This window comes from Polypterus senegalus, chromosome 1, assembly GCF_016835505.1.
Source record: "Polypterus senegalus isolate Bchr_013 chromosome 1, ASM1683550v1, whole genome shotgun sequence".
NCBI lineage: Eukaryota > Metazoa > Chordata > Cladistia > Polypteriformes > Polypteridae > Polypterus > Polypterus senegalus.
The window spans coordinates 323,252,268-323,396,446 of record NC_053154.1 but is presented as its reverse complement, the minus strand read 5'-3'; the positions used below and the strand labels follow the sequence as shown (position 1 = coordinate 323,396,446).

Here is a 144,179-nt window from a genome sequence, read left to right as displayed (position 1 = left end):
GCGGTGGGCTCGCGCCCTATCCGGGGTTTGTTTCCCGTCTTACGCCCAGTGTTGGCTGGGATTGGCTCCAGCAGACCCCCGTGACCCTGTATTCGGAATTCAGCGGGTTAGAAAATGGATGGATGTTTGCTTGTAATGTTCAAAAATATAATAAAACTGTACAATGCAGTTATAAAAATTAAAAAAAAAAAAACGCAGATGACATGAATTGGGTAAAACAGATAGACACAGACAATTTCAAATATACAGAACTTAATCAACAAAATGTCCTTTATTGTTTAAATCAATAGTTAAATCAAAAATACACAACTCTATTATACACAGTCAGTTTACCACTCAGAAATAAAAAAAGGCCAAAGACAAATAAAGCAAGTGACATGTTTATTAGAGGAGTGGCTGAGATGGAATCCCAAGTTGAAATGCCTTAGTGATGCTGTCTGTCCTCGTACTGCAACAGTTGAAGCACAAGTCTGTCAAACTCTTCGCTCACTTTAAAAAAAAAAAGATTTACTTTCACCAATACTAAAAGTGTATTAATGCACATTTTGAATTTCACTTTAAACATATATCTGCATTTATATGTATTTAGTTTATATTCTTGTCTAAATTCACTACAAGTAAAATTGTATTCTGATTAACAGAATAATGGTGCTGAAAATAAAAAGAAAGGGCTATCTGCTCTCCAACACCACGTGACGTCCCACTCACTGTCTGCTGGTCCGTCAATGAACAGACTTTCTGTTTCTTATTAATGGAGACACTTTCTATACTCATTAGAGATTCACTGAAGCCAAATGAGCCTCTGGCATGAGCACATCCAGAATGATGTGAACTCTGTCGATCTTTTCAAAAGTACCTAAAGCTCTTGACAGCACTTCATCAGGTAGTTGTAGAGGCCATCTGTCAGCTCCTCATCTTCTACTTTATAGAGGTCATTACCTGGTGACCTTTAGGATCTTCGTCTTTTTAAAACCATTTGGATGACACCTTTTTAGATACAACAGCCTGTTGGACAAGCAAATACAAGAGTTTGGTGCTATAAAGTCATCATAGCTCTTTGCTACGGATTACAATACCAAAGTTTTACTTGTTATCTGAACTAAGCTACCAGCAAGTGATCATCTGCTCCATAGCCCTTTCTGATGAATTCCAAAAACAAGCATAAACAAAACCAGGTACTGAATATGAACAATTTATAATTTTTTTAATATTTTTTTTCATTTGTGCTGAACAAATCTACGCTGACTGCTGGCACATTTTTCTTTTCCTTTTATTGTCTAAAATGGGCCAATTTGTAATGATAACCAGGTGAATTTTTAAGGTGTGAGTTAGGATATAGCGGGTTGGATAACAGATGGATAATATCTAATGTTTGTTAACTGCGCTATCAGAAGAAAGCTGATTTCCCGCAGATGGGATGTTGAACTCTTTATTAGTTTGTCGCATTCACTGAAATGCATAGATGAAACAAAAATGGAAGGTGAAGTTGAATTTTCTCTGTACCCGATTTTTTATCGACATACGGTATTTGATTTTATATGCGTGTTTCTAGTGGGGTAGTGCGGTGTGGTGACGTCAAATCGGGACCTTTTGAGCTTCGACATTGGCTCTGCGTAGGCCTATAAATATAAATTCTGTTGTTTTGTCGCGAAATGCTTTACTAGGGTAAAGTTTTTGCGACAATCCCACTCTAAAACAAACCGGCGCGCCGTGTCTTCCACGCCCATTAACCTGCAGGAAAGCGGAATGCTGCCGTCATCAGCCGTACCCCCGATTAACCTGTTGAAGCCACGCCGGGGGTCGGTGTCTCACCGACCATTGCAGAGTCCACTAACGTACCCATACACACTCACACACGGACCAGTTTGGAGTCAGCGGTTATGTTACGTTGCGTATATTTGGGGACGTGGGAGGAAAAATGACGAATATGCGTGGGGACTTTGTAAACTCCATATGATGGACGAAAGGGGTGGTGAAAGGTGCGTGAAAAACAAAATGGAAAAACGAGGCATCAAACAGTTGCACGCTTTGTGAGGTTGTTTCTGCAGAAACCCAAAAGAAATGAACTGCGCGACAATTGGGAAGGTGGCGTTCGTGGCACAACAGCGCTTCCAGCTGGTGATTCAAAGAATTTCATCACTTAATTTCTAGCGAAGCTTTTTTTTTAAATTGAAGCATACAGTTCATCAAATACGAGCTCTCCGTGAAATTGAATTGGAATAACAAGCATCCCATATGATTGCGCCTTTAGCTAATCCACCTTTCAATGTCCAGTTTCACATTCGTTTTCTGTATTGACTTCCAGATTGGTGGGATGTTACCAGGGGCGGACTGGCCATTAGGGCATTTGGGCAATGCCCGGTGGGACACGAACTCTGGTCTGGCCATGGGCCGGCCATTTCATGAAACAAATTTTATGTAATAGTTACTGTTTGAGATTAAAATTAATTTTCTAAACTACTAAACATTTTCTGTCCGGTACTGCGATTTATATAGTCCTATATAATATACCGTATTACGTCATCAAGTTGTTTTAGTTGTCAGTACACAACGTTGCAGTGAAAAATTTGGTCAAAACTGCCTTTTGTCGATTTCTATTTCGATTCTGCTACATTTCGGTTAGCATATACATTATTGCAATTTATTTTATCTCATATCCAATATTTAAATTCTTTGGTTACTAATAATTAGTTTAGATTATGTATTGTGCATTTTATTGTTGTCTGGTCGTCGGCGTGAGCGATAATTAGTGGTTTTCAGCTGCGATTATTAGTATGATGAAATAAAGTTATAAAGCACAAAACAGAATTTTTTCATATGACGGAATATTTATATTTTATCGTTAAGTTAATGGAACATTTCAGTCATGTGAGGTTTTCATTATAACCTCGGTTATCATTTATTCCATTGTAAATAAAAACTGCTACTAGCCTACTAGGCTAGTAGTATTTGACATGTACTCCTAATAACGTGTATTTTTCATTAAATTTTATTTAAGCATGTTGTCAAATTTTAAGTTGTGTCTAAAGAACAGTGTACAGATTAAGTTTGGCAACATTTTAGACAGAGTTCATATCATAGGCTCATAGCAAGTAGAGAGCCGCATACTCATCACAAATTTTAAGAAAATGATGAATAATGGGACAAGTGGGTTGATCTCATCACGTCACTCGTTGAAGAATGCCCGGTCCAGTTTTGAGACCCATTCCGCTCCTGGATGTTGTTCCTTCTGAAAGTTTCTCCTCTCTCCCCACAGTTTGTCTGGAGCTCAACCAGAGTGGCCATCAGGTTCTTGGTCACCACTGTTTCCATTGCCCTTCTCCCACGATTGCTCAGTTTGGCCTGGTGACCAGCCATATAGAATGACCTGGGGTTGTTCCAAAGTTCTTCCATTTAAAAATTATGGAGGACACTTTGCTCTTAGAGACCTTCAGTGCTTTGGGAATTCTTTTATAGGCTTTCCCAGATCTGTGCCTTGACACAGTCTTGTCTCTAAATTTTGCAGGTAATTTCTTTGAACTCCTAGTTTGTTTTTTCCTCACCTGGGGGGTATTCTGCAGAGAGGTGTGTCAATTAAACTGACCACAGGTGGATTTGAATCAAGGTGATGAAACATCTCAGTGATGATCAACTGAATGGGATGCACCTGAATCAGATATCCAGTGTCATAGCAAAGGGTCTGAGTACTTGTGTCAGTGTCATAGTTCAGTTTTTTGTTTTTTTTTTGATACATTTGTAAATATTTCTAAAATCCTCTTTTCGTTTTGTCATTCTGGGGTATTGAGTATTGCTTAATAAGGGAAAAATAATTTGATCAGAAGGCTGTAACAAAACAAAACGTGAAAAAAGTGAAGGGGTCTAAATACTTTCTGAATCAACTGTAATGTTCTACCATAATAACAACAAATTCGACTTATTTAACTGTAGTGTGAATCACTGGGCACCATTCCTGCCTTATCCTGTGTGTACAAAGGGCCTGACAGGCTCAAAGGTGATGACATGGAATGCATTTCCTTTCCTCTGGATATTTCTACTTCTGTCCATTCAGTATCCAAGGGGAGCTTCTGCCAACCCTGAACAAAATTCCACCAATATTTATTTTACAATATATAGCAGCTTTTATGACAATGACAATCTGGTGTTATGTAACGGAACAGTTTTAAGAGCACTGTTTTTATACAGTGAGTAACAGAAGCTGGGATTGAACTGGTTTCCTAGCGCTTACTTGGTCTTTTCCTTAGCCACTGCACCCTACTGCCTGTGAAGCTTCTATATAACTGTAACTGTAGTATGGCATAGTGGTTTACAATCCTAAGTACCAAACTCTCTGAGGTGTTCATCCTGTCTCTTCAATCATGTGATTCTAGGTTGTGTCCTACCTGAAAGACATTACCTGTAGCAGACAAGTATTACTATTGTTCCAATGATTGGATTGACTGTGAGAAGTCAAAGCATTCCTATTCCTCCAAAGGCATTACGGTTGAACTGCTTCACACAGGCTGGTGTGCCCTCTTCTGCATGTTTTGACTTACAGAAACTTTACAATGCTTAAGGATCTGGGCCATTAAGACCATTTGATATGCGCCACTTACACACTCCTACAGGCTTTCTTGTAGAAACCCATCCATTCCTCCATTAGTTTTCTCACCCTTTTATGCTGTTCAGGATGTGATGCAGCCTGTGTTGGCAGCATTGGGTAGAAGGCAGGAACCATCCCTGGATGGAATACCAGGCTAGTGAGGACACAATCACTATTCATACCTGCACACTTATCAACACCAGAGCATTGTAAGCTGGATAAGGAATTAGGAAATGGATGGACGACTATATCATATAATATAATATAACATAATATATACAGATGGATAAGGCACTATATGATAAATAGATAGATAGGTATTTGTCCCCAGGGAGAAATCCAGCTTGTTACAGATGCTCTTTAAATGAATAAATACAGAAATAGGTAGGCATTGTTTGTAATAACGCATGTTGTCTTTCACCAGCATGGACATATGATAAGATGCAAATATTATATTATATTATATTATATTATATTATATTATATTATATTATACTAGCCAACCCGCGGGTAGCATACACCGCATAGTTATCAATGTGAACAGTCAACGTGGCTCACAGCTGCATGTGGACTGTAACACAGACCAAGCAAGTGAGGATGTGTTTGGTGACATGTGGGGGGCGGGCACATGAGCAAGCAGTGGGCATGCCTCGAGAGCGAGGGTGGACGCAGGAGGAGGGTGAGAGTTGGTGGGCGGGGCTCTGTCATGTGTTCTCCATGACGCGGGAGGAGGGTTAGAGTGGGCGGTCAGGGCTCTGTCGTGCGTACCCCATGGTCGGGCAACTTATATATACAGTGGAACCTCGGTTCACAACCATAATTCGTTCAAAAACTCTGGTCATAAACGGATTTGGTCGTGAACCGAAGTAATTTCCCCCATAAGATTGTATGTAAATACAATTAATCTGTTCCAGACTGTATGAACTGTATGTAAATATATATTTTTTTAAGTTTTTAAGCACAAATATAGTTAATTATACCATAGCATGCACAGCATAATAGTAAACTAAATGTAAAAACGTTGAATAACACTGAGAAAACATTAAACAACAGCGAAAACTAACACTGCAAGAGTTCGTGCTATAGCGCTACGACCCGCTTGCTAAAAACAGTTTTTTTAATGAGTTTTAAGCACAGGGAAAAAAATTAACATTTGAAAAATCCGTAATTTAATAAACAAACAAGAAAAGTAACATTGCAACAATGCACGCACGGCCTGTATGTGTGTGTCTCTCTCTCGCCGCCTGTGTGTGTGTCTCTTTAATGTGGACTGTAGCACAGACGAAAGCGACTGAGGCTGTGTTTGATGAGTTGTTGCGTGCGGGCATATAAGCAGGCAGTGCACATGCCTCGAGAGCTAAGGTGGATGCAGGAGGAGGGTTAGAGTTGGTGGGCGGGGCTCTGTCGAGCGTATCCCATGGTCTTAGAGTTGGCGGATCGGGTATCTCTGTCTTGTTGTGCTCACTGTCTTGCATGCCCTTAGTGAATGATATATATATAGATTATAAAATTCACAGACCACTGGTCTTTCTAAGATCAAGGTTTTAGGCTGAGTGGTCTGTGAGTAATCATGCGACAGACAGACACCACTCTTAACAATATATTATATTATATATTATATTATATTATTATAGCCAAATGCCCATTTGCTAAAACAGTCACAATGGTACAATGGTTAGTTCATTTGTTTTAATCTACCTGATATTCTAGCCTTTATGTTCTTCCTTTTCTGCAGTCTTTCTTGCCTTTATTCATTGAACATTACAGACCTCTATGGACCTCTATATTTTATATATAGAGATTTTAATATTATATTATATTATATTATATTATATTATATTATATTATATTATATTATATTATATTATATTATAAGGTAGCCTGTAAGGGGTGTCTCAGATTACCAAACCCCAGACAAAACATCACCACAACAGTTCTTTCTTTCTTTCTTACTTTAGTCCTCTTAGGTGTTGGTTGTCTTTTTTTCTCTCCTGACGCCAGCTCGGCTGGTTGAGACAGTTCCTCTTCTTATCGTATTACCAAAGCCAAACTGGCCAATCACATTTCTCTGAAGGACTGGATACGCACAAAGGCCTCAGCATTGTATTATATATTAGATATCACATACTTTAGTTCTAAAAATCTGTATTAGTCCAATTCATTGTTGCAAGAGGCCAAAGTCCACTGTAGGGGCATCTGTCCATTTCAGGGCCCACTCACACTAAGGGGCAGTTTGGAGCTGCTGGTCTGCTGGGAAAGGGGAGAAAATCCCACTGGTCCGTATCAGCTGAGGTTTGTTCCTTAGCTTTTGTATGTTGTCCTTTTTTCTGTCATTTTTATAGCTTTGGAATTGTTTTTTCTGTGTTCTGTGTCTTTTTGTAATTTGTGTTACTATTGTTTTGTTGACATATTATTTTGATGTTTGTTGAGTATATTCCTGTGTGTGTTTGATGGGTGAAACCCCCAGCAGGTGTTGCCACCATGACATCACTTCTGACAGACCACCGTCAGCCTTTCCATTGAGGTGAAGTGTCATTGAGAGTTGTGAGTCTTTGTAAGTTCTGTTTGGAACCTTTTTGGTTTTGTGGATTTTTTTTGCTTTGTCTTCAGATATTATCTCATTTATAGACGTTTTTGTCCCTGCTTTTCCTGCTAATCCTCATTTTTTAATAATAAATTCTTTAAAATATACTAGAAGTTTCGTTCAAGCTAGATGGTTTGTCCCTTGAAGGACATTTTTGAATATTTTTAAGTGTTTGTTTAAAACGTTTAAAGCCTAAGCCCCATTTTTGTGCTTGTGTATGCCTTGAATTTGTGTTTGGGGCCAGGCTGCCTGAAATGAGACCCGTTTCCGAAATAAACCAGTGAAGTCCTGGTCTGGTTTTCATTTCTTTTGAGGTCTGTTCAAACATTTTTAACCAGTTTCATGTTGCAGTATCACAAAAGCCACATAAACATGTGGAGAAAATGTAAACTACACAGAGTACTGGATGTGGTGCTAGAGTGCTGGATGTGTGAAGTATCAGTCTTCTTATCTGCGATTGTTAGGTGGTACTGTAGATTCAAACCCAGCTATGACAGTGTAGCCATGAGCAGGTCACTTCAACTGCCTGTGCGTTCAAACTGATAGCGCTGCAACATACACACAGATACTTGAGGATTTCAGTCTCCCTCTAAGTGTCTTGAGAAAGGCACTATAAAAAATACACTTGAATCATCATTTAGGTTACTTCAGGATGTGACTGACAGTGAAAGGCACTACGTAAAGGCACTCTCGAGCCGCAAAAATGTCCACAAAGTCTCTCAATAGTTGTTGAAGTTGCTCCTGCTGTGGCGCGTTCAGATGTTCCCCACTTCGACGGCCCATTTCCTCTACAGTGGCAACTGTCTCAGCTGATGGGTGGTCGCGTGAGGAAAACCGTTGGGAAGCACTGGTCTGAGCTGTAACATTCTCCTGGGGGTCCCCTTGAGTCTCTGCATCTTCAACAATGGTCGGGAGCCGGTGAGCCGTGGTATCCAGGCAATTATAAAGAGCTTTTCCATCCGTTTCCAACCCCATTAATTGATGGTCGACAGGTCTGCCAACCCAGAGCACCTAGACACAAGGCAGCATGACCCCAGGGGCCAACAACCACTCAATATTATGGTTTTATATTATATTACTAGCCACATGACTTGTTGAAGACAATACATTTAAAACTATTTGGTATCTCTTGCCCTGTATGCACCTTCATCGTTCTTTGTACACCTTCGCTCTTCCACTTGAAGCACATTATCGTAGAGACTGTTTCTCAGTCTTTGTGATTTTGAGGCCTCATGCTCACCTCCTTCCAGTCTCAGCATACCTCCTATGCCTTTATTACTCCTCATGTGTCTCACACTTGCACTTCCTCTTCTTATCGTATTACCAAAGCCAAACTGGCCAATCAGATTTCTCTGAAGGACTGGATACGCACAAAGGCCTCAGCATTGTATTATATATTAGATATTGTTGCAAGAGGCCAAAGTCCACTGTAGGGGCACCTGTCCATTTCAGGGCCCACTCACACTAAGGGGCAGTTTGGAGCTGCTGGTCTGCTGGGAAAGGCGAGAAAATCCCACTGGTCCGTGTCAGCTGAGGTTTGTTCCCTAGCTTTTGTATGTTGTCCTTTTTTCTGTCATTTTTATAGCTTTGGAATTGTTTTTTCTGTGTTCTGTGTCTTTTTGTAATTTGTGTTACTATTGTTTTGTTGACATATTATTTTGATGTTTGTTGAGTATATTTCTTTGTATGTTTGATGGGTGAAACCCCCAGCAGGTGTTGCCACCATGACATCACTGCTGACAGACCACCGTCAGCCTTTCCATTGAAGTGAAGTGTCATTGAGAGTTGTGAGTCTTTGTAAGTTCTATTTGGAACCTTTTTGGTTTTGTGGATTGTTTTTGCTTTGTCTTCAGATATTATCTCATTTATAGACGTTTTTGTCCCTGCTTTTCCTGCTAATCCTCATTTTTTTAATAATAAATTCTTTAAAATGTACTAGAAGTTTCTTTCAAGCTAGATGGTTTGTCCCTTGAAGGACATTTTTGAATATTTTTGAGTGTTTGTTTAAAACGTTTAAAGCCTAAGCCCCATTTTTGTGCTTGTGCAGGCCTTGAATTTGTGTTTGGGGCCAGGCTGCCTGAAATGAGACCCGTTTCCGAAATAAACCAGTGAAGTCCTGGTCTGATTTTCATTTCATTTTTTCATTTTTATCCAGTTTCATGTTGCAGTATCACAAAAGCCACATAAACATGTGGAGAAAATGTAAACTGCACAGAGTACTGGATGTGTGAAGTATCAGTCTTCTTATCTGCGATTGTTAGGTGGTACTGTGGATTCAAACCCAGCTATGACAGTGTAGCCATGAGCAGGTCACTTCAACTGCCTGTGCGTTCAAACTGATAGCGCTGCAGCATACACACAGATACTTGAGGATTTCAGTCCCCCTGTAAGTGTCTTGAGAAAGGCACTATAAAAAATACACTTGAATCATCATTTAGGTTACTTCGGGATGTGACTGACAGTGAAAGGCACTATGTAAATCACAGACTGGTTTATTAATATAACCTCATTTGTATTCTAATACTCAAACTAAGTTACCATGTGGTGTTGTTGATAGTGAAAGGCACAGTCTTATATATAAATGTTTACATGTGGAAGTGTGTCTGTCTGTCTGTCTGTCTGTCCAGCCAGGAAGTGAGAGGTGGAGTCGGGGTAAGGGCTCTGCCTCCGAGAAAACAGAAAACTTGCTTAGCCACTAATAACACAAGTGAGGCGAACACGTCGGCAAAAAGAAACCTCAGAAGAAAGACACAGTCGCTTAGTTCTTTTCACTTTTCCTCTCGCTGTGAATGCACAAGCGATGCAAGCGCGTTGGCAAAATGAATCCTCCTAGGAGAGAGAGAGACGCCCAGGGTAGTTCCTTTCAATTACCTGACATCTCTACATTTCAATTGTTTTTCTGACGATTTCAATAGTTTCTAGGACCCCCCGGCATTTTACAGCACGGGCTTACACAGCTAGTATTAAATAAAGACTAATGTGTCAATATGTTTATTGTAACACCTGAATTAGGAAGGTGCTAATATTAAAAGGCAAGTATATAAAATGTAATCTTATTTAATAATGTTTTATTATAACACCTAAGTTACCTTGGGATGGGGCCTACATTGAAAGGCACTACTGTATATAAAACATAGCCTAAATTATTCATATAATACTCACTAATATATTTATTTTCTAACACCTGAATTATCATCTAAGTTGCCGTGTGGTGGTGCTAACAGTGAAAAGCACAACAGAAAACACAGACTGATTTTTAAATATGTGACACCTAAATTATAATGGTGATGCTTATCATAAAAGACAGTATATAAAATATAATCTCATTCATTATTACTGTATAATATTTTGTATTGTAAAGAATTACCATCTAAGTTGCTTTGTGATGCATCTCACAGTATAGGGCATTATATAAAATATAATATTTTTTATTGTATCATACAAGTTATTATTTAAGTTACTTTGCGATGTTTCTAATAGTAAAGGGCATTAAAATACAGAAGAGTTGATTTATTAATATAATATGCAAATGATCATCTAAGTCACATTGTGATGGTTTTTATTATGAAAGGCACTATTAAAATACAGACTGATTTATTAATATTGTGCTTTAATTTTTACACCTGAATTATCACCTAATGCACCTCGTGATGGTGCTTTTGGTAAAGGGCACTATAAAAATACAGAATGGTTTATTAATATAATAATTTTTATTCTAACACCCTAACTACATTATCTGGTGATGGTGCTGATAGTGAAAGGCACTATTCGAAATGCAGACTGCTTTGTTAATATATTTATTGTAATGCCTGACTTAGACGATGCTCATCATAAAAGGCGCTATATAAAATGAAGTTTCATTTCTTACTCTAATTTCTTTTATTCCAACACCTACATGATCATCTAAGTTACCTTGTGTTGTTGCTTATATCCAAAGGCACTTTATGAAATATGGGCTGACTGATTAATAACTACTGTATATCGTTTTCTTTCCTAGCACCGTATTTATCTTGTAATCTGTCTTGTATTGCTTTCTGAAGTGTCCTGTATTTATGAATTAATCTAAAACATTATAGGATTCCGACATTTTCACATTTGAAGAAGGAGGGCAGCGCGGCCCACTTAGCGTCACTCAGTGAGTCAGCAGCAGCAGCCTTGTGCTTTACATTCAAGTTTCTTGTGTTTTGCTTTTTCTTGAAAGGCACTATATTAAACATTGAGAGTAGTGCTGTAGTTACTGCCTAGTATCCTGTGCTGTCCATGTAGTCTACGTGTCTCTCTGAGTTTCTGAGCTCCAGACCCTCAGGCTCAACAGAGACGTTACGATGGCTCCTTTGGAGCGGACAGGCACGCCATCTTGAGTTGCTTCAGATGCTGCTGGCCGAGCTCTGGCTCGTCTCCATGCTGAATCAACGCATCGCTCTGTGTTATGTTTTTGTATTTCTCATCGCCTGCCTTTAGAGCTTTTTTTGCTGAAAGGCTCTTTATACAAAATGGATTGACTGACCTAGCCCATCTTTATCTATTTATCTTTTATTATTTTCCACATACTTCTAGTGATGCCACTTTGTACACCGGTTCATGTGTGGCACACCCGCCAATAGTACCAAGCAACCCATGTGGCCAGCCTGATGGGTCAAAGAAACTTCCGGCCCTTTTGCCATTCCACAACGGTTCAAGCCGCTCAGGCCATTTGGCTCCTGCCGCTTCAGAGCTGTGCCCTCATTGGCTCTGCCACTCAGATTTGTTTTTTTTTTTTTCCACAGAAAGTCAACTTGAATATAAATTCCCATCGTCAGCATTATCATGGAAATGACATCTTTCTTTAATGCCCTATTTTCCAACATTGATTATAGGTTGGGGATTCAAATAAATGATTCCAAAACAATATGCTGCAATCACGCCATTATCAGCGCCTGAACCGCCCAAGACAGACACATGAATGCCGAATGCAAATGCGGCTATTCAGATGAGATACGTAAGTGACACATTAGACGGGATTTTGCTGATACGGACTACGCCTAAAAGGGAAATGAAAAGAAATAATTTCAACATGTAATTTAGGGCCAATTTCTGTTTTCAAACTGCAAAGCTCAGTCTTTCAACAGGAGTGAAGATGCACCACCATGGGAAGTGAGGGCAGCAGTGCTGGCCGGGTTAATCATTAGAGCTGGGTGACTGGCCGCTGCTTTCCCACGGGAAAAAGTGCCAAGGGCACAGGAGCTGTCAAGGACCAAAGGCCAGTTTAAGATAGTTGGGCCCACCTGATCATCAGGTACGAGATCCTCCATTGAAGAGGACTGAGTAAGAATGACTGGAATTCAAACTGGAGAATGTGGCAGCTCACTGTTTGGCACTGCCAACCCACACGTCCAGCATTCTGGGTTTGAATCACATGCCCGTGGAGTTTATGCATTTGTCTCTGAGTACTCTGGAATTCCTCCTGCACCCCAGAAATGTGTTGCTGTTGGTTCTGAGTGAGTGAGTCAATGTGATAAGGGGGATTATAGGCTACAACATAAATAACAATCCAATAATGATAATTGTTAAACTGGCATAGCGTAGGAGACAGGCACATGGCAACCCAGCAACAGAACTACAGCTCTAGAATTTGATGGCACTGCTAAAGGCTGATTTAATTCAAAATATAAGAATCTCTTATACTTACAGTAGAACCTGCAGAGATCTCTGGCATCTGGGGTGAACTTCTCCAGGCTGGTGGTAAGGCTGTCTTCCTGGCATTGCAAGCAATCTTTGCTTCCATTTGGGAGATTGGCATTATCCCAACTGGCTGGACTTGTCGTCCCTATCTGTAAAGGGAAGGGTGGTCATTTGGATTGCGACCACTACAGGGAGATACTACTGTACTCCATGCCTTGCTAGGGTCATCCTCAATAGGATCCGTGATCACTTGCTCACCTACCAGCGACCAGAGCAGTCTGGTTTTATTCCTAAGAGGTCTACCATCGACCGCATCCTTGTTTTTAGGGTTCTCATCGAGCACAAATGCAAATATCTGAAGAGTTTCTTCACAGCCTTTGTCCATTTTCATAAAGCGTTCAACTCAGTTGATTGAGCTGCCCTGTGGGACATCCTGAGACTTCACGGATTTCCCTCGAGGTTGCTGGATATCATGGCCGGCCTGTACACTGGTACTGTGAGTGCTGTGCAGAGTGGAGGCAGAACCTCTGTGTTTTTCCCAGTTGATTCTGGGGTTCATCAGGGGTCTGTTTTTGCTCCTACTCTGTTCAATGCTTGTATAGACTGGATGTTGGGGAGGGTCGTGGGGTCCAGCGACTGTGGGGCATCTGTTTTGTGAAGAGAGATCCACTGATCTTGACATTGCTGACGATGCTTTGATCTTCACAGAGTCAATGGAAGCTCTGATCGGGGTGCTCAAGAGACTGAGCGAGGAGTCTGAGTGTCTGGGCTCGCGAGTGTCCTGATATAAACCAAGAGCCAGGGCTTTAATGACCTCTTGGGCACGTCCATCAGCAGTGTGTCTGTCTGTGGAGAGAGTGTCGACCTCGTCGAGAGGTTTACTTACCTTGGGCATGACATTCATGTCTCTGGTGACTCTTCCTATGAAGTCAGTAGACGGATTAGTAGAGCATGAGGGGTCATGAGATGGCTGGAAAGGGGTGTGTGGCACTCCTGATATCTCTGTGAAAGGACGACTGTCCGAGTCTTTAGAGTCCTGGCACTTCTTGTCTTGCTATATGGTTGTGAGACATGGACGCTAGCCAGTGACCTGAGATAAGGACGGGATTCCTTCAGTTTTGTGTCTCTTCAGAGAGTCCTTGGGTACCGTTGGTTTGACTTTGTGTTGCTCATGGAGTCCTGAATGAGGCACAATACCTGCATTGTGGGGGAGCGTCAGTTACAGCACTGTGGCCATGTGGTGTGATTACCCGAGGGTGATGCGGCTCATTGGTGAGGACCCAAGTAGCTGCACCACACCAAGGGGACGCCCACATAACACCTGGCTGCGGCAGATAGATGTGACTGGACCGCGTGTCTGCCTGGGGATTGCCAACCTGGACCCCAAGCTGTCCCGTCATTTGGTGGATGCAGCAACAAGCTGTGCTGGTGCATGCTCCCCAACCTGACCTCACATGCATTAAAACTCCACTGATATCATTCTCTGTTGTTATTATCATTACTCTTTGTATTCGGTTTTGGCACACTAAAGGTTTTTCATAGTCACTATCCTGCTCTGACGTCAGGTATGGATTGGATGGTGAGATTGTCTTCTTTGTGTAAGTAGACTAGGACTACAGTTTTTCAGCCATTTTGACTTGTGGACTCTCAGAAAACTGAGAAAATCTTCTCAGTCCAGGGAGGCTGAAAATACTCGGATAATAAATATATTTACCTCATATCAAAATTTTTCCAACCAGTGCTTGAAGTGGAATTACCTAAGTGCTGGTATTCTCTTTTGAAGTAATATTCAGGTTTACTAACATTAGATGTGAGACTTTGAGCTCCTTTGAGTTTTCTGTGCCCAGATTTACTACCAGATCTGAGGATGGGTGGCGATGGGGGATTGATTAAGGTCCCCCTTGGAATTTTCAACATGCAGATTTTGTAGGATTTAAGAGAGGAGAACAGGGGGCGTTGGTTTGTCCCCCCTTAAACACCATGACGTCATTTCTGCTTTGAACCCTTCACCCCCACCATAACCATAACCTATCATCTGTGGCGGAGGAGCTTTAGATTCGTCCAAAATTTCGATCTCTGGGTTTCAATGGATCTCGATGTTTTAGGGTCCCCTGATACTACAAACATTGATATCTCAGTGATGGGATGTTTGTGTCTGTGTGTGTGTGTGTCTGTCTGTCTGTGTGCAACAGTTCCATAAGGATGGTCTAGAGCTAAAATGGCTGTACAGAAAAATGGCAAACTTGAAACTGTTATGAGATGACGGTGTGCTGATTCGTTATTGAGCCAAATCGTGCGAGAGAAAGCAGCACTCTAGAGAAGGGGTGTCAAACTCCAACCCTGGTGGGCTGCAGTGGCTGCAGGTTTCCATTCTAACCCTTTTCCTAATCAGTGACCAGTTTTAACTGCTAATAAACTTCTTTTCCCTTCATTTTAATAGCTCTGTTTTTAAGGATTCAGTCCTCTGAATTGATTCCTTTCTTTATTAAATGACAGCCAAACAGAAATGAGATGTAAACGAGCCGACAGATGATCAGCTAAACTGCGGCTTCAAACTCCAACCAATCTCTTAATGAGAAGCCGATTCTTGCTGTTAATTAATTAAACTCATTATTTAATTTCATGGCCTGTTCCTGCTCTCATTCTGCCAAAGCAGACGGTTGATTTTCTGTTTTTTTCTAAGACCACCGTCAAAATGTTTGGGTGACCCGAACAGACCAACATGACTGAGACCTTCACCTTTCTTCATTTTCAGGTTAGCTGGTCACGTGGAGGCTCGTTTTGTGTCTCATTATTGTTTGGCTGCTAATTAACGAAAAAGAGACAACTAAGGGGTCCGAGTCACATCAATTAAAATGAAGGCAAAAGAAGTTAAGTAGCAGTGAAAACTGGTCACTGATTAGGAAAAGGGTTAAAATGAAAACTTGGAGCCACTGCGGTCCTCCAGGACTGGAGTTCGACACCCGTGCTCTAGAGAAACCCTCAAATACCGTAATTCTGCAATTAATTGTGAATTCTTCTCATTAATTGCTGTCGTAAGGATCTATTTTATAATCAGAAAGATTAGCATCAGAGCGGTAAAAGAATGACTGAAATGTTACAGAATAGTTCGGGTAACTTGGTTCCTAGAGCGCAAAGCCTACTGACAGTCATGTCTGAATTTGTTGTTCAACTGGTTTTATAAAAAGTGTTCACTTTGGTAAAAAGACATGACTGATTTTCACAGACCAGCAAAAGTAAAAAGCTAGTTAAAAAAAAATTGTAATGAATAGCCGTGAAATTGCCTGCTGAAATGACCCCATCTACTCACCACCCAGTTCCTGCAGTCCATGCACTTTAAACATTTGCCGTTGCAGTGTCCCATTTCTCGTTGTGTATTAGACATACACATAAAATGACTATGGACAGGCTGAGCGAAAGACTTGATTGTAACTTTCAAAAAACGCAGGAGATAATCACAGACTTCAGAAAACAGTCACCAGCTCACCTATCACTTGTATGAATGGCTCAACTGTTTGGATGACAGAGTCACTTAAGTTTCTGGTCACTGTACTGTCGCAGAACCTTACGTGGGACAAGAACATCACATGCATTATTATGAAAGCCCATCAGAATGCTCTTTTTGTGTCGGCTGAGGAACTTCATTCTCCCTCAAGCCATATCAGTCCAGTTCTACATGACCATCTTGGAGTCCATTCTGACCTCATCTTTAACTGTCTGCTGTAGTGCCGCCTCTGTTCAGGCGAAAGCCGATCATTAAAGCCTGTGTTAAGGCACTAGGCTGTAACCTTCCACACATTCAAGTCCAGTCAGTATGTGTCCAGGGTAAGAAGAGGGCCACAAAGACCATTGCTGATCCAACTCACTCAGGACATCACCTGTTCGAAACACTTCCCTCTGGCAAATGTCTTTGTGAAGTGAAAGCTAAAACAACACGTCACCCGAACAATCAGGTCTGAGCTTCCACTCAGTGTCTCTGTATACCTGCTCACCAGACTGCCTGGACATTTTAATCCTGCTCTTTCTTTATTTTTTGTATTGGCCTGGTTTGCTGCATCATATTTTATCTTGTTATATTTTATCTTCTTACATTTTATCTTTTTGTCTTTGTATGTTGCACCAACGCTATCAAGACAAATTCCTAGAACACATTAGTGTACCTGCCCAATAAAGTGAATTCTAATTCTGGTTCTCATTGATAGCAAATAGAAAGTTAAAATGGCTGTTGTCAATTCAGAGCTCAGTTACTGAAGATTTAGTTGATTTGTTTTCATGTCATTTTAAGTATTGCATCACTACAGTGGTGTAACAGCAGCACATCGTGTTTTGTGGAGCATTGTGGTCTGTATACATACATCGTGTTAAAACACTGTGGCCATATTCGAGTATGGCATGTTTGGCATTTCTAATTAGACAGTAATGTTCACCTGCTTCAGTTATTCGCTTAGATGTGCAGCCTCATCTGGAGGTCTTGTCAACGTCGTGAGGCTCATCTACTGCTTCTGGTGTACTGAGGACTAAAAAGGGCATCTCCTGTGGCTCTTCCTTACCAAGTCGCCTAACAGCAGAGTCAATCCATCTGTTATCCTAACCTGCTTATCCAGTGCAGTGTCATGGCACAGCTGGTTGGAGCCCATCGCAGTTGTCACTGGTCGCAAGGTGGAAACAATACCTGGAAAGCGCTCCAGTCACGCCATTTAGATCAACCGCATATCTTTTCATGGACGTAGCTTCCATTTTCTGTGAACAACAGGCAATCTTTTACTCTTTTACTAATGCCCTTATTATTTCATTAATTTTCCTTGCTTCACATCAGGTCCCTGTTTTAAACTTCTTCTCTCTTCAAGTGTTTAAGTGGCTGTTGACCTCTTTACCAGAAGGTTCTTGCATAGGCGTGGTTTTCTTTCATCCGTGAGAGATTCTCCCTTCTCATTGATCTTTTTAATTTTTAATTCAGACATTGTACTCTGCGATGGGCTGGCGCCCTGCCCAGGGTTTGTTTCCTGCCTTGTGCCCTGTGTTGGCTGGGATTGGCTCCAGCAGACCCCCATGACCCTGTAGTTAGGACATAGCAGGTTGGATATACAGATATACAGACAGATAGATAGATAGATAGGAAAGGCACTATATAATAGATAGATAGACCCTGCGGTGGGCTGGCGTCCTGCCCGTGGTTTGTTTCCTACCTTGCGCCCTGTGTTGGCTGGGATTGGCTCCAGCAGTCCCCCATTACCCTGTAGTTAGGATATAGTGAGTTGGATAATGGATGGATAGATGGACCTTGAACTTCTTGCTGTCAGTATTTGTCCACGTTATTTTCCCAGAGATGTAAAATATATCCTCCTTCTTCATGTTTACATGCCTGTCTCTCTGCAAATGGAGATTCAGCAGCAGGAATGATTCACTCTGTTACCAATACTGTAATGATGAATCATTCTGACCCTGCAGTTATAATATGTGGTGACTTTAGCCATGTGACTTGGGAAAGAATGATGACATGATGGTGCAGTGGTAGCAGCGTTCCTTCACAGTAAGGAGACCAGGGTTCATGTCCCAGGTCCTCCCTGCGTAGGGTTTGCATGTTCTCCCTGTGTCTGCGTGGGTTTCCTCCCACTGTCCAAAGACATGCAGGTTAAGTGAATTAGTGACACTAAATTGGCCCCAGTGTGTGTGCGTATGTGTGTCTGTGTTCACCCTGCAATGCACTGGCACCCTGAATAGTGTTTGCTCCTGCCTTGTGCCCTATGCTAGCTGGGATAGGCTCCAGCAGACCCCGGCAACCCTGTTCAGGACCAAACAGGTTTGAAAATAAATGTATTTTCATACAAACAATGAAGCTCAAGGTGTCTTTACAAAGATTTCAAAGAGAAAGTCATAAGAAAAGAGAAACAAAAAAGATTAGGCAATAATATTAAAGAACCAGTAATGGCGCATGAATACACTTGACTTGAGCATTCCTAGTTTTCTTACACTTTCTTTCTCTCTACGTTTGCTCAGATGTTGATGCGCTTGCTGCTTCCTGAGCAGCTCTTCGTTTCTCCACCCTAACAACTCGCTTCTTCTCTTCTTTCGTCGGCTTCTTTTCACGTTAAAACTGATGAAGTGAGCGTTTGTGTTGCAATCTCTTAGTACGTTTTCTTTAATTTTTCACTTAAGCTGGCAGTTAAGTCTTCAATCTGCCTCAAGAATAATTTAAGATATGAAGAGGTTGGGGAAGTGAGGGCAAAGGTGGTAGGGAATAAGAATGGTGCTCGTACACATGTGCCACACGACCGCCCTGCTGGCCGCTGCCGAGAGCTGATTCCACAATAAAATAAAATAAAAAGAGGAATAACCTTGGAGGTCAGTCATCACCCCGAAAGCGGATAGTAGACACCACGTAGTACAAGTGTACCACATTTCAGGTCGATAGTTCAAACAGTTTGCGAGCTACAGGTGATTTAAAACCCTCGACAGACAAATGAACAGCCACGGTAGATTATCATAAAAGAAGATAAGTAACAAAGAAGAAACAAATAAATCTCTGCGATCTTAAAAAGACAGATAAATATCAAGTAGAAGAGTAGTGTCTTGATGATGTCAAATCTCTAAGGATGAGTCCAGTGATAAAGTCAGATGGCTGGGAGGACAGAAAGAAAAGTTAGGCTGGAGAAAAAAATACAATTTGCAGGGTTTTATAATAATAATAATAATAATAATAATAATAATAATAATAATAATACATTTTGTTTGCAGAGTGCCTTTCCTATGCTCACGGCTCCATCATTTGGTTGGCTGGTATTATTAGTAGGTATTCTACCTAACATAAATGTTAATTCATTCCTCTTTGTTTCCAGGCTTGATATGAGAGGATTCGAAGAAGGGGGTCTTGTGGACAGCTGAAGCACCCGCCTTCAGTCCAGCATCACAGGTGGCTTCATGCTGCCTTGATAAGGTGGTGGTGGCACTCAAAACAGCAGGATCCGCTCTATCCAAACGTTAAAGGTGCCTTTAAGTGTACACCTGTGGCACCTCTGGACAGAGCTGACCACAATAATATCCATCTTACTCCCACCTGCACGGCTGTTCCTAAATGGCAACCCTGTTACAAGATGGATGCTGATGAAGTGGACCCAGGGGGCTGAAGTTGCTCCGAATGATGGCTTCTAAAAGACAGAGTGATGAATGATGTGCGTCACATGAGGACGATATCCAGAGGCTCAGTCACTGCATCACAGACTACATTACCTTCTGTGTTGACACTACTGGACTCCTAAAAACAGCGGGCGGCTTTCCAAACTACAAGCCCTGGATTACTAAGGAGCTGAAAAGTCTCCTGAATGGTGACAAAGAAGATCTAATGGGCATATGGTAGCGCCAAAGAAAAAGCTGAGTGGAGAGAAGGACGCCTACAGAGCTAAAGCAGAAAACAAACACACCGTGTGGTGACATCAATATGTTCAGTTTCTGGTTCACGTCTTTAAAACGTGCAAGTCAAAAATACAAAGAGCAGTCATTTTGTTTGGTTTTATTCTCAATTATTCTCATTGGTTGAAGGAACAAGCTCAGAGATGAGTGGGCTACACTGGATGTGGGCTGGAGGTGCGGCGGATGTCCTAATCCTTGCCTCGTCGATGCCATCATTTACACGGCTGCTTCTTTTTATGCGTCCCTTGTCTCTGCTGAGTGAACTCAAGGTACAGGAATGAGCTAAACGGAGATATGAACCGAACTCAGCTCTTGTAACTCTGGTCTTCTGAGTTTGGGTCCTTGCAGTACAATACAATACAATACAATACAATACAATTTATTTTTGTGTCGCCCAAAATCACACAAGAAGTGCCACAATGGGCTTTAACAGTCCCTGCCTCTTGACAGCCCCCCAGCCTTGGCTCTCTAAGAAGACAAGAAAAAACTCCCAAAAAAACCTTGTAGGGAAAAAAATGGAAGAAACCTCAGAAAAGGCAGTTCAAAGAGAGACCCCTTTCCAGGTAGATTGGGCGTGCAGTGGGTGTCAAAAAGAAGGGGGTCAATACAACACAATACACAGAACAGAACATAGGTAATTCTCAAAACAATATAATAATAGAATATCATAGTGCCATCAGGAGCGAAGTCCTGAACAAATTTGTCATTAGAGAGAACTGGCGTTGTAACTTTGAATTTTCTAGGAGAAGTACATCGCTTGTGAGGCATTAGAGCCGAAGACTTGTTTGGAACTGACGAAAGTCAGCAAGGGGGCCGCAGGTAAGACAAAGAAACACGCGGATAGGCAGAAATGACTTCCTCAGGCTCATACTACTGAGCTTGTCAGTAAAATTGGAAAACAATCGAGATCCGAGCTTAGAAATCATTAGAGCATGAGGAAAAGACTCTTAGCCTAACGTCGGTCTTCGATCCTCCTCTACCTAATGTGTTCAAATTGTGTCAACCTTAAAGTCCTCAAGGTGCTGTTTTGATGGTGGCTTGTTCTGTGTACTTGTTTTACACACTGACACAAAGGTCCATTTTTCGAAATTCTGTGCAGGCCCCCCAGGACAGTTGGAGCCTACCCAGCAAGCACAGGACGCAAGACTGGAATAATCCCTGCACAGAGCGCCAGTCTATGGCAGGGTGTTTTTGTCTTGGTAGAGCTCACGGGGGCGTGAAGTAATAAAAAGGGGGGCGCGAAGATGTGAAAAAACAAGAATCAAAAATATGAAAAATACATCTATTGAAACCAAAACAAATTAACTTAAACTACATTCTGATACTAGAAAAATACATATAGAGTTAGATAAATGTCGATAAAAGTTAAGTAGGTATAATTAAATATGCATCTATGATATATCATTAATTAAAAAAGAACAAATTGGTATTAGTGGGCTCCTTTCCAAACAACGTTTTGCTCAATTAAAACTGTTATGAAAACTCGGGTTGCAAATACTTAAAGGTTGAGAAACGCTGGCCTAAGGTATATTCTTTATCTTTACCACGGGCACTACCTCTGTGTACACAGTCATTCCTCATGACGAAAGTCTCATCGCCACCTTCAACAGGGTCCGGTACCAGGTTCCTCCTATCAACGCCCTCACATCAGACTCACAAAACTAGTTCTTACCCACAATGCTTTGTTGCAGTGGGTACTAGAATGGGATTTTGCTACAGTATGCCAACATCTTAGTCGGCTTGGCTTTTCTTTCTACGTACAGTAGGCCAGGGGTCCCCAACTCCAGTCCTGGAGGGCACGAGTGGCTGCAGGTTTTCATTCTACCCCTTTTCTTAATTAGTGACCAGATTTTGCTGCTAATTAATTTCTTTTGAATTCTTTTTATTTGACTTGCTCTTGAAGACTCTGACCCCTTCATTTTTTTTTCTTTTTCCTTAATTAGCAGCCAAACAATAATAAGATACAATATGAGCCGAAACAACTGGTGTCCATCATACAATATCTCAAAATAAAGAAAGATGAGGGTCTCAGGAATACTGATCTGCTCAGGTCCCCAAAACATGTGATCAGCGCTCTTCAAAAAGAGAAAGTCAACAGTTTTGGAAATGTCTGCTGTTGCACAATGAGAGCAGCAAGAAGCCACAGAATTAAAGAACGGGTTTAATTAACAACACAAATCGGTACCTAATTAAACAACTGGATGGAGTGAAATTGGTTGGAGTTTGAGGCTCTGAGTTCGTTGGTCTTCTGTTGGCTCCCTCACTTCACATTTAATTTCTGTTTCAGGAAAGAAATGAAGAAATTCAGGGGAACAAGTCAATTAAAATGAATTCAAAAGAAGTTAATTAGCAGCAAAAACAGACCACTAATTAAGAAAAGGGCTAGAATGAAAACCTGCAGCCGCTGTGGCCCTCCAGGACCGGAGATGGAGACCCCTGCAGTAGGCGTTTTAATGGACTTGTACAAAAGATGATTGTGTCAGCTACAGGAATTCATTAATAGTTCTACTAATCTCCATCCATCTCTCAGGTTTACAGTCGTTTACAGGTTTGCCTTCTCTGGCATACTAAAAACTCTCAGCTTCGTTCACAGTTCCTTAGACTCTGCCACCTGTGTAGCGATGAGGGTGACTTCTGCACTCAGAATAAGGAGTTTCTTCATTGAAAGGGGATACCCTTCAATCTGTCAGCAGGACCCTCAATCAAGCCAGGAGTAGATTTTGCAGCTCCAATAATGAAACTCGCATCCCGCTGGTCCTCCCGTTCCACACCAACACTCCACAGATCATTAAACAAAATCTCCCCCATTTGGTAGACTGTTCCTTCCACAGGAGCCTTTTATCCTAACTCTTGATCTCCTTCTGTTGACCACCTAATATACACAAACGTCTCGTCGACCACTCAGTTCACCACATTGCCCACCAAGCCGCTTTGTCACTTGTCGATATGTCACCAGTGATACTCTTGTTTTCTGGCCCCTCTGGTAAATTCAATATTGATCAACAGGCCTCTTGCCAGTCTAACAATCTTATTTACTGCATTTCTCGTAGTAAGCATCCAGCCATCTGCATACAGTATGTAGCTGAAAGAGAAAGACGGCTATGAGACCATCTGAGAGAGCACATCAGAGACCTGACAAGGCCTGTCGTATAACACGTCACATGCCTCGATCACAGCCACAACTGCTCCCTCTGTTTGTGTTCTTTCACAGGCCTTCAAAGACAATTTACAAAGAAAAACAGAAGAAGCCGAGCTCCTTCTCAGCCTGACCTCGCATACTGGATCTCTCCAGCTCTGAACCGACTGACTTTTTAATCTCCTCCTTATCTGCACTAATAGCAGCATGTCCTCAGCTGCACTCACCGATTCTCCTTTCATCTGCCCAGGCTTTGTCTCCCGCCTTCCCCTCCCATATGTCACCTGCTTTGTCCTTTTCAGGTGCACACCTGATGATGCTTATGCAGGTGAAATGTGGTGTCTTTAACTTTCTTTTCTTTTCACTATTGAAAAATAGTAACCTTTGACTTTTTTTCCTTTGCAAGAGGCTTGCTGACACTAACTTGATAGGCTACACTCATATGAGTGTGCATGAGGAGTGTGTGTGTGTGTGAGAGTCTAGTGCAGTAAATGTGAGGTGTGTTCACAGACTAAGTCTGGAGTGTGTGTGTGTGTGTGTGTGAAGGGTGTTTGTGGATATTCAAGTGTCTAATGTCAGCATATGTGGAGAAAAGACAGTTGTAGAAAAGACGCCTCTCAGTAACAACTGGATTTGCTGTTGTTTTCTATTAAGCAGTCAAGCAAAATGACTCCTTTTATTGACTAACTTAAAAAGATTGCAATATGCAGGCTTTTGAGGCAACTCAATCTTTACTAATCTTTACAAATCTTTGCCTGAAGAAGGGGCCTGAGTTGCCTCAAAAGCCTGCATATTGCAATCTTTTTAAGTTAGTCAATAAAAGGAGTCATTTTGCTTGACTTCTCACTACGTTCATAATGGCTAACACCGTACAACACCCTAGCACTGCTGTTATTTTCTATAAACACAACATAGTAGAGGCCAGTGAAAAATGATGTGCTTGTCAGGATGATTTTATTACGGACACCTGGACATCAGTAACCTAACTTTGTCATTTAGCAGGGGTTCAGGGTCTGCAGGATGTCCTCCCGTACTGCTCCACTTCCACAGAAGGTAAATCTGGAAGGAAAAAAAATAAAGGAACAAGGCTTGATATATGTGTGTCAACAGTGCCCTCTGGTGGGTATATCTGCAAATCTTAATGCAGTACTGAACACATTTAGAAACTATAAATTAAATATGGGCCTGTGGTAAGAGCTGAGGGGCCGGGTCTTTGGAGTCTCATGACACCCAATTATGTGATTTTCAAGTGTTGGCTCAAGTTATGTTGGGCACTAAATTGGCAGAATATTATGCTATCTGAAGTTTCATTATAGAGCTAGTATTTGTATATATGTATATGTTACATAGTTTACTGTCAAATAATGCAAAGAGTATGCGACACGTGTTATGTTTCGCCCTTATTTGGGCTCATCAGGCGTACACACTCCACTGCACCCAAAACACGTGTCACGTACTCTTTGCATTATTTGTGATTAAACTATGTAACAGTCTATGATCTGCTTCTTGCAACTGAGAGGGCCCGTGGTGGATGTTTGCAGACTGGCAGACCAACCACATGCGTTACCTGGTAGGTAATATGCTATGCTAAATGCTATGAATATACTATACATATATATATATATATATATATATATATATATATATATATATATATATATATATATCAAGTCAAGTCAAGTCAAGTCAAGTAGGGGAGCATGCTCTGTTACAGTGTGTTGCCGCACCCACTACACGACGAAACAACTCGGGATCCCTGTTTGCAACCCCCCAGGGTCGGGTCTGTTGGGGATCAGAACTGGTGTGGTGCTCAGGCGTCGCCCACTGAACAGCAGCACTCGGGTCCCAATCTGAGGCGGCCCATACATGTGGGCGCATGGAACGTCTTGTCTTTCCAGCAAGATGATCATCTTCCTCTGCTTTCGGAGGAGCTGCGTAAACTCCATATTTCAGTGACGGCACTCTCTGAGGTGCGCAGACCAGGGACTGGCCAGATCTCTTATACAGTTTGTTTGAAATACAATTTTGAAATCTGCTCTTTCATTTTGAATAGCCCTGTATATATATATAGGGTGGTCCAGATCTAATTATGCAATTTTCATTACGCTATAACTTATTAAGTTTATTACATAGAAAATCACCCGAAAAATCCCAGACCATCGAGAAGTGTGTGAACTGATGACATGAAGAATTGTCTTTGCGCCGAACTGGAATTATCCCTGCATAAATCAAAGTCATCCAGACGATCTGGATCTGCATAATTAGATCTGGACCACCCTGTACATACTGTGTGTATATGTGTATATGTATATATATTGGCTGACCCCATGTCTGAAACAACGAAAAATTTCCAAGTCCCCTGGATGACCCCCTGCCTGAACCTCCGAAAAATTATATATATATGAACTACTGTACACTTTCTAAATAATCAGTTAATTAAATTATTTACTTATTACTTATTTTATATATATATATGAACTACTGTACACTTTCTAAATAATCAGTTAATTAAATTATTTACTTATTACTTATTTTATATATATATATATGAACTACTGTACACTTTCTAAATAATCAGTTAATTAAATTATTTACTTATTACTTATTATATATATATATGAACTACTGTACACTTTCTAAATAATCAGTTAATTAAATTATTTACTTATTACTTATTTTATTTTATTTTTATCAACTGCCCTGAAGAGACATACAAGTTTGAAATTCATTGGACTGAGCACACATGACTATAAATGTGACATTGTTAAAGTGAAAATTAAATTACTGTTTTTTATGTACTATAGCATTTTATTTGTATAATTACTGCACACTTTTCTGCCTCGACTGGTTATGATCAATTCATATTAATTTCCAGCTTCTCATTGTCTTTTCTCAGACTCACTCAGCAGTGTCACCTCGATGCCACACACCTGATGTGACCCCCTTGTGGTGAAGGCATTGGACTGTCCAGTTAAACATCACCTGCAAGGCTTGCACTGATAGTTTTGTGTTGGACGTGCAGTGGTGTTCACTATCAAAGAGACTACATGCAACCATAAGGAGAGTAAAGGTACGTTTGATTCATTGTATGACAGCTGCAGGAGGGCTCAGTCCTGTCAAGCTTAATGTAAAAGGGAAATGAGTGTGCATTGTGCTTGTGACTGAATTAATTTTAGGTGGAAACAACAGTCCAATAAATAGGTAGGCTGATAATTGAAAGCAGTATGTCAAAGCCACAGATATGAAAAGCAGTATATGATATGATATGATGTGATACATATGGCAATATACATAAGAAAGGTGTTATATAATAGAATAATAGATAATAAAAGGCACTATACAATATAAATATATAGATAGACATGAAAGACACTGTATAATAGATACATGAATAGATGATTATGGCACTCTATAAAAGATACATTTAAAAGGCACTATATAATAGACAGATAGAGGAGGAGGTTAGGAGCACACGCTGATGCAGTGCATTGCTGCACCCACCACACGACAAACCAACTCATGGTCCCAGATTATGACCCGAGTACAGCCATGCGATAAACTGTGTGACACCTCAGCACCACACCAGTTCAGATGGAATGGAACAGCGTGAGGTTTTTTATGGTGGCTGGAGTGCCAATTCTGCCACCAATCCCCAGATTTCCACTGCAGGGGCTACATGCAGGACTGGATGCAGTCAGTCAGTCAGTCAGTCAGTCATTTTCCAACCCACTATATCCTAACACAGGGTCACGAGGGTCTGCTGGAGCCAATCCCGGCCAACAAAGGGCACAAGGCAGGAAACAAACCCTGGGCAGGATGCAGATTAACATCATACCCAGGACGGAGCAATTGCAGGTTAAGGGCCTTGCTCAAGGGCCCAATGGAGCAGAGTCCCTTTTGGTAATTATGGGATTCGAACCAACAACCTTCCGATTGCCAGTGCAGATCCCTAGCTTCTATTGCCCCTGTGATGGATAGACAGATAGATAGATAATGGAAGGCACTATATAACATAGACAGGCAGATTATATTGTAGATGGAAGTCAAGCAAAATGACCCCTTTTATTGGCTAACTAGAAAGATTACAATATGCAAGCTTTCAAGGCAACTCAGGCTCCTAAAGTGAAAGACGCTGTATAAGATAGATGGACAGACAGGAAAGGCTTGGTTTAAAATCAACAGATATAAAAGGCACTATAATACGTCAACAGATAAGTCCCTTTACTTAATGAACAAGTACAGTAGAACCTCTGGTCATGAACATTTCCGAACACGTACAAATCGGGTTACAATCAAAAAGTTTGCCAAACTTTTGCATCTGTTCACGACGACACACTCTGGTGGCGAACAAAAACACTGGCGGCCAGTTTCCCTTCCAGTTTGTACACGCCAGTGATCTCAGTGTGTTCAGTCTCTCCCTCAAACTTGTAACCTCCTCTCCACCCAGCTTCCTCCTCACTTCCTTCACGCCAGAACTCAACTCATGCAAGGTTAGTTTTCTTGGTTGTTTAGGGTTTGTTTTTGTATAAATTAAGGATTTTTCAAACTTACATTTTTTTCCTGTGCTTAAAACTCATAAAAAAGCGAGTGGTTGGTAAGGGTCTTGTACGAACAGTTTGTAAGGGACTAGCAGCATGAACTCTTGCAATGTTAGTTTTCTCTGTTATTCAATATTTTTACTTTTAGTTTACTATTACACTGTGCATTCTATGGTATAATTAATTATTTTTGTGCTTAATAATATTTACATACAATTTGTACGGTCTGGAACGGATTGATCGTATTTACATACGATCTTATGGGGAAATTACATTTGGATTGTGACCAAATCGGGTCGCGTCCAGAGTTTTGGAACGAATTACGGTTGTGACCAGAGGTACCACTGTACATCATTAAAGGCAGCACAAGATAACAGTTCAGAAAATATTTTGGGTGCAAGAAAGAAAGATGCTGAGTTAATGGATTAACCGCTGTATTTTATGTAGTGCCATCATGGGATATTTTATGAAGCAATGAAAGGAATACAGAATGACAAGATAGAGTACAAAATGATACGGCAGTACTGCAGGCAATATGGACGCAAGTGTAGTGCATCTGTAACCGTATTCCTTATGAAAGGCGCTAATGAAAGATCAAAGGCAGGTTTGATTTAAGTTGACTAGAAATCATGTAGAGTTATGCAAATAAGAACAGTGTTTGTAGTCCTCAGTGAAAGGCGCTATATACATTGAAGTCTGACTGTCCCAGTGTTTAGCTCAGGCTTATTGCTCTATCGTGTTTTCCTGATGCATTTTGAAAGTGTTTCCTATGAGATTTTATTTTTTTTCTCCAGCTTTGGAGTTTTTTTTTGTTTTTTCTGTCCACCCTGGCCATCGGACCTTACTCTTATTCTATGTTAATTAATGTTGACTTATGTTTATTTTTTATTGTGTCTTCTATTTTTCTATTCATTTTGTAAAGCACTTTGAGCTACATTTTTTTTGTATGAATATGTGCTATATAAATAAATGTTGATTGATTGATTGATGAGTTAAGCTTCAATATTTTGCAAAGCACTTACTCTTACTTTGATATGGTTTCCACTATGAAGGTGCTTTATACATTAAAAATGTTTGACAACTTAGTGACACAACTATGTTATATAATTTAAACAGATTGCTTTTGAAGTGTGTGACATTCACTAGAACCGATGCTGTTTAAGGGATAATATGGCCTAGTGGTATGGAGCTGGACTACAAACCCCACGGTTCTAGGATCAAATCCCACTAACACCACCACCGCTAGCATTCCAGACGGAGTTCATTAATATGCTAGACTCCAGTGGCAGACAGCTGCACATTCTTCTGAAGAGGTTCAACTTAGACTGGAGTTTTAAAGCTGGTAGTCAGCCATACTGTGCCTTCCTTGACTCTTTATATGGATGTATACATGAGATGCGTCCCCTGGTGTTATGCAAACCGAATGTTCTAATTTTCTTTTGTCTCTTATTATACTAATATGAAACAGGTCTTATAGCTCTTTAAGTGTGTCCCTGGTGGTATTCTGGCCACCAAACTTAACACCTTAAAATCTCAAACGTAGTGATCTTTCTGGAGGTCTTGGCCAAATGACCATCCACACCCTCCCAGGCTTTCCACATTGTGGATCCTTTAATCTGTCTAATCCATGGGTCCCAATATATCTGGAGTTCTTGGCATGGACAGAAATAGAGGCTTAGCAGTAGAGGTGGCACCAAGTGCCACAGGGGGCTAGTGATTAGAGGAGTACAGAGAAGGGTCGGTAATAGTTTATAGTTATTTTTTTTTTTACAATGGCTAACAAACAAAGACACCATAAGCAGAGCTAATCAGCAGCTCTAATCAGGGTGTGCCAGTCTCAAGTAGAGAGACTGATGGGGTGTCTTATATAAGCAGGCAGATCATTCCACACCCTGTATGGCCCTGTATCTAAAAGCTGGGCCTCCCACTGTTTTTGTGTTAATCCTTGGAATCTTTAAAAGGCTGGCATCTTGAGGTCTTAATGCACACTCCGGTCTGCATGGAATGACAAGTTTAGATAGGAAAACAGGGCCTTTGGCCATTTAAAGCTTTATAAGTTAAAAGGAGCATTTTGAAATCGGCTCTAAGTTTATCTGGAAGCCAGTGCAATGACGTGAGACCTGGAGTGATAGATTTGTACTTTACAATTCTTGTCATAATTCTTGCAGCATCATTTTGAATTACCGTATATACTCGCGTATAAGTCGGGTGTTGAAACCTGAAAAATTGATTATAAAATCAGACCCCGACTTACACGCCTGTTCAAAAATGCGACACTTAATTTTTTTTTGTACATCTTCTTGCCTCCTCCAATCTCACATCAGTTTCTCAGACGCATCGGATTTTGTTGCAGCAGCGCAGTTACCAATTTCTTTCACCACTTCAACGACGTTTAATTTAAAATCCGATTCATATTTTCTTCTGACTAAAATGCTCCATCGTAGATAAGGAATGCTCTTATGATAAAGGTGTATGAGAGTGTAAGACACACAAAACAGTGCAAACGTCGCTTCGGAATAGTTCAGGTATTACCGTGTGGTCACGTAGGCACAATACATAGGAAAAAAAAGGCAGTGTGCTCCGTGGTTACTGTCTCAGGTGGGCGTGAGCATATCGTAATCTCTTGGACCAATAGCGTGAGTTTTCCACATTCAATTTATACGACTGACATTATAAATTACTATAAATTATATGGTAAAATCAAGTCCTGACTTCTCTATGAGTATATACAGTAACTGAAAACGGCACAAAAAACGTCTAGAAGATCCTGTGAATAACTGATAAATAAAAGCATGCATTAGCTTCGTAGTATTCTCCATATTTTAAAAAGTATCCATTTTCCAATGGATATGTGTTTAAAAAGCCCAAAGTTGTAGGCTGATTCAGTAAATTTACTGCATAGCCCTACTGAGTTACAAAGTGACAAGGCGTTGTGGTCTGCATCAGTAGAACAATTTTGACAAAACGGGGCAATCTAATCCACTCGCTGTATAATTCTATCCTCGTACAAAAGCGGGCTAACAACACAGTGATAAGGAGCTACAAGCTTCTTGCCGTATGTCAGGAAAATTTAAAGAGGTCAGGGACAACGAAAAAAAACATAAACTTTAGGGATTCTAGTGTTAAACTTTGAATCTGAAATCCATAAGTGATAACTAGATCTAATGTGTGATTATGACAATGATCCGGACCTTTAACAATCTGACAGTACCCTTCTGATTTTGGTAGGTTAGGAAAACGTTTCCTAAAAATGTCACTTTCAGTGTTTATGTGAATATTAAAATGTCACATGATCATAATTTCCAGCTAAGTCAGACAAAAGGCTGACAAATAATTCATATCTTCACTAAAAACAGACTTTCTTACAGCTCTTTATAAAAGTAAAGAATCTTTGCTTATATTTACTGAGCCACAGTGCCTTGATGTCAGTGCAGATTTAGGATATCAGGTTTAGGGTGGAAAATACAGGCAGACCATGTGGATAGAAAAGCAAACAGCTAGGCAATTGCAGAGGGAAATACAGACTCAGGTATGTGCCACACTAACCCCCTCAATTTTTATTTTTTGTTCTTTATTTCGCCTTATACAATTTCTTGTATTAGGAACTTGATAGTTTTCGCATACCCCTTAGGGTCAGCCATTGTACAGTGCCCCTGGAGCAATTGCAGGTTAAGGGCCTTGCTCAAGGGCCCAGCAGAGTAGGATCTCTTTTGGCAGTGACAAGGATTTGAAACGGCAACCTTCAGGATACCGGCGCAGATCCTTAGTCTCAGAGCCACCACTCCACCCAATTTAAATCCCATCCTAAAACTGATCGGACGTCATAGAGCTGTGGTTCTGCAAATCCATAATATTGGGATGTATAATAAATGAAGATTTGTTTGATGTTCATGAAGACAAGTCAAGGCCAGCAAGGCAGCTGATTTACATGAAACAGTGATGGTTTTGCTCCAGTGTAACATAGGAGGGCTCTTTGGAGAGCAGAGGATCCCAGTTATCTCATTTGAGAAAAAGCTGCCAGCCACATTACTTTGAAAACATACAACTGAGCTGATGACAGAATTGTTTATTGACAAATAAATTGTCCTATGAAGCAATTGATGCAACTTACGGAGGTGAGTTTATATGCCTTAAAAAGCTAAACCTCTGCACTTTCAAACGGCATTTCAAAAATCAGACCCCGTAATGACGTGCAAGTCACTTTGGTAAGAAGACAGAAGCTGGAATTGTGGTTAAGGATTACCTGGAGTCTCTCAGATAGGGGGCTCTATCAAACAATCACTGAGGCATACCCGTCAGTCATTTTCTAGCCCACTTAGTCCTGAACAGAGTTGTGGGGGGGTCTGCTAGAGCCTATCCCAGCTAGCGTAGGGCGCCAGGCAGGGACAAACTCTGGACAGGGTGCCAGTCCATCGCAGGGCACAAAAGTGCAACCATTTAAAGCAAAACATTTGCAGTTTCTTAATGGTCAAATGTCTGGACTTTGCATTCATTTTGAGTCTTCTTCACGGAGGGAAAACCTTGTGCTCCTCTGGTGTAGCAGCCATTTTGGCAGGGGTGAAGACAATGGGGAAATGTATAAAACAATGGAATTTGAACGAGAAAACTGTGAACGCCCAATCCAGGTGGTCCATCGTGTGCAACCCGCTATCGGCGCATGCTCCCAACCTAATGTAACATCAAGTAAACAAATGGCATGGGGGCTTTAGTGATCCCAGAAAGCGAGTCAAAAGTAGAAAACGTTATTACATGTAATGGAGTAAATACCAAAATGTCAACGTAAAAATAGTAGGAAAGGCATGTCTAGTGTCCACCGCTGCACTGATTTAGATTTAGTACACGTCCTTCATTTTGAGACAGTCACTAACGCACACTTTTCTATTAATATTTTTCCTGTTGCTGGAGCACGACAGGTTACAATGTCAGTGCCTGATCCACACGATCAATGCACTCCTTGTGTTATTGTACACTACCACAGCATAAGACTTAGTGACTTTCACATTTCCTCCGACATGAGCAACAGTTGCTGCATTGTGAACTGTGCTTTGGAGGCTCACGTCTTTCTCGTCCTTCTGTCTGATTGCAATCGTGTTGCCTTTTTGCCGTAAAGCTACTGGCACCACAGTGAACTTTCAGGCCACCGAATTCACCAGGCATATCCATAGCAATTCAATTTTTTCTTGTTTGTACCTGATTTGCCATCTATGCCAACGTCTGATCACCACTTCCCTTAATATAACTGATGGTTCACTTTCAATTTGTTCTAAAACTGGCTTTACAGCTTCTCATTTTCCTGTCTTAGTGTTTTGGTCATAGGCTCCGACCTATTCATGAATTTCAATGAATGAGTTATCTTAGAGTGGCAAAACACATAGAAATATTCAAGAGTTTTTGCAGCATAATGTTATTTCATGCACCAGATGGCAGCAGAATACCGTCCTGAGACTTATTCATGCTTTTAAGAGCTGATCATTAGAACATTAGAACGATCGAGACGAGAACAGGCCATTCATCCCAATAATGCTCACCAGTCCTATCCACTTAATTCTTCCAAAGTAACATCAAGCCAAGTTTTGAAACTCCCTAAAGTCCAGCTGTCTGCCACACTAGCCCTGGACTCCGCCTTGTCACTCTTCTCTGAACCTTTTCTAGTGCTACTATGTCCTTTTTGTAGCCTGGAGACCAAACCTGCACCCAGGACTCCAGATGAGGCCTCACCAGTGTGTTATAAAGGTTGAGCAGAACCTCCTGTGACTCGTACTCCACACATCAAGGCGCTATATAACCTGACATTCTGTTAGCCTTCTTAATGGCTTCTGAACACTGTCTGGAGGTCGATAGCTTAGAGTCCACTATGACTCCTAAATCCTTCTCATAAGGTGAACTTTCGATTTTCCGACTGTCCATTGTGTATTCAAACCTCAAATGTTTCCTTCCTATGTGTTATACTTTACATTTACTGACATTGAATTTCATCTGCCACAAATCTGCCCAAACCTGTCTGCTGTTCAAGTCCTTCTGTAAAGATATATCGGATTCCAAATTATCTGCCAATTCACCTATCTTGGTATCATTTGCAAACCAGTGTGTTGCTTATATTCCCATCTAAATCACTTATATTTATTAAAAATAGCAGTGGCCCTAGCACTGACCCCTGCTGGTCACCACTCTTAACCCAATTCCAATGAGCTTCCTCACACCATAACCCTCTGCTTCCTGCGTCTGATCCAATTCTGTACCCATCTAAAAACATCATCCTGAACTCCCACTTCTTTTAATTTGATGCCCAACTAATAGATAATTAGTTAAATAATATCATCTGCTCCACTCTGATTGTATCCTTTTTTCCTTCCTCACAGAATTCCAACATGCTAGTAAAACACGACCTCCCTCTTCTGAACCCGTGCTGACTGTTCCTAATAACTCCTGTCCTTCCCATGTGTCACTCAATCTTATCCTTAATAATTCCTTCCATTAATTTTCCTGTGATGCACATTAAGCTTAATGGCCTATAGTTGCTTGGATCTGCCCTGTCACCCTTTTTATATTATGGGATGATATTTGCCATTTTCCAGTCCCTCGGAATCTCTCCAGTGCGCAGTGACTTCCTAAATGTATGTAGAGACCAAACGCCGGTCTAATACAGTATATTGGGGCCCAACATTAAAAGAAGTTACATGATAACCATAAAAACTGCTGTTTGTGTTCCCTTGATGGTGTTTTTTTTACTTACTTTTAGATATAAAAAAGTCTAAAAGTGAAAGTACATTTATGGATCTCGAATGAACTACCAACCTAACAACCTTTAAGAAGTATCTGGCTGAGATATCAGGACAGCTTAGTTAAACAGGACGAGGTGGTCTCCTCTTGTTTGTCAAATTATGTTCAGAAAGACAGAAAGGGCGCTCCTGCCGACATTCAGTCCATTGTGGTAGACGGCTGGGGAAGAACCCAGGAGAGAAACAACATCTCCCCTGGGACACGAGAGGGCAGTCACCTTGGTTTGCATGAAGGCCAGGGGGCTGCTTGGACATTGACATTGCTTGATTTGTGGAGCCCAGGATGGCTCAATAACTGGAGAATCCTGCAATAAGAAGATCTGGGGACACCTGGAGCACTTCCAGGTGCCCGTGCAGCACTTCCGCCACACTCGGGAATACTGCCAGAAGTTTAATGGGACAGCACCCAGACCACTTCTGGGTACAATATAAGGAGGCTGCCTCACTCCATTCAGAGAGCCGGAGTCGGGAGGTGGAGGACAGAGCTTGTGTGGATGAGTGGAGGAGGCGAAGATACAAAGAAAGAGAAAAGGAAAAGGAAAAGGAAAGGGAAAGGGACTGAGTAATTGGTGACTTGGGCCTTGTGTGGAAAAGAAAAAGAAAATAAAAGTGTGATTTTGGGACTTGTGTGTCACTGAGCCCGTCTGTGTCTGGGTTAGGGAGCAACCTGACCTCAGATCTTCCACAACATTCATTTTCCTTTTCTTAGACCAATAAATGTGTGGCTTTTCTCATTCTGGTGTGTTTAGATCACAGGACTCACTCTCGTCTGTCTTTGCCCCTTTGCACTGTCAGTGTCTTCACTCCAATCTTTGGCAGCAGAGGGTTTAGTTGTTGGTTGTTCCAGATGAATTTCACTTTCAACAAATCTCCAATATCAACCTCAGAATCAATGTAGCCAGTATACATGGAGCCTGGACGCAAGGTGGTGCTGCGAGAGAGGAGAGATAGTGGCAGGTTAATGTCCTGAAATGGCCAACAAGGGGTGACTGACTGTCACTTATTCTGTTGTTAACCTCCGAAAACAGCGAGGGGTCACTGCAGACCACCGGGCTCAGGCTTAGTGCTGGCATTGGGTTGGATTTCCCTTGCATGCACATCCAATGAATTTTGTCTGAAGCCCATCTAGTCCCTTGTGGACTGTGAGGAGGACTCCATTTAGAAAAAGAGCAGAAGAACTTACGAAGGTAAAGGTCTTACTTGAACAGCTCATGCTGCCGAGAGTTCCCGTTGACTCCATACAAAGACACCTTGGTGCGACCCCTTGACAGCCCGGTCTCCAATTAAAGTCATGGTCACCTTGTAGCGCCAGCCTTGAATGGGAAAGAAATCACATTTTAGGTCCATCAGTCCTGGGCTGTGTGTTTAGTCAGACATCAATCAGTTACAATGAGTGCAGAACGGAGCTGCCAAGAATCTTAACTAGGAAACGAAACTCGGAACACATCACCCCAGTCTTAGCGTCACTGCACTGGTTACCTGTGCCATTTAGAATTGACTTTAAAATCCTGCTTATGGTGTACAAAGCCTTAAATAATCTCACTCCATCCTATATTCCAGAATGTCTGCCACCTTACACTCCAAATCATAACCTTAGATCTTCAAATGAGGGTCTGCTTAGATTTAGAGCTGAACTTAAAAGAAGTGGTGAGGCGGCCTTCTGCTGTTATGCACCTAAAATCTGAAGTCGGCAGGCTAATACGGTGGAGCATTTAAAAAAAACCAGCTAAAAACTCATTATTTTAACATGGCTTTATCAGGGCTTCATTTTAGTGTAACCCTAATATTCTGTATATGCATTGAATTATAATTTTTTATCATGGATCCACAATCTGTACTAACCCCTACTTTCTCTGCTGTTCTTTATCCGGTTTTCTGTGGTGCCAATCTGCGCCACCACCACCTGATCAGAGCACCGTGCTGTGGAGCCAGTGAATCCAAATACAAAAGAACCGCACAAATAAAAAAAAGGACAAGAATCAAAGACAAAAACTCAGTGAATCGAGCCGGGCTTTTGCATTTGCGCCAACTAGTTAGTCTCACGTTCTCCTTAAGGCCGATTTCACACTTCATCTTCTGCAGCAGAAACCATACAGCAGGAAAGAGTCCAGGGCTACAGACCGGGCAGAAGCAAGTGGACGTAACGAGAGTCTCCTACAGACGTAAGATGGTTCATTCATCCACATGAAGACCACGTCACAAGACTGAGGAGGTGGTCACACATAAAATGAGGCCCTGGTGACGTCCCAGTCACCGCAAACCCATTGTAGGGTGCATTGAGGGCCGGCCGTCTTAACAGCATTATAGAACCCCGGGTAAAGCAGTGCACTGGGCCCCCTACCTACACAACCACTCAAGTCACAACATACATAGATTAGCATGGGGCCCCTGGGCAACTGCCCAACGTGCCCATGGGTGCACTCATGCACACACACACACACACACACACACACACACACACACACACACACCACACTATCACCCGGTGTGGCCAATAAGCTGGATTCAAATGTGTCTGAGACGTGGGAGGAAAATAAAGTGATGGACATATGCTAACTTCACATAGAAAATAACCAGGCTGAGATATTTGAACACAAGCCCCTTGAGCTGCGAGGCAGTGGGTTTAACCAGTGTGCCATTGTGCCAGCCAAGTGTAAAAATAAAAATGTGTGTTAATGAAATATTAATCTGGGTCATTTTTAACTCTAAACGTTCTCTGTCACATATAAGCCCCATGCAGTTCACAGTAATACAAGTATAGTATACGTCTCAATATAGAATATAGTTCAGTGGTTCTCAAACTGTGGGGCTGGGGGCAAGTAACAAAAAGGGGGGTGCTAAGATGTGAAAAAAAGAAAACAAGAATCAAAAATATGAAAAAAAAACGTCTGTTGAAACCAAAACAAATTAACTGAAACTACATTCTGATACTAGAACAATAAATATAGAGTTAGATAAATGTCGATAAAAGTTAAATAGGTATAATAAAATATTCATCTACATTTCAAAAAAATGTTAGGGGGGCGCGATTAAAACTGTTATGAAAACTCGGGTCGCAAATACTTAACGGTTGAGAAACGCTGCTATAGATAGAAAATGTCTTCCATCTGTCTCATGCTTACTCACAAGTTACTGGCGTTAGAACTTTGATCTTGCTCTTAATGAAAAGTTTATGGCTTAACATGTACTGGAAATTCAAAAAATGTAAAAGTAGTGTCAAGGTTGGAAACTGACACCTGCTGATGGGTTTTTTACGGCCAAACCTAGTGACACAGTGGAAAGAAAAAGAACGCTAGTGACATCTGCTGAGTGTGAAGCAAATAGCAGAGGCCAATGACATAACGAACAACACCACAGTTGGAAGAAGAAGAAGAAGAAGAAGTGTAGCAGCATCTGTTGAATGTCAAATTGTGGGATAGGGAACGGAGGAACGACATCCCTGGGGAAATGTGTGTGACTGTCAAATGTGTCAAGTGAGGGACACAGAATGCAGGAATGAGAGACAACAATGGAAAAATGCATGCGATCAACAAAGGAGTTAAGTGCAGGATGCATAATGCAAGGACAATAAAGACAAGAGAAATGGGTGCAATCGTTGAATCCATGTTCAGACTCAAAAGGGAAATGTGAATTGTTATGCGTGTAAAAAACTGGGGGAGAGTTTACTGTGTGGCAGGTGGCCAGGATCCTTACCCGGCCAGGATGTCCAAGGTGTGGAAGGACTGGGGGAGAGAGTATTGTCAGGACAGTTTCTCCCCCGGGCCGATAAAAGGCATCCCCCTTGGTTTTCCAGTGGGGCCACGAGTTATGAACATGGGACCTTTCCAGAGCCTTATTTGGTCACGCTACACCTGAAGATGTGGCTGGAAGAAGCTCATTAGGCATTTGGAGTCCATCTCAAACTCAACGCAAACATAACACCTGTGGCGGATGGCCGGGGCCCTTGTCTGGCCGAAACACCCAAACTGTGGAAGGACCTGAGGAAAGAGGATTGCCGGGACAGTTTCTTGCCCGGGCCTATAGAGGGCAGCTCCCCTTGGTTTTCAGCAGGGCCACGGGTTATGAGCATGGAGGCTCAACCCTGTTGGAATCTGTGGCCACCGCCAGGGGGTGCATGGACCTTTCCAGAGCCTTATTTAGTCACATATCTCCCAAACCTGGAAGTGTGGCCGGAATAAGCTCGTTAGGCATCTGGAGTCCATCCAGGTGCCCTATAAAGAGGAGCCGCCTCACTCCGTAAGTTGGCCAGAGTCGGGAGGAGAGGACAAAGCCTGAGGAGGAGTGGATGGAGAAGGACTGGCAGCAAGAAGGGACTGAATGGTATTGGTGTGTTGTGTTGACTGGTATTTTAGGCACTTCAAACTGTAAATAGACATATGTAATGTGGCAAAACCTGTCTCCTGCCTGTCTGTGTCTGGGTTAGGGTGGCGGTACACCCCCTTGGTGGCTCACAGCTGTTATTTATGTCTAGCCATTTGCTATCATGATACATTCTGGAAATTCAAAAAATTTGAGGTAGCTGTAACCTCGGCAAACTGAGCTGGGAGTGTGAGTTTATTATGGCAAAGTGATCAGGAAACAAAGGTACATGGCAGAAAGAATAAGGACAACAACAACATCTTCTGAGCATCAAGCAAATCGTGTAGGCCAATGACATGACGAAGAACACCATAACAGGAGGAAGAAGAGCAACTCCATCTCCTGCGTGTCAAGTGCAGGATACAGAATGCAAGAACAACGGTGAGAAATGCATGTGTGTCAAGAATTTCACAAAGGAAAATGATGTGATGAAGTAAGAAAATGAATAAGCAGAAATGATGCTGACCCACACACAGATGAGCAAGAAGTAATCCTAAATAGAGCAACCTGGTGGACACTTTACTGAGGTGGACAGAAAAGTTTGCTGTAATAACAGCCCAGTCCATGCAAGCCCATCTTATTGATACCCCCCATGGACGTGGTATACATACATATTCAGAATTTACAATCACATTGTCTATATTGATCATCAAACATGATGAAGAACTCTGTCATAGGCAGGCCTGGTGCCATCACTAAGGTGAATTAGGCATTTGCACTAGGGCACAGATTAAAAAGGGGGATTTTAGCTATCGAACAGTGAGATGGCACACTAATAAGTTTGTCTTGGGTGCAGAATAACCTAACATTGGCACTGGTCATTGGAAGAAGGAAAATGAAGAACAGCAACATCTGCTGAGCATCAGGCACATCACAGCAGACTCTTAAGAAACTGCAGTTGAGCAACAGGCAGACATGAAGGCTCATAAGCATGCAAGACAACATCTGGGACAGTGAATACAAAAAAAAAAAGAACAAGAGAGAAATGCATGCCAACAAAAGAGCTCTCCTTGGAGAGTTACATCGCCAGTATGATCACGGTGAAAACAAAATGGAAAGGTTCAGCTGGCTCTGTATGAACCACCTTTATTTGAGGACCGGAGGTCAGTGTGTTTCACTATAAAGCAGCAACGTGTCATACATAAGAATGTAAATTATATGCATTTCTGTTTCTGCAGAGCCCATAGAAAGACCTCCCCACTTAGCCTTGATAAAAACACATAATACACGGGGACAGCTGGAAAACAGAGAGGACGAGTGACTTACGTGTAAAGGGTCTGGCTTCCCCGGTATTCAGAAAAAACTTGAACTGCTCCGCGTTGGTTGCAGGCCGCACTTGTGGGGCGTAGTGACCCATCATGGGACAGCCTTTTGTAGGACATGGAAAGCAGTTCCCCTAGGATGGACAAAAAAAAAAAAAACAAACTTCATGACTGGCATCGGTTCCAATTGGCCCTGTTGGGTGTTGAGATTTCCTGTCACAACGGAGCTCAAAAAGCCTGACCTTCCCTGTTCACAGGTCAAGGCCTCACCCTAGGCAGCCCAGCCCCGCACTCAAATAGCAGCCCAGCCCCACAACTCAGATACCAGGCTTTCTACCTGCACAGGCCGTGAGGAAAAATAAAAAAAAAGGTGGCTAAGGCTTTGAAGCAGAATCACATTTAAAACTGTAACTGGTTAAACAGATGCAATTCAGAAGTGCCTTAGAATGAAATCAGGGATTGGGGCCAGTGAATCCAAATACAAAAGAATCACACAAATAAAAAAGACAGGAATCAGAGACAAAAACTCAATGCCAAAGCTTTAGTACAACCTGAAACGTCTCCTTTTACACCCCCGGTGGAGCAGCCAGCAAGGAGCCGTAAGACACAGAAACCTAACATAACACCAAATAATTAACAGACAACCCATATTATATAAATAAAACTAAATCAAAAACAGAATTAATAACATCCATCATCCAACCCGCTATATCCTAACTACAGGGTCACGGGGGTCTGCTGGAGCCTATCCCAGCCAACACAGGGCACAAAGCAGGAAACAAACCCCAGGCAGGGCGCCTGCCCACCGCAGAGAATTAATAACAGACTATGAAAAATAATATAAAAAATCCATAAAAATGAGCCTTATTGTGATAGAACAGTGCATCAAATAAAAAAATGATGTGAGACCTCCAAAGGACCCTCAAACCAAAGCCAACCTTGCAGTAGCAACACTCTAGACAACCTGACCTCCCAACTCACCAGGCAGGCCTCCCCGAAAATGGGAACAGGCTTTTAAGGTTCTCAAATATATCAAAATGTCTGTCAAGGAAATGGAAATCATTAAAAAAAAGGAATTATTAAATGACAGTATATATGTGTGATGTGATCAGAGGAGGACCCCTGAAAGCCACCTTCAATCCCCTCAAACCTCGCCTTCACATTTGCACAATCCTCTAATCCTGTTGTTAAGGTTGGGATTTCCAAAGCACAAACTACTAAAAAGCACTTCCAAAAATGCCCTCTAGAGGGGGATAAACCGCCAGATAAACAGACAAACATAGAAACTTTATAAAAATAAAAAGGATTTCCTTCCACAAAAAGTTCCTGAAGAGCAGAATAGCAAAGTTGCATAAAACACAAAGGAATCTAAGCAAACAAAGTCCAAAATCACAATTGTAGAGAATGATCCTAAACAGGGTGAAAAATCCAGACATTCACAAAAAAGCACAGCAAAATGACAGAACTCACCAAAACTCTCTAGTGCATTTGAAATGAACCCACCAAGGACTGCGGGAGCCCCTCAGGATTTATAGGGTGTTTGGCAGTCTCTGGTATTGATTTGGTAGATGGGCCCCAACCTCTTGTGGGTCCAACCACAAAACACATGAAATATAAAAAAAAGGCATAGCACACCCTCAATATCCTAACTACAGGGTCAGGGGGGTCTGCTGGAGCCAATCCCAGGCAACACAGGGCACAAGGCAGGAAACAAATCCTGCAGCCCACCGCAGGGCACACACACGGGACAATTTAAGATTGCCAATGCACCTAACCTGCATGTCTTTGGACTATGGGAGGAAACCCACGCAGACATGGGGAGAACATGCAAACTCCACACAGGGAGGACCCGGGAAGCGAACCCGGGTCTCATAACTCCGAGGCAGCAGTGCTGCCCACTGTGCCACCGTGCCTCCCCACACATAATATATGAAAGTAACATTGGCATTAAAACATTGACCCAAACGAGAACAAAAAATAAAATAAATTAAAAAACAAGAATATGAACTCCCGCCAGTGGGGCAATCTTGGCAGAAATATGACACCTAGAAATGAATCACATGAATCACTGACTACTGCTCTTTGATTCTGAATATAAAGGCTGTGGGCGGTCCTTCAGCAGTGACATCAGGCTGGCCCCGCCTCCTGCATTTCCACCCCACAAAACACAAAAGACCATTAGTGAGCATAGGAGCACAGTAAATAGACAGAACATCATTAGCAAGAAATGCATAATTACAATAAAGATATGAAATAATTTAAAATAAGCAAACAATGAATATAAAACTGAAAATAAGCATAAGCTTGGAACAAACCCTGGCTGTAACAAAAGAGAGAACCAGGGCAAGAACCCTGCCTGAGGCACCCAAAGGCAGCCATCCAGGAGGTTCATTGAGGATCCAAAGCCTGTGAAGTGACAAAGATACAGACAATGGGGGCAACCAGGAGGCCATAACCCAGCTGTAAATTATATTTAGATAAAGGACAACATGGAGTGAGTGACCAGAGGTCCATGCAGATATCAGGGCTTTTGGCTTAAAAATTTGGGCTGCCTACATGACCTCAGATGAGGTTTTTGGGTAGAGAAGCACTTTCACAGAATTTGCTTTAGATGCTTGACAAATGAGATGAGACCATTCAGTCCATTGTGTCCCGTTGCTCTCAGTGTTCATGTGGCCACCCCTCTCCTCACCCTGTACACCTCCTTTGAGAAAGACGCCTTTAACACAAAGGAGAGTTGTGTAGGTGAAAGCCCAGGCCACTCATCTTGAAAAGTTGGTAAAGTTAAAATGGAACAGGAGGTCATAGAGATCCCAGGGAGTAAAGGTGGAGCAGCAGAACAAAGGGGGGCATTTCTACATGTGCACTTACAGCTTCAAAGGCCTCCACTGTGGGACATCGGTAACCAAGGAAACCATCAGGGTTCAAGATGCTGTCGGCGTAATATTTGTAAGACCTCAGGTGATTGCAGGCCACAAAATCCCGGGTTCCTTAACAAAGACAAACAAGATGAGAGAACGGCGGGCTCATTTCAGACTCCTGGCATTCCTTTTGGTGCCAGGAGCCATGGCTCATCTCTCTGAGCCTCGTCATTGTCATTTCTCTTTGAGCCAATTAGCTCCGCAGTGAGTCTCAGACTTCATAAAGTAGCAACTGTACACCCAAGGCACATCTGCTTATCTAAGAATTTGAAAGAACAGTTTTTTTTGCACGTGTTTTTTGTGAAGGACCAATTTTTTTGTGTGTGTACGTGCATGTGTGTGCCTTTTTGGGCACTTTCTGCTTTATGATATCACAGGCTCACCATATCAGATGGACCACACTGCCTTGGCAGATTAGCCCCCTCTGCATGTGAAATGTGGCACCAGTGAAAAAAGCGTGAGAAAGCCGGGGACTGTGGCCGTGCTGACCTTCCCATATGCCGTCGATATCTACAATCTGAGAAGCGACGTTCTTTCCACAGCCTGGCATCTGCTCTCCTCCATTTGGATAGAAGTCAAGGTGGCCCACTGCCTGGGACATTCCGAATCCTGTAGGGAGAGAAATAGCACTTCAATATGGCAGTGTCACACCCTAATAAGAATAATCAGGGGTACGATATAAAAAATAAATAAATAAAGTGAGTGTCCAGACACCAGAATCAGTGTAAACATTTGTGGATGTAATAAATGAGCACTGACCATATTATTATTATTATTATTATTATTATTATTATTATTATTTGCCTAACACCGACTTGAAACATTTGACATTCAATTGGTTCCATTTCTTATTTTTTCCAATTGGAACACAGACAGGTGAAGTGACTTACTGATGGTGACACAGTGGTGTCACTAGCAGGATTTGAAACCACAGCCTTACGGTTTGAGGTCTGAAGTAGGCAGTGTGGCGTAGTGGTTAAAGCCCTGGATAAAGGAGTCAGGCAAACAATAAGTACTAATAGTATATGAGTGAGAACAGCCAAGTGTGTGGGCAAAAAAAAAAAAAAAGTTTGAGGGTCCAATCAAATAGCAAAAGAACCGTAGAGACATTACTTCTGAACTTTTGTTGACATTTTGTACTCTTAAATTAAGGTAGTACATTATTACTCTGAAGCCCATTGTTGTGGTGGCACATACAACTGTTTCAGTAAAAAGGATAACTTGCTCTGTTTCTCTCCCTCCCCCAGCCACCCCCCAAAAAAAATGTCAACAAAAGATCAAAAGTAATGTCTCTATGACCAAACAGTGAACTTTGTGAGCTGGAATGTCAAAGGTCTCAATCATGAATTAAAGAGGAAGAAAGCATTCTCTCACCTAACAGCTCTAAACACCAAGATGGTGTTTTTATAGAAGACTCACTAATTAAGCAAGGATCAGTTTCGGTTGCAAAGTGACTGGACTGACCAAATATTCCATCTCCAGCTATACAAAGAAAACTAGAGGAGTGGGAATCTTAATACATAGAACAATTTCATTTGTAATATCAGATGTAGTATGTGATTCTGAAGGGCGATATGTAATGGTGATGGGTAGTTTATTTAATTATAAGGTGATTTCAACGTACGAATGTGGATGATAGAGACTTCACCAAAACATTTTTGCATCCATTCCTAATGTGAACACTCAAAAAATTATAATGGCTGAAGACTGCTACTGTGTATTAAACCCAGACTTGGATAGGTCTTCAGCCCCAGGGGCGATAACATCTAACACTGTGAAAACAGTTACACAGTTCGTAATTGACCATTACCTATCCGACCCTTGGAGATTTCTAAATCTAAACTCAGGAGTATATGCCTCCTTCTCACCAGTATGTCATTGTTACTCAAGAATTGATTACAGTAATCCCTCCTCGATCGCGGGGGTTGCGTTCCAGAACCCCCCGTGATAGACGAAAATCCGAGAAGTAGAAACCATATGTTTGTGTAGTTATTTTTATATATTTTAAGCCCTTATAAACTCTCCCACACTGTTAACATTATTAGAGCCCTCTAGACATGAAATAACACCCTTTAGTCAAAAGTTTAAACTGTGCTCCATGACAAGACAGAGATGACAGTTCTTTCTCACAATTAAAAGAATACAAATAGATCTTCTTCTCTTCAGGAGCAGAGAATTTCAGAGGGAGAGAGAGAGAGCGCGCGCTCCCAAAGAAAAGCAAACAATCAAAAAATCAATACGTGTGCTTTTAAGTTTGCCGCGGCATTTTTTAGAGGAGCGTTAGTATCTTCTAAGCAAACAGCCTCTGTGCAAACAGCCCCTCTGCTCACCTCCGCCAGGCGCAGAGAACGTCAGAGAGAGAGAGAGCGAGATTAAAGCAACAATCAAAAAATCAATACGTGTGCTTTTGTGCTTTTAAATATGCCGAGCACCGCAATAAAGCGGCATTTTTTTAGAGGAGCGTCAGTATCTTTTAAGCAAACAGCCTCTGTGCAAACAGCCCTCCATCAGGCGCAGAGAATGTCAGAGAGGGTGAGAGAGAGGCAGAGACAAGCAAACAATCAAGCTCCGCGCGGGATGCATATCTTATAGCATTGAGGAGTTTTAGTTAATATGTAATACATGCTCTGATTGGGTAGCTTCTAAGCCATCCGCCAATAGCGTCCCTCGTATGAAATCAACTGGGCAATCAAACTGAGGAAGCATGTAGCATAAATTAAAAGACCCACTGTCTGCAGAAATCCGCGAACCCGAGAAAAATCTGTGATATATATTTAGATGTGCTTACATTTAAAATCCGCGATAGAGTGAAGCCGCGAAAGTCGAAGCGCGATATAGTGAGGGATTACTGTATTTCTTTATAGATAACAATTTTTTGCTCACTAACAAATCTTGCAATGTACGACGCTATTGTTAACTCCTACCTGCCTCTCTGATCAAGGAGCTCAAATCGTTATGCCCCACATACTCATCTCGCGGCTGCTGACAAACAGCAGCAGAATCCAACAGAGGTCTGAGGGGGGAAATAAAGTCGGGGGCACCTAGCAGAGGCCACATAGGAACAATTGATAAATTGCTGTATATCTGAACATAAAACTCTAAACATGGGCTCACTAATGGCCTCTCCCTCTGCTTACCTGGCACTAAAATCTTCTTGTAACTGCCCAAGCAGACACGTGACTTTGAGATGGCGAGCCTACACGGAGACATGGAGGTCACTGTAATCGTAGAAACCTTTAGCCGTCGTTTCCCCATTGGCTCAGCCCAGACGACCACAAACAGCAGGAGCACATCCCAGCAACATTGAAGAACGCACGGCACGGTAGAAACTGCTACACCATCACTGGACGGGACGTGTACAGCTTTTTAATGTGCGCTGTGACCAATTGAAGTTTTTTAGTTTAAACCTCCAAGTAATTCTCCTACAGGTGAGTGCTCACTTGTGACACGCACAGAGATTACCTTTAAGACACTCGTAACCACAGCACAAAACCCCATTTCGCATTTCCTTTCGCATGCATATACTTTATATTTTAGTGTGTAAGTTTCATCGGTAAAATGGTTTTCTTAAAATCCATACCAGATGAATATATAATGTGGTATATGCCTGCTTCTAGTCTCTACCTACTGTTAAATTTGACATTTTCTGCCAAATTGTAATGTTTATTCAGTGTCACACACATGCACCTTGGGGACAGCTTAAAGGCTCTGGTGGTGGTAGTTCGTCGCTGATCCACAGGGTGGCGCTGTATTCTAACACCTCTCCTCTTCTTCTTACTGCAGACCAGATGATTGACAACCTCACCACCTCTGACGTCACTTCTGGTGTCGTCTGTCCACCTGGACCCGTCCTCTTTGTGCACTCTGGCCTGCATGAATTACCTTGGATAGTCTAATTTGACCCTCGCATCCTCAGAGCTGTTCCTTTTGCTGAAATGCTTTATTATTTTTGTTTTTACAATAATATGGAGTCGTTATCTTTGTCCTCTTTTACATTAGTTAATTTTTTTAAACAATTTTATTTAGCTTGATTCCTCTGTCTGGGTCAAATCTTGCAACTGATTTTAAACCCACTTTTGGCGAAGCGAATTTCTTCACATTTTGCACACGTATACAGTAGTGACAACAACGATAATCCGTCAAAACCGATGCAATTATGTAACAAATTTCACCGTAATCAACGGTGCGGACTATGGCCGGCCATTCATCCCAGGCCACCAGATGGAGCCCTCCCTGCAACATGGAGGTGCCCCGAATGCCAGCAGGGAATCATGGACTATGGAATTTTAATACACAGCCCTGCTGGATAACGCCGGGGCTGCCAGGGGCCGCTGCAGGGAGGCACAGAGATGTTTATTTTCCATTCAGCCCGGAAGTACGTCCCAGTCACATGGACAGAAGAAGCTTCTGACTGTCCCAATAGCTAACTAACAACTGGCTCTGCCAGCTTTCAATTTACACACGTATTAGTTCAAGCATGAATGCTCATATGATTTTGATGCAATTACGCCATGGGTGACACTATGCGGCCATTCCGGGAATTAAATTGTCACACGTCGTATGTTCTCCTGTCAGCCATGGCGTGTAGCCACGCTGCCACTTGTCTGAAACCCAGGAAGCCCATAAGTCCAGTGCATGGGTCACGTTAAGTGCATCACGACAGAAGCGCACAATTAAGACTAAGATCAGGGTTCAAGACCCAGTGGTTCATGTGTTTTGAATAGATAATACTGTAAGGACACCCACTGAAGGCCATTGTGAAAAAGTAAATGCTCCCTACTGCTTCAATATCAATTCCAAAGTAGTCAGGTGTCAGAGGGGGACATTGTTTGTACACTGGGTGGTTTATTTTCTCTCTTAGGCAAAGGAACACATAAATATTACATTTAAAAGAGACAATAGGCACCCATTGTTGGGACTGGGGTGAGAAGTTGAAAGGCAAAATTCCTAAATAATCCTGTTCCTGATTATTGTGATGGTTGTCTACAGGATGTTTGGTATTTGCTGTCTTGCACCTCCACCCTACTTAAACATAAAAAACTACAAAACTGTGATAACAGAACTGCTCTTTCCTTGGAAAATGTTTGTATTTACCTGACTTAGAAATGAACATGTCTGAGAATATCGGCTTCTAATCAGCATACTGTATGTGGACTCATTGATTGTTGGTCACAATACTTTTCGTTAATTTGTGTTTACATTACTTGCCCAGGAAATTTGGATGTGCCATTGTTTAATCCATCATCATGTTGATCTAAGCAGGGACTGAAGGACATTTAAAGTTCTGGGCAGGAGAAGACAGGGTGAGGGACGGTCCACCGAGACCGCTGCCAAGACACACGCAGAGAGAAGACGAGGGTACATGGCTGGTATGACGTGAGGCACAAGGACAGCAACACCTACCTCCAGGGAGGAAGAGACAGCTCCGCAAGAAGACGGCAGTCGTGGGTCCAGCGAGTGAGGGAAGCTGCACGAAAGGACCGAACAAAGCTGGCGGACGAGAAGCAAGGCGTGCCGAGGTCGCAGCAACACAAGAAGCCCAGAGTGGAATAGAAAGAACCACGAAGAGACGCTGACAGGGATTCAACGCTTTCACAAAACCTCTGTAGGAAAACGAGTGTCCGGTGAACAGAGTGAATCCGTGGACAGTTGGACGATTGACTGTTGGGGTAACACAGTGCGCAAACTGGACTCTGCACCACTAAAAGTTGTTTCCTCCACTTCATGCTTTTAACTGACTTTTAGAGTGTGGACTAGGTGCTTTGTTTTTTAAGAAAATGAATTTCGTTCCTAATATTGTTCAGTTTTTTATGTTCGTTTATCAGTCCAAAGGCATGCAGGCGCCGCCAAGAGTGGCAGCCTTTCTAGCAGCTCCGTGTACGACTTTATTTTTCTACCTTTTTCTCTGTTTTACTGATCACTTCTATCACTTTCTTTTACGTGTACTCGTTCCCTGGACACTTTTTACTACTTTGTACTACTTGTGAATTTCCCCTTGGGATTAATAAAGCATCTATCTATCTATCTATCTATCTATCTATCTATCTATCTATCTATCTATCTATCTATCTATCTATCTATCTATCTATCTATCTATCTATCTATCTATCTATCTATCTATCTATCTATCTATCTATCTATCTATCATATAAAATGCCTTTCATTATCTATCTATCTATCTATCTATCTATCTATCTATCTATCTATCTATCTATCTATCTATCTATCTATTATAAAATGCCTTTCACTATCTATCTATCTATCTTATATGGTGCCTTTCACTATCTATCTATCTATCTATCTATCTATCTATCTATCTATCTATCTATCTATCTATCTATCTATCTATTATAAAATGCCTCTATCTATCTATCTATCTATCTATCTATCTATCTATCTATCTATCTATCTATCTATCTATCTATCTATCTATCTATTATAAAATGCCTTTCATTATCTATCTATCTATCTATCTATCTATCTATCTATCTATCTATCACTATATCTATCTATCAATCTGCCTTTCTATCTATCTATCTATCTATCTATCTATCTATATAATAATGCCTTTCACTATCTATCTATCTATCTATCTATCTATCTATCTATCTATCTATCTATCTATCTATCTATCTATGCCTTTCATTATCTATCTATCTATCTAATAGTGCCTTTCATCTATCTATCTATCTATCTATCTATCTAATGCCTTTCTATCTATCTATCTATCTATCTATCTATCTATCTATCTATCTATCTATCTATCTATCTATCTATCTATCTATCTATCTATCTATCTATCTATCTAATAGTGCCTTTCACTATCTATCTATCTATCTATCTATCTATCTATCTATCTATCTTATATGGTGCCTTATCTATCTATCTATCTATCTATCTATCTATCTATCTATCTATCTATCTATCTATCTATCTAATATAGTGCCTTTCACTATCTATCTATCTATCTATCTATCTATCTATCTATCTATCTATCTATCTATCTATCTATCTATCTTATATAGTGCCTTTCACTATCTATCTATCTATCTATCTATCTTATATAGTGCCTTTCATTATCTATCTATCTATCTATCTATCTATCTATCTATCTATCTATCTATCTATCTATCTATCTATCTAAGGCATGCAGGTTAGGTGCATTGGCGATCCTAAATTGTCCTTAGTGTGTCCCTAGTGTGTGCTTGATGTGTGTGTGTGTGTCCTGCGGTGGGCTGGCGTCCTGCCTGGGGTTTGTTTCCTGCCTTGCGCGCTGTGCTGGCTGTGATTGGCTCCAGCAGACCCCCGTGACCCTGACTGACTGAATGATGATGGCTGATGATCTTTTTAATGTACTTTATATTGTCTTGGGTATTAGACGTTACTGTTGCTTTTCCTGAAATTTCTGCTGTGTCTTTCATTGTGTGTTTACTCACCGCCCAATTTAAAGAAACCTGTGCGATATTATCGGTAAATTTCAAGAGTTCCCGGTCTCTTAATAAAACTGGGTGGCGTAGTCAGATAATTTAATGGTGTCGAGGTTAGATTACATGTGTGTGTGACCAGACAGGTGCTGCTAACAAGAGCGCTTCTTTTCTTTGATAGCCTCACTTGTCGTGTGGCCCTTAACCCACAGTTGCTCCATCCTGGGTGTGACATTAATCTGCAACCAGCCCTGCAAGATGGAGGACCAACTTAGGGGTGCAGCCGTGCAACGGGTGACACCTCAGCACCACTCACTAGTCCAAATGGAGTGGAACAGCATGAGATTTTTTACAGTGGCTGTTGTGCCAGTCCTGCCAACAACCCCCAAGTGCTCCTCCATTTTGCCGGACTGGCACAACTGTAAAAAACCTCACACCGCCCCATTCCATTCAGACTAGTGTGTGGTGCTGAGGTGTCACCCGTTGCACGGCTGCATTCGGGTCCTAATTTGGGATCCTGAGGCGGTTTGTCGTGTGGTGGGTGCAGCAATGCGCTGTATCACTGCCTGCTCCCAACAACTTTTCGTGTGACCACTTTGCCAGTAGAGTCTGGAGCCATCGAGCTTATCAAGTATTTAGAAGATGTCTGCAATAATCTCAGTGAACGTGTGCCTGTGAGTACAAGTGTGACCAGAGACTGAATCGAGGGCATCTTCAGCCCCCCCTTCATCGTATTCCCCTCATCGGCGGTCCACCTTACCCAGGTAGGGAATCATGGGTGCTGAATCTGTATGGATGACATCAACGAAGATGGCGTCGCTGGGGTCCAGCCTAACTTCGATGGGGGTGCCCTGGAAGTAGGGCTCAGCTGGGTCCAAGCCTGGCAAAAAGAAAGCAGAGGTGATGTGACTGAGGATACAGCGGGCTGCCAGCACTTGACTCTTCCCTTTATGGATTTTGCTTCCATTAAGTTTGATTCTCAATACAGGATACAGAAAAAGTGCCCACTGCTTTATAATGTAACATAAAAATGTGACATAATTCACTTCAGGTTTGGGATGCCAGAGCCTAACCTGGCAGAATCAGGTGGTACGTAGGAAACATCTATGGACAGAGTGCCAGTCCTTCAGATGGTCAACTTCCTGACCAGTGTCAGTTTACAACTTTAGGTTAATGTAGGGTTTGGGATGTGTAAGACGAACACGTGGACCTCACATGGACGGGCATGGGATTCACACCCAGGATGCTGGATCTGGGGAGGCAACAGCTGTCACCAGTGTGCCACTCCTCAGCATTATACCTGAAGGTCATTTACCAACCTGCTTTTAGTGTTAGAAAGGCTGGCACAAGACAGTGTAACCCTTAGAGAAAGAGGAAAGCCAACATGGGCAGAGGAGATGTCAGTTTACATGGACGTGTCAGAGGAAGAGCACTGCCAGGAACGTGTGCACTGGATGCCCTGGAAGGTGCGGTTTCAGGGAAGATAAAACTGAGACCTGGAGACTGCATGGGGACCTCATCCAGGTCTCCAAAATCCTCAAAGGCATTGATAAAGTACAAACGCCATTTCCGAATAAAAGGTTGGGCCACTTCCTAAAAATGCAACAACTACTGAAATCTGTGATTTGGTTATTCATGTGAACCCGTCACGCGTGCAGCCAGCGGAGGCTCAGCAGTCACGAACGTCATTCCTCCAAACTGCGCAGCCAGACTGTTCGAGGTCGGCTATCCTCAAGTCTTTCTTTGCTCTCCTGCAGTCGTACCTTGGATACAAAAAGGGGCTCCTCTTTCATGCTCGCCCCACTACACACCATTATTAAGTTCTTAGAGCGCCACAGCTTATGCTCCTTCACAGAGCCCCAGTTTGTGCTACTGTTATCTTCCTCCCGAGACTGCCCTTTAGTCATCTTTTCCTCCTCTTCTTTATGCAAATCAATTAATCCATCAATCAATCTTTTGCTCTCTCTCTCTTGTACTTATACAGCTCTGTAGGTTCAGCGCCTCAATCACGCACAGTAGGAAACCAATGAAGAATTGAGAACAATCGTACCCTCACGTGCAGGTGCAATTACCTCATTAGCTGCCCGCGGTCATGTGATCGTGCCCACAGAGACTGACACGGCTATCTGGATTATTTAAAACTGGCCATTCTTTTGAAGCCGCGGACCCACTATACCACATAAGGGTCCTCCATTAGCAGGTTAACTGGTAACGTGGGGTGGGGGGTATAAAAGGAGCAGCCAGCAACGGCTCAGTCTACGCAATTAAAGGAGGGTCGTGGCTCACCACTTTGTGCTGAACTCTGTCAGAGAACTGTCTGTAAATTTAACAACAATGTTCCTCAGCGCAGGATAGCCAAAGATTTTCGGTCTCTCACCACCTTCAGTTAGTAACATTGTGGAAGGAGTCAGGAGAAATCTTGGTGCGTAAAGGCCACCGCTGAATGTCCTCCGAGCCCTTAGGCCAGGGATTCTTAACCTTTTTTGGGTCACAGACCCTTTTAAGAATCTGATGAAAGCTATGGAGCCCCTTCCCCAGAAATATTCACATAAACAGAATTTTGCATGCAATGAATATAACGTACTTTATTTATCGAGATTTGATTGTCTCACACATATATGACGTACAGAGTGTATTATTAAACTTTAAAGTAAACTTGTACGGTAGCTTGTATGTGTGGGCTGTAAGGTGTCTGCTATTTTTCTCGCGTGATTTTTCTTGATCATTATTTTTCTCACAAGTATGTAACTAACGAATTAGGCTTTGGTGAGAAATACTTGCGAGAAAAATAACATCGGAAGACGTAACGCGTGAGAAAAATCACATAAAGTTCACACAACCAAAATCAACAGTACCGGTCTGTATCTCTCTATATATAATTTCCAACGTCTGTCTTTCTCTCTGTCTTTCTTCTAACTTAATGGATTTAGATCGTTTTTTTTCTATAATTTGCTTGAACATTCCGGTTGATTTTGCGACTTCTCTCTTAGTGCTAAGTATCACAGATTGTTTACAGGGACGATATATTCGCGCTAATCCGAGAGAGAGGCTGCGGGCTGAGTGGAGGAGGGCGGGGCCTCAGGAATAGAGAGCTGGGCGGGGCGGCGCCCTCCTCAAACACGCGCCAGTCTCTGTTCAAGTCGCTCTGCCTCTCGCCATGTGTTGCCTCTGCTTAGCTAGCAACACCTGTTTGTTTATTGGTTTTTAAAGTTTTTCCTGTTTCACTATTACATGGGCAGAGCCGCAGGGGACAGCTAGTAGTGAATGTAAATATAAATTTTTATCTTAGCCTCACTGACCCCCTGAAACCCATCCATGGATCCCCTAGGGGTCCACAGACCTTATGTTAAGAACTCCAGCCTTGGGTGGTACTGCATTAGAAACCTTCATGCTGCCGTGATGGACATTATGGGCCACATGGTATCGGGAGGACTTTGGGAGATGATTGTGGCCTCACACCTTGCGCTGCTGCATCAAGAAATACTCCCTGAAACTGTACAATGCAAAGAGGAAGCCCTATGTCAATTATATGCAGAAACGTCGGCGAGTTCTCTGGGCCCAAGCTCATCTGAGGTGGATCGAAAGGCAACGGAAACATGTTCTGTGGTTAGATGAGTCCACGTTTTAGCTTGTTGGACGTCTATGTGCCAAAGATGAAAAAGACCACCCAGACTGTCATCAACGAAACCATCTGTAATGGTATGGGGGTGTATGGGGGATCTGTATATATGTGAAAGCACCATGGATATGGAGGCTTACATTGGAATTTTAGAGAGACCAGTGCTCCCGTCAAGACAACGTCTTCTCCCTGGATCTCCACGTATATTTCAGCAGGACAATGCCAGGCCTCATTCTGCACTGGTTACAACAGTGTGGCTTCATAGACACAGAGTCGGTGTGCTTGACTGGCCTGCCTGCTCCGTGTCTCCCATTGAAAATGTCTGGCGCATCGTGAAGAGAAGAATCAGACAACGGCAACCACGAACTGTGGAGCAGCTCAAGTCTTGTATACGGTCTTGTATATCAGTTCCCAAACGATTAAGAAGTGTAATTAAAAGAAAAGGGGATGCGACCCCCAGTGGTAAACTCGCCTCTGTCACCAACTCTTTTGGAGTGTCTGGCAGGCATCAATTTCTAAATTTGTTGATTTTTAACAAGCGGAATTAAATTTGTCAGTGAAGACACTGAAAGTCTGTTCTCTGTCCTTTTGCCTGTTAAATTAAAGGTTCAAGTGAATTGTTGCATTATGGATTTTAGTTTTTATTGCATTTCTTTGGAAATGAGGTTTGTAGATCAAGCAGAATTCTTTCAACTTAATGGCGAATCAGATACTCGCGGCCACCAGTGGGAATTAAAGAGCAAGTGCATTTAGAACTTAATCCAGGAAACACCTCGTAACACAGAGAGTTGTGGAAATCAGGAACAAACTACTGAGATTTCAAGCTGAAGCAGAAAACCTGAGAACCTTTAAGAAGAATCAGGATGAGATCCTGGGACCATCTTAGCTACTAGCTAAACAAATGAGCTGGATGGACTGAATGATCTCCTCTCGTAAGTCAGATTTCTTGTGTTCGTATATGCAGTGTCCCCATGGGGCAGCCAAGTTAGTGTATGCCAAATGATTTGGTCTTTTTGGCTAAACTGGGAGATGTCATGAAAGAGTGGCACAACTATCCTGGAAGATGTGAAACCCTGCTTTGATAAGCTAAGGAACTGAGGCTCAGCAGTGCAGGGATACCTGAGGGCCACCAGTGGGAGCTTTGTTGGGTCAGTTTCTGGAATTTTGGGGGCGATGTTCTTCATCCCAGAAGGGATTCCACAGATTGTTCTTGAGAGAACCCGGTGGGCTTTAATGGCCTCTCTCTGCTAGATGGAGCAAAAGCTCACTAGTGGGAGGAAGAGAAGCCTGTGCCATATGAGACAGAGCAGTGGTTCTGAAAAGGGGGAGATTGGTGGTAAGTTACACAGAAACAGAAACAAAGTGTTATTTGTCCATTTAATTGCTTTTCTGCTACTGGTTTGTATCACTAGTGTCCTTCTATTCACCCAGGTTGTGTGATTGCATTTCCATTTGTAATGACTTAATACTAGAATTACCAGAGCCTACGAAAAAAGTCGTAGATCCATCCCACCTTAAAACTCTTCGCACCTCTCCATCAGCGTCTTTTGTCCTTTAAATGTGTTGATAAGCAGCAAGCAGCCTGCTATCACATCCCCCGACCGGCGCACAGTTTTCTCAGCTCAAGTCTGTTTACCTGCGTGTCAGTTGCTTGGAGTTGTATAAAGTGTGAGAAGTCAAGCAAAATGTCACATTTTACAAATACTATATTGTTATTTGGAACACATGCATTTCATGTGTGTTCCATGTCTACAATGATCTATGCACAGTAAACACATTGTTAAAACAGAAACATTTTTCATGTGTTAGTAATAATTGACAAAATGTAGACATGAAGTGTATAATGTGTGAAGCCTTAATTTCAAATATCAAAGAAACACTTTCACAAAAGGTACAAATATAACAGAACAAGTGCACTTCTATTCAAAAATATAACTGCAGAAAAATCACCCGCATTAGGGTGCGACTTTGACACGCATTTGCTGCGACAGCTTTGGTGGTGCAACGGCATCAACTGTTGACTGGTAAACAAAGCATCATGGGTTTGACCTCAGACGAGTCCGTTTTGAGAAGTGAGCTGCTCATATTCTTACTATTTTAGAATAAAAACATACATTTGATTCCAGTCTGTAACAGCCGGTATAATTTATGATACTTGTAAAGGTTAGCTTTGCTTTTTTATTCAGTTTTATTCTTTCAGCCGTGTTCACGATCCCAACTCTATTGACCCACCCTGTATTTGACACTGCTGTTTTCACACAGACGTGCTAAAACAGAGATAAACTCAAATCATGACGATGGTAAATGGGTAAATGACATTCGATCTGGCTCTTATGTAAGTAACATATAAATGTTAATGTTTTGGGCTCATGCACCGTCCTTTGTATGTAAGAGCCAGATTGAATGTTATTTACCCATTTACCTTTATTTACTTACTTCCTACAGTCACAATTTGAGTGCAGAGCCTCCCATGTACATATACAAAGTAAAGCGATGGCAAAAGTGCATTTTTGATCCGATGTAGACCCGTTGTCATGATTTGAGTTTACCTCTGTTCTAGCGCGTCTATGTGAAAACAGCAGTGTCAAATGTGGTTTGGGAGTTTGGATCGTGAACGCGGCTGAGAGAATAAAATGAATAAAAAAAAAAAAAGCTAACCTTTACGAGTATCATAAATTACACCAGCTGTTACAGACTGCAATTAAAAGTATGTTTTTATTCTAAAATAGTAAGAATACGAGCAAAACGGACTCATCCGGGGTCGAACCCATGAAGCTTTGATTACCAGTCAACAGTTGATACCATTGTGCCACCGAAGCTGTCGTAGCAACTGCATGTCAATGTCGCACCCTAACGCGGGTTCTTTTTCTGCAGTTATATTTTTGAATGGAAGCGCATTTGTTCTGTTCTATTTGTACCTTTTGTGAAAGTGTTTCTTTGATATTTGGAATTGAGGCTTCACACATTATACACTTCATGTCTACATTTTGTCAATTATTACTAAAACATGAAAAATGTCTCTGTTATAACGATGTGTTTACATAGATCATTGTAGACACGGAACACGCATGAAATGCATGTGTTCCAAATAACGATATAGTATTTATTAAATGTGACATTTTGCTTGACTTCTCACTCTATACAACTCCAAGCAACTGACACGCAGGTAAACAGACTTGAGCTGAGAAGACTGTGCGCCGGTGTTGGATGTAATAGCAGGCTGCTTGCTGTTTGCTGCTTATCAACACATTTAAAGGACAAAAGACGCTGACGGAGAGGTGCGAAGCGTTTTAAGGTGGGACGGATCTACAAGTTTTTCGTAGGCTCCGGTAATTCTAGTGTTAAAGACTCCAAACGCAAAATGAGATCTAACCTCTGAAATCCTGGCACAGGCTTGGAGTGAGTCCTAGAAATTAAAACAGACTTTTCCCTCACTACTATAAGTGGGCTCCAGGCTACACAAAAACAAAAGGGGAAAAAAAGCCCAATAAAATAAAAAAATAATCATAAATGATTGTCAAAATATACAAAATTGTGATAAAGGGGAAGAGGAACCATGAAAACCTCTGGCCCTAAGAAACAAAAAACAAACATTCTTATACCTACATAGTGTTTAGTAACAAAAGGAAATTTAAAGAACAAAAACAGCAACCAAAAAAAAAAGTCAAAGGAATAAAAAAATAAAAATAAATCAGTCCAGAATTCAGACCCTTAGTGGAAGCTTTATAACACACTGGTGAGGTCTCATCCTTAGTCTTGGGTGCAGGTTTGGTCTCCAGGCTACAAAATGGACACACATCAGTTCTAGAAAAGGTCCAGAGAAGAGCGACTAGGCTAAGTCCAGGGCTACAGGAGATGAGTTACGAGGAAAGAATAAAAGAGCTGAGCCTTTACAGTTTAAGATAAAGAAGATTAAGAGGAGACCTGACTGAAGTGTTTAAAATTATGAAGGTAATTAGTCCAGTGGATCGAGACGGTGACTTTAAAATGAGTTCATCAACAACACGGGGACAGAGTTGGAAACTTGTTAAGGGGAAATTTCACACAAACATTAGGAAGTTTTTCAAGAACGATAGACACTTGGGATAAGGGACCAAGTAGTGTGGTAGACAGTAAGACTTCAGGGACTTTCAAAACTCAGTGTTATTGGGAAAGAATTACTGTATATACCCATAAGTAAGTCGGGAGTTGATTTTACCATATCATTTCTGGTATTTTATAATGTCACTCGTATAAGTTGAATGCGGAAAACTCACGCTATTGTTCCAAGAGATTACGATATGCTAAGGCCCACCTGAGAGAGTAGCCATGGAGCACACGGCCTTTTTTCTGACAATGCGCTGTATCAGCGTGCGCTCCTCACTTCTCTCTCTCTATTGCGCTTACATGACCACACGGTAATACCTGAACTATTCTGAAGTGACGTATGCACTGTTTTGTGGTTTTTGTATCTCACACCCTCATACATCTTTATCGTAAGAGCATCCCTTATCTACAATGGAGTGTTCGATCAGAAGAAAATATGAATCTGGTTTTAAATTTAAAGTCATTGAAATGGCGAAAGAAATTGGTAACTGCGCTGCTGCAACAAAATTTGATGTGTTGGAGAAACTGATGTGAGATTGGAGGAAGCAAGAAGATGTTAAAAAAAAAAATGTTAACATTTTTAAACGGGCGTATAAGTCGGGGTCTGATTTTATGATCGTTTTTTTGGGTTTTTAGACCTGACTTATATGTGAGTATATACAGTAAGTGGACAGGACTGGCGCACTTTGTTGGGCTGAATGGCCTGTCCTCGTCTCGATTGTTCTAAGGTTCTAATGCAAACAGAATCAAAAGAGTGCAAAACCACAGATTTACAAATGGAACCTGCAAGAAATTCAATTGATGTGGAAGTGTCCTCCGGGAAGACCTGCAGACGTACTGTGCAGATAAAACTTTTCACCCCCTCGGAGGTTTTTACATTTTATTTTTATACAACATGGAAACACATAGTGGATTTAGTTTGACTCTTACATATCAAAGCGAGAACAGATCTCTGGTGAAGACTTTCGGGTGTCAGTACTTTTGAGATCATTTATTTTGTGCTTTATATTTAGCAACTCAAACATAACACCAGAGCTACGCAGGAGTGGCTTCAAAACAACAACGTGGATGTCCTGCAGTGGCCGAGTCACAGTCCACATGTCAGTCCAACTGAGAGTTTGGGACATCGGACAGAGCTGAGCATTTTAGCACAGAAGAAGAAGAAGAAGAAGAAGAATGGAGAAATGGCTGAGTGCAGATGTGCAAAGCTGACAGAGAAAGAGAGACCTGAGCACATAGACTCAAGGCTGGCATGAAGAGGGTGAATACTTACGGGGTCAATTATTTTGCATTTTATATTTGTAACTAGACATTAAGCCCGTTACAATAACGGGCGCTAGAACAGTAGTGCATAAACATTTGTATGAACAGTCTATATTAAATGGCAAGGGACCTTGTATGTGGCTGTAATATGCGTCATTGTGTTGTGTGCCTTTAATTTTCTCTCTGTCGGGCGGGCGGGCGGACGTGTCTGTCCGTCTCTCGCATGGGCCTGCCTGCCTGCGTTGTGTGTGTGTGTGTGTGCGTGTCTGTCCGTCTCTCGCGTGGGCCTGCCTGCCTGCGTGTGTGTGTGTGTGTGTGTGTGCGTGTCTGTCCGTCTCTCGCGTGGGCCTGCCTCTCTCTGCACACACAGGGAATGCACAGGAAGAGGCTGAACACGTGCTGTGTGGCCCAGCGCATGCGCACTTCACCAGAAGACACACACACGGACACCTGGACGCACACAAGGGTTTTATTAAAGAGGATTTATTTTTACCAATTTGCAGTGATTTTTTAATTTGACATTAAAGATTTTATTTTCGGGCGGCACGGTGGCGCAGTGGTAGCGCTGCTGCCTCGCAGTTAGGAGACCCGGGTTCGCCCCGTCCTCCCTGCGTGGAGTTTGCATGTTCTCCCCGTGTCTGCGTGGGTTTCCTCCGGGTGCTCCGGTTTCCTCCCACAGTCCAAAGACATGCAGGTTAGGTGGATTGGCGATTCTAAATTGGCCCTAGTGTGTGCTTGGTGTGTGGGTGTGTTTGTGTGTGTCCTGCGGTGGGTTGGCACCCTGCCCAGGATTGGTTCCTGCCTTATTGGCTGGGATTGGCTCCAGCAGACCCCCGTGACCCTGTATTTGGATTCAGCGGGTTAGAAAATGGATGGATGGATTTTATTTTGTGTTGATCAGATGTGAAAAAAGTCAAATCATATCCATTGTGAACTAATGTTGTATAATAATAAAATGTGAAGATGTTCAGTCGGGGGTGAACACTTTTTCTAGGCTCTCTATAAAGGGGTAGACGCTGAGCTGCAGTGTCTGGTGGCCCCACCCCCTTTAGTTCCAGTTTAAGTGCACATGACAGGCCATTAAATTTATATTCATTTTATCTTGTGTAAATGCCATACAGGATGGATCAGCATCCCGACCAAGAGAGGGGAAGGTTCCTTGCCTGGACAGGAAGCCCCTGGCAGATAGAAAGACGTCCCGACTGGATGCACTAAAAGGGAAGGACCAGAAAGAATGTCTCTAAGGTAGGGGTCTCCAACTTTGTGTCCCTTGAGAGCTACTTTAACAAAATGAAAATGGCTGAGACTTACTCATGTTTTCTAACATTTATTCTCTTAGCTTATTTCAAACTGAATAAGCTTGGTTTGCCTGAACATTTACAAAATGTTGACGTCCGCAACTCACATTTTGCATTAAAACATCAGAAAAAATATTTAGTTCACCTGCAAGTGCATTTTGTATGTCTATATACGTTTTCTAGTGTATCTCACGCTATTGAATTAAAACACGAATGCCGTCAAAACAAAACAATTCAATTCCAAATCCGCAGATACTGTATGACTTCTTCATTTGTCATTTTGTCACATGTCACTGTGTCACTTTATTCACATGTCCAGTTGCATGTGTGATGTGTTGTTTAGTTCGTCAGATGACTGGCACTGAGGTGTATGGTGGAGTGGAGCCACTGAGGTTCACTCTTATGGAGTCATTTCAATGTTCGTCTGTCTGTCTTGTTCTGAACATTCATGTCAGACTCACAGAGATATGGAGACCCAAACAAAGGAGACATTTTCAGAGCTGCTTGCTGAAGATTCTTAGTTATCTGGCTCTGCTAAGCTCAGTAAATGCTGTTGAGACTTTAACTGTACATTATTTTGAAGGTATACTAATATATACATTCATGAAAAAGTTTAGGAACCCCTCTCAGCCTGCATAATAATTTACTCTCCTTTCAACAAAAAATATAACAGCAGTATGTCCTTCATTTCCTAGGAACATCTGAGTACTGGGGTGTTTTCTGAACAAAGATTTTTAGTGAAGCCGTATTTAGTTGTATGAAATTAAATCAAATGTGAAAAACTGGCTGTGCACAAATGTGGGTCCCCTTGTCATTGTGCTGATTTGAATGCCTGTCACTGCTCAATGCTGATTACTTGGTTGGATGAGCTCGTTAAGCCTTGAACTTCATAGACAGGAGTGTCCAGTCATGAGTGGTCAAAGGTATTTAAGGTGGTCAATTGCAAGTTGTGCTTCCCTTTGACTCTCCTCTGAAGAGTGACAGACAACATGGGATCCTCAAAGCAACTCTCAGAAGATCTGAAAACAAAGATTGTTGAGTCTCATGTTTTAGGGGAAGGCTACAAAAATCTAACTCAGAGGTTTAAACTGTCAGTTTCAACTGTAAGGAATTGACTCAGGAAATAGAAGGCCACAGGCACAGTTGCTGTTAAACCCAGCAGGTCTGGCAGGCCAAGACAAATACAGGAGCGGCATATGCGCAGGATTGTGAGAATGGTTACAGACAACCCACAGATCACCTCCAAAGACCTGCAAGAACATCTCGCTGCAGATGGTGTATCTGTACATCGTTCTACAATTCAGCACAATTTGCAGAAAGAACATCTGTATGGCAGCGTGATGAGAAAGAAGCCCTTTCTGCACTCACACCACAAACAGAGTCGCTTGTTGTATGAAATGCTCAGTTAGACAAGCCAGATTCATTTTGGAACAAAGTGCTTTGAACTGATGAGACACAAATTGAGTTATTTGGTCAGAACAAAAAGCGCTTTGCATGGCAGAAGAAGAACACCGCATTCCAAGAAAATCACCTGCTACCTCCTGTCAAATTTGGTGGAGGTCCCATCATGCTGTGTGGCTGTGTGGCCAGTTCAGGGACTGGGGCCCTTGTTAAAGTCGAGGGTCAGATGAATTCAACCCAATATCAACAAATTCTTCAGGATAATGTTCAAGCATCAGTCAAAAAGCTGAAGTTATGCAGGGGTTGGATATTCCAACAAGACAATAACCAAAACACAGTTCGAAATCTACAAAGGCATTCATGCAGACAGAGAAGTACAATGTTCTGGAATGGCCGTCACAGTCCCCTGACTTGAATATCATTGAAAATCTATGGGATGATTTGAAGCAGGTTGTCTATGCTCTGCAGTCATCAAATTTAACTGAACTGGAGAGATTTTGTATGAAGAATGATCAAAAATACCTCCATCCAGAATCCAGACACTCATCACAGGCTATAGGAGGACAGCGTCTAGGGGCTGTTAGATTTGAAAAAGGAGGCTCAACTAAGTATTGATGTCATATCTCTTTCGGGTGCCCACATTTATGCACCTGTCTAATTTTGCTATGATGCATGTTGCATATTTTCTGTTGATCCAATAAACTTAATGTCACTGCTGAGATATGACTGTCTCCATAAGGCATGTCGTATATTAAAAGGAAGTTACTTCTTTGAAAGCTCAGCCAATGAGAAGGAAAAATCCAAAGAATTAAACTTTTTCATATGACTGTATATAAAAAATCCAATCTCTCTGTCTGTCCACTTTCACGAAAGAACTACTTAACGGATTTAGATCTGTTTTTTTGTATAATTTATTCCGATTGATTTTGCAACTTCTCTCATTTCGCTATGTATCAGAGTTCGCCTGCAGTGCCGATTTATTTGCGCGAATCCAGGCCGAGGGTAGTGGCCCTCCTCAGTCACTCGTCAGCTTTGGGGCGTGTTCCTTAACTCCGCTTAGCTAGTGAACGAGAGAACAATTAAATTCAACCTTGTTTGATATTTAAAATGAAGTGTTACTGAGGTCTTGATGAGTTTGAGTCCAGATATTCTCTTAAGTGTGTGCCACATTGAAAAGACAGATTGCAATTCAGATTGTGGGTCGTGATTTTGTGTTAAAAGATCATGATATGATTTTTTGGAAATATTGCCCACCCCTAATTTGACAAATCAAGTTTTCAAGTTTTCTTTAGGATTCATTAACCCTTTGGCGAGCTACTTGGAAAGGGGGTGCGAGCTACCGGTCGCTTGTGAGTGACGTGTTGGAGACACCTGCTGTTTATTCCTCCCAGGAAGCTAGATGGCAGCAGCCCTGGATATTGATACCCATTTGGACACCAGAAAGGAATGCTGGGAATTGTAGTCCGGTAGCACAGCCCTGCCTATGTTCTGTGAGTGCTGCAAGAGGGCGCTGTAGGGAATTACACTCCATAATATTTCGGACTTCCTTATTACCCACAACTGCTTCCAACGGGTGAAGCCCTGGCACCGGAAGCACTCCTAGGTCCTCTATAAAAGGGACCACACTGCCTTGTCCAGACGAGTTGGTGCTGGGAGAATGGAAGGCAACACTTGACTGGAGGAGCAGCAGTGCGGAGGGAGAGGAAGACAGAGAGACACCTGCTTAACTGTCTGTACAAGGCATTTTGTAATTAACACCCCTCTGGTTTGAACCCGGGACTTGTTTGTGTGTTTGTGCTTGTGTTTAGCGTCTCTGTGGCGCCCCCTAACCTTCACAACGGAAACATAGCATTAATCAAATCAATATGCAATAAATAGAATACAGAAGGAATGAAAACCAAAACATAATCAATAGCACAATATATGAGATAATATTTGAAAAACAAAAGCAATATTCAAATAAGAGAAGACACACTTGTGCTGGGAATAAGACCCAGGCTGAGCCAAAACATGATTAAGTAGCCATTGGGTGTGGGGGCTATTCAGGTAGGGTTTGGGACCCCTGGTCATCACAAGGCACACACATCAGGCTCTCCAGGTAAGCAGAAATACAAGAGGAAAGCACACACAGACACGGGGAGAACATGAAGTTGACACAGAAGTGGGGAATAAGCTCAGAACTGAACCCTACAAGTCCATAGCGCTAACCATTGTGCCACCAGGTCATCCTTCTTGAACTGTCATTTAGGTTTTTATTTTCTTGCCCTTTTATATCATCAACTTCTGGTTGCTTTTGGCAAATCAAACTTGAGCAAACGTCCAAAGGCATACAAAGACAGTGAAGAAGAAGAGCGGCGTACCTGTGATCCTCCCCAGCCCTTTGATTCTCCTGCCCACCTCGCCGCCACAGTGCGCTCCTAAGCTGTGACCGATAAAATGGAAATCTGCAGGCTTCTGGTTGTAATCATTCTGAGAAAAACAAAATGGAGAAGCCATTATAGTGCTACTTTGTAAAAGCAGTTTGGTGGAGAAGACGCACACTCTGCCTCACCGCAGACTCCAACTCGCTTTCAGGCTGCAGTGTCTTCTGTGCACAACGACGTGCAGGTGAGGTTTGGTGTGACACACTAAGGTGTGTGTGTGAGTGTGTGTGTGTGTGTGTGTGTGCACATACTGGACTGGACTGGCATCTCATACAGGATTGGCTCCTGCGTTGCATCCAGCATAGGCTCCGCCCCCTCACAGCCTATAGGTGGGTGTGGAAAAATGGATGAAAGAAAGCATCATGACAGTTCAGCAAAGGGGCAGCAGAGGGAGCTGATCAAGACCCCATTTCACACCCCCAGCATTTGAGACGGCACTCAGTCACCCAAACCCAGGGTGCACACAAGGTCTGCTGCCCAAAAATGTGTGCGCTTGCATCATTTTCTGTAAATGTCACTTTAAAGTAACAATGGCACACATTCACGTCCTAGAGCTTACTGACCTCAGTTCCACGTTAGCTCATCCTCACATACCTTCGTCTGTCGTCTCCCTTGTTGAAGGTTTTAGACGCCCCGGAGATTTTAGCTTGTCCCCCATGACGCCACATATATTAAAGACTTAACTTACAATCGTGATCGCTGAGGTCACCAATCATCCAAAATGGTTAGCCTGCCTTGACAGTTGAGCTCACCATTAGCAACTTGATCAGGTAGGCGATTTCAGCCCCGATCACCCGGATGTTCTGAGCTGACTGGGTGTATAAAGTCCTCGAGCCTCCCTTCCAGTCGATGCAAATGCAGTTAATATCCTCCACCTGGAGCATCATCTGATGAGGGCAAAGAGCACAGGACATGGCAGCGTTGTCAAGGGACCTGTGGTTCAAGGTGCTGCCTACACTAATGGCTGACTGAAGCGTCTGCTGTAGATAAACTCTGACCACTAATAAGACTCAAGGCACTGCCATATTGTTAATGCAGAGGAGACTCCAGAGCCAAAGCCTGCCAAGAGGTGAAGAGATTTAGGCCTGGGGCTGAGCACCTTGTTCTTCACCACTGTCTACAATCTCACCTTAGAATCAGACAGAACTTCAGTTACCTATTATGTAGTGGCTTTGCTATCTTACTGTCTATATTATAAAGTGCCTTTCTGTCTATGCCGTATGTAAAACCTTCCATATCGATCTGCTGTACAGTGCCTTTCATATTGTATCTGCATGTCTGCTACATTTCTTAAATACCTCCGATACAGGATTTTTTCTATCTATCTATCTATCTATCTATCTATCTATCTATCTATCTATCTAGTATAGTGCCCTTCACTATCTATATCTATCTCTATCTATCTATCTATCTATCTATCTATCTATCTATCTATCTATCTATCTATCTATCTATCTATCTATCTATCTATCTATCTATCTATTATACACATCTGTCTATTCTAAACATACTGTATTGGTCTATTGGTCCCCAGGGTGAAATGTAGGATAGAGATGAAATGCCTGATAGATAGATAGATAGATAGGAAAGGCACTATATAGTAGATAGATAGATAGATAATGAAAGGCACTATATGATAGATAGATAGATAATGAAAGGCACTATTAGATAGATAGATAGATAGATAGATAGTGAAAGGCACTATATTACAGATAGTCAAGTGCTCCCCCTGGTGACACACATAAGGGTCTTTTCCTGTTTCTGTCTGCCCTCTCAGATGTTCCTGCTCCATGTCTGAGGTCCTACTGGCCTGGCTCTTTCTCGAAGTGTGTAGTGCATTAGCCCCCAGCCCAGCCCTTGTCACCCCCTTACCTTACACATGTCCTTAAGCCAGTTCTCATCTCCTTTGTCAACGAACCCGTGGGTGATCATGCGTGTTGTTCTGCCACCTTTGTAGTTTGAAGCCGAAATTGTGGAAGGATCTACTGGTGTGATTTCCTGATCACAATGTGCCAACAAAAGAAAAGAAGAAAGAAAAAAACAAAAACGAGAGCCATATCAGCGGACAATCTCCTGTTCAAAAGCAGGTAGAGGTGACCTGTCAGGCTACTGATGAAGCTGGTCTACCACAGCTCAAGTCTTATTCAGTCAGCAGTTGCTTTTCCCCTAAATTGTCACCTTAGCCCCTAGCAGAGGAGACTGTGGGGTGGGGGGGACCTGATCCATAACTTCAAAAGTCTCAGACGCTTTGGTAAATTAGATCCAGATAAATTCGTATGACTAAATGGCTAGTCAGGTATGTAATGATGGCAGTTGAAATTAAGGGCCAATGCCTTTAGGACTGGAGCTCTGAGAGACTCAAATGAGACGTGGAGTTGACGCAGAAACCTTGACCACCTTTAACCCTTTAAACTCATCCTCATTTGTCTTTGGCAGATCTGACGACAGGACGACAACTGACATCACTTCTGGGCTCCTGTTCCCTTAACCTGCCCCTCCCACCTTGGCTTCCTCTTAAGGAGTTCCACTGCCATCTAACATCAGTCTATACTGAGACTTGCATCTGCAAAGGCGTATCAGTGACATGTCAGTTTGTTTTTTTGTTATTTTCTCAATTAGATATTTGGACGCCCCAACCCGTTATCATCTCACCTTTGTCTTTATTTCTCATACTGTGTGATAAAGGCTTAGTTCATGCTAGCTGTGTGATAACTCGTCTGGGTCTAATAAGTTAGATCTTGCTCAATTCATTGCAATGAACTTCATAGCAGTGAGGCGCTAGTTGTTGACAGATATTCACATAGTTGTGGTTCTACATTATGTGTGTGAAAACACACGTCATCCAAACACTAAATGAAAGAGAAATATTCTGTTCTGTGACGCCACACTGATTCTTTTGTCCTTATTTCAGACACCTGCTATGCTCGATTTACATCACGAATACTCTCATGTGTGGTTTACGAGATACCTCGTAGGTGACGTCTGTCGAGAGATCACCCACAATACATTATCTCGTATCTCTGACAGGATCACAGCACTTGTCACCTCGGTGCTACCCGTCTCACAATGTGAGTGATACCGACTAATCGTTTTTTAGGTTAAACGGTTCTGCGTGGCGATTATGTTAAGTTGGCAGGACCCCTTTTTGGACTTACCTGGTAGCTGAGAGCATTCTGACGAGTGTACAGCATAAAACGAATGTCGATTCGCTCAGGTGGCCAAGGCAGCTTGGCGATTGGTCTCTCTGCTGTGCCAGCCCAGGGGATGTTATCTGTAAAACACCCGAGCCTGTCATAGCAGACTTCAGCAGCTAGAGGGCAAAGAAAAAAAAAGAAAATCGAAAATAAGAACATAAGTGAACGGATCTCGGAGCCTGATTGTAATCTCTGGAATACACTTGTGAAATGTGCAAATGACACCAGAGTTGGAGGGATAGCAAACACCGAGGAGACAGAAGAAGCAACTCAAGAAGACCTGAAGAATCTTCACAACTGGGCAATGTAATGAAGAAAATGCTGTGGTCTATATGGAGGCAAAAGAAATATCAATTATAAGTGCAAGATGGGAGACGTCTGTAATGAGTGCCTGTTCCACAACAACACAAAACAGGTTTTATTTCAGAGTTCGGCCTCCACATAGTCCTACTGTCATGAGGGGCCTCACCCCAAAATCTACAGGCAGGCTTTCAGTGTGCGTAGGCCCAGGAGAAACGGATCAAAGGTTTTAACCCCAAATAATCTTGAAAGGAAGAGAGGAGCTATTAAAAACCTTTGGCCTACAATAGAAAAAAGTCCAAAAATAGACCAAAAATAGCAGACTTGTCTCATGAATAAAGAAAAATTAAAAATATCCATTGAGAATCAAAGCGAGATACATACCATCAAAATGTCTCTCCTATTATAACAAAGAGGCAAATAAAGTAAAATCATAATCCAAACATGAAGAATTACAAAGACAAAATAGCTAGAAAACCAGAAATCCAAATGAAAAGATCAAAAAAAAAAAAATAACAAGACTCGGTTGACGTAATTGAAGAAGAAACGTTTTCGACTTTTAAGGAGAACCGGGATGAGATGTTGGGACAGCTTAGCTGTGAGCTAAATAAAGGGGCTTGACGGGCTAAATGGTCTCCTCTCGTTTCTCAAACTTCTTATGTTTCTTACAAAAAAGGAGAGGGAAGCCAAATGGGAATACCTGGAGTCTTGCTAAGGCCTCAGCAGAGAATTCTGGCTAACAGATGGAATATCTCGCCATCCAAAGTGAGGGAAAGCCACCGGGGCAAAACTCCAAACCTTATGATAAACTTAAATATCAAACAGACAAGGAAAAAGTGGAACCTCCGAGCGGCGCACGCATCCTTGAGGGAACCTCACACTGATGCACATCCGCAGACTGCTGTTGTGTTGACCTTTGTGGAGCGCTGCTTCAGACACTCCAGGCACGTGTAGATATGCAGGATGTACAGTAAAAAACGATTGAAATTCTAAACAAATTAAACTGCGATGAGGCCCATCACAATGTATACTTAGAAGATCTCTTTGAGGGACAAACCAAAATACGGTGAATGTTTTAAAAAAGAAACGCTTATTGCAGTAAAAGATTTACAACTACTTGTCACCCTCAAAACACTCTCCTCCACTTCTCCCAACGCCCCTGCCACTTTGCGAAGCAGTTCTGGAAGTTTTCTTTCAAGAGTATCTTTGAGTTGGGCTGTCGTGGCTGCCTGGATGTCCTCAGTGGATTGAATTTGTTTGCCTTTCATGGTCATTTTCAATTTAGGGAACAGCCAGAAGTCGCACGGTGCCAGATCTGGCGAATAAGGTGGATGCGGACACAGCGTAATATTTTTATTCGATGGAAACTGTCGTACTAGAAGGGATGTGTGACAAGGAGTGTTGTCATGACGAAGAATGAAACCGTTTCAACATTCTTCTCGGTTATTGACTTTGAAGGACGTCCTAATCTTTTCTTGTTTTCAACAGAGCCTGATCCATTACGAAATCGATCAAACCAGCTGTAAACAGTCTTAATTGTCGGTGTAGAGTCACCGTAAACCAAATTTAACATCTGGTGGGTTTCCTGAGCTTTTTGAAATTTGAAACAAAATTTCATGTTAATGCGTTGCTCGATATCCATTATCAACGATAAACTTGAAAAACACGCTTGAACTCAACAGTGGCTCACAAACGACTGACAGGATCGAAGAAGTTCAAAATCATCACAAACTTGGCCGCAGGATGGACCTGTCATTGAGGTGTTTGGCGTTGCACTTGGATGGTCCACTGCCTCGACATTCACCCTACGTTTTGATCACACCTCGTAATTTCAGGAGGCTTTCAGTGCAATTATATTGCTATTTTAACATTACATTTGCAGTCATATTTTACAATTTCACATAAACAGCAATGGGGGTATAAAATATGGTCTTTTAACTAACCACTGCCCCAATAAAATACCATCTATCTATCTATCTATCTATCTATCTATCTATCTATCTATCTATCTATCTATCTATCTATCTATCTATCTATCTATCTATCTATCTATCTATCTATCTATCTATCTATCTATCTATCATATATCCTATCTATATCATCTATCTATCAACCTTTATCTAGTATTTGTGATCTATCTATCTATGTTTTATAATTTTCTTCATTATCTATCTATCTTATATAGTGTCTTTCAAATCTATCTATCTATCTATCTATCTATCTATCTATTACATCTATTTAATCTAGTTTTCATAACATCTATCTATCTAACATTTTTTGAAATCTATCTATCTATATTTTCTGCTGCTGATACACCGCTACAAGTTTTATTATACCTACTTAACTTTTATCGACATTTATCTAACTCTGTATTTATTGTTCTAGTATCAGAATGTAGTTTAAGTTCATTTGTTTTGGTTTCAATACATGTATTTTTCATATTTTCGATTCTTGTTTTCTTTTTTGCCCCACAGGTTGAGAACCGCCACTATATAGAGAAACAGCCATAATTTTTCACATATAATTATTTATAAGCATCAATTAGACAAGAATATAGGATACAGTAGACGTACTGATAAGCCGTGTTCTAATTATTAGTTTAATATAATTATGCTGCAAAAACAGAACCAGTGTAGTGTACAAGTGATAGGTGGTGACGGAGAGCAAGAATGCATTCGGACTGATGACGAAACAAAATTATAAATTGTAAATTATTATCGGTGTAATGTTTATGTTGGGGTGGCACGGTGGTGCAGTGGGTAGCGCTGCTGCCTCGCAGTTAGGAGACGTCAGGTTCACTTCCCGGGTCCTCCCTGCGTGGAGTTTCCATGTTCTCCCCGTGTCTGCGTGGGTTTGATCTGGTGCTCCGGATTCTTCCCACAGTCCAAAGACATGCAGGTTAGGTGAATTGGCGAATCTAAATTGTGCTTGGTGTGTGTGTGTGTGTGCCCTGCGGTGGGCTGGCGCCCTGCCTGGGGGTTGTTTCCTGCCTTGTGCCCTGTGTTGGCTGGGATTGGCTCCAGCAGACCCCTGTAGTTAGGATATAATGGATGGATGTCCATTTTTGTTATTACCTGATATATTTCAACTGCTGTGACAGAAGGACAGTCTGAAAATGATTTTTGAAGCATTTGTGGATAAAAATTGGAGAATTTAAATTTTTTCCTTCATGAGTGATATTTTTCCAAACCCTGCTGCTTACACACGAATTGTACTGAGCCTTTTGGCCAATAATGCCGCCCCCAAAAATGGATCGCCCGCTCCACCCGCCCCAAGCTACGCCACTGTTCCCAGGAGGAAGCCTATGGGCTTGTTTAGACTTCGCGCTCAGAACGCGTATACACACACATCATGGCTGCCACATGTTCCCAGCATTCATTTGACACGTCCTCTGAGCAGGTCTTCAGAACTTCACGCGAGTTGCAGTACCAGCAAAAAGTCAGAGGGTGCAATATGATAAAAGTTAGAACGTGACGTCAGAGTCTCTGTTTACTATCTACATGTGACAGAAAGTCGCTCTGCGGATCCTACGAGATCGATGTGCGCGCTTCATTGTTTGATGAATGGTTCGATGTGGTCAAGCAAACTGCCGACATACAGATGCACTCGTGGTGCTTTTATATTCAAGCGTCGCATATTCCCGATCGTAATGACGCGATGATACATTTTAAAGGTCTCACATACCGTCTTGTTTTTTTTACAACTTCAGAACAGCAACAGAATGTGCGGCGGCGTATTTGAGCTACAGAGAAGAAAAATTAAGGACACGGTGAAAACGTGTATTTTGTGATTAAAGTGGAAATTTCGGCTTTAATCTCAAAATGTCCACTTTAACCTCGTAGTTTACTTCATCATTAAAGCAGACGGTCGTAAACGTCATCCCAGTTGTTAATCGCTACGATCTCCTGGGGCTTCCAGCGGCAGGCAGCAATAGATCACCACACACAACGCCTTAAATGTTTGTTATTCCAGGTCTCTGCACATTTCAAATTCTTAGATTTATACTTGATATCACTTTCATGATGAAATGCAATTAAGTATTTATGTTACATTTTACAGATGAATCGGTAATTTGGTTTAAATAATGAATACCGTTAATAATTATACACATGGGGGTGACACGGTGGCAGAATGGTGACACTGCTGTCTCACAGGGAGTCACGTCACTGATATTCCCTGCCTGGAGTTGCCATGTTTTTCTGCTGGGTTTCCACAATGAGCTCCGATTTCCTTCCAAAGACATGCAGGCTTAGTGACACTAAAATGACGCTAGTTGTATGTGAGTGCTTGTATTCACCTTGCGATGAGCCGATGCCCCGTTTCTGCCTCATGCCCAGTGCTAGCTGGAATGGACACATCCCTGGATTGACAGACGTAATCATTAAACATTCTTTTCTGAGAATTTAATGAATGTTTCAGGCAATTCACAACACAGCAAAGCCGAACCTGTTCTCGCCATGATAATATCTCACACTGCCACCTGGTGGACTCTTCCAGATTAACGTAAAGTACGCGCGCGAGTATGAACAGTAAGGCCAGGTTTAGGGCTCGTTTGTTCTTCATGCTCAGAGCACGTACGCACAGGCATTAAGGCTGCCACGCGTTCCCAGTGTTAATTTGACACGTCTTCTGAGCAGGTCAGTACCAGCAAAAAGAAGTCGGGGGGCGCAGTGTGATAAAAGTTGGAACGCGACGTCTCTGTTTACTACAGTGGAACCTCAGGTCACGAACATCTCGGAACACGAACAAATCGGGTTACGACCAAAACGTTCGCCAAACGTTTGAATCTGTTCACGACCACACACTTGGGTGCCAGTTTCCCTTCTGGTTCGTACACGCCAATGATTTCCGCACGTGTTCAGTCTCCCCCTGTGCATTGTTCTCGGTCAGACGCGCATGCATTCGTGTATTTTGTGTTCTTTTGCATAAATTTTGCAATTAACCATGGCCTCTAAACAAGTGAAGAGTGGTAGTGTTGGTGAGAAGAAAACTGAAATCGAATTAAAGAAAGAATTTATTGAAAAGTATGAGCGTGGCATTCACGTTATGTTACTGATCTTGATACCAAGTACAAGAAGTCAAAATCCACGATTGACTATTCTAAAGCAGAAAGAGGCCATTAAAGCAGCTGATGTTGCAAAAGGAGTTACAGCGTTAACCAGGCAGAGGCCTCAAGTGCTGGAAGAGGTGGAGAAGCTGTTGCTAGTGTGGCTGAACGAGAAGCAACTTGCAAGCGAGGCGATGTTATGTGAGAAAGCCGGGAAGGTTCATGGCGATTTGCTACAAAACTATCCTTCTACGAGTGGCTAGTTCTTCCTCCTCACTCCCTTCACGCCAGAACTCGACTCATGCAAGGTTAGTTTTCTTGGTTGTTTATGGTTAGTTTTTGTATAAATTAAGGATTTCTCAAATTTTTATTTTTTTCCCATTGCTGAAAACTCATTAAAAAAGCGTTTACAGCGAGCGGTTCGTAAAGCTCTAGCGTGAACTCTTGCAAGGTTAGTTTTCTCATTTCAAGGTTTTCTCAGTGTTATTCAATGTTTTTACATTGTGAACGCCGGCCCCGGCACAGACAGACGGACAACATGTTTTCACCCATCACACTGTTTATTCACACTATTTACAATTATCCAAAGTTACGTGCACTCACAAAACCCCAGTGCCCCCGGCACTGAATCCCCCAAAGTCCAGGGCCACAGTCTCTGTGCCTTTGTTCCTGGCCGCCTCCTGTCCTCTCTCAAGCTCCGTCCTTCTGCCTCCCGACTTCCACCGCTGACTGGAGGGAGGCGGCCCCTTTTATGAGAACCCGGATGGGTTCCAGCTGCTTCCCGGCACTTAACGGTGGCCACACCCCTGTGTGGCGGAAGTGCCGGGCTCCCGGGATAAACAGGCACTGTGGCGCCGCCTGGCGGTGGCCACGGGTCCCTACAGGGCTGGGCGTCAAAGCCCCCTACCCGAGGCCCCCTGCATAACCAGGGCGGACGCCCCCACTCGGTCTGGAAGAGGCACAAGCCGTCCTCTCCTCCTCCTGGGCGTCCCGGCCGGGGACCACAACATTTAGTTTACTATTACACTGTGCATTCTATGGTATAATTAACTATTTTTGTGCTTAAAAAATATAGTTACATACAGCTCGTACGGTCTGGAATGGATTCATTTTATTTACATGCCATCCTATGGGGAAAATTAGTTGGGGTCACGACCCGAGGTTCCACTGTATCTACATGTGACTGAAAGCCACTTTGAGGATCCTACGCTGGTCTTAAATACATTTAAGCTGGTCCTCAGAAATTAACGTGACGCGTGTGCGAGTTGCAGTACCACCAAAAAGTCGGAGGGTGCAATAAGATAAAAGTTAGAACGTGACGTCAGAGTCTCTGTTTACTATCTACATGTGACAGAAAGTCGCTCTGCGGATCCTACGAGATCGATGTGCGCGCTTCGATGTTTGATGAATCGTTCAATGTGGTGAGGCAAAATGTCGACTTGCAGATGCATTCGTGGTGCTTTTATATTCAAGCGTCGCATATTCCCCATCGTAATGACACAATGACACGTTTTAAGTCTCACATACCATCTTTTGTGCCGTCTTTTTTTCTGAGGCTTCCTCCTGCACTGACAGCAGCGGCAAACAGCAATAGATCACCGCACAGAACACGTTACATTTCTGATATGCCAACTCTCTGCACATTTTGAATCCTTAGATTTATACTTGATATCACTTTCATGATGAAATGCATTAAAGTATGTATGCTACATTTTACAGATAAATCGTTAATTTCGTTTAAATAATGTTAATAATTACACACATGGGGGTGACACGGTCCCGGAGGGGTAGGCCTGTCAGGTCTCCGGCGAGAGAGCGTTTTTGAAGAGGATTTCACTGAGTTCTCCTGAATGTGGCAGATTATCTGAAGAGCTTTCTGGTTAAGGATGACCACGGTGTCTCCTGTACTCCTTAAAACTCTCCTGCTCATCCCCGTCTCCCGCTGAGGACCCAGAAGGTGGACTTACCGTGGGCCGCACCAAGCAGCAGCACTCCGAAAAGCCAGATGGGAGACATCTGCAGCACTCAATTCACAAGCGATGGACGTGTGGGAGCCCTGGCAGAGCTGCCCACTCACTTTTATAGCACACTGCGATCCAGCAACCCAACCATCACACGGGCGTGAGAAGCCGGCAGCTGGTAATGGAGAGATAAGCCATCCAGAGAGGAGAGAGTTCAGCATGTGCCAAACGTGTGAAGCAGGTCACGGACACCACAGAATAAATACTGTTAATTTCCAGGTCTAGATGTGCGTGTTTACGGGAGCTTAAAACTCCATTTAACCAATTGCTGCCCTGAAGATGGCAGAGTCCAGTGACGAAGGTGAGGAAGCCAAGCTTTCATTCTGAATGAAGCTGTGGGTGACTGCAGACAGGGGTAGCCTGTGAACATAGTGGGCCTGAGTCCAAGAAAACATGCTTCAGGAGGTTTCATCACCAAAGCAGTTTATTACTTTTAACCTTTAGAAACAAATGGCCTTCACACCATCTGGTGGTAAAGAAACAAACCACCACAGACATGTCCAGCACTTTTATATAACTCTTCAGAATGGAGATGTTGGCACTACAAAGGACGCTGACACCCTTGAACTCACCTAAAGTTCAGCCATCCATTCAGCTCTGTGTTTGCCTGGCAGTAATCGTAACTGGCACTGGCAAAGGACCAAACGAAACCAAATGACACCTAATGAGATCAAATGAGACTTGGAGTTCAGGACTGCAGGGAGCTACTTCAAGATCCAGGAGGACCACCTCACAATTCCTGACAACACTCCTGACCTCAGACGTGGCCTCTGCACCTGCCCTGGAAGTGTGAGGTTTTAAAGCTTCTCCCATCAATACCAGCGAATGTGAAGGTGGGTGGAAGAGGATTAACATCTGATAGGAAGAAGACAAGCAAAGGACAAAGCATGAGGAGAGTGGGCAGAGCTCAAGGCACCCTGAGGAGACTAGGGCCAGTACCCTAGACTAGATGGGCACATTCTTTGATCGTTTGTGATTTTATTATTATTATTTTGTGTGGGTGGCAACGCAGTGCAGTGAATAGCGTGGCTGCTTTACAGACTCGGCATCCTGAGTTAGAATTTGGAGATCAGATGTGGGCTTGAGGAACTTGCATGTTGTCTTCAAGTCTTCAGGTGTGTAGATAGATAGATGGATAGATAGCTAGATAGCTAGATAGATAGATAGATAGATATGAAAGACACTCTATGATAGATAGATATGAAAGGGACTATTAGACAGATAGATAGATAGATAGATAGATATGAAAGGCACTATATAATAGATAGTGTCACGCATGCGCGATTAGGAGACCGCGGATGGATCTTAAAACACGTCGAAGGACGTTCGCCGGCGGGGAATGGCGGGGTACTAACCTTGTTTCTTTCTTTTCCAAAACTAAAGACGCTCCACCATAAAGACCTTGCCCGCAGTACGATCACTTCCGCCCTTCCCCCGCCATCTTCAATGACATCAGCAGTCCCATCATCCACCACGACTCCTTCCCAGCATTCCTGCAGTTCCGGCTCCTCCCATATAAAAATGGCCGCGACGCCTAGCATGGCGTCACGCATGAATCTTGTTTTGTTTTATGTCTTATTTTCTTTGATAAAGTCTGGAGTGTCAACAATATAAGGGGCCGGAAAACCCTAAACCTTTTTGTTGCCTCCTGTTGCATCTTTTACAATAGATAAATATGAAAGGCACTATATAATATAGATAGATAGATATGAAAGGCACTATATAATAGATAGATAGATAGAAAAGGAACAGGCTTGACACACGTAAAATGGTTTGGGGCAGCCACCCGTATAATATTCCTGGCTGCAAAGGTTTTCTTTTTCATTCAATAGAGTTGTTGATCGTACAGAGTCCAAGGCAGAACTGATGAAGGTTGGAAAAGATGGTGGTTTTAAGTGGCCAGAGAGGAAGTAATGTATGTTAACCAGAAGTGATGTAGGGAGACCAGAAGTGATGTTTATCTGACATCAGCCTGGGCGCCAGAACTGGAAGTGATATTCTTCTTGGCGCTGGGACCAGAAGTGACGTTCTTGATTCAGATAAGTTTTCCTGTGGCTGGTCTGTAGAGATAGCAGGAAAAGGTTTAGGGCAGCCCACCCTCCCCTGGCCTGGCGTGGAATTTCCTTTACTTGGTCCACACAACGTCCCCCTATTCGCATGTGTGTGACAATAGATAGATAGATAGATAGATAGTGTGATGGACAGCCGGGTCCCATGCCCGGCTGGACGCCCCTGCTGCATATGTTCCGGGGGAGCCACCATGGGCAGCTCAATACCTCCCCCGGGACGCTTGGTGGCAGCCTCCCTGGCCGATGTTCGTTTCCCAGTCTCCCGCATGGCTCCATGGGACATGGAGTCCTCCACAACCTGGGAGGGAGCTGGGGTGGCCGCTAGGGGGTGCTGCAGAGACTCGAGAACCCGGCTGGACGAGTCATCAGCCCATCCGGAGGTGCAATTGGGACCAGGTGGTCAAGCACCTGGATCACTTCCGGGTGGGCTATAAAACGGGCCAGCCTCCACCACTGAAGGGCCGGAATCGGGAGGAAGAGGACGAGGTTACCTGAGAGGAGGAGTGGTGGTGCAAGGCGGAGAGTTGTTGCTTTTGTGTTTAAGTGCTTTTGGGACTGTGTTAGGCCTGTGGGACACGGGGAAGATGTGTGCCCACGGATGAAGAAAAATAAAAGCTTTTGTGATTAGTACACGTGCCTCTCCATAGTCTGTGCCGGGTCGGGTGCTATATAGCGCCTTTATCACAATAGATAGATCATTTTTGATTTGGGGAGGTGTAGCTGTTACAGAAGCTCAAGACGTATAGAACTGTTATAACAAACAACAGCCGCCAACCTCAACACATAGACACCAATTATAAAAAAGAAGAAAAAACTTCTGACTTCTCTAAAGAAGTAGGAGTCCCAGTAAGGCACTATAAAGTAGTTCTTGATTGCTATAAAGATGAAGGAGCCCACTTGAACAAGAAAATGACTTATTGTGTGGCCAGAGGTTTATAAAGGATGGACCAGTGGAAGCCGGAGGCCAGGAGGAGTTCCATCACCCATAAGACGAGCATCCCAGTTTGGACACTTGCAGTGGTATATGGGAGCTGGAGTTTGGGGGGTGCAGTCCTGTTGATATCCTTGAAGGCTGTTAGATGGTGCTGCTTAGTTGGGCTGGAGGGTATTGGGGGATATTGTGGGGCCTCCCTCCTTTCCACATGACCTGGAATGCTTTCAAGAGGACACCCTATGGCACCAGAAGCATTCCCAGGTCCAGCATAAAAGAAGCCCACCTCCTCACTGGGATGAGCCAGAGTTGGGAGGAAGCGGGTGACACTCAGAAGGAGAGAAAGAAGATTCACTGACTTGTTTTTGTATGTTTGGTGATTTGTTTGATTACATATAATCCTTCATTTGAACCCAGGACTGAGTTGGGTAATATTGTATCGGAGGTTATGGGCTCATTGGCACCACCTTGTGGTCACAATTGTCTGTGAGTACTTCATGCATACATCAGGACTGTCTCTGTTTTTATAATATTAGCCCCAGAAGGTGACATGACTCAGATATGGCCACTTTGTGAGTCATTTTTACCGATTGATGAAATGACATATGGACTCCGTGTCAAATGACTTTAAATCTAAATTGTAGTGATTTCCATTTTTTTTTATAAAATGAACATAGGCATGTGCTCTGATAACATCCTTCTAAAAGTCACTGGTTTGAATTTATTGGCAAATACAGTCTCAGAAAGATGATAAATACAATGATTTCCATTTTTGTTTTCTCAATTCAATACCTGCATATGAAGTATTGGCATCCCTTACTGAGTCAGTGGATTGAATTGATCTAAAAAATGATTTAAAGTGCCTTTCACGACAAACAGATTTTATATGCATTAAAACTGTTTCAATTTTTTGTTTGACAGACTGAGGATGGGCATCTGAAGTAACGCCTCTGAGCCAGTGATGTGGATTTACAGCAGCCTTCATGTGGACATTACTCCAGAGTGCTTTATTGATACATTAACATTCTTTACAAGCCTCTCAAATGTTAATCCAGACTTTGTCAGGGTCACTTTGTAACCTGGGAGATGACATAGAGAGTCTTACATGCAGAGATTGATACAAAATATTAGAATTGTTTCAAATGATCCTAGAGATCCACACTCCGTACACCAGTCATTAAAGGCAGATAGACAATCGTCAGAACTTCAGATCCTGGATTCAGAACTGAGTGAATGGACGCTAAAGCTCAAACGTCTTGATTTCAGCTAAGGAAGACAGAAGTTTCAAGGTCAGATACTTCAAATCATTAATCAGGGCACCAGAGAGTGGCGATGTGTCACGCGTTGATTAGCACATGCAAGGTAAGGATGTCACTGTAATCTGGACATGTGACATTGAGGGCCACATAAACATGTAATAAAGAGGTGCGTAACAGGAAGGCATGAACTACGAGGAAAGGGAACATCTCAGCAAGGGGTTAAAGTCTGCAGTATCTGCTCTCTCACAACTCCCGTTCCACAGAATCGAAACCTGAAGAAAAGCAGAGGAAGAGTTACTCAGTCAGCCTTTATTTTATACTGTGCCTTTTACGACTGGCATCATCACAGGGCATTTTATAAACAGAAGCATTGTAACAGAATATTAATTTGTTGAAGACGTCAGAGTCTGACGGTGACTCGGATCTCCGATGAAGCACACGACTGCTGTGCTGGGCAGCGATTGTGGCACCTTGCATGTGATGGTGCCTGCGCTGATCTGATAACGTAATGCTGTCTACTTCGCCTGGGACTCTTCTTCTTGGTCACACTCTCTTCCATTTCGCTCACAGTGTCACTAGTTGCTTGGTAACAGCTTCAGCTCTGCTCCTATGTGAACTGTGTTTCTCGGACTAGGCTGACATCTTTCAGCCATTGCTGTATTTGCCACAGTACTTGACTCTCGGGCCCATTCTGGCCTTTTTCTGGTGTCCATATTTCTGTTTGTGCTTTTGACATCTGGCTTTTCATTTTTGTTTGCCTCTTGTGTAATTTATTCATTGTTGCCTCATGCTCTAAATTTTGAGCTTTGGGTGTGAACCACTGTGCTACATTGCCACCATCTGTATATCAACCACTTATGCATTTTCTGAGCCTTGGCGTTCCTCGAAATGGTTACAGGAGGATAGTGCCCATCCTAGAAGCAGTATCATGTGTAAAGAAAGGGCAACACATAGTCATATCAGGCCAGTTTAGAATCATCTGTTCAACCAACACACACGTCTTCAGTGTGTGGGAGGCAATTGGATCACCTGGAAGAATCCTACATAGACACAGGAATACCAGGTCCAGAGACTGAATTTAAATCTCTGGTGTTGTGAAACAGCAGTGATAACTAATGGTGCCTTGTCAGGTGTAGCTCCAAGAGTACAGGGGCAACCGGCGTTATCACCTTTAATCTGAAGCTGCAATGTCTGTTCCAGAAGAAATTTGTCTTGAAATGAAACTGGCTTTTGGGATGTGGAGCTCAAACAGTAGACTGAAAAGTACTGGCAAGATCTAGTCAGACTCACTGCCTGACAGAAGGAGCCATAAGAATGGGACAGGAGATACAAGTGGAAGAACTGAGGTCCTCACGGTGGTGACCAAAAGAGGAGACAGTGGAAACAAGTCACCAAGTCCTCATTGAAGTGACCAAAAGGACGAGACAGTGGACACAATTGACCAATATATAGTGTTCACCATAGTGACCAAAAATATGATGTTGCTTACAAGTGGCCATAATGTGGTCCTCCTTTGATTGACCAAAAGAATGAGACCATGGATAGAGGTGGACAATATGAGATCTTCATAGTGGTAATCAATAGAATAAGGTTGACCAAAACAAGGTCCTCATTGTAGTGAGCAAAGGAGGAGATGGTGGCTACAAGTGACTAAAATAAGGCTTTTATAGTAGTGACCAAAAGAGCACTGTTGTATTTACAAGTGTCCAAAATGTGATCCTGGTATTGACCAAATGATTGGGACAGTAATCAAAAGAAGGTCCTTGTTTTAGTGACTAAACAAATATGCAAGCACAAGTGGCCAAAATGAGGGCATTCTTTAGGGATGGGCTGCCTTAGACAATGGGGAAGCCTTGTGAGAACCTCTGACAGAGGATAGATTGGCCATGGCCCATTAGGAGAAAACCCACGATGTGCTAGAAGGCTTAGATCTGTTTGATGGCCTCAGAATTCCATGCAGAGTTGAGGACATTTGGAGTACCCAGCTCAGTCTGTTCACATTGTGAACCTCATCAAAAATGTGAAGAGGCTATATATGAGTTGGTGGTCACTTGACCCCGTCTCCTTTACCTTAGTGGAACTTGTGCCCAGGAGTTTGGCATTACAAAGAAGGTGGCCAAGCTGACCAACGATAGCATGCTGCATTGCTTCACTTACACTCTTCCATCGAGTCCTCGCTCCACTGTTACTGTTTCGGCACCAAACATGGGAAACAAAGAAATGACTTGGGTACTATCCCAGAGGAACTTCACTTTGGTAATCTCGCCCACATTCACTTCCACGTCCACACCTTTGGTGTAGGTTTTCAATGGCTGCAGTTTCGTCCTGGAAACAAAGAAAAAGATTTTTAAGAGATTTTTCAGGATATTTCAACCAGACTGTACACGTAATGCCATTTGTCCAAAAATGAGAAGATAAAGGGGTCTTAATACAATAACAGCAGAAGCCAGCAGGAGGAGGTGATTCAAAATCAGTCCATTCCCATGTCAAGTGCAGCACTTTGCTGACTTCCACTATTACTACTGCCGGTTTACAGAACACATCTACACATCAACGGTTGTACGCGGAATCATTGACATAAAAAAAATACTGCAAGATATTTTAGTAGGCCGTAGATGTTCAGGAACCAGTTTAAATGGCTGAAGAGGGGATTTGTCTCAGCTCCATCTTGCAACACCCTGACATGTTATTGCCACTGGAACTCGAGGTTAATTCATCCAGGGTTGGAGTTGCCACTGCTTTGTCACTTAGAAGTTGCCCCTTTGCACTTTTTACTTTCTCGTACACAAAGTATAGGGAAAGTATTGCAATCGCAAAAAAATTGGATTTCGAGATTTTGATGAATCTCGACTTTTTAGACCTCTCCGAGTCTGAAAATACAATTTTTGGAATTATGTCTGTGTGTGTGTAAACAGGATAACTTGAGTACGCTTTCACTTAGGTCAACCAAATTTTACATACAAGTAATAGGTACAGAACCTAGATTTCTACCAACGTTTGAGCTATTTCTGCTAACCGGAGGTGGTACTTTTTTATTCATACAGCGGCAGAGTCTAATTTGTTTAACTTTTCTTTTATAATAATTTAGTTTTCATTTGATTTCATTTGTTGTTGATGGTTTCTTAATGTACATAATATAAAAATATAATCATTGTCTTGCGGTTTATCCCTCAAACATCTATCCCCATATCTGAGTATATGATAAAGTCTAGGGGAGACCACTCCCAACTTTTTACTCTAAAAATTAGATAGCTGCAGAACAAAACTATGATGTGAGCAACCACAAACTGCTAGAACTTCAACTGACTTTGCAGGTGTGGTGGCCCCTTGCTTGAACTGGTAGAACATCATTTTAGTGATTTTCATGGATAACAAAAATATAACGTATTTTTAAAAAGCCATACGCCTAAATGCATACCAAAATCTTTGTGTCCTCTTCAGATAGTTTAATTATTTCTTATCAAATGATCACTTTCACAAACTTGATTGAGGGTCCCTGCCAGGGTTGCTGGTGCCCCCCACCTGTGGTGGACGTTCCATTGATGATTTCCATCAGGGCCTGATAGGCACATTTGGAGCTCACACCTTGTTAGGAGGGCTCTGTTAGGGGGTCATTGAGGGACATTCTGAATTTTTTTTTTCATTCTGTTGAAAATAATCAGATGCTCATTTTGGACCGTCCTGATTCATTTTAAGATTTTTAAAAAATGTTTTTATTGTCATAAACGTCAATCATTATTTCTCATGAGAGCTGCCATGCTTTGATGGAATTGTAAGCGTCTGACTTGAAGATTTTGTGTGAGAATAACATTTGAGCAAATTTAGAATAATAAGGTGATTTTTGGTTTTGACTATTGTTTCATTTTGACTTTGATTTTAATTTTATACTTAAAATTTAGTGAACGTCCAAGCAGCTTTGAACTATTCCATCTTTGCTTATGACCATAGTTTGACCCTTAAAGAAAGTCCTCTTAGATGTTTCTTGCACTGTTTTAGACCTAGGGTTCTGGACGTAGTTTAACCCTTTTTGTGCATACAGTTTTGTTTGATAGGCATCGGGAATATTTTATTGTTAGATGGTGTTATCATTTTGTTGCCATCTTGGGACCTTTGCTGGTCAAGAAGGCCATCATTTTGATTGTACTGAACCCACACACTTCTAACTCGTGATTAGCGGCACTGTGTCTGTGATGTCAACACTCAGTCCCTTTAATAAATGGTAGCCTAGTAACACAGATATCTGTGTATCAGAATTCACTTTGGACAGCATAGTTAGGGGCCATCAAACAAGGTAGCACAGGGGGCTTTTGGTTAAAGCCTCAAGTTCAGCTGAGCCATCGTTCTCAATGAGTAATTGACCCCTGGACTCTGATTAGCTGTCTCCCTTTTGTGCTGTCACCGCTGAATGAACTTCTCTCATGTTTGCCTTTGGCCAATCTCCTACATATCATAACACACTTGTTATCAAAATCTGACACACAACACACGCCATTTGAGTACAACACACAGCTAAAGCTTGAATTTTATAACTCACAGAATTGATGGCCATCTTACTTCACAATTTGGTGCTGCCTTGTGTTTCCGTTTGTCCCATACAGAGCGATGTTAATAAATCCAGATACACTCCGGTCTCCAATTATTTTCACAGAAATTTTGTTCCGCCAACCTGAAGGTAAAAAAAAAGACATAAATATATATATATATATATATATATATATATATATATATATATATATATATATATATATATATATATATATATATATATACTAGCGACTGGGAGCCTGATCGAATCGGGCTGTAATTTCTATGCTTGTGAAATCCATACTTTCTCTGCAAAGAATTTTTTGTTTTTTTAAGTCCTTGAAATGATTTTGTTATCATGGCACTGATCTGTGCTTAAAATAAGACCTTTTTGGCCGACATAATGAACTGCTTCCTGTTTAAACGGGGCTGCAAGACTTGAACTCAGCTTTTCGCCACACCTCATTTGATTTTTTCCGGCAAACAAATTTTCAAAACAAACCGTATTTTATGACTCTAATCGGAGTCGGAGTAATAATTATGTTGCCGTGGTCGTTTTAGATCTGAGATCGGCTAAAATTTATACAATGACCGTTGTTAATACCCAGCCGTCATTACTCAGTTTGCCAATAGATGTCAGAAGGACGGATGCCAAAACCGAACTGCCCAAAGATAGATTTCGACGTACCAAGCCAATGGCGATACGTTCTAAATTACTTACGGTTCCGGAGCTGTCGAAGGGTTTAAGTCAGTCGACGATGTTAGTCCTGGAAAGTACGCCTCACCAAACCAACCGAACTTACTGTCATCTGCTTGAACCAACACCGACTTACTATACTCAGCCGTCCAGCGGCGTCACTGAAGCATTCGAACATTCTTAGCCAATCATGCAATACTGTGTCCGCGTTTGCCACGTTACGTCCTAACTACAGAGGCAGAGTCCCATTGTATGGTTCTAACTTGTATTGAGTCGAGGTATTGACGTGAACACCATACAGTACATACGGGTAGTATCAAATTATATATAAGGATTATAAACTACTGTATATATTAATTATTGAATGTCACACATGTGTGCATGGAAGACAACTTCGGGGCTCATCCAGGGGTAATTCTATAGTTGGCCCTGTCTTTTAATACCGCTCCTCTTCCACTAACCACAGGTCAGAAGATTGGCAAACCTCTATGTCATATGCATTGTTTGTCATTTTAGCATCGGCAGAGATATTTAAATGATGTGAAAATACTTCACTTGACTTCACTTCAGGGTTTGTGGTCACCTTGCCTCTTCCTGCCTGTCTGCTTGATAACCACCAGCACTGCCATCTTAGGTCAGTCTGGAAAGGCATTTCACCAACGAATGTGTAAACTGCTTTTGTTATTTTGGTCTACAGTTATATGGGGATCACCGCTGTATCCCCAAACCTGTATGATCTCTCTTTGTCTTTTGTTACGTGAGTCATTAAATAACTTTATCATATAAAACACCTCAAGTGCTTCCTTTTTTTACTATTTTTCACAGAGAAGGATCAAAAAACGAGTGATGATGAGGGTTTCTATAATGAACCATCCATGAATTCTTTCCATGATGAATACGTCAGGTACTATCCTGGCAGGCTGACGTGTGCACTTCCTTGATGATCTCCTATAACATAAGACTATTCAGTCCATTAGCCTTGTTTGTTTAGCTAATAGCTAAGCTCTCCCAATATCTCTTTCAGTTTCTTCTTAAAGGTTGTCCAGGTTTCTGCTTCAGCTCCACGTCTTGGTAGTTTGTTCCTGAATCCCACAATTCCTTCTGTAAAGAAGAGCTTCCTGTCTTAAATGCACTTGAGTATTTGATTCACCCCTAATCTCCTCTAATCTGTGATGCTGTCCCTATGATGTGGTACCCCCTCAGTCACACACATCAATATGGCTCTGCAGATGACAAACCCAGCATGACACTCTGGTCTGTGTGGGCTATGTGACTTTCACTGAAATGCATTTGCACTTTGTCTCTTTTTTTATTTGTATCCAAGTCAAAGAAGCACTGGCATCCACAAGAGGGCAATCCAAACGCTTGGAAAACAAACCAACTACAGCACAAAAAACAAGACGTTGTGTCTGCCAACGAATTACAAATATTTATAGTGGATTCAGAAAGTATTCAGACCCTTTCACTTTCTGCAGATCTTCCTAGCCCACTCTCTCATTGGTCAAGGGTCCTGTCTTCAAGTCAAAACACAGTATTTTGGGAATCCCTTTCCTTTTCATGTTGTTCACTGATTTTTCTGGAATTAACTATCAATTACTGTATATATATATAGCAGGGCAGCACGGGAGGTGCAGTGGTAGCACTGCTGTCTCACAGTTAGGAGACCTGGGTTCACTTCCCAGGTCCTCCCTGCGTGGAGTTTGTGTGGGTTTCCTACCACAGTCCAAAGACATGCAGGTTAGGTGCATTGGTGATCCTAAATTGCCCCTAGTGTGTGCTTGGTGTGTGTGTGTGCCCTGTGGTGGGCTGGCACCCTGCCCGGGATTCATCCCTGCCTTGCACCCTGTTCTGGCTGGGATTGGCTCCAGCAGACCCCCCGTGACCCTGTAGTTAGGATATAGTGGGTTGGAAAATGACTGACTGACTGACTGAATATTATAACAAAAATAAGCATGTGTTTTGCTTTTGCCTTTTGAAGCACATATGGAGTCCTAGGCGGGTGGAGGTGGGGTATCCACCCCTCCCTTCATCCCCTTAGTTATCCGATCGGTGTCCATAGCATGGATTTTGAGTATGGAAAGGTCCAGAGCACACATCACCTGAGTTACATAAATGGCCCCCCACGGTGTTTCAGTATTATTAACCTTCAAGGAAGGGGGTCGCCTCGAGTCAGTAGCACATGCTCCTTGATCTACCAAAGTGGTACGCCATAGCATAGATGTAATGGAAAGGTACAAAGCGTGTGTTGCTTGAGTTACATAAATGGCGCCCCTCGCCGACCAGAGTGTGTACCCCTTAACTTTCATAAAAGCCAACATAAAAGGCCGCTTATATCGCCTAATGAATTGACCGGCTCTGTGTTGGGCACGTTTTGATCACAGCTGGATACCTGGCATATGGATTTTGTGACATGACTAACGTGAGAGTTTTATTTTCTTTTTGCATGGACATTTTCCACATTGTTTGCCATTATGCAGTGATTGTTGCCATTGTTGGGTTCTGTTGTATTATTAAACATTTTTCTCAGCCATTACTACCAAGTATGTACCTCTGCAGCCAGGAGCCAAATGTCGAGTGGGAAGGGACATACTTAACGGGTAGTAAGAGTTTGTCACTTGTGAAGTTGTCAAAATAAAAGTTTGTCATAAATACTGTGAAGTTTTCACATCTTACGCTACACATAATAGGGAAAATATACAATTGAAATATCCGATTTAAAGAGAATTGACAGGATACAATGCAAGAACAGCCAGTCGAAAAGACATGTTGATTTCAGCTGTCATTTTTTACACTTCACTTCCTGCTGAGAGTTTTTTTTTTTTTAATCTCCATTGCAGGCTACAGTCAACTTTTAATGACGTGTACATGTACTAGTGTCAACTTCACACACTCAGATTGTAACGGCCGACCCCTTTACCCAGCCGGCAGCTACACCTCCAAGACCTGTGGCCTGGATAATTTACTGAGAAATCTAACTATCAAGCCGTACTTCTACACAATTAAACTTTTCCCCACAATCGACGGTATAAATGCAAGTACACAAAAGCAGGATGTAAAATTAAACGGATTAAATGTATTAAATGAAACAAGACATGCCACAAAACAGATATAAATATAAATATCCCTCCACCCCAGCAACAACAAGACAGCACCAAATATAAATACAAAAACCCTCCCTTGTCCCTGTAACATATAACACACAACACGAACAACAAAATGACTGATAAACAGAATGATTGTGAACTTGAGTCCGAATATAAAAAATGTCCTGAATACGGATGACTGAACTAGCGGCAATTGTGGTGTTTGATTTTCCCGCGATTGAGCAACCTCACCGAGATTCCTCGGCGATGGTGGATGGTGAATCGACCCCGGGTCTCAGCAGATGCAGGTTGAAAGACAGTCCGGAAAATGAAAAGCAAACTGGTGAAAGGCACGATGTGAAGAAACAGCAAGCAAGTTGAAGTGGATGAAACAAAACAGTCTTTTTTTCTTCTCCTCCCTCTTTTCTCTCTTCTTAAATAGTCTGTGACGGCTGTAATTGATTAATTAAGAACAGGTGTTTTCCAGGTTTGCGGCTGTGGTCTCCTTCCATCATCCGTCCTCCTTTACGGGGACGGCATTAACTGATACACATACAAACAGCAAAGGGGACAATGAAACGAGACGCACTCAGAACTGACATTTAAACACTAACTATGTGGCCCCGCTACAAGATTTTAATCTTAAATTCATGCCAACAAAACCCCCAACAGCGGCTGCTTGGCACACAGCGATCACTTTTCAGTTTTCATTTCACATTCTGGATCTTTAATGTGAATTCTTCACTTCACATTCTACATTATTAATGTCACTTTCAGACCATCACAACGATGTACATGGGATTTCTCAGTTTTTTTATTTTTAATAACTTTGCAAAAACCTCAAGTAAACTTTTTTCACGTTGTCATTATGGGGTGTTGTGTGTAGAATTCTGAGGAAAAAAAATGAATTGAATCCATTTTGAAAAAAGGCTGTAACATAACAAAATGTGGAAAAAGTGATGCGCTGTGAATACTTTCTGGATGCACTGTAAGAGGTCCTATTCAATGAACCAGAAATTAGCCAAAGATGTTTAATCTGTTTAACAATTTTGGGAACTTTACATAATACTAAGAGATTTAGGGAAGTTTTAAAAAATCATACAATGCATCTGTTGGCTGATTGTTGTAAACTGAAACACATCTTGACTGTGCTCTGCGGATGAACCCAACTTGTTTAGGACAGTGCTTTGTTATTTTAGGCAGCCTTGTCACAGTGCATGTGGCAGGCTCCATCGGGCTTGATGCAGTAAATGATGTCCATGTTGAAGTCATCAGAATATTAGAACAATCTAGATGAGAACAGGCCAGCCAGCCCAACAAAGCTCGCCAGTTCTATTTGCTTACTTCTTCAAAAACAACATCAGGTCGAGTTTTGAGGGTCCCTAAAGTCCTCCAGTCTACAACACTACTTGGTCGCTTATTCCAAGTGTCTGTCGTTCTCTGTGTAAAGAAAAACTTCCTAATGCTTGGGCAAAATTTCCCCTTAACAAGTTTCCAACTGTGCCCCCGTGTTCTTGATGAACTCATTTTAAAGTCACCGTCTCGATCCACTGGACTAATTCTCTTTGGAATTTTTAACACGTCAGTCATGTCACCTCTTAATCTTCTTTATCTTAAACTGTAAAGGCTCAGATCTTTTAATCTTTCCTCCTAACTCATCCCCTGTAGCCCTGGACTCACCCTCGTTGCTCTTCTCTGGACCTTTTCTAGTTCTGCTGTGTCTGGTTTGTAGCCTGGAGACCAAAACTGCACCCAGTACTCCAGATGAGGCCTCACCAGTGTGTTATAAAGGTTGAGCATAACCTCCTGTGACTTGTACTCCACACATCAAGACGCTATATAACCTGACATTCTATTAGACTTCTTAATGGCTTCTGAACACTGTCTGGAAGTTGATAGTGTCGAGTCCACTATGACTCCTATATCCTTCTCATAAGGTGTACTTTCAATTTTCAGGCCTCCCATTGTGTATTCAAACCTCATATTTTCCCTTCCTATGTGTAATCCTTTACATTTGCTGACATTAAATTTCATTTGCCATAAATCTTCCCAAGCCTGTCTGCTGTTCAGGTCCTTCTGTGAGGATATAATGGATTCCAGATTATCTGCCAATCCATCTATCTTGGTATTATCTGCAAACTTAACCAGCTTGTTACTTATATTCCTATCAAAATCATTTATATATATTAAAAATAATAGCGGCCCTAGCACTGCCCCCTGCTGGACATCACACTTAACATTACCTAATTTTGATGAGATTCCTTTCACCATCACCCTCTGCTTCTGCACCCATCTACAAACAAGACCCTTTGAGTCACAATTGTTAATGGATTCTTGATTTACAGAGAATTCTCCTGAACATCTGGCTGGCAGTGCCCAAAATTAGCACATGAGGAGAAGACAAAAGAAATGTAATAACATAGAAGACATCAGGGAGCACTTACGGGCAAATGGCTTTCCATCCCCAGTGTTCAGGTAGAAATACTGGCTCTCGGTGCGATTGTGACGACTGTAGAAGTTGGCATAGTGGCCCATTAGAGGACAGCCGCCACTGGGACATGCGGGACAGTCACCCTGAACAAAGAGCACATGGGATCAGTTATTCATCATTCATCAGGGTAGTAAAGCACCGGATACTGGGCCGAGTATGGCTAGGAAAGATGGTGCAAGAATCAGGATCAACCAATACTCATTAATTATTATGATGAAATGTAACCATTTTGTTGAGAATTTGTTTTTTTTTTTTGCAAAGACTGTGTACTGTTATTAATCGGATTACTGTTATTTCTTGTGTTTATTATTTATTGTCACTGTTAGGGAATTAGATTTTTTTATTAACACATTGAGTTCAGGAGTATTTATTACCAGGACACTATAGTAGAGGTCTATGCATGTATGGTAAATAATTAACTCCATCAAAATTTATACAAAACGTAAAGAAATTAGAAGCCAATGGTTTTTATTGTCAACAGTAACTCTCAAGAATGTAAAGAAACTGTTAACTGCTTGATTTTCACCAGCAACATGTCTAAAAGTCTGCATTTTAATGAATGAGAGTCCTCAAAGCATGGCACCACACAGACTGCAGGCTTAGAAGCACACATGCCATGAATATAACGCGTTTCTTCATGTTGTCCACGATTGATACACACAGCACATTTGGTAGATGGTGACTGTTTTTCCATGTACTGTTGTCCTGACGGTCGTGACAAATTGGATGCCTTATGACGAAGAAATGCCTTTGGGGCAACAATCTGCCTACAAGTTCCACATCATCCAATTTATTGTCACTATCTTGATCAATGTCATTATCATCAAAATATTCATCTTGCCACAAATCTAGTTGTTTGAAAACATCGGCAGCTTTAGACCTCTTTTGTGATCACATAACTACAAACTGTCTATTTGTATCAATTTGTAGCAAAAAAAAAAAAAAGAAATTCTATGGCTGTCCACTAGATGGCAGCACTGTAGTAGATAACTGAGATGTGGCAGCAGAGCTCAGCAGCTAGCGGCTGTGTCTACTGTAGAGTGGCTGCATACTGAGGTATGAGTTCTCTCGTATGTCACACCTTTACAGGCTCAATGAGATACCACTTAAGTTGTACCCGGTGTTCAAAGTGCTTAAGTTAAAAAACATATTTGAATTTTTAGGATGTTTGTATAAAGCATTTTTGCACTATAAGTGTGGCACAGAGCTGTGAGTTTATTATTTTTATTCTGCTTGAACATTTGATCTCAGAAGGTTGTCTTGTCTAACCACAGAAAGAGGAGGTGTTAGCAGAAGCAGCAGACAGAGGGTTAATCTAGCTGTAAGAGCCAGTCTGAGAAAGTTAATGTTTTTGTTGAAATTCACATAAATGTTTGCTTAATTTGAATTTGCATCCCGGGTTACTTTAGGTCAGTGGTGGCAAACCTATGGCACGCGTGCCAAAGGGGGCACTCAGAGCCCTCTCAGTGGGCATGCGCGCCGTCGCTCGAGCACAGAGCTCGTTACTATAAAGCCAGAGGAATGCGGGGCCGGGCTGCTCCCCTCACCGCTCCCCCTCTTCACGCGCCCGGAGGACTTTTCACATCACCCGCCTCTGCCCAGCAGCCCAATGGGAGCGCTTCCTTCCTCTCCTGTCTGGGGTAAGGCGGGCGGCACACATGCTGCTTGAGGGTGCGGCACAGACTGCAGCCTTTTGAGTCTGTGATTCCCGTGGTGGGGTTGGAGGGGATGTGGTATAGCGGGTCCACAGCTCAAAATTGAAAAGGCCAGTTTGAACAGATAATTGCCGCACTCGCGGCTTAAAGGGGGTTATGGTAGAGTGGCCGGAGCGGTTTCCGGGAGCTTTGTGATGCGGGCAGTCCTCGCTTAAGCGCACAGGTGAGGAGTCGTCCGCATCTGTAATTATTGCCGGGAGTTGCTAATCGCCACACCTGATCCACGACCCCGTAATATATAATGGAAGCTTTGGGGGCGGAGCTTAATAGGGAAGACCTGCGTGAAACACTTGAGAGGATCGAAGGGATGACAAAGGACAGCACAGTTAGTTATGAAAATGAAATCCTTAAAGTGTGGAATTCTCGGCCAAATAATCTTAAGTCAATGAAGGCCCTTGAGATTGCTTTCCTTACTTTGTTTGGAACATCTTATGCTTGTGCGCAGCCGTTTTCAGGTTTGAATTAAATCAAATCTGACACCAGAAACAGACTAACAGATGACCTGAGTGCTGCATGTGTTGCTCTCAAACTTACAAAGTATGAGCCAAGGTTAGACAAATTATCAGCATGCATACAACAGCAAAAAGCACATTAATTGTTCAAAAGCATACAGAATGCAAACTTTTACCTTTCAACAAAACGTTGTTTGTATCATTGAAAGCTCCGCTATTATGTTTTTCTTTTAAGACAATAGATGTTAATGTATGAGTGGCTTTTCTAAACTAAAAGCTCAGTAGATAGATAGACAGACAGAGCATCAGTATTGGCAGTTCAGTCCAATTTATCATCCAGCTGCCCTCCCAGGTATTTACAGGTCTGTACCCTCTGCACACACTCACCTCTGATGATCACGGGGTCCATGAGGGGCCTGGGCCTCCTAAAATCCACCACCAGCTCCTTGGTTATGCTGGTGTTCAGTTTTAGGTGGTATTCAGGTTAAATTGCCATGTTGGCACTTTGCGATAAATAAGTGGGTTTTGGATTGCAGTTTGGGCACTTGGTTTCTAAATGGTTCACCATCACTGCTTTAGGTTAAGTTACTTAAGATGTTTTCATTCTCCAAGTCTGTTTGCTTTGTTCTTCCTTTGTGTTAAGTTTTGGTTAATTTGTTTGCGTTTGGCACTGCAAACTTTCCAGAGAACTAAACACATCCATTAACATCCCATCAGTGTGTCACAGATTTCTTTCATTGGGCAGAACATTTTTTTCCTGCAAAGGAATATCAGGTAATGCCAACCCACCACCATATTCTCCATAATTATTTTGATTTATGTGTTGTTCTCTCTGGGTGCCAGTGCCACCAGACTAACTCTGGCCTCTCGATGAACAACTCCCTTTTATTTCTTGGAGATCTTCTTGCTATAACCTAACTCTCGGCATTGAGGATTCATGGAGCTTCTGGTCCCAACATCAAGGACTGGGGCCTCAAGCATAACGGCGTGCGTAGAATTCGCACTCTAACATGACGTAAGCACAAAAGCGGAAATGTTCGTACGCACAAAAAAAATCCAGATGCATAAATCTTTGTGTTCGCCAACTTCCACGTTCTCCCGCTACATAAATTCCGGTCAGTGTGAGAAGTAATGCACGTGCACGTGCCTGCTGTCTCACCCCAACACCTCCCAGAATTATGCCTCTTTGAATATGCAAATCAATATAAATAGCCCTTAAGCTCAGCATTCTGTGAAAAGACAATGGCAAAAGCATGGGAGGAAATAGAAGAATTTCAGTGAATACCAAGTGGAGGCAAAGAAAAATTACTATTTGTTGGTTTAAACAGTGGTATAAACAACAAAAGGAAGTTGATCGAGTGTCATAGAGTGTCGGAGAAACTCGAAAGCTCAAGTTCACAAAGTTGCACAGTGCCTGAAATAAAAAGATGTCACATACCAATGTCGCCGTGAAAAGGTGAGTCGTAACCCACCGTCTGAGTGTCACATGAAAGCTTATTAGGGTACAGAGAAAAAAAAAAAACAGGGAAACAGTGGGGGAAAAAAGCACGAAATGTCAAGTTTAATCTCAAAATTTCCACTTTAATCACGTAGTTTATTTTGTCATTAAAGTAGAACATCTTAAACTTCATCTTAAATTCATTTAATTTACTAGTTTCTCAAATCCCATCATAACTAAAGTAGTATGTTAAATGCTTTATTTTGTATTTGATCTTCTATGTGCTCTATGTATGTGAATCACTACGTGGTTCTTAAACGCGCTTTCTCTTCCTCCGACGGGACACAGAATCCATTACATTCATGATATTACAGCTCTCTGAATAATTAAAATACTGAGATGTATACTTGATATCATTTTCATGATGACAGGAGTTAAAGCATGTTATTAAACATGGGAACACAGTGACGCAGGTTCATGCCTCACGCAAGATGCTTGCTGCGCCGTGTGCTACCTTCAATGAAATAATTTATTGTAGCAGTACTGTCTCTTTCAAACATATTAACCTCCAATTCCTGTCCTTCCTTTTCTTTCTCTAAGTACCCAATCGCCACACAATCAGCTCTGTAATAGACGTTAAGCCATCTGTAAGCTCAGAATGGCGATTCTTCAAAACTTTTAAGGAACATAGAATAATTAAACACGTACTACAAAGAAATTTCAATCTGTCCATCCAGGGTCGCGCCAGTCCCAGCAAGAATACAGCGCGAGGCAGGAACAATACATGAACGAGGCACCAGCTCCTCGCTAGCGCTGCGGCACCGTGTCCTCACATGTTTATTTATTAACAATATAGATTATTTAAATGAAGTTAAAGTGTTATCTGTATAATGTAATAAACATATTTTGCGGCATTTCATCTTAATTTCATCATGCGCTTTATAAAGTGGCTCAGGTTGTGCAATATTATAACTGTATCGCAAGTTTACAGTCAGATGATTGTACTAATAAGTACAAACAGTTCTACCAGGAGCACTTGAGTGCGTTTAGAGTTCTTTGGATAAAAGTGTTTCTGAACCGCGAGGGCCGTACAGGAAAGGCTCTGAAGTGTTTGTCGTATGAGAGCAGTTCAAATAGACAGCATGGCTGAGGCAGCGTGTGCTTGTTGTTGTATACCGATAATTCTCCTTCTGATCAGCTGCTGTGATTCCCCACTCAGATACAGTGATATAAATACTCTGAGTGGTGCAGTGAGAGTAATATGGAAAAAGATGATCCGTTGTGGCAACACCTAACGGGAGCAGCTGAAAGAGGAAGAAGAAGGTGCAGTGAGAGTAACAACGCTAAAGCAGCTGTGGTATTTGGAATATTCTGGCCATTCTGTGGACCATTACAGGTTAATTACAATCAGATGTATTAAACTAATAAACAATATCAGTTTTATAATTTCAGTGTATTTATAAAGCTGTGTCAGGGATGTGGATCTAAAAAGAAAGGGTTACCACACAGGAACAGTAGCACTGCTTTGACGCTGGGTGCCACCAGTCTGCAAAAAGGAGAGCAGAACTTGTGTACGCCAGGGTATGAGCTACCGTGGAAATGTGTGTGGCTTTACGCCAAGTTTAGGATTTATACATCGCGATTTGAGCGTGGAAATGGAAGTACGCAACATTTTTGTGCATACGAATCATTTATAGATGAGGCCCCTGGTGTTTGGTCGCCGTGCTTGTGGGTGAATGGCTAGCGATGGCTAGAATGTGTCCTCCTTGCTGCCTTTTATTTCCAGCCTGGCAGTGGGCCGCTGCCCATTTCTGATTACTCCTGCAGACTCCTCTGCAGTCTTCTCAATTTTTGTTCATTTTGTTCCTCATAAGGGTTCGGGTGGGTGAATGCCAGTGGGTGTGGGCGGGAGGGGTGTTTTATCTCATTACCTTGTAATTTTATTCATCCCTTTTCTTTCTGTATTTTACTTTTTCTCTTGAATTAAATTCTGTTCACAAAAAATAAGTTATATTTCTAAGTGTAATGCTAAGCACTGTAACAAGGAGTGATGGTGACTGGAAAAAAAGACAGGCATAGTCAGAAGCCAAAACAAAAGTCTAACACCGTAAATGAGCCAAAACGAGAAACAAAATTGTAGTTGAAAAACATCAAAGCCAGAAACTACCAAAGAAAAGAGTTACGTAAATGACAAAAGCAAGTTTTTGGTATCCACAAATTCAGATGATGAGGGGGTTTTGAACAATGACCTTTAAACCTGGAGGTCATGACCTCTGAGTACATGCCCCTAGCAACTCAGGTTACTGTCCTAACGACAGGAGACACAAAATGGTGGAACCCGTAATCAGTCTAAGTGATGGTGGAAGCTCAAAAAACTGACTTTAGAATCAGATTTCTGGTGAGAAGAACCTCCATAGCAAGTGCAAAAACCCCTGATTAGTGCTAATAAAAGACACAGGATTTACTAAGAAACAGATTCCTAACAATAATAATTAATAATATTAGGGGGCTTTGCCCCCTGCTCGCTTCACTCGCCCACCCAAAGGTTTGGTTAACCGGATATGCAATTTAAAGAGATTGTTATTTTCATGGGAATTGGTACATATGCAGTTTTTTCAGTTTTACTTTAAAACTTTAGTAAAAACAATATTTGGAATTAAAGTTTCTTTAAGATCGCATTTAATTTTGATTCCGTGTTTGGACTTACGTCGTGACAACGCAACGTATAACTGCCTATAAATGAATATCGTTTCTTTCTCTCTAATAAATAAAACGACTTTTTCGAATATTTGTCCATGCTCTTTCTTCTTCGCTTAGTCGTTGACGTGTCAACTAGAATGTATAAAATTATTGTCCTGATAAAATTTATGAGCTGAGAATGCAGGAAGTGTGTCTGCCAAAAGCATTCACATGACTGAGGTTAGATGACCGTGGTCTTGTTTGAAAATAGTTGTAAGTAGGGCGTGACTTGAAAGAATCCCATGTTAAAAGTCTCCATCTCACGTGACTAAATACAGCACCAACGTTTTTGGAATCTTTTAATTCTCACTGGAAACATGAATTAGACGACCCACAAGCCTCCGACTTAAAGTTTAAATCTGAACATTATATTCGATCTCTTTTCTCTGTTCTGTTATTTCACCGAGTAATAATTTCCGTTCGTGTGCGCTAATGCAATCTTTACTATTTCTTTTTTGAGACTTTTGAATTTTTGTATTTCCATTATCTCTAACCTGCTCTGCATGTGTACTGTGCCAATGTTTTTGGAATCTTTTAATTCTTGCGGATACGCCTCTTCATTGGGAAGAAACACTACTTTATTTTTCCCTGATGGCAACACAAATTGGATGATCTACAAGACTCTTAAATCCGAACAATATATTCAACCTCTTTTCGCTGTTCCATTATTTCACAGAGTAATAATTTGCATTTGTTTGCGCTAATGTGATCTTTACTATCCTTTTACTATCTCCCTCTTCTATAGACCCATCTTATTCTTAGCCCACCTCAGTAGTGCATCCTTACCAACTGAAAGGATTCATAGGATGAGCACGGGTATCCCATAAATCCATTGTTGTTCTGAATGCTCTCCGTGTAGTACTTGTAAGGCCGCAAGTGGTTACAGGCGACAAAGTTGCGAGTGCCTGCAAAATTCAAAGTGAAAAACAAAAAATGAACAATGTTAATAAAAGATCAAGTGCCACGGACTCATTAAACAGTACGCTGTATCATTTGGTTTCATTATTACCATCATTGATATTATCATTTGTATTGTTCTTTTCTTGACATCATTGCAATGTTTCAAGAAACAAGTACATTTCAAAGAAACTTTATTTTTGTTGTCATCCCTTCCGGACATTTTGAACATTTCAAGCCTTAGCTTAATTGTTGGGCCTAGGCAGGCATAAAGGCTGCTATTTGAGTTTGAGGCTAGACTATCTTGGGTGAGGCCTATCCAGTGGCCACTGCGAAGGCAAAAACATTCTTCATGAATCTTTAAAGTGCTTATGACTGTGCCTGTCTGTGTAAGTAAGAAATTCTGTACAATTTGTATCCAAAACATTACTAAGGAGATGAAAGCACATGACATTTTAACTTTTAATTGTAGTATTAGTTTAAGAATCCAATTTAGTGACCAGATATTTGTCATGAATGTGCATCTGGGGATCAGCTTCCTGGCTCTACTGAGGTAAGTGGTACCACTCTGGGAAGAGAGCATCCACTTATACCCACTGTCTCTTCCTGACGTCCAGACAGGGCATCTAACCCCACCCACAATTCCCAGAGCAGGCCCTGCCCCTTCCAGTCAGGGCGCTATAAAACTAGATGACCCTGGAAGGAAGTCTCTCATTTTGGCCTCCAGAACTGGACGTCTCTTTTTGGGCAATCGCAGCCATCATTTAAGTCATGCCATTGTGCACTCCTTTCTTTTTTAAATCAAAATTATTAATGATAACATAAACATTAGTTGGGACACAACTGGACAGATTTGTCAACTTTAGATTGGGTTTATTTTGAAAATTTTTTTTAAGGGAGTCTAGGCTTCCACATCTTATACATCTAAAAGCATCTGTTTTTGAGATCTACATATCGTGTTTTGCAATGGCACTTTTCTTCACAGAAACCTGAACAAATAATAGTAATAATAACTCTTCCCATTTATATAGCACTTTTTCTCATTACTCAAAGTGCTTTGTAAACTTCATGCAGGGAGGATCCGGGACCTGAACTTGTGATGTAGACAAATTTGTTGGTACCCCACCATGAAAAAAGAAAACCCCACAAATAAATTGAAAGTGATAAAAATAATTGACCCCCATCATTGTTTAATCTGTTTTTTAACAAAAATCAGACTTTGTTTTAGAGTTTTGATAAAACAGAATACAGTAATCCCTCCTCGATCGCGGGGGTTGCGTTCCAGATAGGCGAAAATCCGCAAAGTAGAAACCATATGTTTGTATAGTTATTTTTATCTATTTTAAGCCCTTATAAACTCTCCCACACTGTTAACATTATTAGAGCCCTCTAGACATGAAATAACACCCTTTAGTCAAACTTTTAAACTGTGCTTCATTACAAGACAGAGATGGCAGTTCTTTCTCACAATTAAAAGAAAGCAAACATATCTTATCTTCAAAGGAGCGCCGTCATAAAGGAGCGCGTCAGGAGCAGAGAATGTCAGAGAGAGCTCTCGCTAAGAAAAGCAAACAATCAAAAAATCAATACCTGCTTTTAAGTATACAGAAGCACCGCGATAAAGCGGCATTTTGTAGAGGAGCCTCCGTGTCCTCTGTGCAAACAGCCCCTCTGCTCACACCCCCTCCGTCAGGCAGAGAGAGTGAGAAAGATAGAGAGAAGCAAACAAGCACGGCGCGGGAAGCATATCTTATACAATTGAGGAGTTTTAGTTAATATGTAATACGTGCTCTGATTGGGTAGCTTCTAAGCCATCCGCCAATCGCGTCCCTTGTATGAAATCAACTGGGCAATCAAACTGAGGAAGCATGTAACCTAAATTAAAAGACCCATTGTATGCAGAAAGCGGCGAACCAGTGAAAAATCCATGATATATATTTAGATGTGCTTACATTTAAAATCCGCGATAGAGTGAAGCCGCGAAAGTCGAAGCGCAATATAGCGAGGGATTACTGTATTTCAAATAATAACACAAATGAAAAATGGCATGAACATAAAAGATGGGACCCTTCACCTAATATTTTGTTGCACAACATTTAGAGTTTTCAATCCCTGCACACAAGCGATTTCATGGAGGTCTCCATGAGGTGTCTGCTCCTGTCCAGAGGTCATTCGGCCCACTCGTCCAGAGCAAACTGCTCCAGCTGTGTCAGGCGTGAAGTGGGTCTTCTCCAGACTGCATATTTCAGTTCTTTTTGTGGATGTTTGATAGGATCAGAATAGCCCAATGTTCAGTTCTTAGCCATCCTTGGGTGCTTTTTGCTGTGTGTTTTGGCCTATTATGCTGTTGGTAGATCCCTGATTTGTGGCTGACACAGAGCTTTCTGACACTGGGCAGGGCATTTCATTCCAGGATGGCTTGATAGTCTTGAGATTTCATTGTTCCCTGCAAAGACTTAAGACACCCTGTGCCAGATCCAAAAAAGCAGCTCCATAACATCACAAAGCCTCCTCCATGTTTCACAGCAGGTCTGCTGTTCTTTTCTTTGAAAGTTTCACTTTTTGTCTGAGAACATAGAGCTGATGTGACCTGCCTGAAAGCTCCAGTTTTGTCACATCAGTCCTAAGGACATTCACTAACATGAAATGTGGTTTGTCAATATGGATTTTAGCAAATTCCAGTCTGGCTTTTTATGTGGAGTCCTCCTGGTTCTTCTTCCATTGAGACCACTGCCACTCAAAGAGTGACAGATGGTACCATCAGACATTGCTGGACCTCGACCTTGGAGTTCAGCTTGTGTCTCTTTAGAAGTTGTTCTTTTGTTTTTTTTACCATTCTCATTACCTTCCTGCCCATACTGGAGTCAATTTTCTTCTTTTCTACAATGGACCTTAAACTTCTTAGTAATATTTACAACTGTCATCCCAGGAACATCAGGCTGCTTTGCCTCTACTATGCTTATCTCTCATTTTCTTTCAGATCCCCTGAAACAACTCTCTCCTTTGCTTTCTCTGGTCCATGTTCAGTGTGGGCCACACGATGACACCATGAATTTCCCCTTGGGATTAATAAAGTATCTATCTATCTATCTATCTATCTATCTATCTATCTATCTATCTATCTATCTATCTATCTATCTATCTATCTATCTATCTATCTATCTATCATATAGTACGTTATCTATCTATCTATCTATCTATCTATCTATCTATCTATCTATCTATCTATCTATCTATCTATCTATCTATCTACACAGCGAGTTTGAACAATCACTCAAATCCAATATGTCTGTCCGGGCAATTTTGGAATAGCATCTTTGTAGAATAAGCAATACTTGATGTCTTGTCCCACTTGCTTTGCTTTACTCGATTACATATCAAAGGCAGGTACACAGGGGACAATGGCTTTTCATTTTGTCACTTTTCAGGGGGCATGCAACACTTTGTCAATGAGCTGTAAGGGGACCAACAAATTTGTCCATGTTGAGCCCTTATTGCTTGGTCAAATTGTGAAGTTCCCTTTCAGATTAATAAAGTATATCTAACCTAATCTAAAATTCCCCCCTAACTGTACCCCCCACCCGGTTTTGTCATATTACACCACGGTTAATTTAAACTGCACATTTTGAAACTGCTTAATCACCTCATTTCTTTCCTGAAGCATCATGCAGGTTGCATTATCTGATCGGGCAAATGTCCAAAAAAAGAAAAGTGTGGGCTTAAGATGGCAACACCCATGACTCACCTTCCCAGATTCCATCTATGTCTATGATATCAGAAATAGCATTTTTATCACATCCGGGCATTTCTTTTCCTCCGTTGGGATAAAAGTCCATGTGGCCTACAGGCTGCATTAATCCAAAGCCTAAAGTGATGGAAGGAACACGATTAGCAAAGTTCAAGAACAGGCCTGCTCGTCAGTACCTACTCTCCTACTCTGACATGCGCGTCAGAGGGTCACCCACCAAGTTTCACCTTGGACCAAGAGAGGGTGCTGCTGCTAACTGTGGTGTCCTCTTCTCCCTACACAGTACTGAGAAACACCCAGTGAGCAAATAACTCTGCTGCACCATAAAAGCACAACCGAGCGACCAGAGAGACAGAGCTATGACCTCGATAACCTGAACAAACCTTTACAATTATTCGTGCCTGTATTAACTGGAGACTGCCCTTTTGTTCTTTTTTGATGACATTGAGTGCTTAAAGTAAACAGGGATGGCTCCCAAACATTTATTTTCTCAGGTCTGTCATTCCCTTAAGTGGCCACACATCTAAAGTTGTGTCTTTCAGGATCTGCAGATGTTTAAAACCATTGCAGCATTTGTAGCTCATTTTCTCTCATTTATATCCCTCGTGAGTTTTGTTGCCTCTTTGATGACGCCATCCACGTGTCTGTCTGTGTCTGCAGTGCCTCTGCTTACCGTCATGACCAACTTGACCAACAGCACCCATAAAGCAGACATATTAGGTCCCTACAACTAGGAATCAGAAGCAGAACAGACGGACAAAATGGGTTTGCACTAAAAGTGGGTCGAGGCAGCTTCAAGAAGCAAGGAATTTTCTCAAGATGACCAAAATGTCACAAATGCTTTGAGTCCTTCCTCCAGTCTGTGATGTCCCCTCAGTCTGTTATCCACATCTCCATCTGGAGTTTGATGAATGAGACCCAGATGAGCCCTCTGCTGATATTTGTCAGCTTACTTGCTCTCCTGGAAACTTCTAACATAAACTTTATAAACTTATATATATATATATACAGTGGTGTGAAAAACTATTTGCCCCCTTCCTGATTTCTTATTCTTTTGCATGTTTGTCACACAAAATGTTTCTGATCATCAAACACATTTAACCATTAGTCAAATATAACACAAGTAAACACAAAATGCAGTTTTAAATGATGGTTTTATTATTTAGGGAGAAAAAATCCAAACCTACATGGCCCTGTGTGAAAAAGTAATTGCCCCCTGAACCTAATAACTGGTTGGGCCACCCTTAGCAGCAATAACTGCAATCAAGCGTTTGCGATAACTTGCAATGAGTCTTTTACAGCGCTCTGGAGGAATTTTGGCCCACTCATCTTTGCAGAATTGTTGTAATTCAGCTTTATTTGAGGGTTTTCTAGCATGAACCGCCTTTTTAAGGTCATGCCATAGCATCTCAATTGGATTCAGGTCAGGACTTTGACTAGGCCACTCCAAAGTCTTCATTTTGTTTTTCTTCAGCCATTCAGAGGTGGATTTGCTGGTGTGTTTTGGGTCATTGTCCTGTTGCAGCACCCAAGATCGCTTCAGCTTGAGTTGACGAACAGATGGCCGGACATTCTCCTTCAGGATTTTTGGTAGACAGTAGAATTCATGGTTCCATCTATCACAGCAAGCCTTCCAGGTCCTGAAGCAGCAAAACAACCCCAGACCATATTTTACTGTTGGTATGATGTTCTTTTTCTGAAATGCTGTGTTCCTTTTACGCCAGATGTAACGGGACATTTGCCTTCCAAAAAGTTCAACTTTTGTCTCATCAGTCCACAAGGTATTTTCCCAAAAGTCTTGGCAATCATTGAGATGTTTCTTAGCAAAATTGAGACGAGCCCTAATGTTCTTTTTGCTTAACAGTGGTTTGCGTCTTGGAAATCTGCCATGCAGGCCGTTTTGCCCAGTCTCTTTCTTATGGTGGAGTCGTGAACACTACCTTAATTGAGACAAGTGAGGCCTGCAGTTCTTTAGACGTTGTCCTGGGGTCTTTGTGACCTCTCGGATGAGTCGTCTCTGCGCTCTTGGGGTAATTTTGGTCGGCCGGCCACTCCTGGGAAGGTTCACCACTGTTCCATGTTTTTGCCATTTGTGGATAATGGCTCTCACTGTGGTTCACTGGAGTCCCAAAGCTTTAGAAATGGCTTTATAACCTTTACCAGACTGATAGATCTCAATTACTTCTGTTCTCATTTGTTCCTGAATTTCTTTGGATCTTGGCATGATGTCTAGCTTTTGAGGTGCTTTTGGTCTACTTCTCTGTGTCAGGCAGCTCCTATTTAAGTGATTTCTTGATTGAAACAGGTGTGGCAGTAATCAGGAAATTGAACTCAGGTGTGATACACCACAGTTAGGTGATTTTTTACTTTTTCACACAGGGCCATGTAGGTTTGGATTTTTTTTCTCCCTAAATAATAAAAACCATCATTTAAAAACTGCATTTTGTGTTTACTTGTGTTATATTTGACTAATGGTTAAATGTCTTTGATGATCAGAAACATTTTGTGTGACAAACATGCAAAAGAATAAGAAATCAGGAAGGGGCAAATAGTTGTTCACACCACTGTATATATATATATATATATATATATATATATATATATATATATATATATATATATATATATATATATATATATATATAAGGGCGGCACGGTGGCGCAGTGGTAGCGCTGCTAGGAGGTCATATAGGTCATTTTTGTGCAGGAAATAACACCCTTATGAAAAAGGAGGACTTGAAGTTGTGCATGCCACCCTAACCGACCTCAGCAGTTCATCTAACGGGATACAAGAGGTCAAAGTTAGCCCTTTTCACAAAGCTTTGAAAAAATGGGGGGCAGTAATAAACGCACGTGGAGCATCATTTTATGCTATTTTGAAGTTGCCAATCATGAACATGATAATATTTTCAATATTTGATTCTTTGTCATGTTTGCATGTTCTCCCCGTGTCTGCGTGGGTTTCTTCCGGGGGCTCCGGTTTCCTTCCACAGGCCAAAGACAAGCAGGTTAGGTGCATTGGCAATCCTAAATTGTCCCTAGTGTGTGCTTGGTGTGTGTGTGTCCTGCGGTGGGTTGGTGTCCTGCCCGGGATTGCTTCCTGCCTTGCACCCTGTGTTGGCTGGGATTGGCTCCAGCATCCCCCGTGACCCTGTGTTTGGATTCAGTGGGTTGGAAAATGGATGAATGGATGGATGGATTCTTTGTCATTGGTCCTAGCCCTCTAAGAGCCCCGTCCAGAAGGTTAAAATAACACATTTCAAGCATAAGCATGTGGGGTACTGTTTTAGACAATTTCGAGGTCAGTGATTATGAATATGTTAATTTTGATTTTTAATTTTTTTTACTAAGGATCTGTTATATGCTCGAGAGTTCAAAAGCATGTAAATCTCAAAACAGTTTCAAAAATGTCCACTAGAGGGGGAAATCCCATCAAAAACCCTGGCTGGTATCATAGAGATCAACGTAGATTCTTTAAAAATAAAAGATTTATTATTCTAAAGCTCTTTACAGAAAATATAAGCCCAGATAAGCACAAATGCACAGAATGAAATGCCATAAAAAACAAAAAAAAACAAAAATCAAGCAAAGTCCCAATCACAAATCCAAGGAGTAATTGAAATACATAACAAAGAGGTCATGAAAAAATCCAGAAATTTATAAGAATCGCAAGAATTGTTCACTGACTCCCTATTGCAGTGGTTCTCAAATTGTGGGGCAGGCCCCCCTGGGGGGGTGCGAAGTAACAAAAAAGGGGGCGCAAAGATGTGAAAAAAAGAAAACAAGAATTGAAAATATGAAAAATACATCTATTGAAACCAAAACAACTTAACTTAAACTACATTCTGATAGTAGAAAAATAAATATAGAGTTAGACAAAATGTCGATAAAAGTTAAGTAGGTATAATAAATATGCATCTATGATATATCATTAATTAAAAAACAACAAATTGATATTAGTGGGCTCCTTTCAAAAAAACGTTAGGGGGTGTGATTAAAATTGTAATGAAAACTCGGGTCGCAAATACGTAAAGGTTGAGAAGCGCTGCCCTAGCGCACGAGAATGAACCACCAGGAACTGTGGAAAACCCTCCGCCTTCTTAGAGTTGAGGGCAGTCCCTGGCGGTGATGGACAGGTGGCCCCGCCTCTTGGGGAACCACCCACAAAACACAAGGCACATAACAAATCAAAAAGAAGGAATAATGAAAATAATTAACCTAAATAAAATAAAAACAAAACAGACATCATATAAGAATCTGAACTCCAGTCAAGGAGGGCAATCCTGGCTGGAACAAAAGGATCAGCTCTCTGCAGACCCCTATTGGTAAGTGAGAAATGACACATTTCTATTACAGTTGAGCGTATTTAGACTTTAAACATTTAAACTGAAGCACCTGCTTTAATATTTCAAATATCTGATGTCTGTTCTTGTTTATAGTGTACTTCTAACGCATGAAGTAAATCCTTACAATTCTTATAAACACTCCAAGTCTAATTTAGTCTTTTTCAGTGCTGGGTTTTGTCCTCTTACTTTTGCCAAGAATTACTTGTTTTATTATTAATGGTTATTATTTTGTTTGGTTTGATGTCATTAATTCATTTATTCATTGAAATTCCATGTTTTTTGTTGATTAAATATTAACCTAAGAAAACTAAAAATTCAAGTTGCCTTAACTGGAGGTTTTCTTTGAGGTGGGGTGCATTATTGTTTTGGCTTTCCCATTTAGGGGTTAATCATAATAAATAGCCATAAAGATTAAGCACACAGTTAAGGTGGATGCCATAAAGTCACATTCAGTAACCTAAATCCAACAAACTGTGCAGTCATTTGTTGGGTTTTGTATTTCGATCGTCTGAACGTTTCTCGAGTTGCTGTTTTTGGATTTCAACTTTCTGATTGATAGATAGATAGATAGATAGATAGATAGATAGATAGATAGATAGATAGATAGATAGATAGATAGATAGATAGATAGATAGATAGATAGATACTTTATTAATCCCAAGGGGAAATTCACATAATCCAACAGCAGTATACTGATATAAAGAAACAATATTAAATAGTAATAAAAATGAAAAATGAAAAAAATAAAAATAAAAAAGCAGACAATAACTTTAATTAATGTTCCCATTTACTCCCCCGGGTGGAATTGAAGAGTCACATAGTGTGGGGGGGGGAACGATCTCCTCAGTCTGTCAGTGGAGCAGGACGGTGACAAAAGTCTGTCACTGAAGCTGCTCCTCTGTCTGGAGATGACACTGTTCAGTGGATGCAGTGGATTCTTCATGATTGACAGGAGTTTGCTTAGTGCCCGTCGCTCTGCCACAGACGTTAAACTGTCCAGCTTCATTCCTACAATAGAGCCTGCCTTCTTAACAAGTTTGTCCAGGCGTGAGGTGTCTTTCTTCTTTATGCTGCCACCCCAGCACACCACCGTGTAGAAGAGGGCACTCGCCAGAGCCATCTGGTAGAACATCTGCAGTATCTTACTGCAGATGTTGAGGATGCCAACCTTCTCAGAAAGTATAGTCGGCTCTGACCTTTCTTACACAGAGCATCAGTATTGGCAGTCCAGTCCAATTTGTCATCCAGCTGCACTCCCAGGTATTTATAGGTCTGCACCCTCTGCACAGTCACCTCTGATGATCACGGGGTCCATGAGGGGCCTGGGCCTCCAAAAATCCACCACCAGCTCCTTGGTTTTGTAAGTGGTTTTAGTCGCACCATTTAACAAAGTCCTTGATTAGCTTCCTATACTCCTCTTCCTCCCCACTCCTGATGCAGCCCACAATAGCATCAGTGAACTTTTGCACGTGGCAGGACTGTGAGTCGTATTGGAAGTCTGATGTATGTTGGCTGAACAGGACCGGAGAAAGTACAGTCCCCTGCGGCGCCCCTGTATTGCTGCACACGATGTCAGACCTGCAGTTCCCAAGACACACATACTGAGGTCTGTCTGTAAGATAGTCCACGATCCATGCCACCAGGTGTGAATCTACTCCCATCTCTGTCAGCTTGTCCCTAACGAGCAGAGGTTGGATGGTGTTGAAGGCGCTAGAGAAGTCCAGAAACATAATTCTTACAGCACCACTGCCTCTGTCCAAGTGGGAGAGGGATCGGTGTAGCATGTAGATGATGGCATCCTCCGCTCCCACCTTCTCCTGGTATGCGAACTGCAGAGGGTCGAGGGTGTGGCGGACCTGTGACCTCAGGTGGTGAAGCAGCAGCCACTCCATGGTCTTCATTAGATGTGACGTCAGAGCAACAGGCCGGAAGTCATTCAGCTCACTTGGACGTGATATCTTTGGGACTGGGGTGATACAAGATATTTTCCAAAGCCTTGGGACTCTCCCCTGTTCCAGGCTCAGGTTGAAGATGCGCTGTAGAGGACTCCCCAGTTCCAACGCACAGGCCTTCAGCAGTTGTGGCGATACTCCATCTGGACCCGCTGCTTTGCTGGCATGAAGTCTTCTCAGCTCTCTGCTCACCTGGGCTGCTGTAATTGTGGGTGGGAATGTCTCTCCTATGCTGGTATCAGCAGACGAATGGTTGGAGGATGTAGTACTCCGAGGTGAGAGTGGGTTAGGGTGATCAAACTTGTTAAAGAAGTTGTTCATTTGGTTTGCTCTCTCCACGTCTGTCTCGATGGCGGCACCCCGCTTCGAGCTGCAGCCAGTGATGATCTTCATCCCATCCCACACTTCCTTCATACTGTTATTCTGGAACTTCTGCTCCAGCTTTCTCCTGTACTGCTCTTTCGTCGCCCTGAGCTGGACTCGGAGTTCCTTCTGTGAGAGACAGTTCTATATAACTGGGCCAATTGAACACCGGCTGGCCTAATAGATACTGGAGATTTAGAGCCGTCTAGACAAGAACAAGCCATTCAGACCAGTAAGGCTCACCAGTCTAATTCTTCTAAAATATCATCAAGTTGAGCTTTGAAAGTCCTAAAACTGTCCACCACTCCTCCTTGGTCGCTTATTCCATGTGTCTTTGGTTATGTGAGTAAAGAAAAACTTTCTGTGCAAAAGTTACCCTTAACAAGTTTCCAACCGTGTCCCTGTGTTGTATTTGTGCATGAGTGTGAGGTATCTAAAAGAAATTAATAAAGAAAGAAATATAATAAGTACATACTGTACATACCAATGGGGTGCATATACAAACATAAACTACCAAAACGTCAAAACTGTTCCATTATAAATAACCCAGGAAGAGTAATCACAAGCACCACAGTTTCACTTCTTTACACTTGAAATGCTATTCCTTAACTCAACCAATAGATGGCACTGTTTCCCCAGTTTCAAATTACAGGCACTGTGTGAGGCCCAAGATGGCATTCATATTCAAAAAGGGAATTTCCAGAAGTGCTAATAGAATTATGTACCATGGAAACATGTTGAAATTAGCATCTTAAAACCAAACAAAAGACAACATATTGCCCTTGATTGTATTTTCTTTTATGTTAACATTGCATAATCAAGTTGATCTTATACAAGAAATGACTTCATAGTGAGCACACAAACACAAGAAAGCTACTAGGGAAAGAAAAATGAAAAGAAAAAAATATCAGAAAGTTAAAAAAATAAAAACGAAAGCAACAAAACTGATGCCCTGGACTGTTAACAGTGAATAACACTACAGTAACAAGCCGTTCATACCGCAGAAAGAAACATAATTATTAGGACGCATTTACGTATATGAGACCTAAATGTTATTAGAAGTTAAAATGTTGGCTATAAATTTAAAGTACACTAAACACATTAATTTTTAAAGGCGACAGCAACACACAACACACAAGCAATTAGCAGGTTTAGAGTCAAGCTCTGAACAGAAAGCACAAACATGGAGTTTATGGGCACACTGGCTGTGCATGCACAGTAAACCCACATTTTGTACGCTCATTTTGTTGCATCGTAGTGATTTTTTTAAATTAGTTTTGTTATTTGGATAGTTATTTTGTATCACTCTTTTCCTGGTAACATTCTATCACTATTTTCTGTAATTAGTTGTCCAGGGTTGCCATCATTTAGTGCCTGTAGATTTTACGGGCGTTTGATCACTATGAAGCTCTGTGAGTTTTTAGCACACGATACTCATGTCATGGGGCCCTCAGCATCATTGCATCCATGATATATGAACTGATAAAGGACTCAGTAGGAAAACAGATACAGTGGAACCTCGGATCACAAATGTCTCTGAACACGTACAAATCGGGTTACGACCAAAAAGTTCGGCAAACTTTTGCATTTGTTCACGACCACACATTCTGGTGACGAATAAGCCAGTTTTCTTTCCGGTTCGTACGCGCCGATGATTTCCGCACGTGTTAAGTCTCTCCTTGTGCATTCGCCGTGAAATCTTTGTGCTCTATTTCGTTTCCCTTCCGGTTCATACGTGCCGATGATTTCCGGACGTGTTCAGTCTCTCCTTGTGCATTCGCTGTGAACTCTTTGTGCTCTATTTCGTTTTCCTTCCGGTTCGTACACGCCGATGATTTCCGGACATGTTCAGTCTCTTCTTGTGCATTCGCTGTGAAATCTTTGTGCTCTATTTCGTTTCCCTTCCGGTTCGTACGTGCCGGTGATTTACGCACGTGTTCAGTCTCTCCCTGTACAGTACATTGTTCTCGGTCAGACGTGCATCGCACAGAGGGACTTTACCTCAAAACTGTAGTCTCCTCTCCATCCAGCTTCCTCCTCACTTCCTTCAAGCCAGGACTCGACTCATGCAAGGTTAGTTTTCTTAGTTGTTTATGGTTAGTTTTTGTATTAATTACGGATTTTTCAAATGTTCATTTTTTTCCCTGTGCTTAAAACTCATTAAAAAAAGTGTTTACAGCGAGTGGTTTGTAAGGTTATGCGTGAACTCCTGCAAGGTTAGTTTTCCCTGTTCAAGGTTTTCTCAGTGTTATTCAATGTTTTTACATTTAGTTTACTATTACAATGTGCATTCTATGGTATAATTAACTAGTTATGTGCTTAAAAATCTTTCAAAAAATATATTTACATACAGCTCGTACGGTCCGGAATGGATTCATTCTATTTACATACAATCCTATGGGGGAAATTACCACTGTACCTAACTAATGTCCAAACCAAAACAAAAGGCCTACCGCTCCATTGCACTTGACTCGATGAGCCGTAACTCTAGCGGAAAACAAATCTACTTACCGAGATTGGGGATCATTGGAGCCGCGTCCGTGTGTATGACGTCCACAAAAGCAGCGTCACTGGGATCCAGTCGAACTTCAAGAGGTGTGTACTGGAAGTAGGGTTCAGCAGGGTCAAGGCCTGGCCACAAGAAAATGTGTGTGAGTTTAGGTTACAGTAGAACAAACCAAACTGTCTTGTTCATTTTGTACAATTAGAATGTTATTAATAAAGTGTCTCTTCCCATCAGCTCAATGGCCTCCTGCTATCAATCGAGGTATGTGATAACCTGCCAGGCTGACAGGGGGTGTTGTTGCTTACTTTCTCTTCTCCTTCTCACACACAGCACTGAGAAACCGCCCAATGAGGACACTTAGCCCCGCCCCTTCAAGTCTGTGCAACACAAGAAGCCTGGCTGCCTGGCAGGAGGCGTCACATCCCTAATGAGTGACCTGCCGGACGGAGCTCCTGTGATTGACTCTTATCGTGACGGCCAAAGAGCTCGTTAATTATAGTTTTACCTGATAGGCTATTTTTGCTTTGTTGCTTAAAGGTGTGTGTTTTTTCTTTTTGTTTTGAACCAGCATTAAATGGGACAACCCGGCTGATGTCCCAAATTATCCTGTGCTGCTCTGACCTGTCATTCCAGTACCTGGTCACAGTGGACATATTAAGATCTGAATCTTCATTTAAACAGCAACTTTAGATAACGGTGATATAATGTAACCAACATCATGCGACATTTGCATTTTGTAGTCTATTGTATAATAATAATAATAAAAAAACAAATTTCTCACAATCTCAAATACTTCAAATTAGAATCAGCTACACCAGATCAGAACATCATTAGAGAGGATCTTGTCTGACCCTGTCTTATTTAAACTTAGTCAGCCATTTTGTTTGTTGTTGACATGTGTGTTGTCACCACACTGAGATCAAAAGAGCCTTCTGTGGCCTTCACAAAGATGGTTAGAGATGCATAGGAGTCTGGGAAGGGATTTGAAAAGATCTCCAAACATTTGGAAATCAAGCATTCCACTGTCTGCAAGATCATCCACAATTGGAGAAGACTTCAAAGAATTGGTGACTTGTCCAGGCCAGGCCGCCTCAGCAAGTTTAGCCCGGGAGCAGAACTCAAGATACTGAAAGACGTCTCTAAGAGCTCATGATGGGACCTCCAGGTAACTCTTGCTACTGTTGATGTCAAACTGCATGGGTCTACCACTAGGAAGAAGCTGCACAAGTGAGATCTCAATGGGAGGTGTGCCAGGAGGAAACAGAAAGAACATCAGGGCAAGACTAAAGTTTACCCATTAACACCTCGGACTTCTGGAACAATGTGCTCTGGACAGCCAAGGCACAGACAGAATCATAGAAACAGAAGATATGCTTGGTCAAAACAGAAAATTGCATTTGATCAGAAGAATCTGGTAGCAACTGTGAAGCACGGTGGTGGAAGTGAATGAATTAGGGCAACTGTGCTGCATCAGGGCCTGAGCAGCTCACTAACACAGAATCCATTAAGAATTCTTCATAGTACCAGAAAGGGCCTGAGGACAATGTGAGACCATCTGTCAGAAGACTGAAGCTCAACTGAAGGTGGACCTTACAACGTGACAATGACCCTAAACATACCAGTATATCATCAAGGAACGGAGGAAAAGAAAGAAATGGATGGTTCTGGAATGGCCAAGTCAAAGCCCGGCTCTGAATCCCATCGAGATGTTATGGGGGTCTTTCCCTAATAATAAGTAGCATTTTAAGCTTATTCATTAAAGATGAACTAAAGGGGGGTTTACCATTAGAACATTGGAGTGATGTCTGCTCAAATGGGGTTTTGCAGTCATATGGGAATACAGAATTATAAATCAAACATTTCAAGCAGTAATAGCCATTTGCAACATTAGTAGTGTCTTGGCTACATTTTTATAATCAATTTAGTTGTACCTTGTGTCACACACATGCGCATGGGAAGCCAGCCACAGGGACCAAAAGAAGGGACTTCCATGCCCAGCCAAGGGGTGGCGGGGCACATTCAACCTTCTTATTTTGTCCCCGCAGACCATACACGGGAAATCCTTACCTGAATACAAAGACGTCACTTCTGCCTTGGCTCTGAGGATGTCACTTCCTGTCCTGGCCCCCGAACACGACATCACTTCCTGTCCCGGCCTGAGGACGACATCACTTCTGCAAACCTCCCTATAAAACCCCACTCCCTTTCTCTGTTGATCAGTTCTGTTTAGACTTTGTTCTGTACATTGTTGTGCGGAATACTTTGCCTAATTTTGCAGCCAAGGTCAAGTACACGGGTGGCTGCTCCAAATCTTTGTTTTGTGTCAAGGCTCTTTATTTCACGCTTGCTAAAAAAAGTATGAATTTCTAGCAAAGAAAATGAATTTCTTTGGTTGACTTCTCATCTTTTAAACGCAAGCATATTTGGGGTCTTAATAAAGTTAAAATCCCAGGATGAGTGTAGAGGCGTACAATTGTATCTAAAGTGTGGTCCTGGCTTCTTAAATTGCAAGTTTTCAATCCCACTCACCCAGTCGCAGCAAGGAACACTAGTATAGAAAGTACCATATAAATAAATCATTATTTAACCAAACTCCTGCTATGACGAGCAATGAATGTGTTTACGGAACACACAAAGTCGCGCAGTAAGACAGCAAATCAGTTTATAGAGTTAAAGAGGTGCCAGTGAAAAGGGCACGACATTCACCAGTCATCACTTCTAAAGTGTCTTTCTTCTCACCTGTTATCCTTGAAATCCCCGGCTTCCTCTTCCCAGCCTCTCCACATGCATGAGCCCCCAGGCTGTGACCAATGAGGTGAATACGAGATGGGGGGTAGTTAAAGTTTCTCTTTGAAAAGGAAAAAAATATAGAAATAAATACATACATACTGTATGTCTGGATAAATAGGTTGTGACCCCAATGCCCACCCATATTCTCCAGGTGTCATGCTATAGAAATACAACAAATGTTGTTGTTTTATTTGAATATACGGCAGCGTTTCTCAACCTTGAAGTATTTGCGACCCGAGTTTTCATAACAGTTTTAATCGCGCCCTCCCTAACATTGCTTTGAAATGTTGAAATGAAACTTTTATCGCCATTTATCTAACTCTATATTTATTGTTCTAGTATCAGAATGTAGTTGAAGTTCATTTGTTTTGGTTTCAACAGATGTTTTTTTCCATATTTTTTGATTCTTGTTTTCTTTTTTTCACATCTTCGCCCGCCCCACAGGTTGAGAAACACTGATATACGGGGTTAGCCTTTTAGGGGCCCCAAGGATTTATCATCTCCCTTTGTCTTTTGTTGCAATACATAATAAGGGGTTTGGGCTGGAATTACTACTATTAATTGTGTTGCGTTTTCAGCTTTCCTGCTCTTGGATATTGTTAAGTATGGCTACGTGAGGCTGATGTTTGTCTCCACCGGACCAGTAACTAAATTACAGAATCCAGGCCTCAGCTCCACACTATGCACATGGATCCTGGGAAACACCTTCAGTTCCATTACTCTGAACATTTGCACCCCCCTAGGGGTGTTTTCTTCGAACCTGTGATGGTCCGGGTTGGATCCACACCCCTTGGTAGCTTTCTGGGAGCCTCTTAAACCCAGAACTGCTGATAACACACAGAGTGCAGAGGTGGTGCATTCCTACCTGTATGTACTTTTACTTATTTGGCTGACACTTTTTTCTAAGGCTACTTACAGAATTTATGATACAATTTGTTCCATTTCTTTTTGATTTTCCAGTTGGATCCCAGACACGTCATGTGACTTGCTCCAGGTCACAGAGTGTCAGTAGCGGGATTTGAACCCACAACCTCTGGGTTTGAAGTCCAGCCTTAGCCACAGCACCACACTGCTTGCAATATAAACATGTATTTGGGGGTCCATGTTAATGATAGGTTAGACTGATCTTGATCTTGAGTTACAGAAGAAAAGGCAGCGCAGACCCCTCGTCCTTAGGAGACTGCGTTCCTTTAATGTGGGGAGTGACATCCTTCACTTCTTCTATGACTCAGTGATGGCCGGTGTGATTTTGTACACTGTGATGTGCTGGGCTGATAACATCACTTACAAGATACAGGCTGAATTATGGGATGCACTCTGGACCCCCTGGAAGTCGTAGTAAAGGATGGAATGAAAACAAAACATTATGAACAATGCAGCACATCATCTCTGCGACATACTAACAATAATGACTTTGAAACAACAAATTATTTAACAAAACCAAGAAATGCTTTGGGGTGTCCTTTATACCAGAGGCAATACAGTATGCCTGTATAACGCCTTACTATGACTGGGGCTGCCAAGTCAGAAGATTTCTTCTTTTTAATTGTCTTGCTTTATAGTCATTTTGGTGTGTGTTATAAGAAAGGTAGGAATAGGAAGCATTGATCTTCTTAAATGGAAGCTAAAATACAGTCGGTACATCATAGTTGTCACTTTTGAAGTTTAATATGTATGTCATGTCAATGCGCATTCTAATAAAGGCTTATTGATGTTAATTATTTATACATGTGAATGATCATTTACAGTAGTTGCTTTAACTCCTTGATCAAGGGTGTCGTCATTTCTCACTTACTCTGAAATTTTGCGTACACATGGATCAGAGTCACTCCAACTCATTTTCTAAAAAATCATTTGCTCACTTGTTCAATTTGCTCACTTAATTGTCCCACAGCAAATTATTATAAAATAATCAAAATAAATACCTCAAGAACATCTGCAAAGTACGCCATCTCAGCACCCACAACCCGAATGTTGTTGGACGCTTGAGTGTAGGCACAGCGAGAGCCGCCTTTCCAGTCGACACATATGCAGTTCACGTCTTCAACTTGAAAAAGCTCCTGCAGGAATCAATCAGACAACCAAAGCTGATTGAAAACAGAAAGCTTATCCAACTTAAGTACAAACACAAAGCAAATAAGACTACAAAAAAGATAAGAGCCTTGAATTACCAAGATACGCACTTTAAGAAAGTTACTTAGCCTCTGAGGTTTTATTATAAAGCACACGCTAGTTAAATGGCGCTTAACCTCTGAGGTTACATATACAGTAAACGGTGACTATTTGCCATTATCATGTTTCTTTCTAAGGGTATGTAACCTAAAGTTTTACAAATGCTTGTAAGTCAATGCTAAATCAAATATTGCAGTAACTTATAATCAATTCATAACTTACAGTAAAAGTCATCTTTTAAATACTGATAACAAATTGAAGTCTGATTAAGAGATCCACACCCTTATTCCATCGTTGGTTAACAGGTGTGAGAACCGTAGCTTAAAGTTGGTGAAATGAACAATTTAAATAGTAAACATAAATTCATATCTCTTATATATATTTTTCTTCTGGTTCGTCCTGCTTCCTCTTCAAAACCGGTCCCGCCCACACACAGCTGACACGGCATTTCTCGATTTCTATTCGTCCTCTTCCAAACCCTTCCCCCACGCTGCCTCCGGCTCCTCTTCAAAACCGGTCCCGCCCACACACAGCTGACACGGCATTTCTCGATTCCTATTCGTCCTCTTCCAAACCCTTCTCCCACGCTGCCTCCTGCTTCCTCTTCAAAACCGGTCCCGCCCACACACAGCTGACACGGCATTTCTCGATTCCTATTCGTCTTCTTCCAAACCCTTCCCCACGCTGCCTCCGGCTCCTCTTCAAAACCGGTCCCGCCCCACACACAGCTGACACGGCATTTCTCGATTCCTATTCGTCCTCTTCCAAACCCTTCCCCATGCTGCCTGCAGCCTCCCATACACCTTGCTATCTTCATTATCCTGCGACGGTTGTTTCCTAAGCCTTTGTTATAAAATGAACAACAGTATCTTCTCTGTCAACAGGTATTTGTACAACATCATCTCTATTCCGGGATCCGGCAACTGCCTGTTCCTATCAGTGGGTTATTTCTTGACACAAACGGTTGACGAAGGCAATGCACTCTCACTACGACATAGGGCAGTAGATTTCATTGCATCACATTGGGACAGATTTAGACGTTCTTCCTGTTATTCTTTCCAATGCAAGTCAGGTTACCACAACAAGTCAGGAGTACTATCAATACATGGCAACATCTACAGTTTATGGTGGTGAAGCTGAAATTCAAGCTCTTTCCGAGACTCATTATTTGTTGTCTCCAGCAAAACACCTATTCGCAACTACGTCTTTCAAAAAGCATTTCTTTCTTCTTGATTTCTGAATTCCTTTCTCACCGTTTTCCGTTCCTATTCTTATACCGCCGTATGCTACGGCGGGCATCTACTTGTATACAATAAATGCATAAATGCACAGCCAGAAAAAAGAGGCCTACAATCCCCAAGGGACATTTTCATCTCTGGAGTAATTACTGAAAAAGCAATTTCTGTAAATATACATCATTGCTCTTTTCTCCGGAAAATCCTTGGGTACCATTGGTTTGACTTTGTGTGGAATGAGTGGTTGCTCATGGAGTCCCAAATGAGGCACATTACCTGCATTGTGAGGGAGCGTCAGTTACAGCACTACAGCCATGTGGGGTGTTTCTCAGAGGGAGATCCAGCTTGTAAGATCCTCATTGTTGGGGACACAATTGGCTGGACCAGGCCAAGGGGTTGGCCACGTAACACCTAGCTGTGGCAGATAGAGGGTCATTTCTGGAGGGTGGGGCTGGAATGCATGTCTGCCTGGGGGGTTGCAAACCGGGATGCCGAGTTGTTTGGTCATGTAGTGGGTGCGGCAACACACTGTACCAGTGCATGCTCCCCAACTTGACTTGACTTGATACCTCTTATGACTTCAGAGTCCCAAAACACAAGAGAATCCCAAAAATGCTCATAAATGCCCACTAGAGGGGGCTATACCATGAAACCTATCGGGCACACACAGACGAAGAGGATGCTCTGATCAACAGTACAAGCCCCACAAAACCGGCACCACAGTCAGGGTCACGTTCTTTGATTTTTCCAGCGACTTTAACACTATAGATGATTGGGGCTCTCGAGAGACTGAGCGAGGAGTTTGAATGTCTGGGCTTACAAGTGTCCTGGATAAAAAAAATCAACATCCAGGTCTTTAATGACCTCTTAGGCACAGCCATCAGCACTGTGTCTGTCTGCAGAGAGAGTGTCGACCTCGTCAAGAGGTTTACTTACCTCAGCAGTGACATTCATACGAGGTCATTCTTAATATGAAGTCAGTAGACGGATTGGGAGAGCATGGGGGGTCATGAGGTCACTGGAAAGGGGTATGTGGCGCTCCAGATATCTCTGTTAAATGACAAAGGTCCAACTCTTTAGAGTCCTGGTGCTTCCTGTTTGGCTATATGGTTGCGAGACGTGGATGCTATCCAATAACCTGAGACGAAGACTCAACTCCTTTGGTACTTTGTCTCTTCAGAGAATCCTCGAATACCGTTGGTTTGACTTTGTGTTGAATGAGCGGTTACTCATGGAGTCCCAAATGAGGCACATTAACTGCATTGTGAGGGAACGTCAGTTATGGCACTGCGGCCATGTGAAGCAATTCCCCGAGGGTGATCCAGCTCGCAGGATCCTTATTGTTGAGGACCCGAGTGGCTGGACCAGGCCAAGGGGACACCCACGTAATTCCTGGCTGCGGCAGATAAGGATTCATTTCTGGTGGGTGCCTGCCTTGGTGGTTACCAACCAGGGTCCTCAGCTGTTTGATCATGTGGTGGGTGCGGCAACACACTGTACCAGTGCATGCTTCCCAAACTGACTTGACCTGACCTTTAACACCATTCTGCCTCATTGACTGGGGAATTAGCTCAAGGCTTTGCATCCTGATGCCCCCTTAGTCTCCTGGATCATGGACTATCTGACCAACCTACAGCAGTTTGTGAGGCTCAGGGGCTTTGTGTCAGAAATGGTGGTGTGTAATACTGAAGAACATCATGGAACTGTCCTGTCCCCATTTCTGTTCACTCCTTCTACACAACAGACTTCCAGTATAATACCAGCGCTTGCTATTTACAGAAATATTCAGGTGACTTATCCATCAAAGGTTGTATTAATAATGGAGATGAGTCAGAGTACAGGAAATTCATGGATGGCTTTGTCTTGTGGTGCAGGGAAAACAAGGTGCAACTCAGAATCAGCAAGACAAAAGAACTGGTGGCGGACTTCCAGCATGACAAAAAGTCTCTGAGTCCAGTCACCATCCAGGGGGTCTACATGGAAGTGGTGCAGCGCTACAAGTACCTGGGGGTTCACATACAGTAAACAGCCAACTCATCTGATTTGACAACACAGTGGCACTGGACAAGGAGGGCCACAGCAGACTGGACTTGCTTAGGAGATTCAGGACTTTTGATTTGTGCAGCAAGCTGCTGGAAAACAATGTTCTACCAGACCACAGTAGGCTTATCACAGGACTTATCACAGGACAAACCCTGGACACACTGGAAGCTGTTGTGGAAAAGAGAATAGTGGGAAGACTGCAGGCCATCATGAAAAATCCCCTCCATCACCTCCAGGAGCACTTTTAGACACAGGGTCATTCCACCATGGTGTGCTAAGAATCACCTCTGGGGGTCTTTTCTGCCCACTGCTATCAGGCAATTCAATGCTTCCACTCGATGTACTTATTAAGTTTATATATTTTGTTTATTGATTGAATGGCTGTATTATCTGTCCTGTGAGTCTGTATTCTTATTTTTGTATGTTCCTGTATGCATTTGAATTTCCCTTTGTGACTGATAAAGTTTATCTAATCTAATTTAATCTAAGGCTAGATGTAAGGACAAACACAGAATCTTTATAAAATAAAAGGTTTGTTCTTACAGCAAGAATAAAGCCCAATAGAGCACAAAAGGGAACCCAATAAGGCAATCCAATGCAAGCAAAGCAAAAAAAGGGCAAAAAAAAAAGGACAAAAATGTCAGCCATTTTCTAACCTACTTAGTCTTGAACAGGGTCGCAGGGCAGTGCTGGCAGCAGCATAGAGTGGAAGGCAGGGACAAACCCTGGACAGGGCGCCAGTCCATTGCAGGGTAAACACACACACTAGGGCCAATCTAGCATCATCAATCCACCTGACCTATGTGTCTTTGGACTGAAGAAACCCATGCAGACACGGGGAAAACTCCATGCAGGCATGTGAAGCCTGATCTCCATACTGTGAGGCAGCAGCACTGCCACTCCACCACCAGGGCGCTTGCAAAAATGTCAACAATCCAATAAATCACAATAGGCACAGCGGAAACAAAGTAACTCACCAGACATTGCCAAGCGCACTCGAATGAACCGCCAGGAACTGTGGGAACACCTCGCCTTTATAGGGCTGAGGGCGGACCCTGGCCGTGATGGGCAGTTGGCTCCACCCTTTGGGGGACCACCCACAAGACAGAAAACACAAAAATTATTAAAAAACAACACCAGTAATCAACACAAGTAGCATAAATACTGATAACTGACAAAAAATGACATCAATATAAAATATATTACTACCACTTCTTATTGGTATGCTTTCCATTTTACAAGCCAGACCAGGTGCCTTTTCTTCCCATGGCTGGAATTCATTCTATTGTCAGTGAAGGTTCTTTCTTTATCCTTTAGCACCACCTGTTTCCTGCAATGTTTTTGATTTGATATACTTTATTAAGCATAGGTTGGAAATTGTCTTTCACATGACTTTTGAGGATCAGAGTTCAGGGCCGGCTATTGTACAGCACCCCGGGACAATTTTCAGGTTAAGGGCCTTGCTGAAGGGCCCATTCAGGTCCTGACCTGGCACCCTCTACAAGTTCCTGCACAGTGAACGAGTGCATCACATAACTGTTTATAAAGTACTAAAAAAGCCACCATAAAAAAGACATGCGACATACGGAGGGAGGGTACTGAAAGATGCCAAATACGTACATAATGCATATTCTCAATCTCACAAAATCCAATTTGACCAGTGGTCCTGGTGGAGCGTTGTGGCAGCATGACTGTTATTCCAACCTGTTTCACCACCAGTTACTCATTTTAAGTGACTCATTGTTTAATTAGCTAGACTTCCAATTCTTTTCCTTCTCTTACTCTGTATTCCACAGTGTAAGATTTACTGTACATCTATATATCTATATATATATATACAGTGGAACCTCGAGAAACGAGTTTAATTCGTTCCAGCACTGAGCTTGTATAGCGAATTTCTCATATCTAGAACAAACTTCCCCATTGAAAGTAATGGAAATCCAGTTAATCCGTTCCGCACCCCCAAAAATATAAACATAAAAATCAATTTTCCTAACAAATAACACTGATAAATAATATATACAAGTGGAACCTTGGTTTGCAAGTAACTTGGTTTACGAGTGTTTTGCAAGACAAGCTAAATTTTTTAATTCATTTTGACTTGATAAAACGAGCGATGTCTTGCAATACAAGTAGTATGGATACACTTTGTCTGCTGAGCGTCATGTGTGCATAACTGAGCTGATGGTTCTTCTCTCTCTCTCTCTCTCTCCTTATCTCTCTCGCTCGCGCTCGCGTCTCTCTCTCTCCTTATCTCTCTCACTCGCGCACGCGTCTCTCTCTCTCTCTCCTTATCTCTCTCGCTCAGGCCGCGCTCTCTCTCTCTCTCTCTCTCTCCTTATCTCTCTCGCTCTGCTCTCTCTCTCTCTCTCCTTATCTCTCTCACTCTCTCTCTCTCTCTCTCTCTCTCTCCTTATCTCTCTCGCTCGCACCTCTCTCTCTCCTTATCTCTCTCACCCGCGCGCCTCTCTCTCTCTCTCTCTCTCTCTCCTTTTGAGGGCAATCGTCTCCTATTCTCCGTCTGCATGTCCGCGATATTTTTGGATACGCTTATACAGCGAACTGCTGCAGCGAAACAATGAAATCACAAGCGCACAAACGCGTAGATCCAAGGAACACTGAGTGAGCTGACGGACTGGCAGCGTCAGCTTGGGTGAATCCCCGAAGTCGAGGTGGATCAGGAAACGCGTCACGCAAAGCCACAGCCTGGCTCGTGGCTCGTTACGTGAGCCAATGCTTGTATTTAGATCCGAATTTTTCGCTCATACTTTCCCCTTATCTTGAATTTCTCGTATACAGAGGTGATCGTATCTAGAGGTTGCACTGTGTATATATATATAATCCAACATCCGTCTGTCTCTCTCTCTCTGTCTGCTTTTCACGAGAGAACTACTTAACAGATTTAGATCGGGTTTTTTTCTATTATTTGCTTGAACATTCTGGTTGATTCTCTCATTGCACCAAGTATCATAGTTTGGTGCTCTCCTCCCTCACCCGCCAGCCTCCATTTGTGTTGGAGCGTACCTGGCCGCTGCTTAGCTGTTCAACAGACATTTTCATCTAGAGATTGTTAAGGAGTAATGTCTGATGTTTTTGAGAGAGAGATCAGAGCTACTGTGTTTTAGAGGGTAGCTGCTGATTGGTAGAGATATCACGGCCATGTGCCCTTCTCCCGTCAGAGCTGAACACGATCAGACACAGTGGCATGTTTGATGTTGGAGCACACCTACCTTCTGCTTGGCCAGAATTACAATTTATTTTTTATTGATCTTTAAAGTTCGTCCTGTTTCACTACTATGTGGGCCATGCCGCGGAGGACAGCCACTGTATAATACATTTAGAAACATCTTATTTTTTTTTTTTTGCCAAAGCACATATCTGTCTCTTTTGTCATTTACCTATTAATTGACCTCTTTTTTTTTTGCTCCCTTCTAACAATGAATGAAGCAGAATCCAAGATGGACAACACTTAATAGTGAAATCCTGCTGCTGCTTGACTAGCAGACCCTCTAGTGTGCTCAATAAGTAAATAATGGCCAGGACCCCTGAAATATGTGGATTCAAATCCTCTAAATAAAGATAACAACCTGGAAGTATCTCCAGATAGCATACAGAAATGCTTAGTAATTCAATTTTATAAATCCCATTTTGTCTTTAGTCACCTGGCACACAGACTGTGCACTTGAACTGGCATCCTGCCCCTTACAGAGGCAGCTGGTTTAATTAAATTAGTAGTCCAATTAAGAGCAAAGTCACTTGGAATGAAAACCTGCAGCTGAAGCTGGGAGCCACTCACTTAGGGGACACAACCACTGCCATCACAGGGCACCAACATCAGCGCTCACATAATTTGGAGTCACCTTGTGTCTTTGGGGATAAAGGACGGAAGATAGAGTAGCCCTTAGACGCAGACAGAACTTGTAGACTCCACATAGACAATGCCAAGGTATGGGCACCACACCTAGGATGCTGGATGTATGAGGCAAAAAGCACTAAACACTGTGCCGCCGAGCTACTGTTTATATCAGTGCTCTAGGTAATAATTATTTTTCTATAGCTCATATTAGTAATCTCTATGTATTAGAAAAGTATTATAAGCACATGAGAAAAGTAAATACTATATTTTACTAAGCATTAAGATGTAGGAGTTAGAAATAAAAAGACTTATACCTACATATTTTTCTTATTCTGGATGAGCTAGAAACCACCAATGGTTTATTAAGCCAAAGGTTAGACATGCAGGAGAGCTGGAGAAGGATGGGCCTCTCGCTTGGAGAGAGAATGTGAACTCTTTGGCTGAAAATTATAGTAGCAACCGCCAAGCTAGTAGGGAGTAAGGATAGGCCTTGTCAAACAAAAATGATAGACAGAGAGGGGTTTGACATTCCCTCAACTGAGAAATATTGGTAGAATTAAATAGAGGCAAGATTAGAGCAGTGAAATGATAGGAGTCAGATGAGGATGAATAATGGCTCGTATCATAAGAATTGTAATGAAAGTATGAGATGCCGATGGCTGTTCTCTCATTACAACTGTAGTGAGTCATACAACAATCTTGATTCTGCTGCCTGTCCTGAGACTCCAAGTGCCTTCATTGGGGCTGAGAGTGCCCACGCCAGTCTGCTTCTACATTGGCTTAACTCAGAAAGATGGACGAGCCCAGGGAAAGTCACTGACATGAAAGAAAGTCAGCACAACTTGCCCAAGTTCCTATTAAGCATGACAGGCATGCCATTAATTTAAATTGTTTAGGATTGTTGGGGCTACTGCACCTGGCATATAGTGCCATGCCACCACTAATACGTGTTGTGATGCTTGTAGAGTATTAGGAGGTGTTAGGCTAATTAAGCCTCAAAATTTAAATCCTAGCACGTGGGGCTTCACCTGGCACACAGACTGTGAGCTCAAACTGGCATCCTGCCTGCCCCTTCCATTTAAAGCTCCCGTCTCGCACCGTAGGCTGAGCGGCTCTCGCCAGCTCCCTCTGCAGGCTAACCTTGCACATGTCCACCAGCCAGCCTTCTTCTCCCTTGTCAATGAATCCATGGACAATGAAGTGGGTCTTCCTGCTTAGCTGGAAGTTGGAGTTGGAGATTGAGGATGGCGAGATGGCGCTGATCTCCTGTAAAACAGAAAACTCAGAATAAGAAGTGTGCCTGATGCATCTCCACCTCTGTTCAAACAACCAGTTCTAGGGTCCTGTCCTTCAATGCGATTAACTTTGGGGAATATAATTAAAATAAAATGCCACACACTGGAGTGGCATCTAGCTGATGTTCCAAACTTGGCATAAGCTCTGAATTCCAAGTTCCCCACGTGCCTGTCCCTTACTGGGTGCTCATTATTTGAAAGCCATGGAAGAGCCTCCATGTTAGGGGCTGATGGGCTACCTGGCACCTATCTGGGCTTTCCGAGACTCCTTAAAGTGCCTGCTTAGGCTCATGTCTGTCCTTACATGATGAGTCTTGGCATGGATTTCATGCTTGGAGTCAGAAAGACAAATCTGAGAACAGCAGGTATGTAGTAGAAGCCTGCCTTTAATGGGATAAAACAATAATAATGCATTTTATTAATATAGTGCCTTTCCCATACTCTGAGTACCTGAGTACAGTGTAAAGTGCTGCAGCAAAGGGTCTGAATACTGATTTGAATGAGAAATTTCACTTTTTGATTTTTCATAAATTTGACAACCTTTCTAAAAGACGTTTTCACTGCGTCAGTGTGAACTGAGTGTAGATCACTGGGCAAGCATGGCAAGTTCATCCATTTAAATTAAATCTACAACACAACCATAAAGAGTGCAGAAAGTGAAGGGCTCTGAATACTTCCTGAATTTATTGTATTATTAACACAAATTGCACCCCATCTGAGACCCCAAATGGATTTAAATCAAGGATTGGCGTTTCCCTTGCCTGGCAAATGCCTGGTGGCTGGACCTTTGACCACGGGGCCCAGCCGGGCTCAGCCCCAAGGAGCAACGTGGTTCCGCTCTCTTGTGGGCCCACCAACTGCAAGAGAGGCCATAGGGGTCAGGTGCAATGTGATATGAGTGGTGGCCGAAGGCGGGAACTCTGGCGTTCTGACCATTGGTTGCCGAAACTAGCTCTTGGGACATGAAATGTTACCTCTCTGCTGGGAAGGAGCCCAAACTTGTGTGAGAGGTTGAGAGGTACCGACTAGATATAGTCGGGCTCACCTCTACACATGGTCTGGGCTCTGGAACCATTGCACTTGAGAGAGGCTGGACTTTGTTCCACTCTGGAGTTGCTGTGGGTGAAAGGCGTCGGGCAGGGGTGGGCTTGCTTATGGCCCCCTGGCTCCAGGCCTGCACATTGGGGTTCTCCATGTTGCACGAGAGGGTTTCTTCCCTGCACCTTCGAGTTGGGGGAAGCACTCTGACTGTTGTTTGCGCTTATGCGCCGAATGACAGTTCAGAGTACCCAGCCTTCTTGGAGTTCCTGGAAGAAGCACTGTGAGGCGCAGCTCCTGGGGACTTTATTGTCCTGCTGGGAGACTTAAACGCTCACGTTGGCAATTACAATGAAACCTGGAGAGGTGTGATTGGGTGGAATGGCGTCCCCGATCTAAACTCGAGTGGTGTTCAGTTGTTGGACTTCTGAGCTGGTTATGGATTGTCCATAACGAACACCATGTTCGAGCATAAGGGTGTCCATAAATGCACTTGGCGCCAGGATGCCGGAGGTTGCAGTTCGATGATCGACTTTGTAATCGTGTCATCGGTTCTGTGACCTTATGCCTGGGACACTCGGGTGAAGAGAGGAGCTGAGCTGTCAACTGATCACCACCTGGTGGTAAGTTAGATTAGATTGCGGGAGAGGCTGCCGTACACACCAGGCAGACCCAAACGTATAATGAGGGTCTGCTGGGAACGTCTAGCAGAGGAACCGGTCAGAAAGATCTTTAACTGACACCTCCAGCAGAACTTCAACCTCATTCCGAGAGAGGCGAAGGACATTGAGTCTGAATTGGCAATGTTCCCGAGCCTCCATTGTCGAAGCAGCAGAACAGAGCTGTGGCTGCAAGATTGTCGGTGCCTCTCGTGGCGGCAATCCACGAAACCGGTGGTGGACATCTAAGGTTTGAGAGGCCGTCAAGTTGAAGAAATAGTCCTATCGGGTCTGGTTGACCAGAGGAGTTTCAGAGGCAGCTGAGGGGTACCGGCGGGCCAAGCGTGTGGTAGCATCGGCTGTTGCAGAGGCAAAAACTCGGCCATGGGAGAAGTTTGGGGAATCCATAGAAAATGACTTTCGGTCAGCACCAAGAAGGTTCTGGCAAACCGTCAAGCGCCTCAGGAGGGGAAAGTGGTGCTCCACCAACACTGTGTACAGTGGAGGTGGGGCCCTGCTGACTTCAACTGCAGACATTATTGACCAGTAGAAGGGATACTTTGAGGATCTTCTCAATCACACCAACATGTCTTCCTTAGAGGAAGCAGAGCTAGAGGACTCTGGGGGTGGTCCGTCCATATCAGGGGCTGAAGTCGCCGAGGTAGTTAAAAAGCTCCGAGGTGGCAAGTCCCTGGGGTGAACAAGGTTCACCCTGGGTTCCTCAAGGCTCTGAATGTTGTGGGGCTGTCCTAGTTGACACATCTCTGCAACATCGCATGGACATCTGGGGCAGTACCTCTGGATTGGCAAACCGGGGTGGTGGTCCCCCTTTTTAAGAAGGGTGACCGAGGATGTGCTCCAACTATAGGGAGATCACACTCCTCAGCCTCCCTGGTAAGGTATATTCAGGGGTGCTGGAGAAGAGAGTTCGGTCGATGGTCAAATCTCAGATTGAAGAGAAACAATGCGGATTCCGTCCCAGCCGTGGAACACTGGACCAGCTCTACACCCTGGCCAGGATCCTGGAGGGGGCATGGGAGTTTGCCCAACCAGTCCAGTTTGTGGATTTGGAGAAGGTATTCGACCGTGTCCCTCAAAGCCTCCTGTGGGGTGTGCTCCGAGAGTACGGGGTACAAGGCTCATTGTTACGAGCTATTCAGTCCCTGTACAGGAGGAGCAGGAGCTTGGTCCGCATTGCCGGTAATAAGTCAAACTCGTTTCCTGTTGAGTTTGGACTCCGCCAGGGCTGCTCTTTGTCCCCGATTCTGTTCATAAGTTTTATGGATAGAATTTCTAGGTGCAGCCAAGGAGCGGAGGGGGTCTGGTTCGGTGACCTCAGAATCTGGTACCTTCTATTTGCGGATGACGTGGTTCTGTTGGCTTCATCAGAAAGTGACCTTCAGCTCTCACTGCAGCCGAGTGTGAAACGGCGGGGATGAGAGTCAGCACCTCTAAATCCGAGGCCATGGTTCTCAGCTGGAAAAGGGTGGAATGCTCTGTCCAGGTTGGGAACACATTACTGCCTCGAGTGGAGGAGTTCAAGTATCTCGGGGTCTTGTTCACGAGTGAGGGAAGAATGGAGCGGGAGGTTGACAGACGGATCGTTGCGGCATCCGCAGTAATGCAGGCTCTGCAACGGTCCATCGTGGTGAAGAGAGAGCTGAGTCAAAAGGCGAGGCTGTCGATTTACCAGTCGATCTACGTTCCTACCATCACCTATGGCCATGAGCTTTGGGTAGTGACCGAAAGAGCGAGATCGTGGATACAAGTGGCTGAAATGAGGGGGGTAATCCGGGCATGCCACACTGGGAGAAGGCGATGGGGCAGACCCAGGACATACTGGAGGCATTATATCTCCCGGCTGGCCTAGGAATGCCTCAGGATCCCCCACAGAGGAGCTAGAGGAGGTGGCCAGGGAGAGGGAGGTCTGGGCTTTCCTGCTTAGGCTGCTGCCCCCACGACCCGACCTCGGATAAGCGGTGGACAATGGATGGATGGATGGATGGCACCCCATCTGAGGCTACCTTACCTGCTCATGTGCCCATCTTCATGGGTGGCTTTATCAACTCTCATCTCGTCTTATCAGCAGAGCAATGACACTTTGGATCTGTGCCATCCACCTTATCTGCATTGTCACACTTTGCTCTATGGACCCAAGCGATTGTCGATCAGAGTTGGCCCGGCAAGCTACTTCAATACTGGCCTTGCCCAAATGATGCCAACTTTACACACAGGACTGGTAAAAATTTCCCCCTTGCCATCCAGTTTCCTGTATAGCTATGCGCCCCCTTGGGGTGAAAATTGGCCTCACCTGATGCTGGCTTGGATTCTGCCGGGTGAAGAGAGCAAAGCGGGTGTTGATGGTCTCCGGACTCCAGGGCAGCTTCGCAATCGGCCTCTCGAGGGTCCCTGCCCAGGGGCGGTCATTTGTGAAGCAGCCAAGCCTGTCATAGCACACCTGGGCAGCTGTGAGTTACAAAAATAAATCGAATTACGTGTGGTGCTCACACTTAGCAAGTTGCATATGCAAAAATAACTCTACAGCTAATGAACATTCTTGCAGCTAGGCCCTGTTAGAATCGTGACATCATGTGTTCAGACTTTATTTTATAGTGTCTTTCATTGCAAATTTTCAAGTCAAATTGTGCTCTTATAGCTCCGATAGAATAAATGTGGTGAGAGGTGGCAAAACCGCAGGCTGGAGGCACAAAAATGCCACACAATCATAAAGAGCTGCACCCATTACTTACCAGGGGTCTCCATGTCACATGTCATGTTGGGCATCTTCAAGTCCACTTACTCCAATACAGGGTGGTGAGGGCTGGAGTCTCTCCTGCCATCATCAGGTCAATCGCAGGGCACACTCTGAAACTCTGACGCTTTATTGTCACCTGTTCACAGAGTGTGACCAGCCTGACATCCGGAACTATGACGAAGTTGCACACAACGCAGCGACTCCAAGCTGCCCCATATTATAAAACAAATCATCAGACCCAATGAAGGCACCGCAAATACAGCGGGCAGCACCTGCTGCTTCATGGAGTCAGCACAGCACTGCCTGTGAGCTCCACTCTCTTTTGATTTCATGTCTGTTTGAACTCAATACAGCTACGTTCTTAAACGGCACCTTTACCACTACAAAAGTTCAGTCCCCTAATAGTGTTTTTCATACTATTTTGCTTTCAGGGGTTTTTCATCTGAGTGTATTCTTATATAGCGCCTTTCCTGCTAGAGCCTTGCTTGTGTTCTCCGTGCTCATATCTCGTTCAAGTCAATAAATCCTCTGGTTGAACTCAATATATTCTTATATAGTACCTCTCCCACTAGATAAGACCTGCCCCCTTACTTTCATGTGTATTCTGATATAGTGCCTTTCCCACTATATTTTATTTCCTTCATGCTGTTTTAATACTATATTCTTATATAGCACCTTTCTAACTGGAAAGCACCTCATGTGAGTTCTTCACACTGCTTTACTCTCATATCTGATAGTTTAGTCTTACATACAGCCTTGCTTATGTTCTTCATTCCATTGCTTATGTGCTTCATGCCACTTTAATCTTACATACTGCCTTTGCCCCTTGATGAACTCTGTGCCCCACTTGTGTTCTTCACGCTGTTTTAATCACATATCTGATTCAACCTTCTGTATTTATATATAGTGCCTTCGCTGCTAGTGGCCGGCTTGGGTTCTCCGTGTTGCTCTAATCTCTTATTCATATGTGGCATCTTTACCATTACATGGGCTCAGCACCCTACTACTGATCTTAATATGGGTTTACTCTCGTGTCTGATTCCACAGTTTTTATTCTTATATAGTGCCTTTCCCATTAGAGCTCAGTTTGTGTTCTACCACACCATATTAATTTCAGACCCTAGTATCGCACCTGTCCCATAAGATGAACTCAGCATCCCACTTGTGTACATCATACTGTTTTAGTTTCATGTCTGATTGAACAGAACATATCCCTGTATAGTGCCTTTCCTACTGTCCTCACTTATGTTCTCATTGCCATTTTAATCTCATATTCTTATATAGTGTCTTTCCAAGTAGACGAGATTAGTGCTCTGGCTGTGTTCTTTATATTGTTTTAATGGCATATCTGATTCAACTTGAGTATATTCTAATATAGTGCCTTTTCCACTCAGAGTGTTCTCCAGATCTCATGTCTGGTTCAACTTGAATTCTTCTATAGTGCCTTTCCCACTAGATGTGCTCAGCACCCTGCTTATGTTCTCCATGCAGTTTAAATCCCATATCTGATTCAACTGGATGTATTCTTACATTGTGCTAGAGCACGGCTTGTGTTGTCCAAGCTGTTTTAGTCTCATTTCTTATAAGGCACCTTACCAACAAGATGAGCTCGGTGCCCCACTTGTGCTCTACTTTACTGTTTTAGTTTCACGTCTGATTTAACAGACTGCATTCTTATATAGCACCTTTTCTACATACCCTTTTTATATTCTCCTTGCCATTTTAGTCTCATTTCTTATAAGGCACCTTACCAACAAGATGAGCTCAGTGTCCCACTTGTGCTCTTTATGCCATTTTAATCTCATATCTGATTCAACAGAGCATATCCCTATATAGTGCCTTTCCTACTATCCTCACTTACAGTATATTCTCCTTGTCATTTTTATCTCATATTCTTATATAGCGCCTTTCCCCCTAAATGAGCTCAGTGCCCTGGTTGTGCTCTTCATATTCTTTTCATCACATATCTGATTCACCTGAGTATATTCTAATATAGCGCTTTTCCCCACTAGAACCCAACGTGTATTCTCTGTGCTGTTTTTAATCTGAAGTCTGGTTCAACTTGAATTCTTATATAGTGCCTTTACCACTAGATGTGCTCAGAACCCTGCTTATGTTCTCCATGCAGTTTAAATCTCATATCTGATTTAGCTGGGTGTATTCTTATATCCCGCTGGAGCACGGCTTGTGTTTTCCAAGCTGCTTTAATTTCATATTCTTATATAGCACCTTTCCAACATGATGAGCTCAGTGCGCCCTTTGAACTCTTTACACTGTTTTAGTTTTGCGTCTGATTAAACAGACTGTATTCTTATATAGTACCTTTTCTACATGCCATTTTTATATTCTCCTTGCCATTTTAGTCTCACATTCTTATATAGCACCTTTCCAACTAGATGAGCTCAGTGCCCCACTTGTGCTCCTTTGCCATTTTAATCTCATACCTGATTCAACTGAGTGTATCCTTATATAGCGTCTTTCCTGCTAGAGCCCAGCTTGTGTTCTCCATGCTGTTTATTTCTTATATCGCACTGTTCTCATATCTCATACTTATGATCTTTATAAGGTTTTATTTCATGTCTGATTGAACAGAGCGCATCCCTATATAGTGTCTTTCCTACTACCCTTTCTTGTGTTCTCTTTGCCATTTTCATCTCCTATTCTTATATAGCGCCTTTCCCCCTAAATGAGCTCAGTGCCCTGGTGGTGTTCTTCATACACTTTTCATCACATGTCTGATTCACCCAAGTATATTCTTATATAGCGCCTTTCCCACTAGAGCCCAGCTTGTATTCTCCATGTTGTTTTTAATCTCAAATCTGGTTCAAGTTGAATTCCTATATAGTGCCTTTACCACTAGATGTGCTCGGCACCCTGCTTATGTGCTTTACACATTTTAAATCCCACATTTCATTCAATGGGGTGTATACTTATGCCCTGCTAGAGAATGGCTTGTGTTTCCCATCTGTGCTCTTTATACTGCTTAATCCTCATTTCTAATTGTATTCTTATATAGCTCCTTACCTGCTAGAGTGCGGCTTTTGATCTCCTTGTTATTTTAATCTTATTTCTTATAAGGCATCTTTCCAACTAGATGTTCTCTTAACCTCATTGTGCTCTTTATGCTGTTTTAATCTCATATCCAAATTAACTTAGTGCTTTCTCATATAGCGCCTTTACTAGTAGAGCTTGGCTTGTGTTCACCGTGCTGTTTTAATCTAATTCATCGCAGCTCAGCTTGAATTCTTATATAGCGCCTTTCTCACTAGATGAGCTCAGCGCTTTCATTGTGTTTTAATCACATTTCTTGTTCACCCTGATGAATCTTTATATAGCGCCTTTTCCACCAGATGATCTCAGAGCTTGTGCTCTCCTTGCTTTTTGAATCATTCTCATTTAAGCTGTCTGTATTTATGAAAACCCACATTAAATCTGAGCCCCCAGAACACACGGGTCTCTTACCTCTGGCTGTCCCAATGAGGAAGACCGTCAACGTCCACCAGGTCGCCATCTGTTACAAGAAAGAAGCAGCTTACTATAAAAGAACCAAAAAGAAATGATCAGGAAGTTAAGGTGAAAGGATGAATTCTGCTGAACTCCTTACCCTTTGAGATGCCAAATGCCATTAGCAGGCGCTCCTTTTATCGAGCAGATTGTCTTATCAGGCAACAATAAATGGCCATCGCTGAATTGCTCTTCGTGCAAAGATTAGATAAGAAGATGAAGTCGAGTCAAACTCCACTGCACCAAAGCCGAGGCAGATGTCAGGTATTCATGGGGGTTTTTTTCTCACAGTATTCTGGTTTCCATCCCAGACCCCAAGGTGTGCTGGTTAGGAGACCTGGCAACTGTGGTAGACCACCAGTGTGGTATCTTAGCCTTTTTGCTGATGTAGTTTCCAGCTGTCCATAACCTGGATTTGGATTAAGTAGTTTTAAAAAATGCATGGATGGAATTCTACTGAAACCTCTTTATTCACACTATAAAGCGCCGCGTGAAAGGCACTATATTACAATAAAAGCCTTTTCACTTCTTTTCCTCCCTGGTGACTCTGGATTGGAAGAAAATGGAAGGGACGGGTGGTGGTCTAGCCAGTCTCCAGCCCTCCGCCTAGATAGACAGAAGAGTCTCCCTTCCATTTGCGAGGTCCAAAGCCCCCACATTTTCGTGTTCCTCACAGATGCATTGTATGCATTGTACTTCTGGCTGAGCTCTCTCAGACACACACACACATGAATTCTCCCCAATGACTTTATTTTTGTCAGGGCAAGTCACAGACTGGTCTGAGTTGCTGGGGATGTCAGACTACATGAATATCAGTCACAGGAAGGTTCCACCATTGCTCCTGATTTGCTAAGATTATATCGGCAACTGAAAATTACTAAAAAGTCATGTAGGGGTCTTCTAGTCCTATGTCTGACATACTGGGCAACTTCTACCACTGTGCGATAGAGAGCATCCTGACTAACTGTATTACAGCCTGGTATGGGAATTGCTCTGTTGCTGACCGCAAGGCACTGCAGCGGGTGGTGAAAACCGCACAACGCATCATAGGGACTCCACTTCCGGTCATTGAGGACGTTCACAAGAAGAGATGTTTACGCCGAGCTCGTTGCATTCTTAAGGACTCCTCTCATCCAACCAACAAACTCTTCCAGCTCCTCCCCTCCAGAAGGCGCTACAGGAGCCTTCCAACTAAAACCAGCAGGTTTAGGAACAGCTTCTTCCCCACAGCGGTCACACTTCTGAACTCAGTCCCCCGTTGAACCTTCACATCCACACACTTAATCCTCTACACTACTCCTCCTCCCTTTCCTTGTACATATCTGTACATACCTGTGCACACACAGCACACCTGTACATTGTACATCATATATCATATATTGTACATCTGTATATATTACAATACTCATAGTATTACAGCACATACATATCACATCTGTATATTGTACATCTGTGTATATATATAATAGTACTTATATTATTACTGCACATACATAACACACCTGTATGTGGTACATCTGTATGTATATATATATATATATATATATAGTACTTATATAGGGCGGCACAGTGGCGCAGTGGTTCACTTCCCGGGTCCTCCCTGCGTGGAGTTTGCATGTTCTCCCCGTGTCTGCGTGGGTTTCCTCCGGGCGCTCCGGTTTCCTCCACAATCCAAAGACATGCAGGTTGGGTGGATTGGCGATTCTAAATTGGCCCTAGTGTGTGCTTGGTGTGTTTGTGTGTGTCCTGCAGTGGGTTGGCACCCTGCCCAGGATTGGTTCCTGCCTTGTGCCCTGTGTTGGCTGGGATTGGCTCCAGCAGACCCCCGTGACCCTATTTGGATTCAGCGGGTTAGAAAATGGATGGATAGTACTTATAGTATTATAGTACATACAAATACATGTATAGGTACATAAATGTATATTGTAAAATATGTATATTTGCCATCCGCATTTAGAACATTTGTATATCTATTTATATATATATATCTATATATCTATTCCCATGATGGCAGCCACCCTGGGTTGCAGCGGTGCCTCAGATTCCCACAGGGCTCCATGGTAGTTGGAGTTCGGCACAGCCCTGTCGGGTTCCATGGGTGCCGCCAGGACTGTGGAGCCCTATTGTGTTGGGCTTCCACCTCACCTAATGGGCCACCAGAAGTACTCCCGGGTGCAGCATAAAAGGGACCACCTCACTCCATTCAGGGAGCCAGAGTCAGGATGGAGAAGATGAAGCTTGCTGGAAGAGGAGTGGAGGTGAAAGAAGAGAGAGTAAGAAAGAGAGAAAGAAGGAAGAAGACAAAGAAGAAGAAAAGAAAGTGCTGTTGCTGCACTTTTGCACTGTGTATTGGTGGGAAATTTTTTGGGAAGCGTTTCCCACAGAAAAATAAAAACATGTGTTGCTGAAACTTGTGTCCATGTGTGTCTGTGTCAGGTTTAGGGAGCTGGTGTGCCCCCTGGTGGCCACACTAAAAAACTCTTCAATTAGCCTATTAGAATAAAACGTGTTGTTGATGATACTCCACTAGATGCTCACCTTTGTTTCTGAAATTTTCAGATTGGTTATCCTGTAACAAATGCTACACAAAAGTGAGAGGTACTTTTCTGGAGCACTCAGCTCATGTTGATGCCACGCTTCATTATGATGACATTCAATACGAAGTGGAGAGTAGAAGAAGCTAAACAAAGAGCAGCACCTTCAATTTACTCGAAGCCCACTCCAGCTGTTCAGTGTAAATATGTTTCTCAAGCCTGGATTAAGACCCCTGCAGGCCCCTGTAATGAATAGAACTCCTTAACAAAGAGCTGATTATATGTTCAACAATGCAATGCGTGGTCACCAGTGCGGTAATTCCTTCTCTTGTTTTCCACAGGTCCCCCTAAGTGATTATAAGGCTGAGGGGATTGAGGCTTTTGGGTGCAACCTGAATGCCTTGATGGGAGATCCTCCACTGGGATTTCTCTCCTTTGCCACAAGGGAAGCCTTTTCTACTCCAGGCCCTTTTTGCTCGAGCCACAAGACAGTTCTTCGTGTGGTCTGCCCCTCCTGTGCTTAAAATAATCAGCTATCATTAGAACAACTTTGACAAGAACGGGCCATTCTGCCCAAATACTTGCCAAGATTATTCACCAGTTTTTCCAAAATAAAACCGAGTTAAGATTTGAAGATCTCCAAAGTCATACTCTTTACCACACCACTACCTTACTTCTACTAGGGCATCGGTTCTCAAACTGTGGGGCACGCCCCCCCAGGGGGGTACTGAAGCTGTACAAGGGGGGCATCGAATAAATGAACAAGACATCAAAATTAATTTTTTACATTTTTATTTCAAATTAAAATTTGCAAGCATATAATCACAACGAATGCATTATAACTAAAATTAAGATAAACCATTTCTAAGGCATAGATCTAATGAGTAATATGTGCCTGCTTTAAAGTACACAGCCTGTCCAGGTTTGGTTTGATATTCGAGATATCGAGACACTCTGAGCTCCTTTTCTATTTGAAGTTTGTTTTTATGACGAGCGGCGCCGCTGCTGCTGCTTTTATAGTCACGTATTTTCAATCCAGAAAGTTCGAGACGTATCGGTGTCTGTCGCGAACATTAGGGCAACAGTAGATCAGGTGATAATGCAGCGTGACTGCACTACATTGGCAGCATAGCCAATATTGCCAAATTAAGTTAAATAATTTACTGCGTATTGGGTTATTTTCATGATACAACTAACAGTTATAATATTTGTTGGTCGAAAATACCTTCGTCTCGCACAGATTGACTTCATCGGTGTCTTCGTTTACGAGATTTTTTAAAATGAAAATATGTTTAATCACTTCTTTACATTAAAAAATAATAAAATAAGAATAAATTATTCATTCTTTGTTTTTGGGATTAGAATTACTACCAAAAACCACACCAGGCATTTTAACAGTTATTAAAGCACTTAAAAAAAATGACTTGCAAAAATGTAATCGAAGTTAGCTGAACACATGCAAATCTTATGGAAGTAAAAACGATGGGCTACCGCAACACCGCACGAGTACCCTACCTTTGTTAGTTGTATCTTGGGTTATTCTCATCTGTCTTATACAGTATTATGCAGGGGGCGCAGAATTATTCCAGGTAGAAAAGGGGGGGTGCGAAAAACGAAAGTTTGAGAACCGCTGTACTAGGGTTTGGTCCCATTGCAAAAGCTTACATTTTGGAGGAGGTTAAGGAAGGGTTAGAAAATGGGTGAGAAGACCTTGAATCAAATGTGGAGACTTTAGGCATGAAGTGATGGATCATGGGGTTTCTCTTAGCACTTCGCCACCTACTTTCTCCCATCCGATCCTTTCCTCTCACTTTGCCACTTTTTGTCTCCCCCTCTCAGTCCTCCTCGACCTCTGTAAAATTCGTGGCTGCACGTGCTTCGCCTAACAACCTGTAAATGGAAATTAGGAACAGCTGAGATGAATGCGCCTGCACAAGAAACGAGCAGTCAACTTGGCCTTTGAGGATTCCGTTGAAGGAATTTGCCAATACCCTTTGCTTATGTCAATGGCAGTCAAATACTTCACGCCCCCCCAGTCTCTCCATGAGAGGCATGGGGTAGACATTCGAATTGGGACACTTGATTAAGCTGATGGAAGTCATTGCAAAAACCTCAATTCCCGTCTGGTTTTGCAACCAAGACAACTGGGCTGGACCAGGGACTATGGCTCTCCTCTATCACACCCAGTTCCAGCATTCTCTTGAAACTTGCACCATCATGGATCCTTGACGTGCACTACTACACTGCTTTGATCACTTCTGTTTTCTTAATTAACTAAAAGTGAGACTCAGATGACCAGGAAACTAGCAGTTCACTATTTAATTTGATCCTGTTCACACCTCTGCGGTGGGCTGGTGCCCTGCCCGGGGTTTGTTTCCTGCCTTGCACCCTGTGTTGGCTGGGATTGGCTCCAGCTGGCCCCCGTGACCCTGTAATTAGGATATAGCGGGTTGGATACTGGATGGATGGATGGATGTTCACACCTGCGGGTGTTCATTTATTTAGTACAATATGTAGAATATCACACAAGAAAAAAAAGTGAAAGAGTGAGGGGATTGTTGTTGGCCAAGTAATGACTTAAAATGATATCCTTGGAAAGAATAAATCTAAATAATCCTGATTTTGTTTTACATTTTTCTTGTCATGTTCTTTATTTCTATTCTAGACTTTCTGGCTCTCTTTTTTAGTCTTTTTAGAGCACTGATTCCAAAAATTATTTTTAATAGTTTTTACTTTTGACCTCATTTTGAAGAAGAAAAAAATTTCCTGTGATGCCAATTTTGACCAAACAGTTGCCATTCTGTGGCTATGGGGTGTGGCACTTAAAAGTGACATCATGCCATGTCATTGATTGATTAAGTGCCTTCATTAGAACAATCCAGATGAGAACAGGCAATTGAACCCAACAAAACTTTCCAGTCCTGTCCACTTAATTCTTCTACAATAATATCAAGTTGAAGCTTTAAGGTCTCTGAAGTGCTGTTTTCTACCACACTACTTGGTCACATATTGCATATGTCTGTGGTTCTCTGTGTGAAGAAAAATTTCCTAAGGTTTGTGTGAAATTTACCCTTAAGTTTCCAACTGTGTCCCTGTGTTCTTGATCGACTCATTTTAAAGTCACACCAAGCTGTTAGACCAGAAGATCGTCTCCTCTCAGAACTGGACTACATAGTTGGGTTTTGATCCACAGCGAGTATGGTGTGTTAGTCTTGGCAACAGCAGATCCAGCTCAATGCCAGTCACACAAGGAGCTCCTCAGAGCTCTGTCCTCGGCCCTCTTCTCTTCTATATTTATATGCTTCCCCTTGGCCATATTATTTGTAGCTCTGGACTGGGTTATCATTTTTATGCAGACGATACTCAACTCTATTTCAATGTTAAAAGTGGAACTTCATCAGCGCTTTCTCAGCTCACAACCTGCCTTAGTGAAATTAAAATCTGGATGGAGCAGAACTCTTTAAAATTAAATTGCAACAAAACTGAACTCCTGCAAATTGGGGCTAAAGAACAACTTAATAAAATGAGCTCCTTCCCTGTCCATCTTGGTGGTGATCTCATCAGACCTGCCTCTACTGCAAAGAATCTTGGTGTCATTTTTGATTCCTCCCTCTCTTATTCCGCTCACATAAATCACAATAAGAAACTTTCTTACTTTCACCTCAGTAACATATCCCGTGTTCGCTCCTTCCTGTCCTTCTCTAATGCTTAGAAACTTGTCCCTGCTTTTATCACATCCCGCATCGATTATTGTAACTCGTTACTGGCAGGTGCCCCTTCTAATCTTATATCACAGCTCCAGTTGATTCCAACCTCAGCTGTAAGAGTCCTCACTCGAACCAGCAGCAGCGAGCACATCACACCCATCCTGCTCTGCCTTCACTGGCTCCCTGTGTCTTACAGAATCAAATATAAAATCCTACTAATAACCTACAAAGGCTTAAATAACCTCGCGCCAAACTACATCAGTGACCTTCTCCTTCACTATGTGCCTGTCCGCCCACTAAGGTCCTTTGATTCTGGCAATCTTGTTGTTCCCCACACTAATCTACTGTACACTCCATGGGTGACACGGCCTTCAGCTATATAGCGAGTGCCCAGACTCTGGAATGACCTACCGAAATTAATTAGATCAGCTGACTCCATGAATTCTTTTAAAAAACAACTCAAAACTCATCTGTTCAGGAAGGCTTTTAGCTCTACTTGACTTTATTACCCTTCTCTTAGTTTACCTCTCTGTCAAGATGTTCATGTAACCTGTGTGTGTGCGAGACCATGAATTATGTTGTCTGATAGGCTTTTTTTTTCTCTGAATTCACTGTCGTAATCTTCTTTATTTATTTATTTGGTTTGCACAATGCTATAAACTGTATACCTTGCAGTTCTTTCTTATATTCTGTAAGTGCCTTGAGTATGGGAAAGGTGCTATATAAATAAAATGTATTATTATTATTATTATTGCCATCAAGAGGATGAGCAGATTGGTACACGTGGTGAGCACCGATACGCCAAACGTGTACTCCACAAAACTCAGTTCTCACCAAGCATTAAATAACACTAGAAACAGACAGAGGTAAGGGTGCAGAGATCCCAGCAAACAAACTGACATTGGGCCAGTGTAGACCCTGTGTGGGCAAACATATTGGCATTATGTGGGCAGCCAATATTGGCCCGAGTTTACATTGGCCCCAAAAGACTGGCCCAGTTTTGACACAAATTTGGTCATAAACTTCAAAAAAGTCCAGACCTGAATCCACTATTAGTCCTCAGCACACAGGTGGACAGAAGATGATCCAGACCCCAACAACGAATACAATCCAGGACACAACAAATAAATATGGCTTAATTAACAGAAGGCAGTCCGACAGGTAAACAGAACACAAAATACAACAACAAAAAACACTCTCCTTCATTTCGGACACCTGCCCTCCTTTTAAACCCCTTTGACCACCTTCGACCCCAACAGCCCCTGCAGGGACTGCTGGGAGATGCAGTTTTAACTAATAGTACTTGCTGGCCCAGTCCATAATAATCCGTGGACTAGTGGTGTGTAGCATTTTAATAATCAGTGGGTTTCTAATTTGAAACCCTTTTTATTTGCTGATGTAAAATCTTACATTTTTGGTTGCTGACGTGTGATGAATGAGTTTGGTGTTTGGCATTGAGGATTGTTGCCATCCCATCGGAAACATCTTGAATGGCGATGTAGAGTTTCAGTGGCCTTTCTTTCTATTTCTTTTCCTACGTCTTAGGATTCATTTACACACTACCTGTTGGAACGAAAAAATACGATGCATTTTATTACTACACACAGCATAAAACGCAATCCAGAAGAGGGTGCTTTGCCAACGTTAATGTTGAATGAGCCCAACAGAGTGTAACTGCCAGACGGACAGTCAGTGCGTTTACATGTACACATAAAGGAGGTGAGTATCCTGTGTCACGCATGTGCATTGGAGGACTCCTCTGCAGCTTGGTTGAAGTATGCAATAAACCGGCCGAGATGACAAGGTGGGGGGCTAAGTGTTAAGAGTCACATGGACTGAGGGACAGAAACACTTCTGGGTCGAGAAGTATAAAGGGACTATGGGTAACCCCAGCAGCCCGAGCCGGAGTTGGGAGGAAGTGCGACCAAGCTGCGGGGAAGAGTGGAGGATTGATTGTTTATTGTGTTATTGTATTGTAGTGTTTATTGGAGTAGTGTGGAATAGTGGTGCTTGTGCACAGTGTTATAATAAAAGTTAGAATATTGGACTTATGCCAGGTGTCTGACGTGTCATCGGAGGGCTCAAGAGGTGCCTATTTAGCGCCTTTATTACACTGGCATAGCCAGCAGGATTCTCTGGCTGTCTCTTAGGCAGAAGACCTGATTAAAAGAAATAATTCTGTGTACATGACCGTCAGACATCGTCACAACACGCGGGAAAACTGTTGAAATCCGTGGACTACTGGTGTGTAGCATTTAAATAATCAGTGGGTTTCTAATTTGAAACCCTTTCATTTGCTGATGTAAAATCTTACATTTTTGGTTGCTGACGTATGATGAATGAGTTTGGTGTTTGGCATTGAGGATTGTTGCCATCCCATCGGAAACATCTTGAATGGCGATGTAGAGTTTCAGTGGCCTTTCTTTCTATTTCTTTTTCTACATCTTAGGATTCATTTACACACCACCTGTTGGAACGAAAAAATACGATGCATTTTATTACTACACACAGCATAAAACGCAATCCAGAAAAGGGTGCTTTGCCAACGTTAATGTTGAATGAGCCCAACAGAGTGTAACTGCCAGACGGACAGTCAGTGCGTTTACATGTACACATAAAGGAGGTGAGTATCCTGTGTCACGCATGTACATTGGAGGACTCCTCTGCAGCTTGGCTGAAGTATGCAATCAACCGCCGAGACGACTGGTGGGACTACCGCTAACTTTATTTTCTTGTTCTTCTGCCATCACAACCCTGACAAATCGCCCAATGAAAGCACCTAAGTCCCACCCCTTCTGGTCTGTCCACCATAAAAGCCGGCATCCCAGAAGAAGGTGTCTTCTAGGTTGAAGACCAGAGCTAGCCGTTGTATGGAGCACTGAGAGCAAATCGACTTGTTTTTGTTTATGAGGAACCCCGGTGTGGGGAGAGTAGAACTAGACTTTGCCTCTTTTATTCTATTTTTCGCTTTTTTAAGTTTGTATGGTGACAAATAAACAGGGTGACCAGGTTTGCATCCTAAAAATTCTTCCTTTCGAGTCTCCTTGTTCACCGCCCGATCCCACCTGTTTGAGGAGTTCTCAACAACAGCAACAACCTCTTTTTGTATAAGTGCTGTCGCAGGGTGCTGTGAACAAGTCCCAGATAAAAGACAAATATAGGTGATACTAAATACAGAAATGGCACACATCTAAATGCAGATTTGTTGAACCACACAAAGAACAAAGTAGAAACTGATTAAATGGAAACCAACAACTTCTGTCCATTAATGAACTGATGAACTATGGCCATTTGATAATGGAGGAGACTACAACTGTAAAAGAGAAAGTCAAAGACAAAGTCACCATCCTGGAGACCTTGGCCAACCAGCCTCTTACCCACTGCTGGGTTCTCTATAGTGGACTCTGTGCTGGCCGTCCAGTCGGACGAGAGAATCTTTTCATTCGATGATTCCAATGCTCCTTTATATGAGGTTACTTTTCCAAATGCAGGAGAGCAGCCTGGCAGTAAAGCAGTAGCATCCAAGTGCCACATCCTGATATCAAGAAGAGAAACAGAAGAGAGGAGGGTTAGTGACTTGTATTTCTGTAGAAATGACTAGCAACAGAGATGCAGAGAGCAGCAGCTCTAGTCAGGGTATGCTGGAGTCTTCTGCCAGCTTTTAAAATCTGAGACTGAAGGGACATCTTGTATATTAGAAGGCACATCATACTACAGCTTCAGGGCCCTGCCACTAAAAGCTCGACCCCCCATTGTTATTTTCTTCTTTGGAAAAATGCTGTGATGTCATTTAAACTGCACAAAAAAGAGTTAAATGTCATCATCGGCCACCATGAATCTGAAAACAAGCATGAAGCTTGTGATCATTTCTTTGTGTTTTTTATAAATACATCTAATCCTTCTTATCACTGAGTCCATCTTGTGCTGTGAAGTAAATAACAACCATTCCCATTTTTGCATCCATGACCTGAACCAGGGGCAGCATGGTGGCGCAGTGGGTAGCGCTGCTGCCTAGCAGTTAGGAAACCCAGGTTCGCTTCCTGGGTTCTCCCTGTGTGGAGTTTGCATGTTCTCTTTGTGTCTGCGTGGGTTTCCTCCCACAGTCCAAAGACATGCAGGTTAGGTGCATTGGCGATCCTAAATTGTCCCTAGTATGTGCTTTGTGTGTGGGTGTGCACGCCCTGAGGTGGGCTGGCGCCCTTTCCCGGGGTTTGTTCCTGCCTTGTACCCTGTGATGGCTGGGATTGCTCCAGCAGTCCCCCATGACCCTGTGTTAGCATATAGCAGGTTGGAAAATGATTGACTAACTGACTGACCTAAACCAGTGATGAGTCACGTTTTGAACGCTGTTACTGTTTTGTACGCAGCTCACACACTTTGTGTGACTGATTTTTACCTCAGTTAAACAAACACTGTGTTAGGTGTACACAGAGTGCAATGGACATCCATAGAATACAAAACTCGGGTTAAGAGTTTACATGGCCACATAGCTGGGTTACTCATGGAGAAGTCTTTGTGTGTCCACCTGATTTCTCAAAGACCAGTAACCTGGTTTCTCTAACCAGAATAAGGGTTTACATGGCATTTTATTTCAGGTAACGGGTCATGCAGCAGCCAGTCCCAGTGGGGTGTTATGCAGATGTATTGCCTTTTGGTATATTGGAAGTAGTTATAGGCATGGACCTTCTGTCAAACTGTCAATCAAAATGATTAATGACCTTTAAGCCCCGCCCCCCTATGACGTCATACCGGAAGTCCCGCCCCAGCTGATGCAAGACCGGAAGTCCCGCCCCGCTGACGCAAGACCGGAAGTCCCGCCCCGTCGCCTCCTGATTGGTTCAGGAAACTGTCAAGAGCCTTTTGATGGATGTCTCTTATTCGGGTCAGTGAAAGGTAATTCGGTATAAAAAACCTAAGGTCTCGGGGTTATGGTCGTTGTGAATAGTGAATACATTAAAGAGAATACAGAACACACACCACTCGTCCTATCTCATTTGAAAACCCGAGTTGAATTTTGAACATCATGTCCTATGACCGGTTAACCCTGCGGACCCAGGCGCTAGATCTCCGTCATGTGGACCATTACAGAGTAAAGATTAGAGAATCTTTTGCAGTCTCCAGTCCAAGATCCATAGCGCCCGCAGGAAGTTGGACAATGAAGTGAAGACCCTTTAGTTGGTCAGAATCATGGGGTTAGCCAGGGTCATATTCTAAAATATCTTAGATTATATCTATTTAGTTAGCATGTCGGCGCTGTTCATTTTCAACATAGGTGGTATATTTCCAAGACCAGGGGCTTCTTGTCAAAAGGTTAAAATAAAACAGACATCCGAGATATTCCTATTGGAACAGCAACATTTTGTTATAGAGTGTAGAGGTTTGTCTTACATTCTAATTCTTAAAGCTCTATCAGACTATTGTTCATTTCAAAGCAAAATGCCAACAATCATTTTGTTTATAACTAAATTAAATAAACCTGATAAATAGATCCCGGTGCTTGATAATACTTAACCCTAATTGATATCATTAAATGATACTTCTGTGTTTTATTCAGATTTAATATTTTTAATTTGCCTTTTTAAGTTTTATTTAAAAAATGAACTCTTTAAGACACATTCAGACTATTCCGGACTGCGCATGTCAAAAAAGCTTATTATTTATTTCAAATGTTTTGATACATCACGGCAGTTTTTCAAATTGTAATCACTCCACTTTTTCATGTGGTTATTTACTTTATTTATTAATTTTGGCACACATGTCCTTATCAGTCTAGTTCATATTCTAAACTCCAATATTTAATGTTCTTCCTGAATCAGGAGGAACACAGCCCTGACTTTTAGTGCCAGGTAAGATTCTAACAATAACCGCTCATGTTAATCAGCCTCATACTAGCGATGTTCAATAATGTTTTCCCCAACTCTTTGCCATCCCGTGGAACTGCCTACATAGATGACCATTTAGCTGATAATATACCGCAGAACACGTAGGTTCTGTTGTAGTGTCGTGAGCTTGGGGTGATCCGGTCTTAAGATGTTTTTTAATCTCCTCTGTCACTTAGTATTTGTACATTTTAGTTTGT

At 42.4% G+C, this 144,179-nt stretch overlaps 2 protein-coding genes across 2 annotated transcripts; both read right to left on the bottom strand.

Moving 5' to 3' along the window:
• Positions 1–24,299: 24,299 nt before the first annotated feature.
• On the bottom strand, positions 24,300–75,324 carry LOC120515851 (inactive pancreatic lipase-related protein 1-like). Its single transcript, XM_039737186.1, is given in 13 exon segments — positions 24,300–24,426; positions 35,448–35,615; positions 35,885–35,949; positions 35,951–35,997; positions 40,310–40,439; positions 43,177–43,295; positions 43,716–43,835; positions 51,411–51,530; positions 64,678–64,786; positions 65,493–65,627; positions 66,613–66,738; positions 67,896–68,050; positions 75,249–75,324. Coding segments are annotated over 13 exon segments (1,407 nt in total). The 5' UTR covers positions 75,298–75,324; the 3' UTR covers positions 24,300–24,362.
• A 3,807-nt stretch (positions 75,325–79,131) lies between these two features.
• Positions 79,132–131,866, bottom strand: LOC120515842 (pancreatic lipase-related protein 2-like). Its single transcript, XM_039737173.1, has 12 exons — positions 131,818–131,866; positions 127,912–128,066; positions 123,749–123,874; positions 115,228–115,362; positions 113,252–113,360; positions 110,518–110,637; positions 101,343–101,462; positions 97,487–97,605; positions 90,310–90,439; positions 84,116–84,227; positions 81,719–81,886; positions 79,132–79,833 (listed from the first exon to the last, which is right to left on the bottom strand). Exons 1-12 carry the CDS (start codon positions 131,864–131,866, stop codon positions 79,770–79,772), a joined length of 1,407 nt encoding a protein of 468 aa, XP_039593107.1. The 3' UTR covers positions 79,132–79,769.
• Positions 131,867–144,179: the final 12,313 nt, after the last annotated feature.

Excerpts from the sequence above, each read along its gene's own strand:
- LOC120515842 (XM_039737173.1), bottom strand. The coding sequence starts at position 131,866 with ATGGCGACCTGGTGGACGTTGACGGTCTTCCTCATTGGGACAGCCAGA. Across the intron at positions 128,067-131,817 it reads CCTCATTGGGACAGCCAGAG|CTGCCCAGGTGTGCTATGAC; the intron begins GTAAGAGACCCG and ends TGTAACTCACAG. Across the intron at positions 101,463-110,517 it reads TCCAATGATCCCCAATCTCG|GCTTTGGATTAATGCAGCCT; the intron begins GTAAGTAGATTT and ends CCATCACTTTAG.